The sequence below is a fragment of the Diadema antillarum genome, unplaced genomic scaffold, assembly GCF_040938485.1.
Source record: "Diadema antillarum isolate AM-2024a unplaced genomic scaffold, OU_Dant_1.0 seq00000070_RagTag, whole genome shotgun sequence".
NCBI classification, from domain to species: domain Eukaryota; kingdom Metazoa; phylum Echinodermata; class Echinoidea; order Diadematoida; family Diadematidae; genus Diadema; species Diadema antillarum.
In genome coordinates, this window is record NW_027271169.1 from 349,924 (window position 1) to 494,102 (window position 144,179).

A 144,179-nucleotide genomic window follows, 5' to 3' on the forward strand; every position below is an offset into this window, starting at 1 on the left:
ATCTCACCACGATACCATATTTTAAGAGACCCGTTAGCATTGGGGTTTATGGGCGGTCCAATTCATTCGCTGCCCACGAGAGTACAGTTGAAAACCACAAATACACTAGCATCGGGGAGCGAATGTGTGCACTGAAGCGTACTCTTGTCAGTTCTGGTCGACTCCATTTGAGATTCTTCGGCTGTGTGTCTTTGCACAGAGTTCAATGATAGAGCTGTACAGTGCACTCCTGTTATAACGAACTTGGTTATAACAAAATTCTGGTTACAACAAAATAAAAATTCAGGCCGCAACATTATCCTTTCCTTGTTTTTTTTTAATTTTTATTGTTTAATTGTACAGTTATAATGAAATTTCGATATGATGAAAGAAAACTGCCAGTCCCAAGGTCTTCATTATAACAGGAGTCCACTTTACTTAATTTGTCACAGGGATTCTCGAATATATCCAAGCCAGACCTGGGTCTGTAAGTACGATGTATTGTAAATGAAGTCCAGTGACAATGGATGTCAGTTACAATCATACAAATTCTTTTATTGAGAACAAGTTCCAACTGCAGACAGAATGGGGTTATGGACAATGGGGACACGTGTAGTATGATTCACCTCGTAGTATACACAAGGTGGCTGGAAAGATGTAATGCTAGATGTAAGGCAAGAAAGATGTAAGGCACTTTAGGTATCGAATGAGTGTGTCTTTTGATGGTGTTTCACCAAAAGATGTGGAATGATATGGTTTGGTACACAATGTAGGTCTATATTGACAGTGCTTGAAACATACATTAGCCTCATTTTCAGGAATTAGAGATTTCACATAATCAGTACCAATGAGTTCTCTTTCAGATGAACCATGATTGTCCGCTATAAACCCAAAATCAAGAAGAAATGCCTCCTTGGCATATTCAACCACTGAAAATAAAAAGATTAAAAATGTGGTAGTGTATTCCATTTCTTCAGACTCACTTATTCAAATTCAACATGAGGGAAAACTTGGTTTTTTTTTCTTTCTTCAAAACTTTGTAACGGGACAAAATACAGCTTTCAGCAAGTGTACTTGGTATTTATGCTGTATCTCTGTGATATTTTCACCACTGAAATACATGCGTATGTACTTGACTATGAGACATGACATTGCATTCCCCAAAATATCCTCTGCCTTTGATGTTAATTACCTTCCAAATCCAGTGGAAACCTATTACTTCTCTTTTGAAAGATATGACAAACTTAACAAGGAGGACACACCCCCTTCGTAAAAATCTACCTGGGGAAGGTTTTTGGTGTGTGTCTGTTAAAACGGTACACGCCTTGCTCTCTCCTATGATTTCATTGTTTGAGGCGAGGAATTTTGTTCTCCTGACGTCGTGGTAAGGTCTGTTAAAACGGGGCTTCAAATACCCATGGTTAAACAATCTCACAATACGTTATATCAAATGAGTAAATGAAACCTATATATTAGAATCATTTTTTTTTACAGATTTTATTCATTTATATCATTTGCATGTTAAAAGGTAATAAACTTATCTTGTTACAGAGTGCTAGACATATAGGCCAAGATCATAGACTGAAATTAACATCACTTACATACCCAGCTGGATCAAGAAAAAAAGGATGATGACCAGTACGCCAAACGGAGTGGGTCAGATTACAATGCAGCAAAGTTAGTCGATAAATAAGTCTTTGTTTGCTGTCCATATACACACTGAACACATAATATACAATATACACTGTACAAGATGAGATGGACACAGTTCATAGAAGAACTCTGCATTCTTACAGAAATGATGCATACTATTTACACGGAGACCACTTCACAAATGTTGGATTTAGCGAGTGTCCACTTTTTCCCCATAAATTAGTAGAGGGGTTCTCCTCTGCACAGCATTAAATCTCTCCACAATTACAGCCACTGCCACTTAGTTGAGTTGAGTTTTGATAAGTTTTACGTGGCCAAGAAGGCAGCGATTACATGCTTATAAGCCAACAATCATGGCATGGATTGCTTTAATTCATCCTTGAAACACTGGATGACTGGGATATAAATGTGGCTTGCCCAATTGGAGCCCCACTGCTGGTACTTAACCTGTTGAGGATGAGTCCTAAGTATACTCGGGCAAGTGTTTATGGGAAATGCGTGTTGTAGCAAAATCCAACTGTCCTCAACAGGTTAACAGACTAATAGTAGGGATATCAGGATTTATAAAACTAGCTTCTGTGGCATTCTCTATCAAGTAGGAATTACAGTGCACATTTTGGGCCCTAAACTGGCACAATAAAGAAGAAATGCTTGCACTGAAAGAAAACTAAACCTTTTGTTGATGTTTAGTTGTTTCATTTTCATCGATGTAATTTTTTTTGAGAAGATGCAAGCTTCAATCTTGGCCAACTTTGCATGGTTTTGTCGAATTGTGAAGAGTTCCGATGAAACTAATAAGCTATCAACAGAGAAAGGGGGACTTTCCAAACACAATATAAGAAACTCAAAACATATCTGTACAAATAAAGGATATTCTAATTTTCTATTCAATAGATGATTACACAAATACCTTTTTAAGCTCATCTGCCACTGGCACAAAATTAATTTTAACATCTCTCTTTCAAGAACCAACAACTTTAATAGTACAACATGAAAATGAGTAGAATTCATTTGTGTTCAAAAAGAAACGATGTGACAATTGTGCATGATTTGAGCTTGCAATGGAAAATGGATGATTTTAGAAAATAAGAGTTAAGTTGTTGGTTTGTTGTTGTGTTTTTCTTTCGGTGGTGTTAATTCTGATAAAAAGCAATAATGTCATTCCGAGTCTAATTAAAATTGGGCATTTACGTTAGGGTATACAGGGGAATCAGGTAGATATTATCCTTTCCACTGCTATATTAATTGCTCATATACACGTTATCATTGGTATATGTTTTAAATATTCTAATGCAAACACACTAAGAGAAACACTTCACTGTAACAATGGGTAGAATTAATTTCTCTATTTCTTCTTCCTTAGAAAGCCACTCGAATGTGCCTCAATTACATTTCATATGCCACAGACCCATAAATATTTGATACATGTGGCACAGTTCAGACATCATAATGGCTGCCAGGTTATTTCATTCTACACTGAAATCACTACCTCCCATCCCCCACCCCCGATCATTAATGTATGGAAATGGATGTAGTAAGTTAAGTTTATCTCCGGCCAACCTTGAGAGATCAATTACATCAATATTTGTTACATTAGCTGCTATACACGGTTTTAAAGTAGATTAGACCAGAGCCGACATGACACAGTCGAATGTAGGATATCAATTGGCTCTAAGTCTCGCCGTACACATTGTCCCACTGCACGGCCGATGAAGAGCACGTATAGCTTGACAGCCAGAGATGTTCATGATAGGCCGTTCGTGGATGGTTCGATGTTTTAGCCAACCAGCGTCCATCACCCAATCTCTCTCTGAGTTCACATCTCTATCCATGAATTCTCTCCCGAGGTGGAAAAAAAAACCCATACTGACACAGCTGTTTACGAGAACTCGGGGAAACACACATCAGGCACTGTCGCACAATCCTGTGGCCACCCTCTCTGTCAGATTCTATTCCCAACCATCGGAGGGCTGGGAATTATTCGGTGTGTGTTCACGTTTCTTTACTCGAGCGAGATGAGCAAACATCATTTGACATTGCTCTTCATTGACGACTTCGGCATGTTCATGTAGACGTTGCTCAGCTTGTTTTTGATGCTGATGAGTGGTTTCTGTGGTATGAAGCTCTTGGTGTCTTTGACGTCGATATAAGCTGACACCCGATTGGTGTCGCCCTCTGTGACTTCCGATATGACCTCCTTGGGGGTCAAGTACGCCGTGTCCATTGTCTTTGCCTTGTCCACGTCTGTCATGGGGAATTTGTTTCGTCCCTGGGTGGACAAGGTCTGTGTGCGCGGCTGCTGTGTGTTGTCCCTGGACAGCTGAAGGTTGTTGGGCTTGAGGCCTGGCTTGGGTCTCAGGTTGGGGGCGCCGCAGCGGGGCACTTTGTAGTAGTGGTGGGCGTGGGCTGGGAGGGACCTGCCGGGACCAACCACATTGCAGGGGTCGGAGTAGCAATTCTGGAGTTGGGTGGCAACTGGTGGCTTGGGAGGGGATCTGGTAGGTGGCTCCGATTGGGTGGAACTCTGATTTAAACATTAGAAGAGAGAGAGAATTACAAGAGTGGTGACATATATTTTACCATCACAATAATACTGTCTAGTACATGTAGTCCTGTATATACTATGAGGCAGCATTTTGAAATGAAGAACACTGTAAAACACAACATTCATTTAGTATCATTGAAAGTTGTTAAAACGTGAAAAAAAAAGCCTGAAAACACGAATACTGATAGATCCAGATACATTCCACCTAGTTCTGTATTGCATGTATATGAATCATTATGCAATCTGTGTATCACTTTCCAAAGAAGTTTGATAGTAAGGCCTTCTCTGTGTATCTGTGTGAGCATATGAATGTGCAAACTCATGATTTCAGCCAGTTATATTAATAAAGTGTTGATGACCCGCTTTCCCCTCTCATGCAGTCAATGGGATAAGTGAACATGACTGATGCAAAACAATGCCATCGACTTTGTGTGATGAAGAGGTGATAAGACCCCCTGTGGTGACTGTGCACCGGCAGATGGGGGGCTCCTGCGAAGTACGGACAGTGACTTTGCCCCATCCGCGAGGGCAGTCTTCAACGAATGCCTTCCTGTCGTCTGAGGTGTACCACATGACACAACAAAATGTCCCCACTAATTATGTCATAATTTGTCATAACCTCTGTGGGAATGATTAGCCAGTAAAAAGCAGTATCAGTGAAGAAAAAAAAAGCAACAGCTATATCTATCTTTCCTGAACACTATCTATACAATAACTACTGAGTCTGTGCTTAATGGCCAGGCAAAATTTGAAAGTCACTAAGTTTTGTTGCCATGATGTCATATGGTCATAATAGTGTGGAATTAAAGTGTCAATGACTTTTCTTCCTGCGTCCCAATTCTTGTCATCCCCTCCCCCACCCCATCCTTCCAATCAAAACAAGATGACAGTTGGAGTCAGAAGCTGTTGAGTTGAGGGAGGAAATGTATACAAAATGAGCATCTGTCTCAAATATCTCAAATCAATTGTTCTACCTCAGCACTGAAATTGAGTAAAGTGAGATGACCGAATGTAAGGCATATGTACAGAGAATTAGTCTGGAGCCTCAGACTTCATCTGATTCTAGCCCAAAATGATGGTGAGGAATGCATCATAAATGGGCTGAAGAATAGACTATATAAAGGCTAAATGTTAAGAAGATAACAAATATGTCAGCCTGCAAAAAGGTGAATCTTTAAATGGGCAGAGGAAGGAGAAAGTAAACTTGTTACATAATTTAAAGTGATAACATCTTCAACTTCGTACAATTTCTGGTGCTTTCAACAGCGAAGTTAAGGATTCAAGTCCATTGCTGCAGCCATAGATTACATATGAGTGTCCCTGTATGAGAAACTGAGGGCAAAGTTGAAAAATCAAAAAAAAAGATTAAAAAATAATTGATTTCTTGTCCCAGTCAAAATTATCTATGGCTGCCACAACAGTAAGTTGTTTTTTTTTTAATGATAAAAAAGAGAATTCTTAATTGATTTTTGCTGTTTCAAGCCGATGAACTTCGAACACACACAGCTTATATACATATAGTATGAATTATAATGAATGTGTAAAGACATATGGCAGGGTACAAATGGAAGCCTTGCCGAAAAGAAAATATATCTGTCGTCTTTAGGGGAAAATTGCTGCTTTTGGGAAAGAAAAAAAAAATGAAGTGCCCTCATCCTCAACTAATAATTTTGCTTTACTTTGACTCATTCCTGCTGCTTCTACTGACCAAGGTGTGCATTTAAAATACCCAGTAAAGGAATGGTCAGCAGGAAACAAAACATTATCATGATTTGAGTTTGCAAATGTGCACCAGAAAATAACCACCTGGCTAGAACCTTTTTCAGGAGGTGAAAGAATTCACTGATATATGTCTGAGTGTGCATGTGTGTGTGTGTGTGTGTGGGGGGGGGGGGGGGGGGGGGGAGGGGTGTAGATGGTATAAGCAAGTTGAACACCTGGATAATGTGAAAAGACACCATACCATATTAATACCAAATATTTCTATTAATATCACTGTTATGCTCTATGATGTCACTGACTGATGAAAAGATATACAGATTCCAGGAATGATGATGTTGATTCATGAATATAATCATATTCTAGAAAGGTCATGAAGAATTTTTCATTCTAACCTTACAGCTGAAGGAAAACTTGCAAGTTGATGTAAATGAGCCAAAATTAGATGCATTTTGGCATCATGATGCAATTTCAAACCAAGCTTTAATAGAAATCTAGCGGTGGATTTGGTTATGTGGTGCATGTGATCGAGTTATCATCCCTAATCATGAATTATTGGGTGCCTGGCTGAGATCAGTAAGCTCTGTTTCGGATACCTGACAGACACAATTTGATGAGTAACTTGTACATCCAAAGTGAATATCATCATCTATTTTGTCACCTGACTTTATCACCTGACAGATCTCCCTGTGTCTGATGCTAGGCTAGATTGAAACATGGGTGTCATGTGATCACCACCTGACAGTTATCATCTGAATTATCTCTTTGTCTGACACAAATCCTCCACGATGGAGATGATTATCAGTTTAGAACATGACTATCAATAATTGTCTTAAATATCATACTTTCTGTGCCAGCTGATGACTGGATAGATACAGTAGCTCTGCAACACTTTGTGATGTCACAATAGCACAATGACATTTGGAAAACTTAAAGAATTTCAAAAATTTTGTACTAACTAGCAATTAGACATCATGCCCTTAACTTGTCACAAGAATTTATAGAGAGGGCAACAAATGAAAGCAACCAAAGCTTTCAAAAGAAATTCATATCCTTTGATAGGACTGTGTGATTTTCCTACAGTTTTTCAGAGTGTTTGACCAATCACATATCTGCATTCAATAATTTGGGAACACATTCCCCTTAAAGGTAGAGTTAATTAGAAGAAATGGAGTCTTGTTCCAGATCTTCTTTTGGCTACATATATGTCATCCTACTTGTGTACCACCTCTCCACCGATTTGAAGATTATTTACTTTTTCCATAACCCTAACTGACCTTCACAATTCTTTCATCGTGGGCTTCCCAGGGTCAACGCGGAAACAATCTCTCTGATTTTTTTTTTTTTTTTGCCCGTCCTTGCAGTTTTCCTGGATTCTTTTGACTTCATCCTGAGAGTAGAGGACAGCTGTTATCAATCTTCACTCACGCCATACCGCCCCTGGGTCCTATGGACAGCCTCATATCCAGGAGGTGATACATCCTGCAACTCAACCTAAGCTCTGCAATGTATGATTTTACCCATATTAATAGGATTTCACTCTTTAAGAAAAAAAAAATTACAAGTGTGCATTTCCTTCTGTGAGTTTTTACGAGATATGTTTAGGCAAACATTTCTATCTTGTATCTTCTGTATGACGCATATGGCTTAATCTCTCAATGTCCTGGAAAGATGAAATTTGCATTTACTTTACTATCCATATATAAATGTTTGAAAGGAAATCTAGCTTTCCTTTAACAGAATGTAAGGCTGTCTTACCTGAGAAACAGTTGATATGAGTGGTATATGTCTTTTATCCAGGGTTGATTTCATATTGTATTTCATGGGGAGAGTATTGTCGTTACCCGGAGACGACCCAAGAACGAGTTCCACATTGTAGGCCTGACTCCGGGCCTTTGAGCGGGCTCTGCAAATAGAAAATTACCATGAGGAAACAGAATAATTGTGTTGCCTTCAACCAAATCAAACTCATTACTGGGCAGTCTCACTGATGTCTTTTTTTCCAAAAAAAAAGTTTAAAAATAGCTAGTGTGAATGAACACTTTGATATGATCACCGGTATTTCTAGGATCAACTGGGAGTCAGGATGAAATTGAGTTTAATTTAAAGTTATCGATGGGAAGTCCCTTCATTACAGGTTGCGGTAAAGACTTTTTGGCCTATGCTTGGACACCTCTGCTCTGTCAATATTGCGGGGAAAAAACTGAAACCCTGTAAGCATAACCACAACCTTTGTATTTCCCAAGAAATATTTCTGCAAACTCCATCCTATAAATGACAAAATAGGGGATCACATATTTGCATGTGCATCCCTCACACTGTGGAAAAAAAACAAGACCTCCTATTATACTTATCGGAATTTTTTACCACAAACCACTTTCAATTCATAATATTCAAAAGCACATCCTTATACATAGATATCTGTCATTTAAGAGCAACTACAATGCAACAGAATATCTGTTATTTAAGTTTCTGAACTTAAGAAAGCTGGTCTATCAGTAGTTAATTTTTCATTGTCTATGTTGGATTGAGGAGTCTGTACACAGACCATCAAAACATTCTTACTTTTACTGGTGCCCCCATGGGATATGATAAGTGAAAGTGCTATACGCATCCCTTCTCTTACCTTCGCCAGTAACAAAGCAGGGCAGTTATAACGAGTACTAGAAAGAGTGGAGCCAGGATGCCAGCCGTTGCTGCGGTGACCGTCTGCATGTTGATGCCTTTTGTGATCCGCTTGTCAGTGAACTGGCATCGATTGCCCGCAAATCCAATCTGACATCTATAATATGAAGACAAAGAACAAGGAAATATTTTTAAACATGTATTACATATATCTACACATCTGTTTAAACATTACAAGATTCATGGTTATTTCTATACAGTAAATCATGATGCAGGTTCATCACAAATTGAGACAAATTGTTAAACCACTAAGAGATATCCATTTATGCAGTATAAACACAGTACTGTGATACAATGCATAGATTTTTCGACTCCTAACTCTGTAAAATACTGCTCTCAATCTCGACTGGATAAGATCTATTATTAGCACTGCGAAGTGATAGTTCTTGGAGGATTAATCAAGGGAGTTTGAGTTTGACACCTGTCCTTGGACAAAGTATACTCCCAAACTAGTAGTATCCCTTTTGCCCAAGGTATTGAAATAGGTACTTGCACTATTAAAAGCAGTATATGATCTGAAAGAACACCGAGTGCAAAATACTGAACATGCTATCCATGGTCAATGACACCACATTAACATCATCTTTATTTCATGTCAGCCATGATACCTGCGTCACTTCTTAGCGAACAGGAGAGAAGGAACAAACAAGATTATTCAGATTTTGAAAAACTTAGGATATGTTTTGAATAACACAGGCACAACTAGAGGCCTGCAATGCTTCAATTTTTTTCTTCCTGACATGTGCACTTTCATCAAAGTCTACTGCCATCTTGACCATGAAAATATTGGGGGGGGGGGGGGGGGGGGGGGCAATGCCATTTCAGGATGAGACCTGTAATATATCAGTTTTTCTTCCTCTTCATGTTTTCTTCAAAGGCCATCCCCACTTTGACCTTGATGTTGTTAACTGCTGGAAGTTGACTGCAAGGCAAGAGCTTCTATGAGATGTGCAGTAGCAAAACATAACCGCGACTCTCATACAGAAATAAACTCGGCATCAGTTGGAATAGCCATTGCCTGGTTATCTTCTCCCTGCGATTGCTTTCAAGGGCACAACAGGACATTATCATTAAAAGAAAAAAAGAATTAACCAGTTCCTTCCTTGAGTATCTTGAAGATCAGTGCAAACAATTCAGGAGAATGATGGGTTATTCAGGGCATCTTTTCTTTTATTGACGAACCAGGGGCCTGGCCATTTTAATTTTGTTCAAGTCTATAAACACGTCCTGCATATTCTTAGAAATGTTATATTGTAATGTCTAAACATGAAACTAAGTGGAAATGTTGAGTCTTACAAAAAGACTACATGAGGAGGATGAAGGCTTAAACTTTGAAGTTCCTATGATTATGAAAGAGAGACAGCATCTATGGCTCTTACTAGTTATTCAAAGAGCAATTTTTAATACCAAACCAGAAACAAAAACAAAACACACGCCCAAGTTACTAATTATGGGTCATATAAAGTCTTATATCTAGGAAAAACATAGTGTGATAAAAGGCAGGTTGTGAGATCATCGAAAAGAAGGATGAAACAGTTTATGCAAGAGAATAAAAACATCATCGCCCCACTTACAAACAAACAACTAATGGTGATCTCACTGTAAGCTACCATGTCAAGAATCCCATAGGAAGATTTCTGGTAGCATACTGGAAGTTGAATTAGATACCATATGTGGTGTTAGATTTAGGAGTTTCTCAGTCAAATTCACTGACCTGAGGCAGTTTAATTTACTTTTATTTCCCTGCTGGGGTATAAACCCATGAGTGATAACACAGAAAAAAAAAAGAAAAGCCAACAGAGGACAGTACACTTGCAGGGTATAGTTAAAGCAAGATTAAAGTAAGGGTTTTGCTCATCTGTTTTGTATTCTCTTCAAATCAAAAGCATGAACTAAGTATAGGAAACTATGATCAAAGACGTATAGCTTCAAACATTGTAAACTTATTAATGGGATCAGCCTCCAAAGGCCAATGGCCTACTGCTGATTTCCACCACTATTACTCACATTGTTATGTCAATATCCATCACACACTTTTCAACTATGACTATGTACTTACCTGAAATAATTTTGGTATGTATATACTGTATATGATGTATATATATACTGTATATTTTAATTGATTGTCTCTCTGTATGTTCTTAACTGAATTTGAGGAAATAAACTTGAATTGAATTGGATGACAATGAGGCACAAGGTGGGCAGTAGAGCCATATAAAACTAGAAGCATTTGTGGCATGAACTTTTGCCAACTGGAGCCGACGGCCTTGTCTGCATCACCAAACTTTCGCGAAATGTCAACCATGAAAAAATTTACAAGTATACTACATATCCTGGATTGCATAGAGAAAAACTGCCACATGCATTTTACTTTCCAGAATCATGGCTTCTCTTGAAATTTGCAAGAGTTGTTCAGTACAAGTTTCAAGATGAGCCTTGTGTATTCTCACTGAGTTGTGGACACTTGAAATAACCTCAGCTAAAATATTCCATTCATGCTACCAGTGTAAGTGGAACTTGAGTTTGCAGGTGGAGAGGCAAATTTATACTTTGTTCCAAAGATTGGTGAAAGAATTGATATGATTCTATAATTTTGCTTCATGTCAAGAATGTGAGTTTAACAAGCAAAAAATCCCTATTTTTTAGTGAATAAGAAAAATTAACAAGAGAAAAAAACACAAATAGGAAAACTGCAATCAACCTAGCCTAAGTCGAATCTATTCAGACTGAAGAAATAGCTTCAACTTACAGAAGACTAGACTTATGAGGGATTAAAGGGATGGTACAGTATTGGCGGAGATGAGAATTGGGCTTTTAACTTTTTGTGAGATACCAAGAAAACACTTATGATATAGTACAGAGCATACCATTTTAAAGTGAAAACTAAGTTTCGGTCAGTGCTTGAGAACCCGTCTAGCACCATTTCATTTTTTCTTGCAATATATCGAAAGAGTCTACTAAGAAACTTACCTGGCCTGTTTGCCGGAATGATGAGTCGGTTTGGAGTATTTTGAGAAAAATAATAATAGTAGGAAAACCGACTTTTATTCCAGAAGGCTCCAGACTAACTCGGTCTCGGGAAAAATTCGACCCTACTTCAGACAATTCACACGCAGTTCGTGATCGCCACATTCTACTGGCCACTGCATAATACCAAATGAGGCCTAACTGAATGGACAGGAAAGTGCGTGCTAACGTAATCCTGTGCAAAACAAAACAAAAATGACAGCGTGCGGTCCTCAGTTGCTGGGACGCGCGGTCTTTGGAGTTTTTGTTGTTGTTTATCAAGCGCCTTTGATTGTTTTAGAGGTGCTTGATAGGCGCACACTAATTTTGCATGCGCGCAAAAGAGGTTTTTGATGCGTGCGTTGTAACAACTCGGACCATTACTGCGAGTAGCCAGAACACGAAGTGCTAGTTTATACAGGCCGCTCCCATAGGACAACACTGTACAATCAGAGGGACAACCATTAATTACAACTCATCCCGCCGTCAAAGCGAAGCCGAGTTATCCCCGAGTCCGAGTTTAGCCTGACCCCGTTCGGGTAAGTACTGAGACTGAACCTTTTTGGTTAATATTTCGCATTTTTGTCGTTACCCATCGAATATCTTGTTATAACATCGTTATCCTGCACATTTTCTAAGCATACGTTTACATTTGGGAGCGAAATTTGACAACTTTTGCAGGCGTACCAGAACTTTGTTTGGGCTTTAAGAGGAATTCAAAGTTTATTTGATGAAAATCGGGTTTGGAATGACTGAAACATCAACTCAGAAATGATCAATTTCTGTAACAAGGTAGATCATTTATGAAAAAAAAAAAGATGCACAGGCGCTCTTCTCTCTCTCTCTTTTTTTTTAAATGATGAAACAAGTTATTCAAGATCAAAGCCTGTTTCCTTTTCTCTTACATGGGGGATTCATTTTTTAGCTGTTTGAAATATTTATAGCACACTGTTGTTTCAAATTGATATGTGTATTAACCATGCATTGGGATATTGAGGCTAAAAAAAAGAAGAAAAAAAAATAAAAATAAGGGGAAAAAATGGTGGCCCCCTCGCTTGTGCGATCTTTGAAACAGCGCAACGAGGATATGTACTGACACCCATCTGAAACAAGGCTGAGGAAATTAAACCTGACATGGGGGTTACATCATCGTGGGTCAAACATAGTCGAGGAAGTTTTTCAGTTTTTGCCTCGATCTTGCCTATCAAAGAGGGGAGCCGGCTTGCCTAGACTACAAACATCACCATGTAATTGGAGATCTCAATGACGATTACCAGGGCAATGTATGATAACAAATATCACATGGCTCAAGACAACATTTTGAGTACAGTATAAACGCTGGTAAGACGGCATCTTAACAGTTGGTGATGTCTCGATGTAGGAAGGTGATTTGGGTATCTATAAGAGCTTTTATGTGATATTGTATATAATGTTTGCAGCTAATCATTAAAATTTCACCAAGCTTTCTGACAGTGAATTAAAGATGCAAGCTCCTACAAATATCCATGCTTTCACTAGCGAAAAACTGAATGAATAAACAATGAATTGTGAACAGTTTCAATGCCCATTTTAGGACTAAGGCTTAATCCACATGTTTGAACTTTCAAAACTGCTACTGGCTCCTAGGTACAGTAATCTGAACATACATAGAGGTATTCTTCGTTGAAATTTAGGTATCATATGGTATCATATGGTGATATATTTGTCCACTGTAATTCAGGCTAGCTTTATTGAAGCAAAACACTTTAATAGGCTGTAACATGGCATTTTATAGTACCAGAATCTTTTCTCGAGTACAAATTTTGACAAATATACAAAATTTGACAGCGTAATGTGTGCCGTATAGTGTGCAGAGACCCAGCAAATTACAATGCCTTTTCCCTCTCTGATTAACACGCAATTTGTGACCCGCTACAACAAAATGATCCTAAAGTCGGGCGAGGTCAATTATTTGAAAATTGCATGGTATAATTTCCTAATCTTTCTGCTTTAAATTGATATACAACACATCTTATAGAAATAATTGGCTGCGGAGATATCGATGTTTAAAAGAGAGCATGTCGAGACGTCTGGGAAATCACTGTTTCGAGAGAAGCACCCTAAAAGTTTTCCTCGCGACGCAATCGCGATCAAGGGACACGCAAGTCAGTTTTCACCTCCGGACAATAGAAGGCAAGCCCTAGCAACTCCCGAAATGCTCATTCAAGCACAGCGTCGGCGGTCTCCTCATCGACCAATCAGTGACCAGGATGCCAGGAGAAGCGGCTGGGCATAGCGTACCCCGCCTGCACGCACCAGTCGACTGGGCAGTGGGCAGTCGACTGGGCTTCACGCTTCGGTTAGCGGCAAGCAGCAAACTGACCAATGAGATCACTCTGGTCGTTGTTAGGGGCAGAGCCTATCTGTGGCGCTCAATCCAAATTTTGGAACCAGTTTCTGCTTCGTTGAAATGCCAAAAAACATGGCCCAGAAAAACGCTATTTTTTGGTCTTTCCTTTCACCATTTTGCTTCAAAATTTCGACAGATGATAGAAGATATGTCAGACTACAATAATATGTCAAAATCAGAAAATCGTAAGTTTTGACCAATTTTGATGCTCTGACTTCAAACTCGATTTTCACGGCTTCGACCGTGCGCGACTTTAGGACCCTTTTGTTGTAGCGGGTCACATTTATATTGAGATGACTTTTATATCATGATGATGTTGAAGGCATAAGAAAGACGAAGCTCTATGATACTGGCCAGGATTATTTGAAACTCATAGTTTAAACCCTGAAAGAGAAATATGAAATTTGACCCTAATCAAATAATGTCTTTCTGTTTATTACCCCTAATTATTTTTTTCAATAAGATTTATTTAGAAAGTGATCCCCTTAACTTGTTGAGAACGTGTTCCGAGTATACTCTGGCAAGTGTCTATGGAAAATGTGTGTTGTAGCAAAATCAGTCCTTCCTCAACGGGTTAAAGTGATATGACTTCTTCACATCCAAACAGGACTGACTGAAATTGCTCTTTTGAGACTGAGACAGAAACACATAACCCTATCCTCTTTCCATCTCTTGATTTTTCTTCTTCTTCTTCTTCTTTATGGTGTTTCTTTTCTAGCAAAAAATGTGAGCATGAGTCAGGGGCAGAGCATGGGACCACTAATCACATCACCTTGAGGGAGAGAGGATGGGGGAGAGAGAGAGCGTGGGGGGAGGAGGAGGGAAGGAGTCCAGGAGGAGTGGGCGTCTCCCCAATCTCTTTATGGAGCAAGGGATTGATGCTGGGGGCTTTGTCCACTTGCTCCACGTCACATTGGGGGGGGGGGGGAATGGAGGAGGAGGAGGAGGAGGAGGAGGAGGAGGGGGTAGGGAGGGAGGCACTACACAAATAGGATCAAAGCCACATCCTGCCACACTGCTCTGAGCAGAAAGACACTGCTTTTCATCTATTTTTAGAATTCTCAAGAGTTTACAATTTATGACAAAAGCACCTGCCACTGAACCCTACAAACTCTCAACCTAAACATCCTATTCACACTCATCTGATACTAACAATTTCTGAAAATTCATATGTGCAATTCAACACACACACAAAAATTACTAGGTAATTCTTGTGCGCAGACAAAAAAAAAAAAAAAAGATTGTAAACTCTCACAATATGCATGGCAATGGTGATGGCATGGCAAAACTGGTCTGGCTTCCTTTTTTTGTTGTTGTTGCTATGTATAAGTCTTTCAACGCTTTGCCCCATGTGGCATCTGATGTATTGATGGCATTTGAATAGACAACAACTTCTTTTCAAAAATCTCACAATGCAATTTATCACACTCTTTGTTTTTTAAGTCTGTGGCACACTTGGGTGCCCTGTGTCATTGTTCAGGCAGGCAGAGGCGGGAGATTCAGAGCCCTTCATATGTGCAACCAAGTGTTCATTATACATGAATGTTGGCAATTATAGAACTTAATTTCCTCATCACAATGCAAAGACCATAACTTCTATCTGTGAATGCATCTGAAGTCTGGTGAGGACTACTTTAATTACAATCTAACTCTCCTGGTCTTTCATACACGACATGGAAAATCTAGTGTAAAATCTATGCATGAATTTTCTGTGAAGATATTTCATTTTGATGGTAGATTTCATTCCTGCCTGTAGATTTAATGTTCAATGGTAGCAGATGAAATCCATGTAAGTTTTGCAGTGACATTGGAGAGATAGACGATGTAGTATGTTTTTTTGTGTGTCATTTCAGTCACAGTTTGTATCAATGGTCCTGCATATGATAAATAGATATGTGACGACTAATCTTTCCTTTTAAGAATTTGGTATAAATGAGCACAGATAACTCTTTCATACAATCACTTATGTTTCATTAATGGTGGACTAGAAACCCCTACATCTTCAAGGTCAATCTGTCATTTTTCTTTACTTTTTTCCTTTAAATATTCATACATTTTGTTTTCATTTCATTTCAATTTCAGTGTGCCTCTATTCATATCTTTTTTTCAATGAAAATTTGTAGACTCTACTCAGCAAAGTTATCTACAGGAATGTGGGGGAGACGTGATATTGTGAAGATTACATAATCATGACAGTGCAGTCACCTATAAAGTTCACCCTGCCATGATGTACAATGTGAGTCCGCTGAGACCATGAACCTGAATTGCTTTCCACATTATGAGCCACGTGAGAAGGTTCAGCAACATTGCAACCTAGTTTGATGTTAGGGTCCCTCTGCCTCACGCTCTCAAGAGGTTCCCACACACCAGCCTTGATTGGTTGTAAATTGATGTCTTCTCAGTCAGGGGTGCCCTGGGCATTGAGGTGTGAGGTGACCGACCCTGAACCCACATTTTCTCCGGACCAAGGCTAGGAAGGGTTCATTACTTCATATGGCAGGCAGAACTAGTGCAATAGTGCACTAGCTGGTAGTCTACTTCTTCAGACTTCAATAATTCCATGCCTTCAATAACACAGGGACCACCGAAACAATTCATGTCCTACCAGTGTCGATTAAATTATCTTTCAGGTAGGTTTTGTTCTCATAAATTTATCTCAGCATGAATCAGGAATGTGAATACCAGGTATGCAGTGTATGTAGACATTGGGAAATGGTATTTATTATATCAAAGCTACTATAAACATCATTTTTCTTTGACAGCTTGGTGAAAGATCATAGCCAAGAAGTCCCTACAACACAAATGATGGCATGAAGGTAACACATGACATACAACTGTACCAGTATATGCATGAAAGAATGCACACTGTATTGATATCTCCGGAAACAGGTCGCTGCTAATAAACACTAAGTACCGGAACTTTTGGTGAAAAGGATCATCCTCCCCTGCGGGGCTAGGAGTTCGCCCCATGGCTCCAGTCAGTCAGAAATATTAATTGTGTAGACCGATCATGGTGTCAATGAGACAACTCAATTAGACGCCGCCCTCTAATTTTGGTGGCTGGAGGCTGGGGTGGTCATTGAGAAGGCTGTAGGGAGAGGGGGAAGGGGAGGAGGAATGCTGGAGGAGCGGAGGGATGGGTACTGGAAACCCCCGGCGTTGATCACCATAATTGATGGCCTTCCTCGCTTGCCGCCACTCTGTCATATTCTGCTAACGAGTCACAAACCTTTATTTGTGCTCGTTATTTCAGTCTACAGTTTTCTATTTTCACTGCCATTTTCTACCTCGTAAAGTGTATAGTCAGATATTTGCTTCCATCCTGGCATTATACTTTCAGGGCATGGCAATCTACTATGAGAACTGTGGTGGCAAAACATTTCCTTCAAAACTCCAGCTGTGTCCTCTCTTGATAAAGTTTTCAAAAACCACTAAACGCAAATGTAAGACAATTCCTTTTTTAATTGTTTCAGGTGGCAAAGTGTGCTTCACAGTTACGGTAATCTTTATCCTGGATAGATCTGACTTTCAAAATGATCAGGGTGGACAATTGCCCTTTACTGGTGGTCAATGGAATGTGGCATAGGGAAGCAAACAAATAAACAAATATAAAAAAATGAGAATGTTACAGGTTGCAAGCTATCATTATCCCATGGTTTATGCATTAAAAGGCAGTTTGAGGTTAATACAGAGGTGTGAATATCATATTAAGGTTGAGAGCCTTTTTTGTATACAGCCAAAAAAAAAAAAGAAGTCTAAAGATGGCTATACTTACTCGCATGAGGGTTTCTCCAGAGCCTTGAGGTAGGTACATTTTCCTCCATTGAGACAAAAATACTTGTAGGCCAGTGGACAAACCCCAAAGTGACCAGGGGGCCTACGTGGTGTGGCCCCTGGTCCATGAGTAGCATCCCCCAGGTGGCTCCCACCGTGTGGGTCTCGGGTGGTGAAGTGGGAAGCTGGGCGTACGGTGGGCGGAGTTAGGGTACTCCGGACCGGAAACAAGAGGAACGTCATGGCACTGACGGACGCTGTGGCAGCGTCTGTTGTCGTGGAGACGATGCTGGGTGTGGTTGCTTGATGAGGAGTTTGCGAAGAGGTGGTGGCTGATGGAGAATGAACAGTGGGGGTACTGCCAGTCAATGACGAAGTGGCAGAGGAGGGGGAGAATCCGGGTGTTGCTATGGCAAATTCATCCTTGATGGCAGGTGATGGAGAAGGTGGCGAGGAGGATGATGCTCTTTCAGTAAAGATAATGTCAGGTGCACCAATCAGCTCCTGGGGACTGGTCGTCGGTGCTGGAGGCACAAAAATTTTGAAAAGAAATACAAGAAAGATAGGCACAGGTTCTTTGTTTTAATTTCTTGGTAGACCTGTATATAAGGTGCAGCTTACATTTGCAGAATAGCAGAATCTTGCAATTTGAGACATATATTTTTTTTTTTAGCTACAAGATCATATCTCCTTGAAGATGATACAAATTCATAGTTTAATTTTAGAGAATTTAAGGGCTTGTTTATCTCTTCCAATGCTGAATGCACTATCTCACATGTCAACAAGGAAAATTCATTTGAATGATGCAGAGTCTTTCAAGGTAAAACTTGGTCACAAATACTGACATGCTCAAGAAAAAGTCATGTAGTTTTATTTGGCGAATGGAGATGGGAAAAAAACTCATGATGAATCACATTTCCATAATACTCAGGGACACAGACCATTTGCCAATTAATATCAAATTAAGTGGACAAGTACTGTGTCTGCAAGAATTCACTCACTAGCCCACAGAATGGACCTTGCGAAGCAGGTCCACACTCAGACGACGCAAACACAGACTAAGTTTTTCATTCTAGGATCAAGAATATCCCCATTGAAAAAGAGAAAAAAAAAAGAAGAAAAGGTATGTTGAGGGGTGTAAAATGATCACGATAGTTTTTCAAAAAAAAAAAAAGCAAAAAGATAGTCTGCTAACAACCATTGCACCAAAAAAAAAAAAAAAATGCAAAACCCCAAAACTAAGTCTAACAATTATACAGCAATGAAGAAGGGAAATCTATCTTGCAGCCACAAAAACAACAATAGACGATATACAAGAAACCATTCCCTCCCCCCTATAAAAAGAAAGTAAATTTAATAAAATAAAAAATACAGATTACACAGAACACCTTTACCCTATAATCTTTCCTTTCTAATTTGATTCATGTCAGTTGACATTGGTTTGTTTGATTTTGTTTTATGTCGGTTTGTAGCTTTCTTAATTCATTATTTGCTGTCTTATGTATTTTTCTGAGGGTCCTATATGGTACAAGCTTAATTTGCTTTTTAGTGAGACCCTCCATTTCCATTCCCATCCTTAATAAACTTGTACTATATGCATATGCATAGATACAATTATGTTTTCTTTATTTGTTATTCATTTTCACATGTAGTTTGTTTGTTTGCAATTATTACAAATATGTTCTGCCTATACATTGCATACAATTTCTCTGTTTACTTGATGGAAATGAAAATAAATTTGAACTTTGAACTTGTCAAACTCCTCATACATGTATATTCTTGTCAGCATATAGAACAGAATATGAGCTTGCATATCTCAACATCAAATCTAACTGTTGGGACACGCATGCGGGATTCACGCATATTTGTGGACATTACAACATGCCGCATCTACTATGTCTTCACAAATTTCCACATTCCTGTACCCCCTGAATGAAGGAAACACCACAAGGTAAGAGCTTGTCATCAGCTTACCCATCCAACCTTACACTGACTTCAAGGTACAATATGTTTTGCCTATAAAGTGATTTCGACAAACAAACCTCAAAGAGCGTACAAAAGACAGAACGTATGTGGTTTCTGTGGTTGTGAGGATGAAACATCTAAAGATTGAAAAATATTGTGATATCTGTCCTTTAGCTCTCTCTAAAAAAAATGAAATAAAAGGATTTTTGATTTCCTAGAGAAAGTGACAGCCACCACTTCCTTACTCTAAACGAGCCAGCATACATATCAACCCCCTACCTACATTCCTAAGCCAGCTACCCTCCTCTAATCTTAGCTCACACATCCACTCATCAATCGCTAATTTGTGGAAGCATTCAACACTCCTCCAACTAGTAGCACAGTGGAAGCTGATATTTCCTTGCACAACTTCTTCCCCTTCTCCCCCTTCTCCCCCCTCCATCCCCCCTTGATTCCCACTCCTGATGGTGTAACCCCTTCCAGTATTCCGAGAGATGATCATTCATACTCTGTTTGTTTTCATGATCCTGGATACGAATTAAAGGTAAAGTGGGGGAGATCTGTGTCGACATGAAATTATTCAATTTCCTCCAGGTAACACAGATTTTAAAGCTGATATCGCAACATCTTGTTGATGACATGGCTCTGGGATTTCAGGTAGGTGAAAAGATGAAAATAGAACACATTGCATCCCTCAATAAATATCATATCCTGTTGAAGATGTATCACAAAACATTTTCTCTCTAAAAAATTTCCCCAGAGAGCTGCATGGCTTCTAGTCTGCATACTTTCCCTTTTTTGTCAGTGTACTTGTCACAGCGTTGGAATTTCATAGAGTGGTAAGTTGTATTTCGTAACATACACTGAAGTATTAGATTCAATCAAAGATATTTCTCGAATCATCTTTGCAAAGTGCAAGAGAAATTGCTTTTCAATTTTGTTCGTTTCTTTGTATGAATGTCCTGGAAGAGTTTGAACCTTGCAAGTCCTTAGCTTTTTCACCACCTTCAGCTATAGCAACTACTTAAGAATGATGAATGAACAATTTTTGATAGGCGGGGTAATCCTCTATAAAGGCCAACATTTGAATTATTTCTATTTCAAGTGAAATCACTTTGGAACATAACAAAAAGACTTATAAAAGTGATAGAAACATCAAGACCAAAGACCTAGAGCCATTCAAAGTGCTAGGATGCTAGATGATCTCTACAACAACAACAACAACAACAAAAGAGAAAGGGGGACTTTAATATCTCAATAAAGTTTGGCCTCATACATACATAAACCAACAAACATGGAACAGTGTGCGCGTATCACAGGATTTGACTTAAAATAACCACGGAGAGTAGTCGAGTGAAGTGGGGCGTATCTATCAGTGGGGGGATGCCGAAAAGCCGCTATCTGCTTCCATCAACTGGTCCGCCACATTAGCTGCCCGCCAGAGTGATGGGCTGCGAAAGGTGAGAGCGTGCAATCGAGTCACCTGCCAACCCCGTTAGGAAGGGGGGCTCTTGTGCCCACTAGTGGCTGCGACGAGACAGATGCAGTAATTACTCATGACTCCCCAATCAGATGCCGGCCCTGCCCTCGTATCTCTAAGGAATACAAACAAAACACCTCAGCTGGACCCGTGTTGCCCCCCTCAAATTACTCACTGGTAGTTAATGCCACAGGGTGTTTTCATCCTTCCCCCTTCTGTCTTGTTCTGCTTTTGTGATTCCCCCCTAATGAAAAAGCCCCACCCATTTTCATCCACACCAAGCAATACTGTCAAGGCCGTCAGAAGAATATCATCTGTGATCGACTCTGTCATTTTCATACAGAAGTCTAGGATTAATCACATCCACATCAAGCAAAAAAAATCGGTTGAGCTAGGACACTACCGGTGTCAGGCACTATCTTGAGATCCCTCCCCTTGGGAAGTCCATACAATGAAAAAAAAATGGATTTATTTTAAACCAAACCCCTGTCACTTTTCTAGAATTCCATAGACATTGTAAGTAATATATGTGACACTGCACCTCAAAACAACCAAAAAGTCGCCAGACATGAATTTTTAGTTAAGACCATATTCTGAAAGAACAGACTTTAAGCTTTAAAATGATGTATAACTCAAATCAAATGGACTCTCCTAACCTATCTAAATATTGGAAAGAACGCACAAACTCAGGAAAAGTGTGAACTGAGAAAAGAGGCTCTGAAGTACAGTGTCTATTGAAGCGCTTAATCTTTACCAAACCGTGCTGGCTGTGCGATGAATGGGACAAATAACAGGAAGTAAACCACCAGAGTAACAACAATGAAGAGATTATTAGATTAAACTGAAATTAAGCACGCCTCATTAACACATTCTGTCCATGATTAATGCCAACTTTCAAAGCAGTAGCACTATCCTTTCAAAAGTTATTAGAGTTGAAAGTGAAGAGTGGACAAGGTTTTTAAGAAATGAAAAAGGGATTCTAAAGACACACCTAATCACACTATTCTACCAAAAGTGTTCGAGATAAACTGCTAAAAAAACACACTTTCCTGCCCGTTTTATGATACCAAATTTTAGCATAATGTAAAAGAAGACCCGCTCTTTCAGAAAATATGAAAAAGTCAAGTTCGGCTAGGTTGACCCATTTCACTTATTTTCAGTCCTCACGCAAAATCAGTGTGTGCGACTTTATGTTCGTTTTGAGGTGCACGGTCACATATGTAGGTGTCAGTAATGGCACGTGTAAAATGTATCCTCCTGCAAACTTGAAGATTTCATCCCGAAACAAAGAAAGGGATTCCTTGATAGTAACCCAAGGAGCATAGCACAACTCTCAAAAAATCTACTGATTAACTTGTTTGATACTTTCTAATCTAAACTGTTTGGTCTCAGGTTTTACACAAAATGCATACTTCTGACAAACATTGATACATGCTTTTGAAAGAAAGTTATGAAGACGATGTGAAAACTGAATACCCACAGTATTGCTCACTGCGATGATGATACTATGGAGGGAGGGAAGAATGGAAAACCCAAAGTGATCATGAAAAATTCAAGATTCAATTGGCCTGCAAATTTGCGTCAAGATCAGCTATCTACTCTAGATAAGAACCCATTGAAAAGTCTTTTAAGTCCAGGTTTCAGTGGATGAACTGTGTCTACTTGTCCATGGGGTGTGGAATGACAGACTTCCTTTTGGTAATATGAAACGATAATGAATTTATACCTGATATACCCAACATGACACAAATATCACATCACAATCATCCACTATTTATGCAGAACAATATCATCTTGACAGTGATTGTAAAGCTGATCCTGTACTCTAGTGAGAAAAAAAAAATCTGCAAGTACAACTGAAGATGTAAAGTTTTTTTTAATGTATATATTCAGAATTAATTCACTGCAGAAACAGATACCAGGTGCAACACACATTAACTCTATTGGGATTTACCCAGTTCTCTGCGGCAATGAGTTGAGATGTCAAAAATCTGACAGCCCCCAGATCGAATGACTATTAAATTTAATTTTAAAAAACAGACAGAAAATAACATTCCAGCCTAGAAGACATTTAACTCTGAATTTTGCTTGACAAAGTCTCAAAACACTAACACACAGCCTTCTTTGGGGAAATAAAAAGGAGAGAGAGAAAAAAAAAAGTGGAGAAGATTTTAAATAGCACCCCCGTTCGAGAGTGAACCCTGCCCAGCAGATGACAGTCGACCAAAAAACGGCAAGGCAAACTGGATTAGGGCCACTAATCCCTTTGATTGGCACTGCCACCAGGCATTCCCCCCTTTTGCCGGCGATGTCATCTAATCCCACCCCCCATGCTTCCCTCTCATGGGAGAGGTGACGTTACCCGAGGAACCAGGGAACATCTCTGACATCCTGGCCCTCCGTTCACCTGAGCCCAAAAACTGCTCTAAAAATATGATTTCCTGAAGAAAAAAAATATCAAAAACTTGCCGCGATCCATTGAGAAAACATTTTTGTACACATGAAGTTATATTCACAAAATCCACAGGGGGGGGGGGGGGGGAGGATGCCAGTAAATGTTTTATGCAATACATTTGTATGCAAAATACAGGAGTGCAAAAATAATACAGATGAAGAGAATACAGAGAATAGATGAATTGACTGCAAGAACACCCCAGAAGACAGGATAAAATAAAGTGAATCTCACAAGTTTAACAAATCATTTGATGAAAGACTCTTGCTATATCATTCTTCTTTTTTTTTATGGTCAGTGATTTTTTTTTTTTAATGAAATCCAACCAAAATTATAAAAGTTATCACTATCCAAATGCCATTAAAGCCAACCAACAAGATGCCCTTGGTATCTCAAAATAGCCATTGTTGTCTCATGACCTTGACAGGGTTTGTTATGAGTAGTACCCCTAATGTTAATTGGTACCTAAACTGTTACTAATTTTGCTCCCATCTTTTTTTTTTTCTATAAAGAGACAACTCTCTGTGACCCGACGGATGGTACAAAATTATGGATGTGTATTCTCATTCAAAGTCTGTAATGCAATTTCTGTATCAAAATCGCATTTTCAATTAGTCATTTTCTGTACACACACAGACATACAAGAATTACGCCAAAGAGATATAAACCTAGGTAAATGATTACGAAGACAAAAATAAACGGCCAATAAGAGTCCATACGAAATGAGATGCTGATATTCAAATAATCAAAGGATTTCTATTATTTGTCAATTTCTTTTTTCTCTCTATTACAACTGCTGTATTACGTCAATGCTTTCATTCCCAACAACTTCCTCACTCTTGTGCATATTTGTGAGTGCCTTTGCAGATGGTGCTTCAACATGCATAGCCCAAAATGTGATATCCACACAAGTTTTTGTAGGCTGGGCACATGCGATATAAAAGAGGTACAAATGTAGGATATTTTGCTATATGTGTTTTTTTTTCCGTTTTTTTTATGGGGGGGGGGGGAGGTACTTTCTTTACTGAGTTCATGCACATATCTGCTATGCTGTTATAGTTGTTGGATGTCATTACAGCCGATGCATTAATAACAGACCTCGAAAACTGCTAAACCACTAATTTGTGAAGTGTAAAAAAAAAACACCCAATCCATTTTTCTTTGCACCAATCAACCCCCTAAGCCAATCCCCACAACATGGCAAATTAACGAGATTAAAAAACATGGCATGTTCAAGGTTAGCTAGCATATAGAAAGACTGCATTACGAAAAAAAAAGTCGAACAACAATGCAATGAAACAAAATAAAACACTGAAGTAAGCTAAGTGAAAATAGACTGCAAGGATCCATGACAAAAATATCAGATATGGGATAATTCAGATGCAAAAATTAGGATGGGGAGGAAACACTTGTTACATGAACTCTTTGGGGGAAGTGTTCAGGGACAGCACTAGCCTGAGCACATGACATGCAATAACATGGCCTGTTCTCTGTGTGTTTTGCGTATACTGCAAACATGCAACACATAGATGACAAAATTTTAAAGAGCACTCTACTCTCACATTTTCATTCCTTTCTCTACCCCTTAAACACCTACAGCTGCCCCTTCCATAACTCACTGAATGGCCCATGGTTGCCTTTACGTATGTTTGTCTGTATGTCTTTAATGTTGTTGTGAGAAAATGATTTCTCTGTCCACTTCACAATATCCCTGCTAACCTCACTAAAGACATGACCAATATCGAAGTTTAAAAAATAGAAGAATCAAACTAACAAACCAACAGCAAGCACACCCTGCTGAGTAAGATGAGCTTTGTGTTGGTATTGTTTTTTTTTTTAATTCTTGGGATCAAGACATTACACAGTCATGTGGTACATATAACAAGTAAAAAATATTTGTGTGCTTTTATTTTCGTGCTAGTTTCTGGTCACACAAAATGTGTGAAAATTTCCACACCAAAAAAATGTCTTGCTTTACAGGATACTTGTCGCAGTAATCTGATAAAACTCACAAGTCATTAGAATAGTTTGCTGCACAGTTCAATGACACATACACTGTATGAAGGGGAATTATAGAGGATGAACATCATTTGTCATTGCTCAGCTATATAGTGACCCCACTGTATCAAACACTCACTGTAACCATGACATTCAACCTTTGCAGCTACCATGGCAACAACTGGAAATCCAGGAGTCTAATTGACTGTTGTTATGACTGTTGCAATCTTAGAGTTGTACCCATTTGCATTATTTACTTTTTTAGGCCTTCTTGTTTTGTTTTGTTGTTTTTGTTCTTTTTAGTTTTCTTTTTTAATTCTTATTTGAAACCTTTGCCCTTTGCAGGTGAAATTTAGTGAATCTGTGACTTTCACCTATGAACTGACAGAAGGTGAGAAAGACTTTATTAAGTCAATTATTTTGTTTTGTTTTGTTTTTGCTTTGGTGGGTTTGATAATGACTGCGTATATGTATGTGTGTACTATTAAGATTTGTATGTCACAATGTAGAAAGACATTTGATTTTCAGTGCTTTTCAGAGGACACATTTGTTTAAAAAAAAGGAAAAAGAGGTAGAATACACGTGTACCAATGTATCTACAAAATAATTACCGGGGGTAAATTATAGAGCTATATAAAAACTGGCGAGACAATCACCATAGTACACCTAGGATTTTACTTTCATCAAGTCAATGAAAAACAGATTTATATTTGGAATATTTTTGGTTTTGTGGATGGAGGTCATACATGTGTCTGCAGTGTCTTATGTACAGAATAAGTTGGTGTCCAATTGAATGATTCCATCCACATGTTATTGGCTTATGATCTATCTGAATTATGCATCATTTGTGAACTTGTCTGGAAGGAGACCAGTTCAAACTCATATGAGTGAGATGTGTCAACATCAATTAAAAGTGAGCACGATAAAATTGCTTGTCATGGTTCCTCTGCCGAGGTTGGTATAGGAGACGGAAGGTATAGAAACTTGCTCATTTTAGTACGTTACGGGTACAGGACTGAAGCGAGCCACCCGGTGGGCTATTAAGGTTGTGTTTGGGGGAGGAAACGTAACAAATGGTAGTGTGTTCTGACGCGTGGCCAACCTCCCCATTGGCTGAATCATACCATTAATTAGCCGGGGTATTGGCAAGTTAATTATAGGATGGGCCTAAAAGGGGGTCATTTTCACACCTTTGCTGGGGCACGCATTGATAATTGGGAAGGGAACTAATGTCGAAGGAAGTATTGAACAATTCAATCACTGTGGCAAAGGTGTGACCAGACTCTCAAACACTCTGCTACATCTGCACTTAAAAAGACTGAAAGATGTGTTTGTACTCTACTTGTTTAAAAACATACATGTACCAACTGATGAGGTTATAACTACACAGATTTTATGTGCTGTTTTTATCTGTGCTATCAAGAGAACATTGTTTATTTTGCTGTGTTTTTATTTTTGCAAATTTCCTGAATCAACTGATGTTTATTTTATTTTGATTACATTGTTATGCATAGTTGAGTACATTCCTATAGAAATTGCACAATACAAATTTACAATTATTCCTATTATTATATTGTGACTATGCCAAGTTAACAACTCGCAAGTATATTGCCATCTGTAATGCACATGCAGTGTACACGATAAGCCAAGGTGGAATCACTAAGTTTTCTTCTGAAGAGGGATAATATCTATGTCTCATTTCATCACTTTGGTTCTTGAGCACGAATGTGATTACTTGCCAAATTGTCTTACTTGCCAAATTGTCTTATACATCCCAAATTGCCAAAAACCATACTCCCAAAATGCATTTGTATATGGTGTATACAGTACTGATTCTTTCTGTGATTTCTACATTCATGTTAGAGATGTGACTGATGTGTATTTATTGGAAAATGTGTGGAAAATCTGCATATGAATAAACTCATGATCTATAATTTCATAATGAAAATTAAACAAATCCCTGAAGTTTGGTTTTCTTTAAACTCTTGTCTTTCTTTTCTCTGGTATCCAGAGTCATGAAAAATATTGCATTATTGTGGATGTCCTTATACTTCTACAAAAAAACAAAACCCAACAACACACATATACTGATGAGTCAAAGAAATATTATCACTTTCATCACCACTGGTGACTTGTTTGCATACAGTATCGATAACAGTCTGAGATGTGTGGCTCAAGAGGCTTCAATGTTGGATTTAAAGAGATCTGAGGGAAAGCTTGACACATTTCCTCATGAATCATGGTGAAGGTCTGAATAATTTTTGGAGGATTTGGGGAAATAATGCAGGACTCTGGAGACCCATTGCATCGAAAAAGAAAATCACTGTAGAAAAACCTCAACTAAATCTATGCCACGCAGGAAATCTGAACTGGGTTATCACAAGGAGATATCAATAATCATATTTAATGATGGAAACATGGAAATCACATTCTGGAGTTGATTTGTTGACATGTCATGGGAAGAATAATTCCCTACCATCTGTCAACGGGAGGAACGAGGCGGATATTGTGGGAAGACTGCACATATCATGAAATCAAATGTTCCCTTCTGGCCCGAGAACCCAGCACGAAATCATTGGAGTGGGCGAGAGGAGGAGGGGGGGGGGGAGGGGAGAGAGAAATGGTCCAAACAGGGCCTCAAAATGGCAAGATATGTGGATGATCTAAGAAAATTTCTACAAGACTGGATAGACCCGAAGCACAGATGAGAGAAAATATCCCTGATTTGAGACACAGCACTAGTACTTAGCACCTTCTTGACTGATAAAGCTAAAAATCATGCAAGACATCTGACCAACTGATACTAATGTAGGTCTGTGCTATGTCACATTAGGTGACCTGCATGGCATCTTGGAGGTGACAGCTTCATTGCAGCACAAGTAACTCCCTAACCATGAAGTATCAACTATCATTTAGACATGCTACTAATTTGCAGGAAATTTTCTCCCAAATGCGGACACTTGCCCTTAACTCAGTCATTGCTACAGGTCAGTTCAAACTGCCTCCCTATTTAAATATAATGACTTTTAAGGTCTCTTGACTTTTATTTCACTTTCTTCGATCACTTTGAAAATCTCTGAATCAACTTTCAATGTTAGATTTTTCCCTTTTGACGGAGATGGCATAAAAAATGGCATGAAATATGAATACGTGCAAATAAGATACCTACTTTTGTGTACCCTTGCAGTGAGGGATGTTGTTAGGACGGCCATTTATGAGATTGCACTTACACAAAAGAGACAGAGGGCAGCTACAAACATTCCTTTACGTTGGCATTTAAAGTTATTGCTGCTTGTGGCCAAAAACGATTTGCTCCCATACTGTCAATTTCACAAAATTCTCTCATAAATGGTATTAACCTTCACAAAGAATTTTTGACATTTTGTGCCGTGCTTTCTCTAGTAAAGCCAACAGCAATGACTGCAATTATAGCTACCACTACAGCTATTTCTTCTACTGCTACCATTGTTACCATACAGTATGAGATTATTACATCAATCTCTTATCATAAAAGCTCTGAGTGTTCAAACATGCGGATAGCCACTTGATTTTCTAATGAAATTTAATGACTTCTGACAAAAATTATCATATTCTTCAAAGGATGGATCACAGAAACACTCATGTGTATTTCAAATGCTACTTGTCTAGTTTCAGCTATGAAAGATTGTTACTGCTCAGCTTGAACACTTGCAATAGGAGAGAGAGCAGGGGAGAGAGAGCTACGAAAGATATGATCATCTTTAAAAAGGTAAACTTGGAGATATTAAAAGAGCAAGAGGAAATACACAATTGTGGTGCTCATGGTTATGTAACAACCTCGCTGAAGGGGTAGGAAGCAGTAGGGCTTGACTGGAGGGTGGCTGATAATTGGAATGGTCACCTGTGCTTGGTCAGATGATTGCCATTTCTCTCCATCTCTTGTGGTCACTTGTATTTTTTGTTCAATCCTAATCGTATTGCATCATGACTGATATGGAAGTGAACATTGGACAAAGCAAAGCTGTATTAAAAAAGAAAAAAATGTGTCAAAATTTTTTTTTACAGATTTTTTTCTCATATTTCTCTGCACCCCTCAATGAAAATGAATCTGGCATTGTCTAATTCTAAGTAATGTGACGAATGATATCTGTTTGATGCTAAACAATTTCTAGTCATTTTGTCGTGAGAAAAGGGCTCTCAAGTAATTCCTTGGATATTATAACTTTTGGCATCATGGAAAAAGAAAATATGTAGAAAAAAGGCTGAATTCTGCTTATCAAATAATAGCGAGCTAGTAGAGTGAAATTGAGGAGACAGAAAGTAAAGTAATATTTCCTAGAAAAAGAAATTATGATAAACATGGCTGACATCAGCAGATCTGATGTGCACATATCATAACAAAGGGGGGGGGGTGTTTCATAAAGCTGTTCTTAAAGTTACACATAACTTCAAGAACGACTGGTGATCAGTTCTTGTGCTGAATTATGGGAATTCTGATACATAAGTATAGCACATCAGACCCGATCGCAAGCCGTTCGTAAGTCGTTCGTAACTTCAAGAACAGCTTTATGAAACAGGGCTCTGTTTTCATTCTCCACCTACCAATGCAAGAAAAGCCGTCCCCTATGTATCCCGGCTGGCAGGTACAGCGATAGCTGTCTGGTGTGTTGGTGCAGAGAGCCTCTGGATGACAATTATGGAGTCCCAGAAAACATTCATCTAGGCAGTGAGAAAACATGGTCAAAAGATGAATATTGAACATCAAAACTGACTACAAGCAAAAACCAGATTTGATAGTTTTGCAGAGCAAGCATTTTCTATATCAAATGAAACTGAAGAATGTGTGAAAATGAAAAATAAAAATTGCTTCTGGAGAAATCATCATCACAATCATTATTTAAATCTGATGCACTAAGTAAAGTATGGACAACTACATGAAATCATATTTCTCATTGTGACATGAAGACTGTTACATTTGTACTCTGGATCATCATTAAAAAAAAAAGAACTCTTACATTCATGTTCACAAGAATGACTAAAATCACACAACACACAAACACACACATACACACACACACTCATATGTGAAATGTCCACGGCTTACTGTCTATCCATCTATCTGTATGCATACATATAAAAGAGTATACACATATTTTTATGTATGCATGCAAGTATGAACAAAACACCTACTAAAAGAAAAAAAAAGTGCAGCAGAAGCTGTATAATACCATTGAAGATGCCCTATAAATTTTGGCATGTGATATGCAACTGCTGATCTTTTACAACAGCCAGACATACATTTTCTCAAAAATCATCTTCCTTAAAGTGATCTGGACACTGAATCATATAGGTCAGCTGTATAATTTTTGTTCCCTTGAAATAGCTTTGAACAAAAGCATCATTGACCTACAGCCAAAAAATCTGCAGGGGGTAAGGTAGTAGCCAAGGGGGAAATAAATAGGTCATGGCAAAAACAAAACAAGATCAAAACAAAACCAAAAACTTTGCAGGCATTCCATTCAATTCCCCAGAAATAGTTGACCTACAAAATCTGGGATCAGTTTTCTGAAATTAGTCAATAGTACAATGAACACGTATGCAATTTTATAAGCCTTTCTATGTTAAACAAAAAGGAAATTCCTTATCTTTGATGCTGTAAGTAACCTTGAGGCTAATCCTCTCCTTACTATTTACATTTCCACATGTGAAGAGGGATGGTCTCTCATTAAGCTTTGTCCCCATAACGTGATAATCATTTAATCATTACCACAAATGTCACAGCCTAAGGACATTCATTCATTGATATAAGCTGACTTTTCCAACCAGCATGACTGTGGTTAGACTAAGGGAAATTCCAATTCAAATGGTAACAAAATTGGCAAAAGCATGCAAACATTACACACTGCAGCAAAAATGAAAAATGCAAATATGATAATTGTATGAAGTTGCATTAGTCGCAAGAAAATTAACACAGAATGTTGGCAAATTGTGTTCTACCCAATTGAGCATTTCCTTATAGTTTTAAAAAAATGACATTTTGTCTTACCTGATTGTTCCAAAAGACTTCTCCAAATTCTTTTCTTTTCTAGATTTGATAAGCCCAGATAGATATCCAACATGCCATGACTGACATCTCAAACATTTCACTCAAAATGTGACTTTGCCAATGTGGAAAGATTCAACAAAAATCTTTCCCCTACAAGGAATAATCCAACAGTACTTGAAACAAGCGCAAACTTCAGGCACGCTGGAAAAGTAAGTGATATCCCAAACAAAGAAACTCAAAAGCAAAATGTTGCTTGAGTTGGAGGAAGTGCGACGTGTTAAGTGATCCGGCTGGTCCAAAAGTCTAGTGTCTGCGGCAGACAGGGAGAAAGAAAATGTTTACTGCATGCCCCAGAGTGATCAAGGAAACAAGCGACTGGACAGCGGAGGAGCAGCAAATACAGAAACAAAAACCCAAGTGAGTAACGCTCAGCCCGATGACGACACCAACAGACACCCACGGGCTAGCAGAGGACGTAGGCCTCGGAGCGCACACTTTCTTCACTCCCTCCAGCGATGATGCGACTCATCATTTCGCGGAGACTACCCTCATGGTGACACCTTTTTCACTGAAGGCATGAACAACTTTTCTGAGATCTCAAAGCCGGCCAGCATATTTTGTTTCTTTCAGCACACAGCCCTTTTCAATTTCTTGCCACTACTTCTTTTCAAGTTGGAGACATTATTTGACAATACTTTAACAGATTCTGGCACTCTTACTCCTGCAAGAGTCGAAAATAAACCACTCTTTGAGGTATTCCTCAGCAAATCTCGTGATTTACTAGATTGCATTTTTTTTTAAATTCTAATTGTGGAATCATCATCATTGGCTACAAACTCTTCCTGTTCCAAATTGTTTGTCGTTAATATAAGAATAAAAAATGGACATCAATGATATCAATGCCCACTTTTATCTATGTTGTGTCACCACACACTGAACAGTTTCAGGGTAATCAAACCTGTAAGACCAGAAAGCCATGAACTTTGGAGCTGTCACCATTGTTTCAATATCATATCATATCATTTTCATATTTTCCAATGAAAATATATCTAATAAAACAAGATAGGATGACATGCTGTTACCAGCTTGGATGTGCAACAATATATTACCAACATACAATACAACATTCAATTCATCAAAATCTAAATCTAAGTGAAAATAAAAGAGAAATATTAAATGCAAGCTTGTTAAACATAGGTATCCAACTGCATGTGAATGTGCATGATATCCAGTTTTGTTCTTTTTAATGAAAAACGTAAGACTCTACTCATAAAGTAAGAAGAGAGGCATCAATGAGGGGTTTGGACTGGAGACTAACCCCATGACTTGGTGAACTAATGGTGTAACTAGCTTCTCCATGCTCATTGGCTCAGGCAGTCACAGGCAGTGACAAATTACTTCATCAGCAAAGCACACTTCCTCGCCTGCCATATCACCCTCCCTCCCAGCATACGTACATTGTACATCCCCCTGACTTCCCTCACCTTATTCTCTATATAGCCCTCCCTCTCTTCTTTCCCTATTTAACCCATCACTACATACATATGCAAATAGTACATACTTTTATTGGTAATAGAACTGTACACTCTAATAATACCCCTATTATGTAGCTGTATGAATAATATATACTAGTATTTCTGTGAACTTGGAATGTGCACACACAGAAATTCATTCCATACATCTTGAGATGTAACTATTAATGCATCAAAATATCCACACCTTACTTTCACACTGTGATACAAACATATTCAACCTGTAAGTACATTACTAACCACATTTCACAGAATTGTGCATGTTACTGTTTCTTTTTTTCTCCCTCCTTTTTTAAGACTTACTCAAAGTACCACTTTAAAGGTATATGATAATGTTTTTTCTGTTTCATTGCATAACAGGAGGAAGGGATTCATGAAATCTAATATTCTAATACTTCTGATAAATTAGTCAGGCAATTTCAGACCTAGATCATACAATCAAGATGCTTTTGATGTCATCTAGAAAAATAAATACAATGTAAGTGTAATGTCACCAGTCATTATGACTTAGCTCTCATTTCTGCGCTGAGGGGAACACTAGGATCTAGGTTTTAATGATCTCCTAATGACCTGAATAATTCATATCTCACTGAGAGAAGAAACACAGGGCATTGCACTTTTTAACTTGACTCAGAATGATGGACCTACTTTGTATGGCAATCATTCATCCTCCTGGATGTGTATATATGTATATATATATATATATATATATGCAATTCTGTTCAGGAACTAGCTCCTTAATATAGCAGCGATTGTTAAAGGGACAGTATATTATTGGTGGAGATGAGGATTATGGGCCTTTAACTTTATGTAATATACTAAGAAACCACTCACGGAACAGTACAGAGCATACCATTCAAAGAGGAATTCAAAATCTATTTGATGAAAATCGGTTTTGGAATGGCTGAGACATCTAAAAACAAAGTAAAACAAAGCAATCATAATAAAAGATGGGTCCCACCTTTTATTAAGATTGCTCTGTTTTGGATATCTCAGCCATTTCAAAACCAATTTTCATCAAATAAATGGTGATTTCCTCTTGGAATTACATGCTCTTCCATATTTCATAAGAGGTTTCTTATTATCACACACACACACACACACATAGAAACATGAAATTAAGTCTTAACCAGAATTGTATGATCCCTTTAAACATGCTGTGAGGAAAAAGAGGATGGTCAATATCCTCCCAAGCTCTTGGTTTAAAACACCGGTTTTTGAATGACATGAGAGTGAGCAATGTCCTCAATAGATAGCAGCTCACCATCTTTTTTAAATGTTAACATTGACAACAACCAGGAGATGACACTGGCACGTTACATGATCATACAGTTCTCCAAACATATAACATAAAAGAAAAAAGAAAAAAAAAAACAAGTTTACCCTTGAAGCTGACCATCTGTGGCATGCATGGAGATTCACATATCTTTAAGATGTGTCTTCCATAAACTATAAATATCAGTAATGTACTATGGTATATATTGATATTTTAGAAGAAAAAAATCTGATATTTTCACTCTTTTGAAAGTAACAAAAGCTTGTACTGAATAGTATTCAAAATTAGTGTAACTTTTATTTCACCTTTCTTTTTTTCAATGCAAGCAAAATTTCTTAGGAGGTTGGTAAAAATAGATAAAAAGATAGATAATGACTGAATAAACTAATATACATACATACATACATACATACATACATACATACATACATACAAAGGCCTACATACACAGTACATACGCTGTATATCTAAAAGGATCTTTAAGGTGGAAGTGATGTAGGTAAATTATAAAATACATGAGAAATCAGATTCAAATTTTGGTGATAAATGAAGATGCTGTGAGCACTGAGAATTAGCTTTTTATACATAAACATTCACAAACTTCCAGAGTTTCAAGCATGACTATCATGCAGGTTACAGGCAAATGTGAATTCAAACTCTAAGCATTCTCAGAAGCATTTATTCTAATAGTGATTATCATATTGGCACATTTCTAAAACAAAAGAAAATAAATGATATTTTATATCATGCTATCTACATAACTACTTCTCCTGTATTCAAAAGAAACTTGATATTAAGAAAATAGGCTCATTTACAACTAACAGTTTTAAGAAGATAGCATTAACATTTACATTGTTGATGTTTTTGTTGTTGATATTCAACAGGGCGTCATTTGAATTACTACACAATAAGCCCTCTACAAGCAAATTTTGGGCAAGTGCCAGTTCTAGCAAACAGGAGATATTACGTTATCGCTTGAAGGACCACAGAAAACAAGATATACTCAGTAGAAAACAGGGATAACTGTTTCAATAACACGTCTCAATCACGTAACTAGAACCTGAATAATTCAGGAAACAAATTCAGTAAAAAATTTTGTTTTCCTTGAAGGAATATTGTGTTGGTCTAAAAAGGGAATTAGATTTGGCATCTGCATGCAACAGAGCCAGACCATGCTGTGGACTCTAATTGGAGGAAACATGGCATCTGAATTCAACTCCCAAAGCTCCTGCTATTACACTGACTGACCCTCCACATCTGGATGCGAACCAATCACAAATGACATGGAGAAACAGAATAGATGCCACTTGTTGAAAACTTTTATAAAATTAAAGCTTAAAGTGAAAACATAGTTCTGGTAAGGGTTTGAGAAACCGTCTTGCACCATTTCATATCTGCTTGTGATATATCAAGAGTCTACCAAGAAACTTTCCTGACTGACATAATTTGCCGGGATGATGAGTTGTTATGGAGTATTTTGAGATCAATAACAAAAGTTGGTATACCGACTTTTATGCCAAAAGGATCCAGGTTAATTCGGTCTAAGGGACAACTCGGCCTTATTTCAGACAATTTACACGGAGTTCGTGATTGCTATATTCTATACTTAGGCGCACGTTCATTTTGTTTGCGCGCCAAAGAGGTTCTTTAATGCGCGCGTTGTATCAACTCGGCCCATAACTGTGAGCAGCCAGAACGCGAAGCGCTCCCATAGTATAACACTGTATAATCCAGAGGGACAACTCGCCTCCGCCGTCAAAGCGAGGCCGAGTTGTCCCCGAGTCTGAGTCAGCCTGACCCCGATTGGGTAAGTTCTGAGATTCGAACGTTTTTGTTTAATATTTCGCATTTTCGTCGTTACCCAAGGAATATCTTGCTATTACAGCGTTATTCCACACATTTCTTAGGCATAGGTCTCATTTTTGAGTGAAATTTGACAACTTTGCAGGCGGACCAGAACTATGTTTGGCCTTTAAATTAAACCCCCTGAGAAAACATTCCTCCAACCCCCGCAAAAACAAACAAGCGAACACACAAATGCAAATACAGATGCGTGTATATGACATACCAACCACACACTAAGTTCATTTCACAACTCTGTGAAAACTGTAAAAGAAAGTCACTTTAGGACCAAGATTTTGGTAACTTTTGTTTTTGTATCAATAGAAATTCTCTTGAGATTAAGATTCACCATCTGCACTTCTGCAGAAAAAGAAAGACTTGAACTCTCAAGTTTCAATTGTAGTAGTTACCATGGTGACAATCAATAGTTGTGGTTCGTTATTCCAAAGGCTTCTTCATCTGACAGTAAAGGTAAGGTTCGTTACTCTGAAGGTTCATTATCCCAAAGGTTCATTATTCTGAATGTTTGATATTCCACAGGTTCATTAATAATGAAACTGAAATAAGATTCCCTATTCAGAAGAATCGTAAAAAAAAAAGATTTTGTTATTCTACAAGGTTTGTTAAACCCAAAATGAAAAAAGATTTGTAATTCCAACGGTTCATTAGTCTGCACTTTCTTTTCATTTTCGGATGAACAAACCTTGGGAATAATGAACCTCCGGAAGAACGAACTTTCAGAAGAACAAACCTTATTTCATATTTGGATTAAAGAACCTTTTGAATAATGGACATCACCCTAGTCCACACCCAGATGCCAAAAGCAGATTGGCTACTGAATAGTCGCTTGATATGGTGGTTTTACTTTTTTTGTGTGTTATGAGGTAGTTGTTATTTTAAGTGGTGTGCTGATCTGAACCTAATAAATACCACCTGCATGTTCTACTCAGGAATGAGGCAAAAACTCTATGACTAATGTGTGTGTTGGACACGAATGAATTCTGAGATATGGCATGACCTAGAATGTCAGCTGAGGAAGTCAGAAATTTAGAATCATCAGTCCCGAGAAATCTCAGATACAATTTCTTCTTTAATTCTTTATTGTTCTAATCCCTTTACTCTGTTTGGGTTGTGAAGAACAAATGTCTTCAGTTTGCAATTTTCCAAGAGAAGTGGAAATCTTTGCTAACTCAATAAGTGTAGCCTCTCATTGAGGACATAGACTCATCAAGCTGAGAATGAGCAATCCCCAGAATTGATCAATTCCCCCCCCCCCCCACAAAAAAAAAAAATTATCTCTTCTCTCCTAAATTTGACGGGGCAGCAGTGGAAATCCCCACCATCCTCTCAATTGTGACATGTCCTCTCTCTTTGTATCACTTGTTGGGACTTGATATAAAAGGCCATTAATTCATCATCCGTAATTGTGACTTCCCCTGAAAGGACCCTGTGAATTGTCACTTGTTCTCTTTGGGGACACAGAAGAGAAGAGCCCCCAAGTACTTATATCGACCTATTTTCCATCCTATTCCCAGAGAAGTTCTGATTTCACGAGCATCTTGATTTTAAAAGAATGGTCTCTTTTAATGGTGACAAGTAGTCATAAGAAAAAAAAATAAAGAGAAATTCCACAAAGTTTGCAAACTGACAGCAAGTACAGAGAGGGAACCAAAGCAGATTGCTTCAGACAGATATTACATGATGGCCAAGACATGCCATCGATGAAAAGAACTAGAATCATGTGCAAAATTGGGTAAGTAGGTGATGGAAAGTATTTCAATACTATTCTTGTATGACTACCACTCTAATTTATTCAATTGTGAAAGCATCAAAGAGAAGTAAACTGTAAGCCACCCTCAATACAGGAGCTAACATGCAACATACTTCCAAGTATACAGTGACAAATCCAGTACAGAAAACCACTTTAACAGGCAACATACTTCCGAGTAAACGGTGACAGAAGTTTCAGATTTATCCGCAAATCCAGTACGGAAAACCACTTGACATCCAATCACCATATAAAATGCAAGCTACATGTGACAGGAACGAAAGCACCAGAAATACTTTCATTGTCCTGTGGCATTTGACAATTTATCGATCTGCTTGGGCAGGTTTGTTTGTTTGTTTGATCAGAATGTGCGAACTTGGCGTGCCATCAACTGAGTCTGGTGTGTGAAAGTGGTACATAAAGAGTTTATAAGCATTTGTAAAAACAGATTATTACTTCTGAAGACTTACAATGAAAATGACAAAGCAAAGAATCTGATCTGTGGATACAAAGTAAAGTACAATAAAATCTTCCAAGGGGATTTCTAAGCAGAACAGGAAGACAAGCGAGAGAGATCAAGCGAGATAAATAGACAGCAGGCACCCAGCTATCATTGATACACGGTTAACTTGGTCGGGAAGTCATCAATTGGCTTTGTAAACTCTGAACAGGTCTTGGCGAGTGAAAGTCACAGAGCTACATGCTGAGGCAGAAGGCCTGGTGAAGAGATCAGTGAGGGAACACCAGTGTGTCATCATGGTTAATCTAAACCCAATCAATGCCAAAGACAAGGCACACTGTTCCATAGATAGGCACTGGAATTTTGAAATGATGGTGCTGTAAGGGTTAAAGCTTGCTACAACTTTCAGAGTTAAGTATACAAACTTGAAATCCTCTTCTTTCTTTTTTCCTCTCTCTCTCTCTCTCTCTTTTAATCAGATTAAAACCCAGACACTAAACAAACCTCCATCCCCCCCCCCCAAAAAAAAAAACACAAAAAAAAGCATATCTATAAGAGTTGATGACATTTATTAAGCCTGTTATGAATTCAGACATTAGTTATTCACATGATAATGACTGTAGTCCATGCATCTATTTGTTTGGGAATTTGATCAAACACAAACTATAATCGAGTTTATTTACTTGGTTGTTATAAGCTCGTGACACAGCTAGGGCAATAAAGTTTAATTCTAAAGCACCTATCAATGGCTCTGGATGATCCTTGCACATAATTTATATACATTATACATAAGCAATTCTTTACCAGGCACTTGCTTGTGAATTTATTTTATTATGAGATCTGGACTAAAAAGAGGTGATAAACATGCCAAGAGGGAATAATGATTGTAAGAGATATTAAAGGTCCTGTTTACCTTTGGGAGCAGTGATCTAAAAAATTTTCAAGATATCACATTTGATGTAAATGCGTAGGTCTGTTGTATCACAAAACATCCTACCATATAACATTCTTGCAATAAAACCTAAAATTTAAGGAGATATCAGTATCTTTCTCAATAAACCATAACTGTAGACAGTTTAGTCTGGAAACATTTTTATCATAACTATTGTTCACATTTTGTGTATTTAAAGTGCATTAACATCGACTATACTGATTCAAATTTTTACAATGGTTGTTTCTATCCCTAACTCACATTTTAGAACTATTTTAAAGCACTGATGCTGGGTTTTTTGTTTCATGTGCAAATGGTAAATGATGCCTTTAACCAATAACACCTTGCAAACCCTTCACACTTGCCACAGTTTTCACATACATGCACAACACAGATTCATGCACGTGTGTCTGGCCCCCTGTGCCTGTGCCTAGAATTCACATATGTGATAATTATAAACTTTGAACAGAAGCAGAAGGTAACAGGTGCTAATCCATCACCCCGTTCCTTCATCTTCCCCTAATCCTTGCTTCTGGAAGGAGGGAGCAACTAGGGGATGAGGGACAGGGGTTAAAACAAAAAGAGAGAGAGAAGACGATGGTATTGCCAAAAATGTGTATGAAAATCTTGATGGGTTACAACAGTGATGAACTACAATGTGGTGTGATGTGAGGAGCTGTGAGATTGAGGGGGCACCTTGGCTTGTAGGGTTTCACAGAGGCTTAAGAAACTATAGAAAAGTTATTACAGAGAGTTGTCTTTCCATCGATGGGAGCAGATTGAGTGACTCAGCACTATATGCATTATCCAGGCATTTGAGAAGGCCTATTTTGGAGAAGTCCACCCTGAAAATTAATTTTAGTGAATAAAAGCAGATCAATCATAAGAACTGGACAATGACAGTTGGAGCAAATTCTGATCAATGTCACAATTTCTTTCTTTTTTTAAAGGTTGACATCATTCAACCACATATTGCCAACTCTGTGATGCAGCTTAGGAGCTCACCTTCCATTTGTCATGTCCATAAAATTCAATAAAATCTCTGTTTTCTTTATTGATGATGGCATATAATTATTTTTGGCATGCAGAGCTTGTAAAGAAAAATATTTACATTGATTGCATTAAAGGTGCAAGCATGATTGGAAATTTACTTCATAAAAGAATAAAATAAAAATCTTATTCTATGGTACAGAGAGAATTGGGGGGGGGGGGGGGGGTGACCAAACATGTGACATCACAGAATTGGCAATTTGTGTTTGATAGATGACAACTTCAAAAACTCACAATTTTGTCAGTTTTTATCAAGATTTGCTCAAACTTTCAATTAACTGTTCTTCTGATTTTTCTGCCTTTATTAGCACATGTGAACTTTTTTTTTCTTTCTTAATTCAAGTGAGTTGTACGCAATAAAAGAAAATGAACATCATTTTGGGCAGAATTATAATCTTGCGGGAATTCTCGCTCTGCGTGAAGACATATCATACAACATCACTATCCCTAAATCAGTCAGCTTTTTCTTTTTTTTTTTTTGAATGGATAGTATGGTTTTGTGGCAAAAAACTTTTGTTTTGAGTTTCACCCTAATCTGTTAAACCAAAAACTTACCCAGTTTTTTAAGCTTTCAATACAGGTAAATAGATTATTAGACTAAATTCATATGATTAATTCTTATGATTTCTTTACATGAAAGGGAAAAAAAATCTGAATATTTTCAATTACAGTTTGACAGTCAATCACTTTGATCAAAAACTAAATAAAATTAAAAACTTAATATTAACATTATCAAATATGCAAACATTGCTTGTTTTTCAAATATGGTCCATTTACTGAACGAACCTTTGTCAAGCATTGTTATTGTGGTCAAGTTACTTCTACTTCATGATCAGTCCCTTTAAGTTAAAGCAAAGTGTACTGCATTGTACTTCCAGCAGAGGAGCTCGCATTCGATGTCAAGGATGTAATTAAGTGAGTCAAGTTTGGAGATGTCACGAACAATTTTAGCATTTTGAGGGACAGGCCAGCATTAAAGGGCATGTAGCGTCAGCCTGTGGTTTGGCGGTGATCTAGCGCAGCCCCTTGGCAGCGTCCAGTAAACAATATTTGGTCCCATTGTTCAGCTAATTATACAACACTTGCCTTTTGTCGGTGAAGAGTGGCCTTAATATAAAGATCCCCTTCAACACCTGAGGCAGTTACTTCAAGCCAATTATAATTCAACTTTTTGCCTTGTAAGACAATGTAAAAGTGGAAATTTTCACGCATTTCGCGCAACCAGAAACCAGCATGGAAATAAAACCATGATGCCAATATTTTTTGCTTGCTACATGTTCCAGTAGTTCGTGTCTTGATTTTGTGGAAATAAAACATGCAAAACTCATCTTATGTAGCTGTGCGCGAGAAATTGCTCATGCAAAAATATCCACTTTTGCAGTATATTATTGATCCATCTAATTGTTGCATCCAGTGAGGAGATAGAGGAAGAAAACAAAACAAAAAAACTTTCTTTGCCATCCTCCAGACTGTCACTGGTTCATAGCTTTGTGAGGGAGGTCAGAATATCTATAAAAGTACCGGAGAGAAATTGTGTAGAGCAACACTAATAAAGGCCCAATATGATCGAACAGTAATTAATTTGAACCCAATTTTGTCACTTCCTCAAGGGCAATAAAGATTTAAAAAAAAAACCCAAACAAACAATGGAGACGTGCCAAATGTTCTTACTTGGAATAATAGTGTCACAAAGAGTATGTATGTATGTGTGTGTTACGTATATGTCCCTTAATGTGAAGAAAGAAAAATTATTATATACAGTAATGATCCACATCACAGTCAAGTTGCTATTAGAATTTCAGCATATCACATATTTTCCCCAGAATGTAACATAAATGACAGTCACAAGTGTAAATCATGTAGGTGATGACCTCACAGTCTCATAATTTTCCCCTTTTCTTGCATTAATATCTTTACTGAAATTACTTTATTAGTTGGCATGAATCTAAAAGAAAAAAGTGGAGAAAGTTCACACTTAACATCAAAGTGTTTAAAGAGTTGTAAATATATAGAGCAGTGACAATTTTCTGCAGGGCGTGGGGCCGTACTTGCTGGAAAATTGACCAAAACACCATATATGTAGAATTTATTCGCCCAACCAACAGAAAAATTTTGAGGCCATGTCACCACTTCATCTAAAATGCATCGTGGTTGCACTAATAGAAATTATCATTGCTTCATGGAATCTTAATACATTTAAGGTTTCATAGCCTAATCTCCATATCTTTGATTATTAATGAAACCTCCATGATTCTGTTGATTTGAATCCCAATACACTGCTTTTGTTAAAATCAACTTGATCATGGAGTAGGATGTAACTACTTTTGGTATTTCCAGGCATCAAAACAGAGAGCTAGCTGTGCCCCTTGACCCACAGGTAGGGGGGCATCCGGGAATTTCATTACATCAGACAAGGAGGTCAATTGTCTCTCTCCCAGAGATGCGGCAGACCTCCAAGTGCCGTATACCGTCCATCCTACGGCTCTCCAGAGATAGGACCCCTTGACACTGAAAAGGGAGTCGAAGCTCAGCAATAGGATACGGTGCGCGGAATCCTTTGATGCCGTCCATTCCGTCATTTCCTCTCACCTGTCAAGCCTTAGTCACCTGCGGTTGGCCTCCCTATTGAAGCTAGGCTACAATACTTATTGGATACGCCTCTTACCTAACAATGGGGTAGGCTAGAGCAAGAAGGGTGCTATAAAGTTACAAAGACATCGTACAACATTAACGCCCTTCTGATTCTCAAATTTCGACAGGGAGGTACTGCAGCTAACAAACAGCTAGGCAAACTCTAAGAGAAAAAAAAAATGTGTAAATCCCCGAGTTTAAGATTGTGGTCATGATCTCACGCACGTCAAACCTGCAATTCAAATTCATGCACTGTGAAGTGTTTCTACCCCAGGAATCTTATGATCCTTTAGGCATTCCTCAACATCTATGTCTCGGTGTTTTCTCAAAGTTCGTTTGGAATGGTTGATATTCCAAGAAATCGAATTGATTTATAAAACAGTGCCAGAACACTTGACATAACTATCACAATCCATTCTCCTACAAGAAAAGGTGTCAGTGAAGTGACTTAATTGGAATACTCACAAAATCTCAAGTATGAAATTATCAAATGATATAATATGCTTCTTCAAGCAAGCCTTTAATGTACACCTTGCACTACCTGGTAATAACTCAGCTGTGTTTGATCACTTGCCAGCACTTTAGGAGCGTGTTGGCATCTATAAACCACAAAGTTTGGACTGAGACTAGAAGGATGATTACAGTGAAACAATCAAAAGCCCTTTTTACACTTGTGTTTCTTAACCCCGTACTTTCTCTGACCCAGGACTATCGTTAGTCCCGTACCAATTTTTTCAGCTTTTTACACTCGCAAATAAATCCCGTACTAAGCTCTTGTCCTGGGCTGAGGAGAAAACTGACCTTTTTACACTCATATTTCTTGGCCCCGTACTTTCCAAACCACATGAATATTCATGATTATGCTGTGCACTGTACAAGTACACGCACGCACCGGCAGCACTTGATTACCTCGTTTCTGATTGGTCAGTGGGGGTCGGACTCCGTCTCTGTCGCTTGCCCCGGATTATTTCTTCGTTCTGTTTACACTCGCTTGCTTGGCACCGCAATTGTGGGGTAAGCACCGCAATTGCGGTGCTAACCCTGCTATTTTGCAGGGCCAGATAGTACAGGATTATCGGTGGGGCTAGCCCACTTTCGCAAAAACAAGTGTAAACAGAAAGTGGGCCAAGGAAAGTCCGGTACCAACGGTGGGGCTAAGGCCCCCCCCCCCCCCCCCCCTTAGCCCCATTGAAACTCAGTTTAGGGCTTTTCACACATGCAAATTTTTGCTTAAGCCCGTACCAACGGTGGGGCTAAGGGGGGCCTAAGCAAAAATTTGCAAGTGTAAAAAGCCCTAAACTGAGTTTCAATACATTCTTGTTAATTGGAATAATTGGTCATAACGCAGTCCCTTGGACTTGACAGACTGATTTGCTATAAGCACACATTTCCCATAGACACTTCCCAAGTATACTTGGGACTCGTCCTCGGTTAAAGTGACAAGCTCGTCCATTTCAAAGTTCACTTTGGTAAAAAGAGTAAAAGCACAGAAACATGAATTAAAAGCGGAGTTTCAATTAAATTAGAGGTACATTGTGAAATAAGAAAAGTTTTCAAGATCAACTTGTTTCCATAAAATGGTGAAACAGGTCACTACAAAATCTTCATGCAAAATAGATAAGGTGAATGCTCCACTGCCTCAGAACTGTCCTAGTGGTTTGCATATGCAGGTACAATGTGTACTATAAAACTCATACTTATGGGTGATACCCTCTGTTGTTGTTATTTTTTCCAACATGCAATGGAACAAACATAAAGCACTCTCAGCACAGAGCATCCCTTTGCTAGAAACAGCATAAGTACTTCATCAAAAATAACAACAACCACCTATGGATTATATATAAATATACTTTTTAAAACTCAAACAATTTTAGTTAGGTGGTGGTCACAAGACTGATTATGAGACCAGGACCGTGACATAAGGGCCTCACATGCTGCCTTCCATAAACATTGAGGTGTGAATATTTACACAAGGACATAAGAATATCCCTTTCAAACCAAGAACCAAGGTTAAATGACAATGCCAACACCATCATGTGCATATAGAACATACTTTGGTAAGAACACCGTCATGTCAAGGCATCATAGTCGCAAAAAGTGATAGGCTGGGGCCACTGGATGCCTTCAGTCCATCCAATTATAGATGTTGTGGCTGGGAATAATGATGCCAATGACATTTTTAGCCCCATCTGCTGACTCTCAGCTAAATTTAGCTGAACATGGCATCATACCCCGAAGATCGGTGGACAAACTCTCAATTAACTCTACCGAGGGGCACACAGTCATTGCCGTTCGACTGCTTTCGTTTATAATGACTTGTCATTTACTTCCCTAGCCAATCAGCAGGACTTTTTAGTCAAGGTGAATGATGATGGAAAAGAACAGAACAAATGATCTATTGTTCTACAGATTATGACAAGAAAAAAAAAAGGAAGACAAAAAAAAAAAAAAATCCTCATAGCAAAAATTCATCTATGCTTTCATACCTCCATTGTACCATCCCCAACCAATAAACAAGATAAGTTTATCTCATTATGAAAGAAATAACCAACAGGGGGGGGGGGGGGGGGGGTATGAGATTCCTTCATTTTTATGACAAACTTATTAAGGTCACAACTGTTATCCATATCCTGCTAATTTTCACAGTAGTAGTCCTCCACCAAAGAAGTTCCCTGTGAAAGGTAATACCACCTTGTAACAACTGGTTCCAGTATTAACCTTACTAACCTGTAAAATCATGGCTCAGAAGTAACAAATTTTGCTGCATGCAGATATCATATTCCACACGTAACATTTAAAGATCAAAGAATCAAAAGAGGTCTTCTAATCATGAAGATATTGCTTCTAACAAAATAATTATCTATTTGAATATCGAATATGGGACTGCCTGGCTCAAAACCCACAAAAAGTACGCAAAATGACTTTTCACTTTTCTACTTAGTTTAAAAGAGTAAGCTTTAAGCTTTAAAATGATATACGAGTATAACCTACTAAAATTGGACTATCCTAACCCATTCACAACGTGATTGATATAGGAGAGAGATAGGAGGTGCAGTTTCATAGATAAGAGAGAGAAGAGGATTTAATTATTAAGGTCACTCAGGTGTGCTGTGCAGAAGCATCAATGAAAATCGCAGAGAAAGCAGCGCCTGTCCAAAAAAATATTGTCCAGAAAAATTGCTGATAATATCTATTTTGGTTTTGCTTTAAGCCGCCAAATTTTGATGGTTGGTAGAGAAGAGAATACTCTTCCAGGGAAGTCAAACTTTTTTTAAGTTGGTCAACCCAAATGACTATTTTGATCCATTACTGAGAATCCTTATCTGTTACATTTTGTGGGTTTTGAGCCAGGCAGCTACATGCGCTCAAAATGTTTTTCAATCTCTGGGGACAGAAAATGACGTATCGTACAGGGGCGGATCCAGAGATTCCATATGGGGGGGGTGGGGGAAGAGGGCAAAAAAACATATATTTCTGATGTCACTTCCGGTTTAATCAGCTGACAAGACAAAACAAAAACAAAAACAAAAACCAAGGCAAAAGCCAAATTGTGTCTCGCCCATTTGCGTAGAAGAAATTAATGTTTTTGTAACTCCTGGAAGTTCATTGACCCACCTATGACCTTTGACCTCTTGGTGACCATCAACTCCCCAAGGGACATTTACCATCCAAGTTTGGTCACAAATGGACTAAGGGATCAAAAGTTATGAGCCATAATCGAAACGCGCCGTAAAACCTTAACATTGGGCCCTAAAATTTTGTTGACCCGTCTGTGACCTTCGACCTTGTGATGATCTTCAACTCCCCGAGGGACATCTACCATCCAAGTTTGGTCACAAACGGACATATACATCAAAAGTAATAAGCCATAATCCAAACGCACTGTAAAAAGTTAACATTGGGCCCTGAAAGTTTGTTGACCCCTGTCTGTGACCTTTGACCTTGTGGTGACCTTCAACTCCCCAAGGGACATCTACCATCTAAGTTTGGTCACAAACGGACATATACATCAAGTTATGAGCCATAATCGAAACGCACCGTAAAAAGTTAACATTGGGCCCTAAAAGTTTGTTGACCCCTGTCTGTGACCTTTGACCTTGTGGTGACCTTCAACTTCCCAAAGGACATCTACCATCCAAGTTTGGTCACAAACGGACATATACATCAAAAGTTATGAGTCATAATCAAAACACGACGTAAAAACTTAACATTGGGCCCTAAAGTTCATTGACCTCTGCCTGTGACCTTTGACCTTGAGGTGACCTTCATGTTTGGTAAAATGTGTAACTTTGTATAACCACTCTTCCCTCCAAGTTTGATTGAAATTGAAGTCCTCAGTAGAGAGTAATTCAAGTTTCTGTAGCGTCACGGACGGATGATGGACGGACGGACGACGAACAGAAGATGGACGGATGGACGACGAACGGACGACGGACGGACAGACGCCGCAGGCGATCCCTTAGTCTCCCCACACCTCCGGTGGGCTCGACAAAAAAGGTCCCCATGCCATTTTTTTCGTTTCTCGTGCGACTTCCGGGTTTCATCGGCTGACAAGGACAAAAAAAAAAAAGGGCTTCAGGTTTCTTTAAAAAATTCAAGAGGGGTGCACACACCGCCTTTCATTTTTTTTTCTTTTATTTTACAACAAATCAAAGGGGGTGCACGTCTAGTGCATCCCCCTCTGGATCCAACACTGTCACACACTTAGAATGTTTCAACTTGGATGCTGCTATTTGCAACTTGAATGGTCAGCTTAATTATGAGGACAGTCTTTTATCTGTTTGGTTGTGTCCCCTCAGTCTTTTGATCATATCTATGCATTCTTATTCTCATGTACATATTTGATACTAGTAGTTGTGCCTAAAATATAATGTGTATTATTGTGGAAGCTTTTTTATTGAGAAAATGAATTGAATTTCATTAAAGTTTTTTTTATATGTTTTCTCAATGCACACTATGTATCTGCTCATGTCTGCAATACAGGGAAGACTTTCTGCGAGTCATGATTTCTGAGAAAACAGCAAAATTTCTTGAACATTCTTTCTCACAATCTCGACATCTGTGGAGAAGAATCTGTCTCGCCTCAAGAACTTTTTGTTGCAACTGCATCTTAGGTGCAAACATATGTCTTTTATTGAATGAAGAGTATTTAAAAAAAAAATCAGCCTGAGGTTTCTGTATCATAATGTCACAAGAAAAGGGTCTTAAGTTCATCAAACATGAATTAGCCACATCCTTTAAATCAACTCTGATGAAGTACAATGGATACAAAATACAGCAATGTGGCCAATTTCCATGAAAGGCAAAAGACACACCTCAAAGTTCCCTTTATTCTGCTACTCATTGCTGGACTTCTGTGAAAAAAAAAAGAAGAAAAGAAAGACAAGGATGTGGATTTTTAATCCATTACAGACCTCAAGATGCCGTGTATGAAGAACTCAAGGAGATATTTACCAAATCTTGGCAAAGGCTGAAATCTGCTGGACAGGTTGACACTTTGTGGTAAAAGGATGAGCTCCTAAAAACCGCTTAATCAATCTCACCCATAACATTAGTGGGCCGAGAGTAGACCTCACTTATAGCTAACCATTGGGATTAATCACCAGATTGGGAGAGTTCTACATGTCTGAGCAGATGAAAATCTAACCCACACCCTTGCCCATCCGCTGTCTTAGTCACAATCAACTTGGGGGGGGGGGGGGGGGGGGAGGCAACAAACAAATAAATCCTGAATCATGGTGTTTCTAATTTCTTCATTCTCCACTGATCCTTTGAAACAAACATTGCAGAGCCATGAATAGTGTTTCCTGCTTTAAATCTATCAATTTAATTGTCCATAACTGTCAGGAGAACAGTGACAAATAGCTTTCAAATTAGAGGTATTGTTTACCATTGGGAGGTGTGATTTAAAAAAAAACAAAATGTTCAAGTTATCGCATTTGATGCATACGTGTAGGTCAGTTGTATCACAAAACATCCTACAATATAAAAATTTCACAATATAAAAAAGTAGCCTACATTATGTGATAATCTCTATTTTTCTCAATAAACCATAAATGTAGACGGTTTATTCTAGAAACAATTTTATTATAAATATTGTTTATAATTTGTATATTCAACAATACTTAACATTGATTATACTAATTAGCATTTTTACATTGGTTGTTTCTATCCCTAACTCACATTTCAAAACTATTTTGAAGCACTAATGCTGGGTTTTTGTTCCATCTGCAAGCAGTAAATAATGCCTTTAAGTGAGCTTGTTTGATTTGTTTATTTTATTTTTTTTTCATTTATGTCGCTGTGAGATTTAAAGGAATTTACGTGATCATATAGTATATCTATTTCTGTTGTAGAATTATCAAAAGCCCCTAAATTTGTAAATCATTATAATGTTAGACGTTAAAATGTGATGTTTCTGTCACAAACTGGCATACTTTTGTATCCTTTATTCTATTTAGTGTGAATTATGACAAATTTAATCGGTTTCATACAATTTCAATCTTAAGTAAATGCACGAGTGATATGTCTGTACAGCTATCACATCAAACAAACATTTGAGTTATCCACATGCCTAAGAGAATACTTAAAGTTAGATTCCTTCCCCAATCTGGCAACTCATCACGGTGTAGATACAAAGAGTTCATCTTGGTTTTAGTCACATGCACATAAGACTAAACATAAATACCAGCCACAATATGCCAAATTTGATTTTTGAATGCAGCGTTCTCACTTGAATCAGATATGCTCAAAGTGAACTCTATACCCGAGGTGTATGATGTCGTCAGAAATAAAGACACATTTTCAAGCTCTATAAACAAAGAAGAAAGATAATATCTAAATAAAACAAGGAAAAGTAGAAATTACGCGGTGCGTAACATATGTCCCCGCCGGAAGTAGCATTTTGTAACAAAATGTGCAATATAGGTAAAAAATCAAGGTCAAAGGTCAAAGAAGTCAAAGGTCAAAATTCTGTGTAGAAGTTTTGAAGCCCTCACCTAGTGCCATCACATAAAGCAAATGGAATCGAAATTGGGTTAGAAATGGCGAAGGAGTAGCATTTTGTAGCCAATGTACAATATAGGTCAAAAATCAAGGTCAAAGGTCAAAGAAGACAAAGGTCAAAATTCTGTGTAGAAGTTTTGAAGCCCTCACCTAGTGCTTTCACATAAAGCAAACGGAATCGAAATCGGGTTAGAAATGGCGCAGGAGTAGCATTCTGTAGCAAAATGCACAATATAGGTCAAAAATCAAGGTCAAAGGTCAAAGAAGTCAAAGGTCAAAATTCTGTGTAGAAGTTTTGAAGCCCTCAACTAGTGCCCTCATATAAAGCAAATGGAATCGAAATCGGGTTAAAAATGGCGAAGGAGTAGCATTTCGTAGCAAAATGTACAATATAGGTAAAAAATCAAGGTCAAAGGTCAAAGAAGTCAAAGGTCAAAATTCTGTGTAGAAGTTTTGAAGCCCTCACCTAGTGCCATCACATAAAGCAAACGGAATCGAAATCGGGTTAGAAATGGCGAAGGAGTAGCATTTTGTAGCAAAATGTACAATATAGGTCAAAAAATCAAGGTCAAAGGTCAAAGAAGTCAAAGGTCAAAATTCTGTGTAGAAGTTTTGAAGCCCTCACCTAGTGCCATCACATAAAGCAAACGGAATCGAAATCGGGTTAGAAATGGCGAAGGAGTAGCATTTTGTAGCAAAATGTACAATATAGGTCAAAGGTCAAGGTCAAAGGTCACGACTGAAATTCTGTGTAGAAGTTTCAAAGCTCCCATGTAGTGCTATCATATAAAGCAAACAGAATCAAAATTGGCTCATAAATGACAGAGAAGTAGCAAATTGAAGATTTTGATCACACACGGACGCACACACGGACACACGGACACACGGACACACGGACGGACAGACGGACGGACGGACACACGGACACACACACGTACGGAGCCCGTTTCATAGTCCCCTGCTCGAACTCGTTCGGCGGGGACAATAATACAAAAAAAAAAACATATATCATGTGTGGACTTCAAGAGTCACAAGGCCCAGACACCATGAAGTGATCACCAGTCACTGACAAAAAAGAACCTATTACATCGTCTGCTGTGCAGACTAACAGTAATTTAATTCTCTTTCTTTTCTTCTTTTCTGATGTATCACACAGAGGAAGTCGTCTGCAGGGATGCAAGTCTATACCAATAAATCTTTCAAGTCTAATCAGTTCCTGTTTAGAATCTAGCAATGCATTACGCTAGCTTTTCTCTGTCTGATACAAGTAAAGATTCACTCCCTGTTCAAGTGAACGGTATACATAAGTACAGGGGGGAAAAGAGATTAATTAAAAGAAAACAGAGAAAGTTTCATTAAAATGATTCCTATATACCCCCTTCAAACTTCGTTTGGCGGGGGTATAATAAAGCACACAGAAAGTACAATAATGGCTCATTTTCATTGCAGTTGTCCATTATCAGAATTTCAGGAAAAGAACAGAAGAGGGAGCTATGCTACTTTTGAAGTTTAGCAGGCTATTTAGGCAATAAGAATGTGTCGGTGGATTAGCACTGTTACCAATTTTAGTTTGATTGTCACCACCACCTTTCCACAGGCTATTTGGCTTTCTGACTTTTTGGATTCATTCTATCAGATATGTCCATATTATCAGAGAAATCTTGCAAATTATAATCATGGTCATATGTGTGGACTTGCCAATACTCTTGCTTTTGGATTTGTTTGTTTTTTTTAATATTCTTGCAAAGTGGTGATGAGAAAAATGAATTTCAAAGTTGCATGGAGAATCAAGCCATATAACTTGTACAAATCTCTAATTTCTTGTTAGATTCTGATTGTTAACTTCTTTGAGGTCTCATGCCATAAAGGTTTGATCCCAACTTAGAAATAAAACTTTGATTCTCCATATCATTCAAGACTGGGATGAAAGGGTTAAGGGGAAGGGAGATTGAGTGGGCCCAGTTAACACCTGTCATACCACAAGTAGTTTACTGGGGCATAAAACTGGAATAGGAAGGACCCAGTGTATGCACCATCTCAACCTCATGTGAACACTTCCAGGCATGTCAAATGGTCTACTGAGCTAAAAGAAAAAAAAAAAGTGGAGGAAGTTTTTCCTTCCCCCCCCCCCCCCCCCTTTACTCCGGTAGTCGTAGACGACAATTTTACTCCAGTGGTTCTAGACAGCACGTTTTTAGGGCCGAGTATCAGAGGTTGATGAGCCACACACTTGTAACAGACGGACAGTGGAGGCTTGTCAACCTTTGGTATAAAGTGCCCCCCCCCCCCACACACACACACACACTTCACAGTCTCTGTCCGTGACACGATTCAGGAAATAATATGTTTTAAATAACAAATTGTGTGTATGGATGTATAAATATCAATCTGCAGACAAAGATATTTGAGGCAGCTTTCAAAAGCATGACTATCAAAGAACAAAATCGATTGTCGGGTATATTCCGTCTAAAACTGAGAACCAATTGAATGCATACTGTCGATGTCTTAATTGGTCGCAGGTATATGAGAAATATACCACTGTATGTCATATCAACCCAACATCGATACCATAATTATCAGATTTCGTCTGATATAGACTATATAAAACACTAAACGTTCCACCTGTTATGAATGAAATCTACCTTTAACTAATACCTCACAAGCTATAGCCTATATCTCACAGACATAGCATGTCAACCTAGCATTTCGTCTACAGAATACAGGCCACAGCAGTTCAAGATTTTGGGGGGATGGTGAAAAGCATATCATTTGACCTTTACATGCCACACCATCACTGGATTCTCTGTATATATACAGTGTATTTTCTGTCCTCCATTCCATGGTATGAACCTTCTGCATCAGATGATAATTGTGGTGGCAGCATTGGTCCAAAGTTGGTTCCTATTAATCCATCACTACCTCACATGTAAAATGCATGCATAAGACAAAGTATGACATCATAATAGGATAACCCTCAATTCATTTGCTCCAGCATGAACAACTTGTAAGGATGACTAGTATCAACAAAAAAGTAAGCAAGCATTGATATCTATTTCACTTTATTTAATTTCATCTTATTTATTCATTCTCATTGTCAAAAAACAACGTAAGTGTACAAAACATATCATGCAAAACAAAAAAAAAATCAATATAGAAATTCCACACATATCAAAATGTAATATATAAACACTCCAATGTCTAATCCAGCATCAAAGCTCACAACTAGCATTTAGAAGTAATGCAGGTTAGTAAAAGTACATGGCAATCGGTGTGTGTATAAGCTCATGCAATAATGTCTTGGCATGATTTTAGTATCATGAGCACAGATGATGGATGCATGAACATGTTTGGAAAACAACAAATACTGTATAAGCTGTTATTTTCGCGAGGGTTTACTTTTCGCGAATTTCGCGAATCACAGTTGGATCGCGAATTTAACACGCAAAAATGACTCCATGTGCTGTGTTAATAGAGCATTAACGAAAGCTTCGGCGTCGATTCGCGAAAACAACATCTCGTAAAAAATGTCTATAACCTCGTCACTCGCGAAAATATCTGTACGCGAAAATAACAGCGTATACAATATGTTGCGTAAAACTTACAGTTTTTGTTGAATTCATATCAGTAAGTTAACAGGTAGAATGACTTGTAACAAATTGGACTGAAGTTTCTTCATACCAAGACTGCTCCCTCAGTGAAGGAGTTGGCAAACATCAATATGAGTTAACCCTTTGTGTGTTTTGAGCACTGGTTGGCATAGAAAACCCCTCATTGATGTACAGATGCTCTATCACATAATATCTTTATATCATACTTCTCTGCCAGTCCCTGGTACAGAAAGTGTTAAATGACTCCCTAAACTTTATCTCAAGTTCAACATACGTGACAAATATTACTATACCAATTTAAAATATCATTGATTCAATGGGAAATACAGTCATGTTTCATGGATATTCATGACACACTTATCATAGCTTCTGATTTGATGGTTAAAAAGGTTGGAATTGTATTTTTAGAAGTGCTGTATTATTCTATGTGAGGGCATTATCTCACTAAATGACTACTAGTACTTGCCATCATCAGCAGTGCATCTAACTATCTACAACAGGCAAAGTGCTGTGAAGGCTAGTGCACCTTCCAGTTCGCTGAAAAGAGTAACTGACCTGGTTCGCAGGACACCGCGTCCCTTCTGAGATGATAGCCCGACTCGCAGCTGCACACAGCCTGGTTCACGTGGGCATAAATGCAGATTTGTTCGCAGCCACCATTGAACACTTGACATGGATCAATATCTTTATGTTTCGACATGAGTTCGGGGGAGGAGAAAATGAGAGCATTTATTTGGCCGAGTTTGTACTGACAGGGCATCATCTAATTCAAGTCTTGTCATTCTGAAGATACAATGTTTTACAGGAGAGAGAAATTATGTGAAATTCCAATCTACTTGTCGTAATAAATTTGAAATGTATCCATTATTGTCAGTATGGCAGGGGATACAAGAAGTGCACCATAAGGTGGCGCTGTTCATTTTCCTCATACAAGGTCATTGCGTTAATGCACCCAATATTTATACTGGGCCAGTATGGTCATTTTACAACTTCAATGTGTCATGTGTTTGTAATATTCATAACCAAAAATATAGTATGCCGCTGAGTTGGATTGGAACAATCATGTCGCAAGGGAATGTTTACATTACATGTTTTTACAAGCAAGTTATCATTATTACTAGGCATTTGATACGATAAATCTAACATGAACATATGGCAGTCTTACTCTCTTGAAAGCTGACTGCATAGGGCTTACATTTTGGAACATCAATGAAGACATCAATGTGGAGCCGTTTTTTAAAGTAAAATGGCAAAGTCATAGGCAATACTTTTACTTCAGCACATATGTGTTTGTTCTTTCAAGCTCAATAAAGGTATTAGCTATAGACCAAAGCCTTTATATGGCATCTAAGACATAGGACATATCACAGCATAAAAAATGTAGAGATCAAAAGTACTTTGCTGTTGCTCTTTTCTAGACTTTCAAGGTCGCTTTTTGGTGGGCCTGAGGCTCATTTCTTGCAGGAAGTTAATGTTCAGCTTCATTTAACAGAGGAACTCCCACACACAGACACAGAGTCATATCTTTCCTATCATTTCATTGACCCTCTGGTCTCTTCCAATATGCCCCATGATAACATCAGAAAGGATTACACGTTTATTAGGTTTCCTGCATATCGCATAGAAACCATGTCATGTGATATTACAGAAGGGCACAGTATTAGTCAAACAATCGTCCAGACCACAAAGTGCCTTGTAACATTTGAAATCGTTTTTAGACAGAAAGGGTGAAGTTTTAGCAACATGCCAATGTTTCTGAAAGGCTTGATATGATCTAAAATGACACACTTGTTGGCAGGTGATATAAAATGTTATGTCTTTCACAATTTAAATAAAATGACCTTTGATTCAAAACATGATGCACAGTCAAAAGTACACATAATACAACTAGATATACACACATTTTGACTTTCATTTTCAATATTTCATCACTTCAAATCTGTTGGCAGTCAATTGAATCAGTACCTCATGCACACTCATGAATTATGCTTGTCAAACTTGAACAGCATTTCAACCATGTATGAGGGCAAGATTGCAAATTTCACACAGCATGCCAAAATTTTGGTCATTAAGATTAGGCTTGATTTATACTTGATTTTGCAGAATTCAGAAGATTCAATTTTGAATATGTGATGTAGAGTAGCTCTTTGCTCAGTATTGCTCGAACAGTAGAACTCTCGACCATGTGGGGTACATTAGATTTACTATCAGATAACTCTTGACTAGGTGAAGAACATAATTTCTGAATACAAGTGTGGTATATCAAATTTACTTGTGATTATTCAAAATGTCAGCAGGAATCACATCTGATTATGTGCTGTACAATACTTTTTATTTTGGTGATGTAGAGTACAGTAAACTTTTACTCGACTATGTGGGGTACAGCAATCTTTTTTTTCCCCTAGCTCCCCACAGTGCTGAAAGTAGCTAATCTTAACAAGGTAATGTTCAGAAATCCACGGGACTGACCCCCAATGATCCTCCGCCCACTGTGGATGAGATGGACGTCGATCGGTATGATCCAGTCTCCACTGAAGGAGATCCGCTTTTGACCACTCCGTCGGTCAAGCGCCAAGATCTCCCTCCGAGCCGGTTCAGTAGACCACATTAGGTCTCCAAACAGGGCCAGACCAAACGGATGCTGCAGATGGGTTCCTGGAACAGCAAAAGAATTAAGCAAAAGAGAGACAGACAGACAGACAGACAGACAGACAGACAGACAGACAGACAGACAGACAGACACACAGACAGACACACAGACACACAGACACACAGAGACAGAACAAAAGAATGGCAGGAGAATTAAGAGAAAGAGACAGACAGACAGAAGGAGAGAATGTAGAATAGACAATGATTTGATTAAACTTTTATCTTAAACTTGTTTCAAGGGACAAAATAATGTGTCACTTCAGTTTTGTATCATTCCATTCACTGAATCATTCTTTGAAGAGGACCCCATCACACAGTCCTAAAATAGCAAGCGATATATGAGTAAAGCACTATTTGCATATTAGCACCTTTGTCTGGAAGCTGGCTTTAAATGACCGATATCAATACTGTTTTTTGAAGTTTCTGTTACATTTCAATTTCAGATTTCACTGAAACACTGTAATTTTCCAGTATATTATTTCAACTGATGCAGTTTGATACATTCCTCTTTACTGCTACTGAACATACAATCACAAAAGGAAATGACAACACAAGAATATTGATATCAATCTACAAAGCTTACATCCACAAGACATAGTAAAACTAAGTTTAGGGTACATTAACATCACTTTTATACAATCTAGATGGCAGCTTAAAATGAGAACTTTCTATTAAAGTTCAATGTACTGCCAGTCGTTACCTTGCCCATTGATGACCCTATGTCCCGAGCCATCCAGCGCCGCCTCATTGATGGTTCCCAAGCCAGCGTCCAGCCACAGGATCTTGTTGTGCTGGTAGTCGATGGCCAGCTTGGTGGGCTGGACTGGTCTGGATGCAACGGTCACTCTCTTGCTACCGTCATGTCTTGCTGCCTCGATCCTCGGAGAGGATCCCCATGAGCTCCAGTAGATAATGCTATCATCAAAGCAAACATTATTTTCAAACTTTGCCCATTAACGACACTTTAAATAGTTGCACTTTGATAGTTAGAAAGCAGACAACAGGAGTTTCCTCAGTTTCTCTGAAGTTTTGTGTGGAGAAGGCATTTGAAAATTTGATTACTTAAGAACTTGCGATGGGCGATCAATCTATGTATGGTATTGCTTTATTATTAATGGCCATCATTTGACAACGTTATACGGTTTATGCAAAATTCTATCACGGGAAAAGTAAATTTGATGAGAAATTTAGAAGTTAGCAGGTTGAGAGCTGTCGGTCAGATTTTATGAATATTTAATCGGCAGAAAAGTGGCATGATTGAACAAGCTTATTCACTTTAGGCAAACTTCTGTCTGCATAGACGTCAATTGGAGTGAAAGGAATTGAAATCCTCCACATCTTGAAGTGTGCAGCCACATTTGAGATGTAGGGGATCATAGAGAAGTACATTGTACATGTGCACTCACTTTAGTGCGGGATGGACAGCGATGCCATGAGGTTCATCCAGATTAGAGAGGAGAACAGTCTGTCTACCACCATACAGACTCTGGGTGGCGATGTGGTTGGCCCTGTGTCAGGATTGAGAATAAGGATTCACTGATAAACTGATGAATACATGATATACCTGCTTCCCGTAAGCAATAGATTGATAAACTAGAAATGTCGCTATGGCGACTGGTGTATGCCTCTGCCATAATGCATGGTTCTCCTAATAGGTCTATAGTACAATGTCTTGACAATGTGTGATGACAGTTTCACACAATTGGCAAAATATCAAAATGACAGGTTTGCCACAAATGTGCTGAATGTTCACTTTCCTTGAACTAGGTTCAATTGGATGAATGATTAAAACGTCAGAGTGCAGGTATTTGGGGGGGAACCGATGATTTTCACTTGACTTTTGACCCTTTTATAAGTTTATGCATTGAGTAATTTTCAAGGTATTGAGAAAAAGTATAATTTCAGTATCAAATGGTAAAATAGTATTATCTAAACCTGGCCTTTGACCTTTGACCCCACAGTTCCAAAGAGAATCACTGTTAGGTAGAACATGCATAAATATGTAAGTTTCATGATAATACCTTGAGTTACTTTTGAGATATGGAGGAAGAAGTGCAATTTAGCACTTTAACTTGACCTTTGACCTTTGACCTTTTGGCAAGAAACTTCCCACAGAGTATATATTAGGTTATACATGCATACATCAAGTTTAAAAAAAAAATCCTTCAGGCACTGCATAAATATAAGGAAAGTAGTGATATTTTGAGGGGTTGACCTTGACCTTTGACCCATGACCTTTGACCCATGACCCCTAACTTCCCTAGATAATTACTGCCCATCGGTACATGCATATATACTAAGTTCCATGAAGATACCTTGAACCATTTGCGAGATATGAAGAAAAACATGAAATTTCAACCTTTTTCTCACAAAATAACCTGTGACCTTTGACCTTTGACCCCGTGACCCTAAAATCAAAACAAAGTATTATTCCCCCAGGATATACCCTCATACCAAGTTTGATGCAAAACCACCTCACGGTTCTTGAGATATCGACAAAAACAAAATGGGACGGACGTACAGACGTACGGACGGACGTACGGACGGACGGACGGACGTACGGACGGACGGACGGACGTACGGACGGACGGACGACCTGAAAACATAATGCCTCCGGCCACTTCGTTGGCGGAGGCATAAAAAGTTGTAATTTATCATATCAATCATCATGAACAACATTCATTACATATGAATGGTGGTTGATTTAGCAGTATATTGGGCATGTGACATAAAAGTATTTTTGCACTTTTTGAAAGGTCGTAGATTTTGACCAGGTCCAGGCAACATAGGTGAAACTGGAACATGCCACGAACTTTGATCCAGCCAATCTTTCTATATTTGTACTCCAATGTGGATGAAGAACTTGGCACAGAAACTATTTCAAAGTAGATGAGAACATAAGCTCAGGGTTTGACTTGAAGTTTGTAAAGCTTAAATAATTTTTAATTGGAACTAGCTATCCATGATAGATTTGCTTTGGGGGAATTGTGTGTTTTTTTAATTTGTCCATATTTCTGAAGATTTCAAAGACGTACACACCTACATAACCTGTGATAGTATCATACCTGCTTGACTTGCAATTTAGCATGGATGTTGGAAATATGTAACCATGCCAACAATATGAATTTGAAACTAAGATAAGCTCCAACCCCCATTTAAAAGAAAAAAAAATCATCTCGCACACATCGTCAGACATCTACATCTTCATCTTCAGTAGATGGTAACATACTACTGAAACTCATTTTACCTTGACATGACCTCATGGATAAAATACGGTGAGTGAATTCATTTTATAAAAACACTTATTGATTTACCCATAAATATCAAATTTGTGAGAAATATGCCTACTGTTTGTTGGCTTTGGTCAACTTGATAAGAGGAAAGGTGCTTATGAAAGGGTTCCTATTAAAAGCTTGGCCATAAAATGCGTGCAGAAATCTTGAAAATCATTTGTACCTATCCCTCTTAAGGAAAAGTTATTTCTTGTAGTTTAACCCTAACTAGGCCTGGCTATTTAGGTAGATGATAGAGCCGGGGGGGCCCCTCCCAGGCCCTCCCTCCAGATCTCGGCCGTCGACCGCGCAATCGCGACGAAAATCAGCACACACATTTTCTGTGACGTAATCTACAATACGGTGAAACTGATTTTTCAAAATGTTAAATTATGCTGATTTATGCATAATGATGCATGAAATCAGACTATTTGGTATAAATCACTAAATAAAGCTCAAAACAGGCACATTTTTTGTGTAAATATTCTTTTTAGTGACTTTAGCAAATGTAAGAGAAAAAAAATTGTGCCATCAGAAAAATTTCTTAAGTATTTTATTGTTTTTTCAATTTCTTATGTATTTCTTTGTTTTTTAACTTTTTGTTTTTCATTGTTTTTCCATGAAATTTGTCCGCGACATTGTTCCGAACATGAAAATATGTTATTAATTGATTTTAATCACTAAAACCACAAAATAATCATGCTTTTATGAAATTTGCCTGCAAGCACAGTCTGCATTGATATTGTACATGAATTCACATTTTTGAGCAATTTTTTGTGTGACATGCACGTACATATTTACGCGTAACTTCAGAACCGCGCGCTCCAGCATTGCAAATTTGGTGTCAAAAGATGCGCGAGACCCGAAAAAAAAAAGTCATGAAACATCGCGCCGATAGCTTGTCGCGATGGCGATACATCGCGCGGAACGTCCATTTTTGAAGATTTTGAGTTACGGTCTCTGTCATAAAGTACAAAATAATACTTTTTAAATTATATATTGGTCACTACATATAAAGGTACATTTTTGAAGTTATGGTCAAAAAAAGTAAAAAATTTCTTATTATTCTCTTTATTTTTCTTGACCTTTAATCGCAAATATCTCCATTTCGAAAATATGGACTTATCGGTTTTTGCAAACAAACTCTTCATATTATCAGAAATTGATACAAAGTGACTAGGAGACTGAGAAGACTGTAGCGCAAAGTTGGCACAGTGAGATATTGGATATTTAAATCGATTCCTCAGAAATGAATAAATCCCATAAATTGAATTTCACAGAAATGAATCCTTTTATATGAACTGTGTGAAAGAAAAACAGTGAAATTTTGAGCTCAAAATGGCGACTTGACCGCTAAGAAACACACGCTAAGAACGAATTGACTGCGCATGCGTGCGAGTGGGATCTCATATAAACGAACAACGGAGATTACGAAAAATAATACACATTTATATTCTCTTATTACAGTAATGCATACAGACCTCCCTAACAAGAGTCTGTCCTGACAACTACAAGCTTGCCTGAGTCTTGATATAGCAACTATAAATGCATGCAAACTTGATTCCAAGTGTTGATACATATTTCAGAGAGACTGGTGTATCAGATAGCATCTTGTTTTGACTCTCAGGGAAAGTACAACAATGAATTTGAGTGAAGTATGAAGCTGGCCTGTTGATAATTACACAATTTCAGAAGTACAATGTCTGCCAATCTATAATCTGCAAATGGAAACTTTGGCAAATCATTTTTTTTTCCTCTTTCCTACTCACTCAGAGTCAACCCAATACAGTCTCCTATGCATCCAATCAATGGCCATTCCTTCAATAGAAGACACCCCCTCCGTTCTCACAACCTCCAGACCCAGCCCGTCGGCTCCAACACGCTCGATGACCCCGCGACCAAAGTCTGCAAAGTACACCTTCTTCTCCAGCGGGTCGTACTCGATGGTGGAAATGTTCCGCAGGCCGATGTCGGCAATGGTCATGTGACTCGATCCGTCGGCGTCGATGCGCTGGATGCTGGTAGTGTTGGCATAGATGAGATATGGCTTGGAGGCATCTTGAGTTGGGCTACGAATGGTGGTCTGGCAGTCACCGCTGGTGGTACAGTTGAAGTTTCCTGAGCAAGGACACGTATTCACACCAAATGGAGTTCACAATACTAATTCATACACTTTTATGTTTTACATACAGTTGTCAGTCATCTAGGAAGGTCGCCAACTTCAATTCAACTTCCAACTTCAATTCAACTTTCCATTCCAAATTGACCATGCCAAACATTCAAGCAGGTTACAGATTGTCGTGTGCATCTATGTTGTGATTTTACATTTCCCTAATAAGGTATATGACTTAATCAAATGCGTAAAACAACTTTTGGAACTTGAATTCAAAATTAGCAAAAGAAATATAGATGAAATCACAATAAAGTCAAAGTCATCCACTAGACTCTAGTTTCAACAATGCCATCACTGGAAAAACTTTGCAAATTTTGTAGGAGGAAATAATTGGTATGGCATTCAAGGGCCAGAAGGTACACGTTGAAATGGATGATTCAACATTGTGGCTACAGGAAGATGTTAAGCTATTTGCTGCATCAGATGGTTTGATAATGAGGCCACTGCAGGCCACGGGCGAAAATAGAGAAAAATAGAAAGCAAATTGCGACCTCCCAATATTGTGTAGGCCTGTCTGTGTTCCTACCTGTTGGGTCTCTGCTGGGCTGAGCTGAGGGATGGCTGATGGAGATACTACGGGGACTGCTGTCTACATACAGACTCCACTTGACCCTCGACTCCACCGAGCCATACTTCACCATGCTGCTGATGGTGTTCTCTACGGAGTCTGTCCAGTACACCTTCTGCTCAAATACTGCCAGACCAAAGACATTTGGACTGCCGATGGAGAGCACAATAAAGGTTAAAGAAATGGTGATATTGTCAAAGTATATATTTCATACGTTGGGAAAAAGTGCAAGTTTCTCCTTGTTTCTCGTGGTTGGTCTCAAGTTTTCATGGATTGGAGTCAACATAAAGATATTCGACAAGGCAACACATTACCAAAAAGTTTAGCGTACTGCACTATCTTCCAAGGTATTTCATGGTAGTTCATATTTATCCAGTGGCAGATCCAGGGAGGACCACAACCAGCACAGGCCCCCCCCCCTTTATTTTTTGTTGAAACAAAAGAAATAAAAAGAAAAAATGAGGGGAGGGGTGCGTGCACCCCCCTTTAATTTTGTAAGCACGCCCCCTCTTTACGGAATTCCTGGATCCGCCCCTGTTATCACACCATCTCTCATAAAGAAACCTTCTTTCATACTTTAAAATACCATTAATGATACATCAGTAATCAGTCTACCATTATTAAATGGATGTAGTCAATTGCTGCATGTCCACGCTCTGCATTCAACACTAGAAATGTACACCTGCAAAGTCATTATCACACTCTTCCAATAACTTGCTTATTAAATTCAGAATGGAACATCTCAGTTTTTAAAATAAACACACTTTAATGAATAACAAACTGCTTATAGCATGATTGATTGATTGATTGATTGATTGATTGATTGACTGACTGATTTCAATTTATTTCCATTTTGTGTTCACAAAAGCAATTATTATCAATATCCAATAAAAGTTTGTCTTGTGACATGGGTCTCTTAACATGGGTCAACATTGAGTATTTCAAACTAGGTGCATTCACCTGACACTTTCCAGGACAACCTCCCTCCTTTTTCCATCGTATCTCACACTCTCGATTTTTCTCCTTCCAACATCCATCCAGTACAGGCGCTTGTCGACAACATCCACCGCAAAATTCCTGATGGTCTGGATCCTGTTTTTCACAACTCGCTTGGTCTTTCTACCATTGGTGGACACTCTTTCAATCTTGTCCGTCTTGGCAGAGGCACTCCAGAAAATGTACCTGGTGGGTTGTAATGGAAAATAGACAGCAATTTTTGTAGAAAAATTAGTGGAAGACTACATTGCATAGAAAAGAAAAAAAAAAAGAGACCTAAAGAAGAAAATAAAAAGGCTACAGGTATGATAAACAAGGATGCAAGAAATTATTAAGTGTTATATCAAATATTAAAGCCATTTATGAAATCAGATTGGGCTGGTCCCTGTCACAAGTGATCAAGGGGATACTATTTCTCACACACATGGGCAGTTTCTTCCATATCTGCTCAATCCTAAGCATTTTGATGTGTTATGATAAACTTGAATACTTTATGGATCTGGAGTTTGATCACCACAATTAGATCCTATTCAAATTTAAGAAGCATGTCATTGAAAATGAAAACAGTGCACCACCCCTCCCCTACCCCCCCCCAAAAAAAAAAAAATACAACCAACAATAATCTACTCAAAACATCAAGAATTATACCATTCTGAAATCACCTTCCTCTTGGCATTAAAAGATACACTTTTTCACATATAATCAACATCTGGCATGTCTATTTTAGAACGATGATGGAACTGCTTTTTTAATACATGTCAGCCACTTACTCAAGCAATATTTGTTATGAGAAATAAAATGAAGTAAAAGCAAGGAGCACATGCTGCATTTCGCTGAATTACCAATACGGAATTTTCTTGATCTCGCTCAACTGTTGACGCCCACCTCAAGCCATTTATGGCAGGGCCTAGTCATTGAACTCCTTCAAGATTTCAAGTCTACAATGTGCACTCCTTTTACAGGTTCTGTCATTTCAAGGATTGAGTCATGCAGTCTTACCATACATGATTCATACTCGACTCATCTTTACAAATGTGATGGTTGGCAAATTCTTTGAAAGAAAGCTATCATTTAGGCTGTGCATGGAGAGTCTGGCCACATCTACAGTAGATTTGACGGTTGAGGGTTCTATCAGAAACTGCACACAGGTTTCTAGCAGAAAGTTTCTATCAAAAACTGGACACAAGTCTTGTGTAAAATGACCATCAATGCTTATTTACACAACTGTTGCTCTAAATTGACTTTTAGTTGGAACATTTGGTTCTCATTTGGGGAAAAATCCGACCGACGACAAAAAGATTGAGCAGACTTCCACAGGGCAGGTGGAACTACTTTTGATTCGTTGCTGTTTTTATTTGAGGCTACTTTAACTGACCCTTCGAAAGGATCCAGGGCAATGACTCTTGGTTTCCTCTTGCCGGTGCTGAAGACGACCTCTCTGTTGGAGCCATTGAGGTCACACCGCTCTATGTGCTTCAGACGGTAGTCGGTCCAGTAGATCTTGTCATGCACCCAGTCCACCGCCAGACCCTCGGGTTGATAGATATTCCTGGATACAACATGCTACCGAGATCAAAATGAAACCAAGGGGAAACAATTCAATTTCAAACGGTGAAGGGAAAATATTGTGCTGGTATTATAAACACTTATGAACAACCATATAATATCTAATGAATAAAAAGCAGTAGAACAAAGATATGATATGAATAATTCTTGCATTACTCCAGACCATTTTTGTTCAATCTTTCTGCTCTTTTTTAAAGTCTTGACTGTAAAAAATAGTGAACAAACATGGTTAAAAAACATTTCAATGAATATGAACACTTCGCAACTAATATTTGCAGAGTTTAAAAAGTTTGTGATCATTATAATTTGGATCTAAATTGACTGTTTAATCAAACAAGACTAGTACAAAATATATGATCTGCTGAATTCTTCAAACAATAGATCTCACACAAATTTTCAAGATGACTCTTCATGATCAAATAATTATCGTTCTCTCTGACTTACGCTCATAGAAACATCACAAAACATATATAAAAAACAATTATTAATATATAGTTCTGAAATCTTACTGATATGATAACAGCTGTATGCTGCTATACATACACTTCTGTCACAAAATAAAAGTATCGATTTGAAATCACTTTGACCCCAACCTCTGTTTCGCCTCCGCCAAGCCCCCTGCGGTTGATCTGGTTTGTGGACCTATCAATCCAGAACACCAGTCGTTCGCGATGGTGGACACCGAGGGACAAGACAGTGCCCAGGTTGGTCACCTTGCGACGAGGGACAACTGCCTGGAAACCAACTTCTGAGATGCTATCCCTGTGGCTGAAGATGATCTTTGCCTCGGCTCCTGTGGTAGTAAGCAACAGTGAGAGGCACGCAGGGGGACCAAGCATTATCAGTAGCATTCAGTAGGCCTATCTGTGGTGATATGGAGCCATGGTATTGCATTTCACTTTTTGCTGACTATTTCATTTTGCCAACTTTTCCTAGATTATAGATATGTTATAGAAAATCTAGATATCTTCAAACACTCCCTTGTTTGACAGGATTAAGGCCATGCAGATAAATTATGAGTTGTTGTTAAATATAGTTATCGTAAATCGATTTTGGAGTATATCACACATCTTTTTGTTTCTTTTTTTTATAGTTATTTTCAAAAATTTGCAAATGATAAGGAAATCCCCACAATATCAAGCAAAGAATATGAAAACGCTGCATTATAAATCAACATAGGACCAATTCTAGTTCCTCTCTTTTAGATTACATTCAATCAATGATTCATGTGTAAGGAAGGGTACCGGTATAGGCCTAACTGTTAGTGTTTAGATTCTATCTCCAACTTCCAAGGTCACAGGACCAGGCGCAGGCCAGTTTGTAAATTTGCAGCCAATAGGTTATATTAAGACAGTTATCTTTGCTTTCTTTGTATTATAATGGTTATCGGTCTGACTGAATCAGTCTAAAACTCATTCAATGTGAAGAAATAATGGTGCTTTTTTATCACAACAGAAAGAACAAAATGTTGTCATGGCCTCATCTGAGTCATACTATCCTCCTATAGACTATAGTAATATTAGTATTAGTAAAACACATAATCCTCGCTCTGTGACATGTAGGATAAACCTGTCACTGTCTCAGACTAACACTGATGGTAATTACAAATCAAGAGCTTAGAAAAGTCACAGTATAGGAACGAGAAGGGTTCCAACCTCCCGCAAGGCAGGACCAGTCGTCTGGGCCGATAGCATACCCCGGTAGGCAGGCACAGTGGTAAGACCCCAATGAGTTAATACACAGCTGGCCGCACTGTGCATAACCACCGCTTTTGCATTCGTTGATGTCTAGAAAACAAACAAACACACAAACAATTTATAGAAAGTCTAACGTTATTCAAACAAGCAATGAATTCGAAGTGAAAAACTTTACAATCGTACCATGATATCACGGCACACGGAGAGACGTTAAACGAGTTGCAGCCATCGATAAAGTAGTGAAGCAAAATAGTTGTGTCCCCCACTCCCCGGCTGGCCCGATCGTCTGCTTTTAATGTAACGCATACGACGTTAGAGGGCAGCATACAAGCGAACTTGATCACTAACCTCTGATACATTGTATATACATTGATGTCCGACCAAAGAGATTCCCCAGGAGAAAAAATCCGACGGAACTCTACACTCGGCATGAGGTCCATTATCGAAGTTGACTCATCTACTAGCATTCACCTTATTACAACAATTTAGGCCAACTGATTTGAGTTGTACGTCTTTACTTTAAAACAATGCCCATCATTTGTGTATAGTGTGATTCAGATTGAATTCTTCTTCACCGTCAATTTGTTTCTAATGACATTGTTTTACAGGTGAAAAGGAGTGCAGCCCAGCTCACAATGGCGGAAGCTCAGTACACTGTCTCGTCTAGATGCTAAACAAGTTTCGAGGAAGGACTTAAATACCAGCTAAAGTTAGAGGTAGAAATAGAAACTATTAAAGTATGTGCCAAATATCAGATCAAACTGCATTTTGCGGTTTGGCAATGATGAAATGAATTCCACTCCTGCATCTTTCATTGCCTATACTTCCCGACCAAGTCTCTTAAAAAATCAACAAACAAACAAACAAACAAACAAACAAACAAAAACTCATTTTGATTTATTGTGTTAATATAAAAATAAATGCCTATAAATGATTTACCAGGTAAGTCGAATGTGGGGGCATTTCGTGAAGCGTTTTGTCCGACGAATTGGTCGGACAAATCTGCTCTCAGCCAATCAGATGCAAGGATTTCAGTAGCTTATAACAGTTTGTCAGAAAAATATATCCGACCAAAACGCTTCATGAAATGCCCCCCTCCCCCGATATCCTAATACTTACCACATAATCTATCATTTTAGTGAAATGTGATCAAAACCATATGATGGACTCATCAGTAGTTTGAGTGAAAGAGACAATTATGATATATGCACTAAATGGAAATAACAATTTCATCAATTTTAACGCCTGATATTTTTATCACACCATGCACTTAGCAATGTTAATGCATTCAATTGATGGTCATAGTTGGTATTTTCGTTGACAAATTTGGATGTAAATGGCTTACATCTTAAAACTGTCGTCGTGTTTTCTTCCTCTTTAAAAAAAAAATAAAAATAAAAATAAAAAAAAAAGTTGAATACTGAAATATTGAGAGGGCTATTTTTCAGCCGGGACTGCCCCGGGGACTGGCCATGACAAAATTGGTTTAACAGGTGCATTGTATTGAATTCCACACAGGCGCACACCCACACACACACGGGCACTCTGCAAAAACAAAAACAAAAACAAAAAAACACACAGACATATCAGAGACAAGACGACAGATAGAGAGAGCCAGAAAGAGAGAGAGAGCGCGCGTATATATAACATTTACAAACATTGATAGACTATGCAAAAGACGTTCTGTTTAAAATAGACTGGCAGACTCGGTTCACCGACCTGTACATCCGTTTTTCTGACGTCGGAAACCCGGGGGACAGGGCATCTTGCTACGACCACGCCCCCTCCCTCGGCCGGCCCAGGCAGGCGATGAGGTGACGATCAGATAGGCTGTGGAGGAAACCATAAAGTAACGCCAACTGTCACACGCAATGATATTGCCTCAATCATTTTACAGTCTTCTAGTCGCCCAACATTACTTACAATGAGGGCTCAATGTTGATACGGTCACCGCACAGAAACGAGGTTTGGTTGTTTCCTTTAATGTGCAACATCAGCACGCAAGAGACCTGGATCGAAAACCCCAGCTTACCGTTTGATTCAAATTAAAACATTATTTTTATTTTCCTTGTCTCGCCTTAAGATCCTGAGGGACAACTGCATATTGAGGTTTATTCGTCTGAATCATCATTTTGTCTTTGCTTTTGTCAATCTTTTATTTTTTTTTGTTTTCATATGAACAAAAATACACAAATTAGTTAATATATTGCAATATAATACAAATTTCATTATGACAACATAATAATTCCACATTGTCAATATTACGAATGAAAAGGGAAGAATTTTGTGCAAAAAAAGGATAAAGAAAAGACATGATTTTTTTCATTTTTTTATGATACCTAAAACGCACACACAGGCACACACACACAAACACACACACACACACACACACACACACACACACACACACACAATATCATCGCTAATAATTGATTTAGAGTCATTTTGAATAACCAGTTGATTTGTATGGACAACGTTGGGTTATCAGCACTTATACAGTTTTGCTCAATCACCCTTAATGGTGCATGGTGTATTCACCTGATTGTCTTCTCTAGTCTGCCGTCACTTTTTGTCCTTTTTTTATTCTGAATGTTGTTACGCTGGTGTCGAAGCAGTCTATTCACAATATATCCGTACTTCCTTTGCGTTCCACTTGTGACCAATTCTTGTACCATTCCTTCCTGTGCTCTGTCTGCCTTTATGAATTACGTTTCATGCTTGGATGGTCAGTGGCAGACACAAAATGGGTCAACCGATGGCATGGTGTGCCTAGAAGACCTATATCATATAGGTCTTCTAGGCACACCATGCTGGAAGTACAGTGTATAATACACTGTACTTTCATGCTAAAACACTTTGAATTTGAGACAGGACAGACAGAGACCTTTGAGGCTCTATTTTTTTTTTTTTTTTTTGGGGGGGGGGGGCTCCTGGGGGTGAGCACAGGTTGGAGCATATGTGGGGATTAACAGTATGCCTAAATTGATTAGGTGAATGGAGTATACCAACTTCCAACAACAACAACAACAACAACAACAACAACAACAACAACAACAACCATTGCAAAACAAAAGAAACGAAAGCATGCAACAGCAGCAGCATTAGACACCTGAAACAAAAAGCAGTCCCAACAACAGCAATTAAAATAACACCTGAGACAGTAACAACAACAACGTCGACAACATCCGTAACAACGACAGTTTCTGCAGCAACACAGTACAGCAACAGCAGCCACAGCAAATACAACAACCAGCCTGTTGCCATTATAGGCTGTGGGTGCAAAGTTGACTACCGTATGACTGCTGAGGGACAGGGACAGGGAAGGTGAAAGAAGAGGATGGGGTGCAAGGGAGGGGGTGTCTGACTTTCAAGTTCAAGTTTCAAGTACAATGACATTTATTTCCACCAAATATGAATAATCAGTACTTATGTATATACAAGTACTATGTGCGGTCAATTTGAAAATGCTAGGGCTCATCTCTATAAGTACAAAAACTTGTGACGAGTGCGCCCAAAAAACATAAATGAGCATATAATGCAGTATCACAGTAATACATGTAGGACCCTACATAGAAATACAAAAACCGAGGTAAGGACAAAGACAAGAGACAGAGACAATAACAGAAACAAAGACAGGGACATACAGACATCAACTTCGACTTATACAACAATAATAATAGGGACATGGTACCCAACAAACGTGTAATGCAGGGGGATTGTCGAGGGTATACAAGTGTATAGAAAATGCATATGGGGGGGGGGGGGCACTTTGACTGTGAAGAAGAACCATCTATAGTGTGGGGAAAAAATGAGACCCTGGGAATCTCCGGCACCAGTAAGGAGCTTTGCATCCTCCGTGTTCCATACTTTGACACATCAATAATTACATGGTTCCAAGTAGGCCTATAGGTGAAATAATTGTAATATTATTTTGTTTGTTTGTTTGTTTGTTTGTTTGTTTGTTTGCTTGTTTGTTTATTTGATTAAGTATAAGGAGCGCGAGTTATTTTATCATGCCGGTAACTCAAGTAAACGAGGAAACATAAATTTCACGTCAAATTACGAAGCAAAATTTTCACCTGAGGCCGTGACCATATAGGCGATCGCAGATGGCTAGCGGGGAAGCGAAGACAATTTGAATTGCGGTGGTCAAGGTCCTGCGGTCTATTCACAATCATGCCATATTTCTTTGCTATATCGCACGTTGCCTAAACTGCTTTTTAAAGGGGTAAGTGACGCAAGGAACAATCCAGATAAGCAAAGGAGAGAACAGATTCAGATGGGGAATTTTTCACAATCGATGAAGTCGATAAAGGAGACATTCGTAAACTTTGGTAAAGGAACTGTCCAAATGTTCCTGACAACATGCGTTATACAATAAATATTTTATTCGGAAGTTGTGGTCTCCGGAAACTCGTGTATAGTGTTTGCGCGTTATCTTAATGTTTGGGATCTTAATTAATTTTAAGTAAGCGGCACATGTGGTATAGTTTTGCTGGTAACCCTACATGCCAAAAAGTCAAACTTCAAATTCAAATGTCAAAATTTGTTTTGCTGATAAATATCAGCCAGAGAGGAGCGCAATTTGGATTGCCCTCTTACGATCATTTTAAACTATATTCGGAAGATAGTAGCTGGTAAACTTGTCTTCTTCTTCTTTTTTTCTTAAATCTTAACCATCTGCGAATCTTGAAATGAAGATACAAACTGTTTAACCTATACCTTCTTTGAAAAAAAAAATAATTACACTGAGTCTCTGAAATATGTATCAGTTTAAATCTTCAGGGACCATATTTCCCTCTATAGCCACCTCTTAGTCATTGTATACAATGCATATTTGCTTCTGAAATGTTAACTCCTGCAACATTGGGCAGCATTTTGGAGTCTGCTCAGTCCTTCTAATCTCTCCCGCTCTGCACTACCTCCTGCTGCGACCATCTCGTGAACATCCGCCACGCGCTTCAGGGGGCTATTAAACCAACTAACAATCAATTTGTCGAGGAGCGCGAAAAAAGTGACAATCTTCGTTATAGATTACAAGCTAATCAGAACTGATGATATCTTGTGCGTTGTTGGCAAACCTGTAATCGGAGCAATGATATATGTCAAGATTATTCTATGACATGTCGTTAAGACTTAAGATAACTGGTGAAAAGGACATTAACTCCGAATCAGTTTTGCATGTCTTTATCTTTTGACACCACTTGGTCCTGGCAAGTTCGTGTGATCTCCAACCCGTGTCAGCTAACGACGCTCGTCGAAGTTACTGAGAAAATATGGAAATCAGTTTGTTTGTTTTTCCGAGTATAATGCAAATTTTGTGTCGTCCTTCTGGGGACTGCATGAATTCTATAAATGGGGGAAAACCTCAGTACACTCTCATTTTGTAAAACTCGCATGCAGACACTTTGAGCTGGTTGAATTTGGCACTTGTTATTTTGACACAGTTAAGCCATCTTGAAGATGTCATGTGGCGGAAAGCGGAAGGACATGGAGTAGAGAGCTAATGGCTGTGACAAAGACCCGATTCAAGAGTATAAACTGTTATCTTCTCAGAGCACTATATGTCTGTCCCTGCAAAGACGATTGAACCAGAGAGGTGGGAACACCTCCCTGATTGAACAGTTTAATTTGAACAATATCGTTCGCGATAAATTGTTTTTCCGATATCTCTTGCGATTTTTATTCTGCTTTAAGTTGCTGTTAGATAGACAAAGTATCTAGATTTGAGGTCAGACATCTTCTTCCTTGATAATACCTTCTCATCCCGGATAAGAACTTAAAGTCATCTTTACAAGAATGTAAAATTATACTTTCTCACTTTTCACAGAGCTCCGACACCGTCAGGCCTAAAGCGTGACATTGTTATGTTAGTTTCTTTGTTTCTTTTTCTCTTTATATGTGATGTCTGTGTTCCTTTTCCTTTTCAGATTGATTTCGGAAAACCAGATTCATTCAGTGACAGTCGTGAATATAATATCCAGTTTGCCCCTGGAAAATAAAAAACCATTTTCCTTCCTGAAGTACATTGAATATGACTTGTGAAAAGGATACTCTTTTGTCTGAGCAGAAGACGTTAACTCAAGCCGAAGCAAAGATGACTGTCATGCCAATTCATTGTAAGATGATGCTGTCAAGTCAGACATTTACATGCATGTTCTTTATACATACGACATCCTCCTTATGAGGAGTGTGCCGTTGCTTTACACAGCCAACTGAACCGGACGAGATGTTGTCACTCAGGCCTCGACACGCCGAGCACTGTTACGGCAACGGTCCGTTTTTTGCTGTGGTGCGCCAAAAAGAAACATGACTGTCTGGTTCTGTTACATTATCACGTCCCCGCAAATAATTTTGTTACAAGATCAATCTTCAACTAGTGATTTTTTTTCCATTGATTTTGACATAAGAGTAAAATTTTGTTTGATTTTGTATCAAAATTATTGATTTTTTAACCGAACCAGACCTGCATGGTTCCTTTTGCCACACTAAAGCATAAAACCGGACCTTTGCCGTTACTCGGTGTGCCGAGGCTTTTATACAGTGCCCGTCTCTCCGACCAATGATTTCGGCCGCACATGTCTACACTGGTCGGAAATTGTCGCGGAAAGGCTTGCCTTATATTGGCGGCCAAGTCAGCCGTGACTGAACAACATCACAACCAACGGGATGACAGGCGACTTCCTTTAATAATAATTTGCTCGTATACAGCCATTGAAATGCTTGTCAAATGCTTGTCAAATGCGGCAGAGTGGCCACCCATGAAGAAAAACATAAGGGAGTAATCAACGTCATTACATTAGGAAAGGGAGGTTACAAGCAAAAGTAAATATTATAGTTCACTCATCAAGACATTTTTTTTAAATTCTAGGTCCGACATCTATCGTCAAACATACAAAAAAAAATATCTCTCTATTATACTGAAAGTGGTTGATTTACATAAGGATAATCTCCTTTCATCTCGTCTGCTTAACCTGCTCTTACGCAGAAGTTGTACCCTTTCTGGAGAAAAAAAAACGAAAAAAGTAAACAAAAGGTAAACAAATAAACAAACGAACGAACCAATAAACAGAAGTTATGGGGGTATCTCACTGAGCGGCGAACGTTTGCGAACGTAGCGAATTTGGGAATTCGCCAGGGTTCGTAAACGGTTGCAAAAGGTTCGTTAACATTCGCAAGAAAGTTCGCAAACGGTTTTTATTGTCGCAAACAGTTTTTCTTGTCGCAAAGAAATTTTGAACATGTTCAAAATTTCGTTGCGAACCTTTGCGAATTTGTATTTTCGCTAACAGTTGCAAACATTCGCAAACATTCGCAAAACACTCGTAAGAATTCGCAAACGGTCGTAATACGGTGTCGCTAACATTTTTGTATGATTCGCCACTGCTAGCGAACAAGTAACCACATGGTTCCTATATAAAAGCTTCTGAAACAGACAAGGTTCCACTCTAAGAAAGTTCTTGAAGCTCTTGACATCTCCATCATGATTGTAATTGCTTCAAAAGCTTTTCATATTGACTAAAGTCTGTCCTCTGCAACAAGCACTCTGACTCTCTTTCTTTTTTTTTTCTTCTTTTCTTTTTTTTTTCTTTATTTTATTTCTCTTATGCTGCACATACATAATAGCTGTAGCAGCAGCCTGACAAAGCAGCTCTTCAAGGATAGCAACACCTTGAGCCTCTTCTTGGCAGAAATTTATTTTCATATCCTGGAAATCCATCTTGAACGGTTGTCACAAGAGATCTGAATTCAGTGGAAGGTTTTATGTCGTTTTATGGGTCTTACTATACACAATCGCCTGGTACTTTTCTAGGTCCAAGAACATTCGCAAAATTGTCGCAAAGGATTTGCAAACAGTTGCTAATATTTGCAAAACTGTCGCTAACATTTGCAAAATTGTCTCTAACATTTGCTAACATTCGCTAATAGTCGCCACCTGTGTTCGCAAACACTTTCGCAAACATTCGCTAAAGTGTTGCTAATTGTCGCTAAACATCGCTAAAAGTCGCTAACTGTCGCTAATGGCAGAAGCGAACTTTGATTTTTCGCAAACATTCGTCAGAAAAGTTGGCGAATCTCAAATTCGCTACGTTCGCAAACGTTCGCCGCTCAGTGAGATACCAGCTTATATGTGGTGAGAGTAGAAAGTGGACTAAATGCAGTTGGTCAACGTTAGATTATAACTGTTGAGTGTGATCCGCAGTGTTTAAAGACATCAGATTGCAATCCTTGTTTGCAGGGAATCATTCTGATGTTGGGATGGCGGAAGAGGGGTAGCGAGGAGAGGAGGGAAATATAAAGAGTGGAGAGGAGACGAAGGGGTGGGGAATTAAGAGAGGGTAGGGTATAGCGGAGGAGAGAAGTGAAGAGTGGAGGTGAGGGGGGAGTGAAAAGTTAAGGGACAGGTGGGAAAATTGGAGTGAAGGGAGATGGGGGGGGGGAGGGTGCAGAGGAGGGAAAGGGAAGGGGAGATATGGGAAGGTATCCAAGAAAGGGAGGGGTGGGGAGAAGGAGTATAGGGGTGAGAAGGGGGTATAGGGGAATGGGACGGAATAGGAGGGGTGTTAAAGAGGCAAAGGAGTGGAACGACTTGGAAATAAGAGAAGGAAGGGAGAGAAAGGGGCGGGGAAGGGGAAAGGGTAGGGATAGGGAAAGGAGGAGGTTTGCGAGTGTTAACAAAAACTGAGAAAAAAGTATAAGAAGGCTAACGGAAAATGACTATTCATGCGGTAAACACGTTACATCGTCTGTATCGCGGTCAGGGTGATATTTACCAGAGAAGTTCTTCGTTGTTCTATACTGCTGGGCAACTAGGAAGTATACTCAATATCATGAGTGAACAAAAAGAAGGGCAGACAAGCACAACAAGAACATTTTCAATCTTATCATGGCAACTACTCAAGAGTTTGTGCGCAAGATTTTGAGAAAAACGTTTGCTGTGTTGGCAGTCATTTTACTTTGCTTATCTAAGATATGAATTAGTATGTGTTTCTTATGTATATTATATCTCGAGTAACGTTCTATACCAGGAAAGCGCACATGGGATTGTGTCTCTTTCCCACCTCCCAGTATCTATCATGATCCCACACATGGAATCTCTTTTGTGTTCAGGGTTTGACAAACACCTCCGCTGGCATAATGTTATCACAATTACTATATTTGATATGGTTGTTAGTATATGACTGAATTGTCTCCGTATGTTCAGTGCTTCTCTCACACAAATGGCTTGATAACTTGATAACCATGAGATCCTGACTGTTCTTTCTATTGTACACCTGCCTATGACTTCGTTTAGCAAGATCGGGCGTATAGGACAATAGTCGTATGGACTTAAAGGAATTTGAATTCAAGCTTACGATATCAGGGGCAGCAGCAATACGGGCACCCACACCTAAAGGTCAATGAACGCATCACTCGAGAGGGGCACCGAACACTACACGCCTTTCAAAGTAGAATATTGTTGATGGATATGGCACTTCCTATCCACGTGCATAAGAGTGTGTGTCAAGAGTTAAGACACACTCCTTTTTATAGTGCAGATCTGAAGAAAGGAGTACACGTATGTTGTGGGAAATGAGACTATGATTTACATAAGCGCCATCCTGATTGTTGTATAAGCTATTTGTTTTAGATTACTACCGGAACTACTTTACTACCGGAACTACTTTGTGTTCAGCTGCTACTCCCATGTTCCTGAACCTGAGGACAGTGAACCGACAATGATTGGACTTTTGTCAGGCGAAGGTTTGAGGACTCGATGGGTTTTACTACGAAATTTCATCTTGGCAACCACGTTGCTGTGTTAAAAATCGTTTTCACTCGTAACTGACGTAATGAATGACGTCATATCAACCCTAAATGAAATTTCTTCCACTCCGTCTGCATTATCGTCTGCTTCGTTTTCCTTCCGTTCCCGCGTTTTCTCGAAAAATTTCTTTGTCCTCCTCCTCATTCCTCATCCCAATCTTCCCTTCTTTCTTCTTGTATTTCTTCGTCTTCCTTATTGTTCTTTTGCCTTTTTTTATAGTTTCTTGTTTTCTATTTTTCCTTTCAGTTCTCTTCTTCCCCAATTTTCCTCTTTATTGTAATTAATGCTCCGATCTTCTCCTCCTCCAACTTATTTTTCCTTTCTCCTCCTCATATTCCCCTATACAAATGCTACTACCACTACAACTCCACTGCCACTGATTTATACACTATACTACTACTACTACTACTACTACTTCTACTACTACTACTACTACTACTACTACTACTACTACTACTCATACTACTACTACTACTATACTTTATACTACTAGTTCTACTCCTACTACTACTGCTGCTGCTCCTACTATACAACTACTATACTGCAATATTGTACTATTAAACTTCTACTGCTACAGTACTTCTATATGACCACTACTATACCACGACTATTCCCCTTTTTTGTGTTTTCCATTTCTATTTAAATGTAACAACTCTCCGCGGTGATTTTTTTTTTTTTTTGGGGGGGGGGGTGGCAATGAAAGTGAACATTTCCATCGGGTTTATCCTACTTTGATCTCTTCTACGCTGCAGAAATCCATCTTTGTCTGTCTGTCTGTCTCAGTGTCTCGGAACAATCTAGTCCTACGAATTTCCGCTGCTCTTATTAGTTCCGCGCGTTTCTCGCGAAACATACCCGCGACACACACATAGCTTGGTTTTGCGGCAAGGGATGATGACGTATGAAACGCGGAGATGATGATTTTTGAGTGAAAATGCGTAAAACATGATGATGAATATTGAGAGAGGTTAAAGAAAAAGAGGTCGATAAAGCTAAAACAGACGTCCAGACTGACAGCCAGACACTGACGAATATCTATTTATATATGACAGAGAGAGAGAGAGAGAGAGAGAGAGAATAGCTGTGACAATTTATAAGGGAATCACAGCTGAGAGACGAACAGTATAATCGAATTATGAATAGACTGCTACGCCACAGTCACATCACACAGTGTGACGAAATGCGATTTTGTGGAGAACATGACAGAAAAAAGAGAGAAAAAAAAATAGCCTGAAGGGTTCAAGTCTGTTCTCAGTGCGACTCTAGAAGTATGTTAAGCATTTGGTCTCTTATTGGTATTAATCAGACTTTAGGAAAATTTTGTTGTAGGATAAAGTGGTAAATTAATACTCTGAAAAAAAGAACGGACATTGGTCATGTCCGTGTAGGTACGCTTAAATTTGATTGTGCTATTAATTTGAATGGCGAAATCAAATTTCGAAGTGGATGCTTGAACTAGATAAACATGTTTTGCCGTAATGATGTTTGTGTGAGTTGACAAAATTTTAGGATTGAGTCCAGAGAGTAGCCGAGACCGTATTAAATTTCCTCCTCCCCTCCCCGGTACCGGTTTTGGAAGTTCTAATCAACAGGTGAGCGATCGTTTTCTGAATACTTGTGGTGGAAAAAAAAAAGTATTGCATCATTATTCCAACATAAGCGGTCTTTCTCATTCCTACATCAGTCTTTTGTTTTTCTTTTAGATATGATATGATCATTCTATTTCCAGATACTATATAGGTCCATATATTCAGTATACTGTCAAAATCATCTTAAAGGGAACCCAAACCCAAAGAGCAATGTGGATTGAGTGAAAGCAGCAACATTAGTAGAACACATCAGTGAAAGTTTTGAAAGTTTGAGGAAATTCGGACAATCGATGCACAAGTTATGAATTTTTAAAGTTTTGATGTTGGAACCGTTGGATGAAGAGACTACTAGAGGTTATGACGTATATGTGTCGACAACAATATAAAGAAAACATAAAGGGAATTTCACAAAAACTCACTTTTCTAGTATAATGAAAGAGAACTGCTTTCAGGAAGCAGGGGGAATAACATTGCGACCCTTAACATAATGTCAGTATCAAGGTGATGGAATGTGTAATTTTCATGGAAAATCAATTTTTATTTTTTTATAAATTCATAGGTCTGTGTGACACTCGCATATCGCGGTGTTGTTTTCGGATCTTTTCTTTGCTGCACATAGCTGCACACGTGGTGTTCCGTACAGGTAATATTATTTTAGTTCCGAAAAAGTCTCTCTTTGACCCATTTTGGCGCGTTTAATGATAAACAGTGGCCTGGCAATGTGGCGACGAGCCAATCTTAATGTGTAAACAGGCGATGCACAGAATATAAACAAACATCTCACAGCGACAATATTTTCCTCTATGAATTGTCCTTAAATTCCGCGATCACTCCAGACTGTGTTCCTTCATCGGAAACACTTGATATCGGACAGGAAAAATTATACACCAGATTTCCTTTCCCGATAACATAAGAAGAGGGAAAAGGGCTATCTAAATGGGGAACAAAAGTTTGTCGAAAACAGCAACTAAGAGAATGCGGCGTAATGATCGAAGTTATTTTCGTTTGTGTAGAAACTAATCGAATATACTATCAGATTGCAGACGATGAACATCGAGGACAGAAAGACCTCCAATTACAATAGTATCTCAAATAAAATTGAACACCAAAATGAGTTCCCCCCTTTCATTTTCATTAAAATGAGCCAGATGGCTCCCTCCCACTCACACGGCGTCATGATTACTGATATTTTTATCTAATTATTTTCGGATTAACATTTATCATTTCCGATAGTTTCAGGGGGAAGTACAAAGAATGCTCTTGATGTTTCGTAAGTCACTGAAAGACATGCAAAGGAACGAAATATCAAGAGATATAGATTTCACATGAGAAAATTGGAACAAGACAGTAACCCAATTATAGAATAGGCCTATATGATTTCTAACATCGCAAATCACCCCCATTAGGATGTAAATGATATCAGGAGAAAATTTATTTTTTGAATAATGTTACAGCTATTGTTTCGTCATAGCACAGCAATCTCAGTAAGAAGGAAATACATGTACATGTAGAATCTCTTAGGAGGATCGAATGACTAACATGCTGCATTTCCGATAACATCCGAATTACCCACGTGAAGCTAACAGCAAAACATCCGAAAACTGGGGATCCCAAAGCAATAATCCATGTGAGCCACTACAGCAATACAAGACACGTTTGTATCATTTTTATCTCTTAATGTGCACGCTAGTATATTGTAGATCCCTACTGTATACTGTTTGAATAAATCTACAACAGAGACTATATATAGTGTGGATGTGCGTACTCATATGTGAGTGTGTACATGCGTCTTTTTTATTCCTACGAAAAAATGCTCAGCTCGAGATACGACCTCGCCCAATTATGGCCATCGTCATCGATCAGTGACAACGTAACATGCGACGAGGGACGAGAATGTCAACTTGATCACCGAGCGGTGTATCGATGCCGACGTCGCTTGGATTCCTCAGTGGCTTGTCAGCCGTGACCCAAGCGTCTCAATCCTACCAATGTGCGACGAGGAGTATCATGGGGCTGGATGTACAGACGGGTTCCCAGTTACAGCATTGCTCATTAACGGAAAGTGCCGTCATGTATATAAAGTGTATAACTATCTGCAGAATTACTGCAAAAATTCCAATAGGGGTATGTTTTATAGAACTTTTCACTCTGAAAGTATGCCATGCAATTCATAAATACAAATGGAAAATCATCTTTTACTGTGGACTCAAACTTTGCCTTGCTACAGTCTCTGTACAGCTGTAAATTAGAGGTATTTCTCGTTGCTGTTGTTGCAGACACAAATCATGAAAAGAAATTATCCATTTCAAATGTCGTGAATAAATTTGAGGCATTATAGTGTTAAGAACGAAGCAGCATACAATTAATGTAGGCCTATACAGTTTCAAAAAGCTGGATAATGATTGTGGAAAAGACCAAAAGTAAAGCCCCTGACCCCAAAGAAGTCCTCGACACTAAACGTGCATTTAGTTTGTTTGATTCTTTAAAGAATTGCAACCATTCGTTCACATTACCATCTTGGGAATGAATACCAGTGGCAGAGATGCCAAAGTATGTCTGTTAACGAAACGCGCACAGCGAAAATAAACATATACCCTAAAAGAAGACAATGCGTCAGTAATAACGTTTAGCTACATGAAACCATTAGTGGTCTCGTTTTTTTTTTATTTTGGCGCCCCTATTTTTCCCTTTGCCCTTTACTGCAGCTCTCTCTTTCTCCCTCCCGTGTTTCGTGTGATATAGCCATGGAAGGAGAAGATGGCAAAAGAGGGTCGTATCCTAAAGGTGCACCTTCCTTCTCCACGGTACAACCGCAATCGTCTAATATATTGTCTACTTATCGTCTGTAGATGACGCGGGACAGTGAAATGCCCGGCAGAGGCTTGACTCAACTCGGCGGCGCCGCGATGCCATGGGAGCGTGGTAAGGCCAGCCATACAGCCTCGGTCATTCACCATCTGATACCCAAGGAGCTTAGCTGATACTCAAGTCGGGTTGGTTTACCGCTTTACGCCAGACCCTTGCTCTTTTTATATATAGCCCATGGGTTCCACCCACACACAATATAAGTGTGCGATGTTTCTTTGTAGGAGCAGGGAGGTGCACCTTCCTGGTGGAGGACGTTGACTGACTCGGGTACCTCGACCAATGTATCTACTGGAGTATTCGCTATCCCATGTTAAACAGTAAGAGACGTGATTGTACAGAAATTCAGTGAATGATTTTCGAGTGAAAGATATCAGCAATCTCGTAAATATCTATATGTTGCTATCAACTAGCAAATAATATTCTTTATACATGCGGCAGGTTTCGTGAAGGAGGGGTGAGGGTGGATGCTCACTCGGACGTCTTTTGCCTTGTCTAAATCTGTGCTTTCAGTTTCACTGTGTTCAAAAATCCCTTTTTAGTCGCACAGACATTTTGTCTGAAACATCATGTACTAGTATAGTGTAAAGGGCAGAAATAACAAAATACACGGAAATCACTTATTTACAATTCTGAGAATGTCAAAGGTAACGGGACCGTGAAAGCACTTTTATCTTTATGTTGCATGCCACTCAATATCATATTCCAGCTTGTCAGGGTATTTATACAGAGATATTGATTGATTTATGGGTACATACACATTGACGGATCGATTAGGTCGATGGAAGACATCTAGAGGTAAATTCTGATCATCTTCCATTGAATAGCAGGCATCCAAATCAAGGTATGGAAGTGATAAGTGATGAAACACACATTGTCATGATTAGACAATCACTAAATCTGAGATCTAAATCACTAAAACTGAGATCTATACATCGTATCGAAGTGGGAGCGGCATACAGAATAATCATCATTCTAACCCGACCAGACGCCGTGCACGGAGTCGCGTTTTTGCATCGACTGGGCTGTATAGTTAGATGCTTTCAAGATTAGAGCCTATACATGACTCTTCACTGCGAATGTCATGTTTTTAAACAACACACTTCTTTTAGTCACTGAGTGACTCGTGAGTATAAGAGCACGCGAATTTCTGAAATGCTGTTGGGTCATATTTACAGTAGCACAACAGACAATTTGTTAGAAGCGAAATATACAGTAATATGAAACAGACACACACGCACGGACACACACATAGTTATACGAATTGAAGAGCTATGACCAATTAGTTTGGGCAAACGAGGCATTCAACATGATATTCTATTTCATCTGTATAGGTCCGTAAAGAGGGCATTGACAGTTGACTGAAATACAATAACCCGTCTCGAACACTGATCTCTATAGGACTTCCTATTTAGAGATCAGAGGTCTCGAAGCAACAGGGCGATCAGATGTACGGTAGCTGTGAAGAGAAAAGAAATCGCACCATCCCTCCATGAATCATCGGCCATGTTACAGCGAGAAGGAGAAAGATGAGGAGCAGTGATAACATTGCCAGGGTCGTCTAGAATGGAAAGCGCTGGATATCAGAGGTAGTTGGAGATGGGGAGGGGGGGGGGGGAGGAGGGAAGGGAAGGGGTAAAACAATGAAGGAGTGGAGAGGATGGTCGATAAATACTGAGTAGGTCAGATGTCAAAGAGATGAGACTGTTGTATCATAGCTGAATATTAGATATCAGTGAGTTTTAAGCAATGGGGTTATGTTTGTATTTCATATTTACTTTGATCAAATCTGTCGTTTATTCCCTCCTTTTGAATACCTTAAGATTAAAAAACAAAAGCGATGGGCCGTTATGTTGAAATTCTTTCCAACATATACGACTGTGTGTAATATAACAGAATAATTCAAATTTCAGCATTTCTTTATACTTGAACGATATTGGGCTGGCTTATTTTGCAGAATCAAATCAATCGCACAACGAAGTTTCATACCGCATTGAGTTAAGACTCGTGTTTAAATACTCACAATACTGCACTCATGCACTGTACCGTAACTTTTCCTCAATTAGAATAACACGTCCCCTTTTATGCCTGCCTCTTCTCCTTTTTTTTTTTTCTTTCTTTTCTCGAAGACTTTAAGCCTTTTTTATGCACGTAGCTATAAAACCAGGGCGGCCGTCAGTGTGATACTTGTTTTGTCTTTTTTTTTTCTCGTTGCTTACGTTTATTAATTCTAACAAGGGTGATTATGTGGTAGACATCTAAAAATATCATATTGCCGTATACTCTTTCTCCCTTTTACGTCTTCAGCCAACGAGTGTCTCCTCATCTAATTTGGATAATCATGTGAATGTGAGGGACAATTTGTAAATTGGAAACGCATGAAACTCTAAGATTTCATTGTTTTATAATCGTTTACTCAGATTATCACTCCCCTGTGCATAATTTTGTGTTCACTCTTTTCATTTATTTCCACCTGAACATAAAGCGAAGTTATCATTCTCCCGTACAAGCACGCATCAGGGAATCCTCGGTTTCGTTTATGATGATCATAGACCACAATAAGTACTTAAAGTAGGAACGAGTCTGCAGAAATTCACAACATTTCGCTCGCAAAACAACGTACCCCACGTAGCACTGTTCCGTCACGTCCAAACAGGACGTGCTTTCCCGCCCAATTGTAAATTCTCCCTGAAGGTTCATTACCGTCTGTCATCACTGCCGTGGTCACATTAATACAGTACACTCCGAAAAGCAGAGACATGATATCGACATGGCCATGAAACCTGTTCTAGCACATCAAAGTGTCACGCGTATCTTTATGACAAAGTTTGCCCAAAACAACCATAAAGCTTGCCCGGCGATTGTCCAAGCATGGACCGTCCATGGTCCGAGAAACCAACTTTTACGAACGATTTCACTTTTTCAAAGAAAAAAATAACGAATTTGATTGTTACTTGTGAATTCTTCACTATGATTATCGCGATCACCACACTATTACGTCAGTCCTGATGTCATAGTATACTAGTATAGTGCAGTACTGATGCATAACTATTTAGGCCAAACTAGATGGTAGTAGTTATATATTCGCACCCACCAGTATGACTCCATCTTCCTTCTGTTCTCTTACTTTTGCAGGACAAGCACGGTGTAACAATCAGAAAAATCCAGTTGCTGTCATGCTCCCAGTCCATGCAAAGGATGCCCGATATGTATAGTTAACAAATTGGAATATCCAATAGTTCTTTTGTCTATTTGTTTTGCTTTTGTTTTCATCATACAGAGAGGGTGATGTGTCATTTCTCAAACACTCAATGACTGAATCATAACTTTCTCAGCTTTGACATAAGTAAATTTGTTCTGAAATTTGAAGATTACGATCAATGAATAATGCAATTGACATTTTATCAGCGTACACAGTTTTTGTCGATCTTTAATTAAATCGGCATGGTTCACTACTTATCTATTGCAATATCACGCCTAAGGGCATACACATTCTTCATTTTCTTCTTTAGTATCTCCATCGCTTTGTTTTCTCTTTTTTCACCCTTCTTTCGCTCTTTTCCTTTCTTTCCTTCTTTCTTTCCTTCTATACTATTCTGTTTTCATCAAGTGAATAATTTCCTCTGAAAGGCTTGTTTTCCGTAATGCTTCCTCTCTATAGTTTTCCTCGTTTGTATATGTGTCTTTGCGTTGAACATGACCCAAGGGATGCGAAGCGGCTGGCACGCACGTCTAAACCGTCCCACACCCCTTCCTCGATCCAGCTTGTCGAGCTTGCCAAGCTCAGATGGGAATTGCTTTGCCTCTTTGGGTTGAACAACTCTCTTTTGATATAGCCCCTAACACTTTATTATAACTTGATTAATAGATGGCCGATAGCTGAAAGATCCTCGTAGAATGTCGCGTCAAATTCTTTCAAACCTTGGCGACGGAATATCCATAAAAGCGTATTGTAAAATTTCAAATTACTTTCTTCCAGTGGTTATGGGGCACTTGCATAAAGAAATTAAGTCTTCTGAAAAGGAAACTGAGTTATACCGCTGGCTCCGAGTGTCTGCTGCCAGGGTACAGGGTTTGAGAAATGATTTGTTATGATTGTTATTATTGTCAAGATCAACCACTGAGATAAAAGCATGGCGTTTATGTTTTCAGGGTTCCTCAAGGTTTGGTCCCCCAACCATGAAGAGGACGCTGATACAATCTTATCTATCTTAATCTCCACGTTTCTTGGCACGTGTCAGGTAATGTTCGTATATTCTCAAGATTAATTGTACATTCATCCAACAGGATTGCATACATCATCACATGCGTCAACATGTTGTTATCGAATTCGTAAATTTAAAGCAGAATTAACTGTAATTCAAAAACACACCGAAGCGGTAATGAAAATTACGATCACCACTAACTATCCTCTGATAGGATTTTAGGATATTTCAGGAAAATTAAATTCAGAAAACACAAAACTTTTAAATCTACAGGCCTTCTCATCCAACATATAAAGGAAAAAACCACAACAAACAAACAAACAAAAATGAAAGACATATCGACAGAAAGAGGGAACAATATCTAATCATATTAACAGCTCGGGAAAGCATGCGCCGATGAAAGGGAAAGTAATCAGATAATGAGATACCGACAGACAAACAGAGAGATGGACATAAATGATCGAAACAATAGGAAAAAGAGATATTGTTGTTTGGGGACGTGAATACAAAACTGCAGTTATTTACTCTAATTAAAGTGAGTATCTCTTCCGAGTACAGGATGTTTAAAACATCGCATTCAGAGAAGGCAGACTGTATACTTGGAAGTGTACACTTAGTAGAACTCAAGGACTGTTTTTTCTTTCTTTCGACAACCATATTACGCAAGAGCAAATCACCAGCAACATCTTTATTCGAACTTTGTCAAAATGTGCATGATGAGAATCGATGAAAGACGTCTGTTCTTGGTTATAGTACATGTGCGTGAAGCATCTGTACGAGTCTGTCTAAGTTATTCTGTAATTGGCTTAAAGTTTGGGTTTCACCATCTACGTGGACCGCGAAAGTGATCGGATCAAACAAGAAAATGAAATCACTTTTTATTTCTAGAATGGTAATCATCGTCATTAGCAGTGACACCAGAAGCACAGGTGTAATGCAGCTGTCTATTAAATCGCAGTAACAACGACTATATCAGTAATGTTGTTCGATATTCAGCAGCTAATAGCAACTTCTACAAAGTTGGCTCACAGTCAAAGTTCAGTCTTCAAAGATTGATATCTCCATGCAGGGGTGAAATGCATAGTCGAAAAGATCTAACGACTAAAGATAACTAATCTGCCCATCCAACTTTTACTATATTATCTAATTTCTATCTAATTATCTTAATTTTCTAATTTGTAGTATTGGTTAAAGTGAGAAAAGATATTACAATACAATGAGCTGAAAAGTGACGAAATCTATTTCAGATTTCGTTAGAGGTATAGTTCGTGGTGCAATGTTCCCGTTCATAATAAAATAGTTCGATGAGAAGAGAGTTACTAGGTGAGTGCCGAATCCATTTTCTTTAAGTACTTTGGTATGGCATGCTGAAGCCCAGTATACTGGCGCCGTCATCGTTGACGGCAAGGCTAGTCTCCGAGGACAGCCTATTTATCGAGACCGGATTTCCGTCTCATACCCGCCATGACCACTTATGAGCTGTGTTCACCGGCTCAGGATGCGTCTTGTTTCCGCCCAATTTGTCCAATGAAATTATGACAAAAATGCGTGCCGCTTAATGTATGGACTCGGGGGGGGGGGGGATGGAGAGAGAGGGGATGGGGTAAGATGGTCGTCATTGTCTCTGTGTATAATCTCTAGTTTCTTGCAGGTGTTGTGGAGCACGATAAGCACTTACTCACGGTGATTGTATATTTGAGGTCAGTTTGTGAATTGTGTTTAAATTTACCCGTCTTTACAGTAAAAAACAAAATCAATACCTGATACTACTCATCCTCCACCTTCTATGAATTATACTCGTCATTGCTCGTGGACAGCACTGGGTCCTGTTTCATAAAGCTCTTCGTAAAGTTACGCATGATTTTACGAACGACTTGAATATGAAGTGCCAATATGATTGTGTGCCCATTTTTTTTCTTACGTTTTAACAAGGTACGACTGTATGTCAATATTTCATCTACATTGGGGCAAAAATACACTTTTAACTAAAAGCATGTATTAACATGTACGAATACTCATTATCATCTGCAAATTTAAACTCTGTATAATAGCTTTTGAAATTAAAAATGATTAGGAAACCCACTTGGCTTGCCATATTTAAGTCGTTCGTAAAGTCGTACGTAACTTTACGAACAGCTTTATGAAACAGGGCATGCAAGGTATCAACATAACCCTTTATAACTATGATATCCACTGTTGATTCATTCCCATCTGCCCAGCATCCGCCCCAATGAATGTTTGATACTACACATACTTTTACATCTCCCTGAGCTATGCGTCAGTCCTTCGCGATCATAATCACTAGCTTGATATTTTTCTCCCTGGGACAACCTGAAAGGAATAATACCCCTTTTTTTCTGTTCTTTCGTCACATGCTCACCTTTGTGGTAACATTATCGGATATTATAGATAGCGATCAACCTGTCACCGCGGTAAGAGACGAAAAGTGTGGGGACAAAGTCTAAATGACAACCAGACTTGGCGGACGGGAGCGACGGAAGCTGCCTCCCACGCGGCTAGTCTGTCTGCGGGCCGTCGCGGCTTGCAGTCAAGTTTATGAATGGAATTCCTCCTGCTTTTCTTCACTTTTCTTTTAATAATAAACCACCGCACTTTTGTTCCCGCTTTTACATTTATCTTGCTGTATATATGTGGATCGATACGACTACCTGGCGCCAAATCTATTCTGGGTGCGTCTCTAGCTCCCAAGAAAGACCATTTTTATTCAAAAATACCACGCCTATAAAAAATGGAAATTCACATTTCTTGATAAAAAAGGGGGAAACATATGGCAATAACTTTCTAGCATATAGCTGACGAAATCGTTCGAGATGTTTTACATCAACAGGAACAACGCCCAATTTCGTCGAAAAACCACGTAAAATAAAAAAGGGTTGTAGTGGGCGATAGACATCACAACTAACAGAGTAATTTACTATATAGATCTGTACATCATCAGTTCATATACTCATAAGGATCATTCATATCAACTGTTCGAGAACAGTTAAAGTTTTGCAAAAATTAGCGAAACTTCACAATTTCATAACTTCCCTAACTTCAATCCGATTTTGATCGAATTTTCACAGCTGTGCTTAGACAATGTTATTCTTTCTTTCCATGCTAACTTTTAAAAAGATTCGGGATTCCCCTTTAAAATTTCGTCACAATAGGATCGGGGGTTTGTATACGTCATATTTTATTATGATGTATACTTTCTACATTTCTACATTACAGCGTTTACAAGGTACACGCGAGTCTATTGTTTAAAAACCACCTTCTATAATCGAAACAAAACGGCAGAATAATTATTTATTGTATGTATACGAACATCGTACGATGATTGAATTGTCGACAGTGGCTCCTACGTAGCTCAAGAGAGTGCCATGCACGACCCTTTATGCCGCGCATACCAGTCCCATTATCAAAGCCGGTTACAGTTCGTTATTCCGACGGTTTATTATTTCGAAGATTCAGTAGACGTAATTTCGATATTGAGATATGGTTCGTTGTTCCGCAGATTCGTTTATCCTAAAATGAAATAAGGTTCCTTACTCCGAAGATTCATTAATCCAAAAATGAAAGTTGTAAGGTGTGTTACTTAAATCGTCAATGCGAAAACGAATTAAGGATCGTAATTCTGAAGGTTGGTTTTACAATACGCTACTTTTTTTCCCTCAACTTTCGGACTAACGAACCTGGTTTCATTTTCGGATTAACGAACTTTCTGAATTAAGAACCTTTTTTTCACTTTTGGATTGACGATCATTTAGGTATACTGAATTTGTGTGATCCGGAAGAACGATCCTTCGGAGAAACAAACCTTAATTCATTTTCGGATTACCAAATCTTTGGAATAACGAACATAATATCATCACCCATCAAAACCCTGCATTCCGGTTAAGGTGTGATTTCACGGAGAACGCGAACGATTTGCGAAGGACGCGAATGGCAAAAATCCAAGCATACGTATTTTAGTCTGCAAAAGATCGCCAAACGAACGTGAGGGTTCGGAAGCGTCGTCAATTGTTCGCGAATGTCGTTTTTACTTCGGTGAGAATTTCAAACAAGTTTGAAATTTTTTGCGAACCTTTTCCGCACACTTGGTCGTGATTTGCTCTTGAATTGTTCTCGAAAGTGTCTTTAAAGCCTCGTCATATGCGCAAGACCTTCCCAAGACACGCGCGATGTTCGCAAAATGTTCGTGAAACCCCAAACACACTCCGAATCTTTGGAGAATGTCTCGCGTATGTTACGCGAAATCTGCGAAGTTTTTCCGATCATTGTACGACGTAATCGCAAACTGTTCGCGTACCTTTTGAGACACTCTCGCGAACGTTTAGCGCACGTATGGGGGATGTATGACCGATACCTTTTCCACAAATAAAAATCGTAGCATACATCTAAATATCAAACCATTATTAACAACATATAGTAACAAAAAAGAATTAAAGACTAGCAAAGAGAAAGAAGTATTTCATGTCCAAAAAATGAAATCGCAGAATGCACTTAGAATTAATCTAAAGTATGTAAAATTTCATTTGAACAATAGAGATTATGTGTTGGAGGAACTGCAAAAAAAAAATCAAATGCTTTACTAGTGGAGATAGTAGGAAAAATGTAGGAAAGCACACGATAGAGAAATGAGAGAAAAAGAAAGGAGAAATACAGGAAAGAAAAAAAATTCAACTGATTGCAAGAAAAATTCAAAAATCATTGCATCTCTCCACGATGTCCAAAAATATGTCCAAATAATATCATACATGGTTAGGAAAATCAATGTGCGACACAGACACAACAATCTTGATGATTTGGGGCTCATACGAGCCTCGGGAACAAATCGGGAAGGCCACGTGACGAAGGAATAAAGACGCTGGGCACCTTCGTCATCTTTAGTCATTGATATTATAATTAGCTATATATTGTCCACTTTCGCTGCTGAAATGATATTGAATGATGAGTTCGGTATGAAGAGGAAATATCTTAGAATAATGTCACAAGTGACAACATGAATTATGAGGACCTGTTTTGGCCGGGTGGATAAGATCATGAACTCTCGATACATTAAGTCAGTGGTTCGAGTCCATTTGCTCCCCCTTGTATGAAGATGGGTGAGGTATACCCTCTCCCCACCCTGTTCTGCGGAGTGGAATCAACGCCTTTGACCACAAGACAGTTTCCTTAGTTGCCGGTAAATAATATTCAACTCAACTCAACTCAACTCAACTCAACTCAACTCAACTCAACTCAACTCAACTCAACTCACTCAACTCAACTCAACTCAACTCAACTCAACTCAACTCAACTCAACTCAACTCAACTCAACCCAACTCAACTCAACTCAACTCAACATAGTATTATATGCTGATGATTATATCCACGTGAAAAGCACTAAAGGCGAGACAAAGCATTGAACTACATAGACCCTGGTGATTCTATTATAGATCAAGGCTATATACTCATTCCATTATACGACCAAATAACAATTTTTACATACAGATCACAATGATATTCAATGACTATCTGTGTTTGAATTTGATAAAGCTTTGTGATTTTCCGTTTCAAACTTTACAAAAATGAAACAATCGTTTTGTAGATTGATTACAGGATAATGATATGTCCACACCTCTCTTGTTGATACAGAAAAGAAGTGCTGCCTATAGAACGTTTAATCAATCAATTAGTATAATTGGATAGACCGCATAGTGAGTCAGTATACGAGTGTCAGACAGCCTTCTGCGAGGGTTCACTTCAGGCTTTTGGCCCCGAAGAACCCGGCACTCTCCACTAACCAGTCTTCGGGAGAATCCAACAGGTAGCAGAGCTCTTCCTCTGGGGCCCAATGAGACCGACATTAGTGGGACTGACCGGAAAGTTACGAGGATAACAATATTGACAAGATTTAAAGCAAGACTGCACTTTATGTTTGTAAAAACAAACGAAGAGCTTCAAGCAAACCGAACATTTCATTATAGAATCGACAAATATATAAAATCTATCTAATTTTACAGTTTTCAAAACTGAATCATTTGTTATATGACAATATTGACCTTTTCTTCTTCTTCTTTTTTTGCTGAGATTGAAATACTGTCCATGATATAGCTTTAAAAGTCATCTTTACTAAATGGCTGCAAATATAAGAATAATCTAACACGAATACTAGTCATTATTATCAATTTATATTATACAATACATAGAGCAATTTTATTTAGTGATGATTTCTGTGTGTGCGAGTGAGAGATTTCCCTCTCCGTGGTCTGGTTTATTTCACTCTGTCTGCAAAAATCGTCCTGAAGTCGTGAAAATGTACTTTGATGAAGCGTGATTCGATCCTTCGTTTGCTGCTAGACGGTTCGGCGTTCGATCGTTTTTCGGTCGAGATGTGTGTTACAACTGCGATGATGGACGCCAAGTCTGATAAACCCAATTACACGCTGCCCTTTGTAACGAACATGACTGGGCGTTTCGGGGGCGTGTCTCCAGATATACGAATATCCCGTCCAAATGCAACGAGACGCCAAGATCTGGGTAATTTCTCGGCGGAAAATCACGAAAAGCAAACTACAAGGAGCCTTCCTTCTTGAACATGTGTCCTCAATATTGATAAGCTACGATACGTAAATGTCACCTTATTGTCAATTTCCATTCCTGTACCTGAAAGCGTTCCCTGCTATGGTTATCAGCAATACACGTTATTGAGTCAAGCCGCAGGCGTCGTTGAGGCGGTTATTTTCATTAGATGGACAAACAATAAAAATACCAAGGTGAACGCGACCTTCAGAATATGGCACGAGTTGGCGACAGTTCCTTTGCTAATAATGTAATCAGATCTACACGAGATAAACTTCGCATTTGTACCATGACTCACATATTGAAACCCAATCTCCAGACAGCCATAATAATATTGTAAATGTTTAAGCAAGAAGAACTTAAATGGAGAGGAATTCGCAGCAAGACAGGGCAGAAAGCAACGTGAAAAGAAAAAAGAAGGATGTTCTTGAAAAAAAAAATGAGAGAAACTTAGTTTGAATCAATGAATTTGAATTTGAAATCAAAATCATGATCAGGCCGCTAAAGAAGAAATGAAGGCTTGCAAGGGAGCAACCGTAGGACAAAAGGCTTTATAAAGTCTCCTTCGAAGGACCGAGCAAAAGGGATAAAGTACCTTGCCTATGGGGCACAACTACTGCTGCAGGGGGACCCGAATCACGTACCTCGTGGTTGAAAGTCCATGGTCTTAACCACTGAGCTACATCAACTCCTCTAAGGTTACGTGGATACGGGTCTGGATTCTTGAAGTATAAATATCCTAAATTCGAATCTGACATTGTTGGAAAAGATGTGCCACCCGTTATGTCCCTCGTGACCCACGAGGGAAAATTGTTTCCTGGATTTTGAGGTGAACTGGCAGGATCCTCCAGAAGAGTGATACTTACACCATGGAGCTACCAAAAAGATGGAGTAACAACGAAGGCCACCAATATTACGTAACCCAACTACGAGCGGTCAGTTCTGACAGACTTCAAAGCACCGCACTCGCTGGGACGGCTTAACTCGTCCCGCAGGGGATACTTTGGCAAACGATGCTCCGAGCCGCAAAAATGACGTCATACTCACCAACATTGCACATACAATATAGTGCTGTATCGAGTCGAAAACTCGACTTGCAACAACATATGGCTGCGCAAAACTTTGCTGAAGACCACGCGCATGCGCATAATATCCACAGGCAAAACAGAGGAGATACCGAGTGCAGTGCACTTTGAACGAACTGAATTGGCCCATGAACAGCGGAGGTACTGTACAGTGTATTGTCGTCATGCTTTGTGACTGTGGTATGTAGATACCCTAAGAATAAAATTCTTAATAAAAATCCCTCACATTTCTCCACATATTTCAATATCTGTCCGTAAAGCTGACATTTGAAACTACAATCTTACGTAAGTGTTGACTGCGTACAATTGCGTACATTTTATCTATACCGTTGTGAAGCCAGCTGTTATTTGTCTTTGTGTTTGTTCGGGACAGCGTGACGGCCATTATTGATCGTGTCGAGAGTGCAGTGTTTGTTTACATGCCGGTCGTATCATATCGTGATTTACATACTAAACGACGGTATGACATGTTAAACAATTTGTTACACTGCAGATTCACTATTTGTAGCTATAATTAATTCAGAATCATGTTAAATCGAATATGCTCGAAGTCGACGGGGCAGTTGCAGTTTGTGTAGTCCCATGCATTGACGTTCCATGGTGGAACCATGGTATGGAGCTAGGTAGCTCCATGGTAAGAACCAGTTTGCGAACGCGCTGCGGATGACGTCATTGTGCGTACGCACTGTCTCATCTGTCATCGCTCTCGCTCACGGGGGCTTAGCGAGGATTACTTTTTACGAGTCGGCTTCGAGCATCACTTCAAAAGGACCCCAACCGTTGTTACTCCATCTTTTTGGTAGCTCCATGCTTACACTGAGGAGGATGCTTTGGAGAAAAAAATATCATTATTATCATTATTGTTATTATCATTATTGTTATTATTGTTATTATTATTATCATCATCATTATCATTATTATTATTATTATTATTATTATTATTATTATTATTATTATTATTATTATTATTATTATCATCATCATCATCATCATCATCATCATCATCATCATTATCAATACTATCATCATCCTCTACAAAGGAACAATAGGAGTAAAGCAAACCAATGTCATACCTTTGTAGCAGTGATAACGATATCTTAAATTGATGGTAATTGTTAGAAGAATAATCATTGTCGTAATAGTAATCATAACCATTATCAAAGCTGAACGAATTGTCGAAGGAAACATTACGAGCTCAGTATCCGGTGATAATGATGTGGACTTCAAACCACTTAACGTTAACTTCAGTACTCTGCCTTTGATTTTGTATGGATATGGTTTTTACCGTGTGCGTGCGTAAGGTAAAAACAAGAGATGAAATCATTTAATCATCATTATCATGGTGATAAAAATCACGGAGCATTTCTACTGAGTTATTGAATCATTCCGACAAATAAGCTATAGGAGTCTCGAAACTCTCTCCAATGAGAAAATAAAACAACAAATATCAACCATCAAAGGAAACTGGAAAGATCTTTAACTTAATCTCCCCTAGCTCCCCTGCCCACTGTCGCCTTCTTCTTCATCCGTCGGATATAGAAAACTTCTCCCTTCTCACGTCCACACTAATTTTCTCACAGTCTCTCCCTTCTTGTGCGGACCCCCCCCCCCCCTTGTGTGTTTCATAATCGTATTCTTATTCTTCTAACAGTAGCTCAAAAATCAACGCTCAATCTTGAAAAATGGAGCAACCAAAGTATAAAAAGATTGAAAAGTATGTACTGAATTCCCTCAAGATGTTTAACAGACTAGGCTCCGCCAAGCACTTAATTCATTTTGATCAATATATCCTCCTCTTTGAATTCGCTAAAAATATTCCCAAAAAGTTGTTGAAGAAATGTACGATAGAAAGCACGTGAAAATTACAACAAGTTTTGCTTTGTTTGATCTTTTATCTCTGGGGGCGTCTTGCATGTTTTGACTGATTAATATCATGTTTCTATCTTAACATGATGTATCAAACAAGAAGATGGGATATCCGAGGAGCGTTTTCTGATGAGTAATATCCATACTATGGATCTTGTTTACATTTTCGTACGGTTCCACTCGAGAGAAAAAAATATATATTAATGAATATACGTAGCTGAGGGAATAGAGCAGAATTAGTGGGAAATGAAGTGAAAAATTCTCTTCCTGAAAATAACAGCTGATTCGGAAGTATCACAAGTACTTTTTGAATGAACAGCAATTTTCTGTTTTGAATTATTGCTGTTGTTGCTTTTTGACTTTTGTATGCTACAGTACCCTGGAAAATGGCATCGTCTTGCTTTTCTTTTCATCATCTTTCAAAGACTATCAGTGGGGCTCTGATTGATGGTAACAATGCAATTATTCATTAACTTAGGTTATTATTAATTAACTTAGGTTAAACGATTAGTTTCCGGCCAGTTGCTTGTGTCGCTTACTTTAAGGGATCATTGTTATTTGTCGTTGTCCCGTATTAGTGTTCAATGAATGCATGGACTTTTCTCTATTGAGGCATGAAAACCATAGGGTACATACATCAACGCACATTGCATCTTTAACATACGTTCTAAGAAAAAGAGGTTCAACTTTGCACCTTTACCAGTGTCACGCTGGGAGCATCGTTACGGGTGCAACTTTGCACCTTTTAGACCAGAAAGGTGCAAAGTTGCACCCGTAAAGGTGATCCCAGTGCGACACTGGTAAAGGTGCAAAATCGAATCTATTTTTCTTTCAGTGTACCAATCAATGACGGGTAGAAATTGATGTGACCGGCCACCCTAATCTCTGCTCGTCCTCATCCTTATAACTGGATGTGACACGCCTCACAACAACGCCTCTCCGACAATATTGACAGTCGCTGTTTTATGTACTCGCTATTATTTTCACCTTCCATTGTGCCGCGTATAGTGTAGTTTGTATCGAAATACATTTGTACCATACAATCATTAAGATATAGATAATCTATAACATATAAAACACAGAATATGTATGGCAATTGGATGGGTCAAATGGTATTAATGCCGAAAAGTGATTCCCTTCTTCTGCTTCTTCTTCTTGTTCTTCTTCTCTTCTCTCCTCTTCCTCTTCCTTCCCCTCATTCTTTTTAATCTTGTTCTAAGGGATGTTGACATATTTTCAAAAGAAATCATTGGTAAAGCATTCCAATTATGAAGCATAAATGCATACATAAACTATTTCAGAAAGAAAAGGAAGCGTATCTTGAATACCATATTGTTTTCTGTCATGTTTTCGCGTGCTATTCAATAGCTCTTTGGTGATAACATCAGTTCTCTTGCGTGTCTGAATGTTCACCAAAGACTTATGATGCATTCCTGGAACATGCAGGTCCTCTTATCTCCGTTGACCCTTCCAACCAGGTAAGTAGGCTACGAGGCGAGCGTCATGGTTTACTTCCTTGTTTCAGGGGCGGATCCAGGAATTCCGTAAAGGGGAGGCGCCTTTACAAATTTAAGGGGGGGGGGTGCATGCACCCTATTTTTTACTTCTTTTGTTTTAACAAAAAATAAAGAGGGGGCACGCGCCCGGTGTGCTACCCTCTGGATTCGCCACTGTTTTTTTTTTAATGGTGACATGACATTTTGCTCCTGCAACGGTTGCTCCGGTCTTATTTTTTTCTTCAAGGACTTATAGGGTTTAAAGGGTTACGTTAGGAATGTGATAGGGTTTTATGTTTAGTTTGATCATGGACTGTAGGTCCATGGTTTGATGTGACGATTGGGCCAGGGTAATGTTTGTGGGTAGATTTGTTGTTTGCCTTTTAGCGTGCAGATATTTAGTGGGAGCATGTCGCAGGAGCAAAATGTCATGGAAACGTTTTGAATATAATCCCACATCACAGCATGGAGCTACAACTGCAGCTCCATGATCCCAGCAAGCCCATTATTCGCATTCCCCTGTCCGCTACAACTAGAGTATAGGCCTACATAGGCTACCTCATTGCTCCAACCAGGGAGGTCTCACCTCCTTGTGCTCCAACAAGGGGTGCTCAGTGTGGACCTGTTCGAGTGGGTCAAGCGAGGTCACTCCCGGGAGCAGCGCCGCCGGCGGCTGGGGAAGGGTTGCGATCCCATCAATGACAAGAATTGTTTTCCTCTGTTCTTCAAGAGGCAAAGAACGTAAATCCTCTGTCGCCGCTACTGCACTTGAGCATGGAGTTGACTTAAGTGGCCCCTTGACTCTCCTAGAACGGAGGAGGTCGACGATTCTTATCAAATGAACAAGAAGATTTTGTAACCATGGTTGCTTATACTGACTTTAGTAGAGAATAAAAACATACTGTGTCCAGCTGCTCTTCTTTCCTTCGAGTATCTATAGTTTGATCACAAGCCTAAAACTGAGACAACAAAGTATCAAAAAGAATGAATGACACGTTTGACTGGCAGCTTGCAGTAAGGGGCAGATCTTTAGTATGCTTCAAATATTAGGTGCTTAATGTGTTTCTATAATGTTTCGCATCCATTAAAACGAACGGCGAACTTATCCTGAATGAAGCTATAAGAAAACCGAACGCTATAGTATAATGGAATTAAAGATGACATGACATGAATGCGGAGCGGAAGACTGGACGTATCAACGCATGCGCACAAGAAGGAAATCGTTGATGATGATGTCTATTAATGATGAGGGAGACAGATTTGAGGTGACACTATGTGTATGTAGTCCTTAACCGGATCGTTGTTTGGCAGAAGAGCCTAGAAAGAGGAGAAATGAAGAGGGAAGCGGCATATGGGTGTTGTGAGGAGGGCAAAAAGTGAAGAGTGGGGGACAGTAATGGGCTAGAGGTGGAAGTTGCACTAGTGGAGACGGTAGAGAAAGGAACAGAGAGAGTGGTAAGGAAGAATAGTGTGAGAATCAAGTAGGATGTTCGGACATCGTTAGAAGGGGAAAGATGAAATAGAAGGGAAGAGGAGGAGGAAGGAGTTGAATGTTGGAGAATCATGGAGATAGGGGAGAGAAGTGAAGATTCATGAAACCAAGAGAAGAACGAAGTCGGCGAACAGTGTGGCTATATGGAAAGCGGAATCAATGGAGAAAGGACGAATAATGATAAATGATGTTCCGTACATTGCTCATTGTGTCGACAATGTTTTATCAAATACATTCGTTACAATTTCATTCGATTTTAATCATGCAGTACACTGAGTTTTCATATTGCTTTTCTTCTGATAGTCACGAGCAGTCTGATTACGTCAGGTTGCATAACTCACTCTTCCTGATGTAATTCGTTACATTTGATTCCAATTAAAATGTTAACGGTAACCTAGCAATAACAATGTTTTGATTAGATGGAACCTTCTATACATAATTTGATGATTGACCTTATGCTATACAAGTTAAGTGGAATAATTTTCTTTCGTTATCAATCATGTGACAAGAGTCATTAATCAACATTCGCAAAGGTCATTCCTGAGTTAGACATTAAAGTGCCGTAAAAGCGCTCTTGGAATGTGATTTTGTTAACATGTAATGACAAATAATTTTCATCACACGTCATAATGACAAAATGTATCATCCTATTTTGACAATTACCTCAGAAATGAAATAAGGCGAGCACGAGACGATAACTTGAAGATTCTAAGACACGAAAGCATTTCCACTCGATGTTATTACCAATTACATGCTCCGTGTTTATTTTTGGATTTAAAGAGTATTATAGGGTAGGGGTAATATAGACATTAATATGATGTTAAAGATAATGAAGAGAAAGAAGAAAAAGGAAAAGAAGAAAGAGGAGAAAGACGGGAGGGGAAAAAATCAATTCAGAACAGATCTTGTCACTTTTGCATTGAGTTTGAAGGCGCATCGACCACTGGGTCATATCCGCACTGGGTTTTTCTTTTCTTCTTTTTTAAAATCAAATTATCTTCTGGCAATTCAAAAGATGAATAAGATTTGCTTTCTTTTGTTTTGTTTTGTTTTTTGTTCATCAAATAAGAATCTGGGTAAGGAGCTAATCACACCCAGTTTATTTCTTCTAACGTTGATATCATTTCACCTATAAGCTCGCACTAAAAAAAAAATCACCTATTTTATTCCGTTTCTCCCTCCCTCCCCCTCCACACACACACACACACACACACACACTCTCTCTCTCTCTCTCTCTCTCTCCCTTAAATACTTTTTATAACCCCCCCCCCTCTCCCCCCCCCCCCCATCTCTCTTTCAGTTCCTTTCTCTCCCTTCCTCAGGCCTTCACGGAAAGTGATCCTTGTTACGCGTCGTGTGTGAAAAGGGGTGGCCAAGATAACCTCTCGTCCGCGTTTCTTATTATTTCTATATTCCGCCGCGAGTTTTGAAGTTTACTAGCTCTGACAGATGGACATTCAGAGAAAAGAAAAAAAAAAGAATTCGAGCAACTTTGAGGGAGCCAACCACAAAGTGTGCTGCCAAACCGAAGGAACCGCACGAGGAAGAAAGAAAGGGGATAGGGGAATGAATGAGGGATTCATCTTGTGCATATTATTTTTGTTTTATTTAATTTATCTTATTTCATCTGTAGTTTGCTTATGATTTTGTATATCTCTCTCGCTTCCCCTCTTTTTTTTTCAGGAGGGGTGGCTATTCTAAACTATATGACGTTTTGGCTTTTTGTAGGTGATCTGTTCCATTCATGATTATATTCCATTGATATATTTTTATTGGAATAAGAATAATAATATCCCATTCATCAACTGCCTATAATCTGTCATTCTTCACCTCGATTTCAAAGTAGGCTATGACAGTAAAAGAGTGAAGGAAAAAATAAAAGCGATTGTAGTTTATACTTATAGAACATCATTTTAAGAAGGAAGAACTCTGAGGGGAAAAGTGCTAAGCAGGGTGTGAATAAGTTCATAAATACGACTAGCTCTCAATCCCCTAATTTTCTAACGCCTTCAGTGACATTACGTTTTACATTTTTAAAGCAGAAAAAAAAATTTAATTTCACCACTTCATTTTGTACATTGTGTGTTTTGTAAATTGTGAGAGGATGACATCGCCAGTTCACTCTTTGCATGATATTTATATAAAAAATATAAACTGTTCTGGAATTATTTGGCAAAGATCTAAAGGACAAAGTTCAGTTTATTGCACATGTGCACATGTGCAATAAACTGAACTTTGTCCTTTAGATCTTGGCCAAATAATTCCAGAACAATCCATGGATTGAGTGAATGCAGCAATATCAGTAGAACGCATCACAATCCGTTCAAAAGTTGAAAACTTTTAAAACTTCTTTGTAGTCACAGCTGGATGAAAAGTATATGATGTCATGAAATACGTAAAACGAAGGAAAATATAAGGAGAATTCCGCCAAATTTCATTTTTGAAAGAGTACACAGAATCCCTTGACTTGCACTACTATCTGTTGAGGGTAACATCATTCCCCCTGCCTTCTGAAAAAGGGAATTCACCTACTCTTTTATTATGCAAGCAAAGTGAAAATATGTTGAATTTTCTTTGTGTTTTTTTTAATATGTATAGCTTTACACAAGTGACATCATAAACAGTAGTATCTTTTCATCCAGATATGAAACTACATAAAAAAAATCATAATTTTTGAACGGTTTATTAGAATCCGATTTTCGTCAAACTTTCGCTGATGTGTTCTATCAGTACTGCTGCGTTCTCTCAATCCACATGTATATTAAGGTGAATTTCTTCTCTCCTTTTTTATCCGATTTTCATGAAATTTTTGCTGTTGTGCTCATGATACTTTATTCTTTCTTTTCAGACCAACTTTAAACTGATTATTAACTGCCCTTTAATTTTCACTATCCTAGTAACCTTTCAAGGCATATTGTGCTTTTCACACACAAAAAAACAACAACCGGAAAATCTGCTTCGTAAACTTTTTATTTGTATCTGTAATACACGCTGATAATTATGATAATAATAGTATCAAAATAAGAATGAAAATGATAATGATGATGACAGTGATGATGATGGTGGTGATGATGATTATAGCATCATTATCATTGTCATTATCATCATCATTTTTATCATGATGATGATTATCATTACATTATCCATTTCATCTCTCATATCATATTCATCCTATCAATATCATAATTATCACCATTAGTGTGGTAACAAAAAAGAAAAAGCGAAACGCACACACACGCCTGACCATCTCTCCGACGGGAAAACACACGGCGTGTTTTACTATCCAATCTCCAAACATACACAGATTCACGCCATGAATGCCAATTTCTTTTTGTCAAATTAAATATATTTCGGGAACTTAACTAGAGCAACGAGAACCAGACAGGCCTCCGAATCACTACCATAGGACTTTTAAATCTATGTCTGCTTCGCCTATTCATTTAACAGTGTGTGGGTGTGGGTGTATGTGTGTGTCTGTGTGTGTGTTTGTGTGTCTCTTTTTCAGGCTGGTTGTTTGTTAACTCATTTTCGACATCCAGGAGCCAAGTGCGTACCCCTGCCGGGCGGGTTCAAGGCTTTTCAGCTCCTCACTCGAGGATGTAACATTTAAATCGAAAGTTTCGTAGAGATCTCCCCCCAAAAATACGATTCTAGACGTGATGTTCCTCGGAGAGAAAACACATTTGTAAGAACTGAAGGGAATGAAAGACACTTATTTAAAGATCTACAACCGTAACGCCCTTATCCCATTAAAAGTACAGACGGATAAGGTATAATCTTCATTATAGCTGTGGAATTCAAGTCGTTTGTTAGGTTTTTTTTTGTTTGTTTGTTTTTTTGTTTGTTTTTTGTTTGTTGGTAGTGATAAATACATGACACCTACAACGACAGACTGTTTTATAATGAATTATAATGTCACAATGTAGTGACACAGTAAACTCTGACAGAAGTTCTTTTAGTAAATTGCATATGAATAAGATATTGTTATGGGTGTACCATGTAACAATAGGAGCACCTTAGTCAGAAACATGGGCGTTATCATCGTTGACTCTTACATAATAATTATGTAAGAGTAGTACCACTATTATCTTTATCATACTGCATTCAATATTGCTAACTCTCTTGGAGGAATCTGCGCTTTTGAATGTTCCTATGCAACAGATATTTCGCGCTATACAAATCCATGTTGTGGATCATCATCATCATATGAGTATCAACCCCACTCTTATCATTGCCATTATTTTACCGTCTACTATCGTGATACTTGTCACACCTTAATCTCATTCTTGTCTAGGTGTTGCTCGATCCTGATAGACTAATTTTATGAGACATTTTAAAAACATGCAACTCTTCCAATAACTGCAAACGTTATTCGTGACAATCAGTGAGGATGCCCGGGCTTAGGTGATATAACAATAAGTTGCAAAGAATAACCAATGCATGTATACATCAGTTAAATTACAGTATGGTATAGTGTATCCATAAATTGTTAGAAGAATTATCATAATCAAATGACTCTGTTCTAAGTTATCGTGGATTCAAGACAGAAAACAACAGTTTACTGCCGATATGATTCAAATGAATTATCTAAATCATAATATCATTTTGAATACATTAATGAAATGGCAGATTGTTCCAGCTTGTCCTCGAGATTATGAACTTCAGTGTTGCTACTCATTGCTTCACATCCACCCCACCCCCCCCCCCAAAAAAAAAGGAAGAAAAAACGAAAGAAAAATAAGAAATTATAATGATAATAATAATGCGCACCGGCAGTTACACCGCTGAACATTTACTTCACCCATCACGGCAGAGTACACTCATTCCAATAGTGCATCAAACTTAACGTTTCGGCAACAAACACGCACACGCCACAGTCACCAAATGTCTCTGCAGTATGACATGTCTATAGTAATAATAAACTTCTGAAGCAGATAAAGACTGTCTTGATCCTTACCAATACATAGTGTAGCAACAGTCGGTCTTGTGCAGGAAATCCAAAACATCTTGAGCAAACAGACGAAAGGATAATGTTCCATCCGCTAGAGCTCGTTAAAAGAAAGAGAGAGATAGATAGATGGGGAGAAAGTAGACTTGAGGAGAAAATGCGCGGGAAAAGAATGCACTTAGTATCCAATAAAAGCTCTTCCCTGCATGAATAGTATTCCTCTCCGCGGGATTACGATTACGTCAGAGCAGTTGTAGTGATGATTTCATGGACTGTGCGACACCACGTGCTAGATGCTGGCTTCCACTGAATTCACTTTCAGATGACAATTGTTTGATTTTATCAAGAGCAGGTGAGGACAAATCAAATGAATGTCTTTAGATGTTTTTCTCGACGGTGGCAGCAAAAAGATTGCAAATGTTCTGAGCTGCATCAGAAGAGGCGTCCTCCGAGAGTCTCTCCCGAAAAAAAAAAAAAAAAAAAAAAAAGGAAACAGATAATGACAGCCCTGCTCCTCTGAGCGGGCATGTGGAATTATCTCAATGAAATAGTTTACTTTGAACTGCAGCCTCCAGGGAAGACAGCGAGGAACTCAGAACTAGTTGAAACAGTATTGCTCAGGCAGGAATAGAAAAGTTCGCGTATCTCCTCTCATTATTTCGACAAAAGAACTCAAACTTGAAGGTGTTGTGTGCTGTCTCCTCTTCCAGAAATTCACTCTCTCTCTCTCTTTCTCGCGTGGTTATCTCCGTGTTCGAGCGCGTTTACCTCTCGGCGTTGAACTTGTCTGGTTATAGATGCGTTCCCGAATGGGTGACAGAGGGTTGCACACTGTGTCATATCACTTTCACCAGGGGGGAAGTTGCTTGCTACTATACTTACAGCCGGACAAGAAACGCCGGAACTTTACAGCCACACACCAAACAAGCTAGACGAGAAGCGGCTGGACTTCTTGTCGTCGTTGAGGGCAGCATCCCCGACAGTAACTCCCTTGTGTGACGAAAGTGTGACGAGAGTTGAAGCTGATTAAGTGGGGGGAAAATAATCTTATAATTTCAGGTTATGACTTCGCCCTGTTCTTGAATTTTTTTTTCTTCTGTCTCAATTGTTGCCACAAGAGAATTGAGGGAGGGAAAAACGTTTATTTGAAATAGTGTTGGCCTATCCATTTCGATAACAACATTTATTAAAATTTGCTTTGCATTTCAATCTTTCCTTTTTTTTAATCAAGTTTTTCTTTCTCAATTATAAGCGACGCACAATATCTCATTTTCCACTTCTACCACTATACAATAATCAAAATTATTCACATTCACTTGAGCAAGTATAGTAAGTGTTTGTCCATCTGTGAGATAGTTTGTCAGTTCTTAAGTGTGTGTGTGTGTGCGTATTTGCCTGAACACTTAACGAAATTCGAATAAATAAAAAATAAAAAAAATATTTGCCATGTCTCTATCTGTCTGCGCCTATGTCCGTGTCTGTGTCTGTGTATGTCTGTGTGTGAGTGCGTGTGCGTGGGAACGCGTGTGAGCATAATCTATTATGTCTGCCAATTCCTTTCTGTCTGAATATAACATCCCAAACTGAGATAGATTGTGTTTTGGCTGAGAAGTAAATTGCGTGTCGTTAATAGAAGATAACGCACATAATCATTGATTGCCCCTTCATAAATCACAACGTGTCCCGAAGTTTCCTCGGCGTATAAAACTTGATGACGACAGAAGGCGGAGGTCACGGCGGCCGGAAGTTGTGGGAATGACGGGAGATGACCGCGGACATAAATAACGACTTCCTTCGAAGACATAACACTCTAACTTTCGCTTTCGCCATGCCATAACCAGGGGAAGAGAAAGCGACCAAATGAAAATTTTAATCGCAAAAGGAGTTAACTCCGTTCTTGTCAATTTGAGGTACTTGCGAGTAAAACTGCTAAACAAACAAACAAACAAACAAAGAATGAAACTAATAACAAAATATGGGATATCTATACTCCAACAATATTCCTTGCATGTCATGCGACAACTTAGGTGATCGAGGCATCATTGAAAAGGTTTTGTTTTGGATCTATTTGATGGTGCACTTATACTTTCTTCCTTTTGACAAGCATCAATAAATATTACACGTAAAATAAAAGCGCAACGATATTGATGCAATCAAAACAATGAGATGGTCATCAGAGAAAGGAGATTACAAAGGAGTTGTTGATCGACGTAGGAAATGAGTATTATTTCGGCAAACAGTAAGCCCTATAGTCGTACCTTTTATAGGTATAGGGCCTACTGTTAAGCAACTCTGCTATTTGGAATCACTATTCCAAGTTGAAATATGAATCTAATCTTAATGGACAATTACTGCTGCTATGCCCACAATGCTCTGTGAATGAATAAAAGGAATGGGTCCTTGGCTTTAAATCTTTCTTCAAAGCGTTTGCTCAAGCATCGTATACGAATACGATAGCTTTCATATTGTCGAGATTCAATGTATAATGAAGTGGCGTAGTGGAATGCCTGCAAAATGAGCCTTCACTCCAACTGAAGGCTTATACGTCACACCCTTTCTACGCTAATCTTTCAAACACGCAGAGTGTCTATCAACCACCCTGCAGAAAGATCATTGTTATCCCACTCCACCGTAAAAGCAGTACATAGGCCTATAACTTGTGACAACTCCAGGGGCGGATCCAGGAATTCTGTAAAGGGGGGGGGGGCGCAATTAATATTTCTGGTGCCACTTCCGGGTTTCCTTTCATTTATTTCTTTTGATTTTAACGAAAAATAAAGGGGGGGGGGGAGGGGAGTGAGCCGGTTGCGCCCCTCTCTGGAACCGCCACTGCAATTCTGCTGCTAAGCATTGCAGTGGCAACAGTAAAGTTTATTGGAAATGCAACAACGGGAGAAAGATTACTTGGAAGTGAATGGTTTATAAACATTATTGCAGAATAACAAAGTCTTATATGTACAGGTTGCCCCTTCAGTGTTGCCACTGCTCTACCAGAGGGCCCTGCCATTATTAGCCAGGTACCCATTTGTACACTTATGGGTCGAGAGGGACTTGGTGGGTAAAATCATCTTGTCCAAGGACGTAAGCACTGGGCGGGAATCGAATTCGGGTCCTCCGTTTGAGACACGGGAGTCTTATCCACTATGCCACAGCGCCCCAACAATCACAAGTATGCAAAAATCTGTCAGTTTCTGACAGAACAATATACTTAAGTCCACAATGTTATGTTGCCAATAACATGTGATACACCCATAAAACAGAGTATACTAGAAATGTCGCTATGGCGACTGGTATGCCTCCGCCATAATGCATGATTCTCCTAATAGGTTATAATATAATAGTACACGCGGACAATGTGTGATTACATTTTCACAAAATTGGCAAAATGTTAAAATGACAAGTTTGTCACAAATGTGTTAAATGCTCACCTTCCTTGACCTAGGTTTAATTGGATGAATAGGAGAGCATGTATTTGGGATTTACAGACTTTAACTTGACTTTGACCCATTCATACATTTATGCATGGAGTAATTTTCAAGGTATGGAGAAAAAGTGCAATTTCTGTATTGAATAGTAAATTGTTACCATTTTCATCTGGCCTTCGACCCTAAATTCATAAGATAATCACTGTCAGGCAGAAGATGCATAAATATGTAGTACATTTCAAGATAACTTGAGCCACTTCCGAGATATGGAGGAAAAACTTAGTTCAGCACTTTCACTTGATCTTTGACCTTTTGACCTTAGAGGCAAAAAAAAAAAATTCCAGAGAATCTCTATTGGGTTAAACATGCATACACCTAGTGTTAAAAAAAAAATAATCCTGCTGGCATTGCATGAACATGAGGGAAAGATTAGTAAAATTTTGAAGTGTTGCCCTTGACCTTTGACCCTGACCTTTGATCCCATGAACCCTAGATAACCCTAGATAATCACTGCCAGTCAGTACATGTATATATACTATCTTCCATGCAGAGACCTTGAACAATTTCCAAGGTACAGAGAAAAAAGGTAAAGTTTTAATATTTTTGCTTGACCTTTTGACCTTTGACCTTTGACCTCATGACCCAAACTTTCACCAGAGAATCTTAATTGGTTAATACATGTATACACTAAGTTTCAAGAAAATATCTTCAGGCATTGCAAAGATATGATGGAAATATTGAAATTCTATGTATTTGACCTTGACCTTTTGACCTTTGACCTTAAGCATATGCACCCAAAAGTTGATAGGCACAACTTCACCCCCTAATACACATACATGCCAAGTTTCATTAGGATACCTCAAAAGGTTTTGATAGTTACCTTGTCCACAAAATTCATTACGGACGGACGGAATGACGGACGGACGGAAGGACGGACGGACGGACGAACAACACGAAAACATAATGCCTCCGGCACCACTTCGTGGCGCAGACATAAAAATACATGTCTACGGTTATACGTCAGTGATTCAGAGGATTTTATCTATTCTGCAATGAGTTAAGTTAATTATATAACCAGGGTAAAAACGCTTGCTATCAGCTATAAGCTGTGTTTCAGCAAGGCCGTGTTATGATAACATACGTAACAAAAACACAACATAGAAATCATACGACAAAGAGATTTAAACTTAAAAGATGCAAGATAATCAATGCAAACAAAACCCCCTTATTGTTAAGTCTTTCATTGCACCTTATAAAAATACTAGCAATCATAAATAATCATGACAGAAATGTGTTTTTTGAGAATAAACAGGTCAATGTTAGTGTTGTGTATGTGTGTGTTGTATGTGTGTGTGTGTGTCTGTGCATGGAAGGATGCTTCCTGATATTTAAAAAGCATTGCTCATTGTGTTTGTTTGTGCATGTGCGTGCGTGTGTGTGTGTGTGTGTGTGTGTGTGTGTGTGTGCATTCTCTTACCAGCACATGCTTTTAAAGGGATATATGAAACCAAAATGTGTAATAACATGTGGATGGAGTGGACACATCAGCAAAGTTTTGAGTTTAATATTCTATGAAACATGGAAAAGTACACATTCCCTTAACTGGTTGCTGATGAAATTGTTAGGAGTAACATTTTCCCCCTTCTTTCTGAAAGAGGTTTAATCAAGTGCACTTTCATTTGCTAGAAAAGTGAAAATATATCTAATTTTCTTTGTATCCTTGATATTACAAATTCATGACATCATTAAATGTAGTAGTATACTTGTCCAGCGATGGTGGCAACTAAACTTTAAAAATTCATAACTTTTGAATGAATTTTCTGATTATCCTCAAACTTTATGTTCAACTAATATTGCTACATTTCCTAAATCCATATCATACTGTATATATTTGGGTTTCATTCTCTAAAGTCCATCCTTCTAATCACACATACACATGAACAGACCAAATCATATTGTGAATTCTACTCCAAATTAAAGTTAATGAATGCCAGACAACTCTACAATCAACCAAAGAACTATTGTAGCTCCACGTTGGAGCTCCATAATTCAACCACACACAGATACACAAGACACGGACACACATGCACACACACACACACACACACACACACACACACACACACACACACACACGCACACACACACACACACACACACACACACACACACACACAAACACAAGCAGATCCAATATATCCACATTACGCCCATTGCTCAGCACATCACGAAGTACAGATCGACAATGGCCAGTATAGCATAATTGACAAATTTATTACATCGGCTACCAATGACACTGAAAAGTTACATTATACATGTACCAACAAGATCAACCCAAAATGACATACGGGTAAAGGAACAGAAATGTCCTAGGGTATCTAGAAAAGTGTACAAAATCCTATGACCATCACTACAATTCAGACTCCATGGAAATGAGATAAGCATTTGACAAGGGGAGTTAGCAAGTTTGATTGGAATGGATCGTGGCAATGCAAAGGGAAAAGAAATTGCTGTACTTTTAGATTAGATACCATTATGTTTCTCTGAAGCATAATACACTGTAATTTTATTGTCATGAACTCAGACACACGCAGTGTCCTTCCAATTTGAATCAAGTGCAATTAAGGTGCAGATGTCAAATGAACACTTCCACCAAAAATATGAGCGTGTGATATTTCGGAACTTCTACTATACTCTGATTTTTGTGCTCATCAACGATAAAATGGTGATGCTTTTTTTTTTTTACATGCAAAATTGGAATCGCACATCCAAATTGTCACAACAGAGTCAGACCCGTAGAAAGTGGAATTAATACTGTGATGTACAAAACTACACAAACTTCTTGTGAGTCAATGCTGACTCTTCTCTAAGAATGGTGACGGTGCAGTCAACTGCTCATTATATTCTACCTGGCATTGCTGGTTGGCCTTGATCAGAGCTCTGTAAATGTCCTGATGGAACTTTACTACAGGTCTTCCCATTCATTTTCAAACTCTTCCCATTCAATTTGATAGATTTGTAGTTCAATTTCATCCAGAGAAATCTGGAATATGCCGATCCTGATTTCAAATTCGTCTTTGGTCGATCATTTTCAAACAAAGTCTATTTAATTTAGTCATTTTGCCACACATTTTCGTCATTTACAATTCAAATTCTGCAGCGTGTGTGACAAACGAATTTGAATTGTCAACGACGAAAATGTGTGATGAAAATGACTAAATTGAATCGACTCTGTTCGAAAATGATCAACAAAAGACGATTCTGAAACAAGGATTGGCCTATTCTAGATTTCTCGACGAAATTGAACTACAAATCTATTAAACTGAATGAAAAAAATTTGAAAATGAACGGGAAAACCTATATTATCTTTTTTTTTTTTAAATTTACAGGCAAGACAAACAGCACTTGGTCAAAGCCAATCCAAAAAGCTAACAGCCTACCATCTTGCATGGTGTAAATGGAGCCTTCTTGCTCAATGTTGACTGTATAACCAGATGAGTGTGTTGTTTTAAACAGCATGCCTCTTGAGAGAAATACAATGATCAATTACGATAGAAAGAAGAGGACTAATACACACCACGGAAACCAGGGGCGGATCCAGGAATTTTGTAAAGGGGGGGGGGGGCGCAAACATTATTTCTGGTGCTATTTCCGGGTTTCATCTAATTTTTTTCTTTTTATTTCTTTTGTTTTAACAACAAATAAAGAGGGGCGTGTGCCCGGTGCACCCCCCTCTGGATCCGCCACTGGAGAAACTGACCCAATTGATACATTTTGGTTAGAATTACAGCCAAATAATCGATAAAACATAAACAACCATAAACCAACACAGGACAAGACTGGTACAATACTCCTGCATTCGTCAAAATCAAAGTAAAGCAATCGAGCACAAGGGGGGGGGGGGGGGTTGATGGTGAGCCATCCCCCCCCCAAAAAAAAAGCCCTCGAAGGTGAACATTGAAGCCACATCTTGATATAAGGAAATGGTACAATCTGTCCAGAGTCCGGGAACATGGCTAACCTACTTGGGAATTACATCAGCAACTTTCTTCCCCAAGTTTGTTGTTGATGGATGGATTTTGCAGTTTGCTTTGTTAGGCTACAGGGATTCATTGAAAGGGGGGGGGGGGGGGAAACATGTTCGCCAAGAGAAAACACTCTGTGCAATGCTTAAGTCACTGACTCCCGAATCCTCTCATTCTCCCAGGATTTGTACTGGACTGTTTGATTCTTGCAGCCGAGGAGTTAATGTAATGTTCCAGAGAGGGGGAAAACTACTGAACACATTTACCAACTCATTCAAAACCGAAAAAGAAAACCGAAGAAAAACAAAAAATGAAAGTGGTGACGTGACCTGTTAATGTAGGGTTGCCTTTCTGCATGATACATATATACACTTACATATAACAGCACTGCACAAATTCTGACCAAAATAATATTTGTCGGTTGTGAACAGATAAACTTGTATCGGTAGATTTCTGCTACAGAGTGTGCCATGCTATTCGGTCACTTTCCCCTTGTCTTCAAAACACACCCAATTATACCGAATATCACTTATTTAGCATACAAATGAGCAGAGTTAGTATGAAATGAATCAGGCTAAACATGATAACACACAATGGTCATGTCTGTCACAGACAGGTAGGCCCGAATTCACGAAGGTGGTACAATCTTTGTCCATGGTTTTAACCATAGACAAAGACCGTAGTTTTGTATGGGGCGCCAAGTGTCGCATGGCCTATTTCGTTACAAAATCAGTCGTTGCGTTGACGAAATGACTGATTTTCTAACGAAATAGACCATGCGACACTTGGCGCCCCATACATTTGTCTATGGTTTAAACCATGGACAAAGATTGTACCACCTTCTTAAATTCGGGCCTGTGAGAAAGAAAGAGAGAGAGAAGGAGAGATGAAGAGAAGAGAAAGAGAGGGATAGCAGGAAAGAAAGAGATAAGGGAGAGAAACATATCTGCATCTCACAAATGATACTGACTCCTAAGTGTAAATAAATCTGCCATATCATAGTCAGAATTGGAATAATTATACACACTTTGCTCACCACAAGGTGCCCCTTGTCACTCGATGGCAATAAAGAAATAACACATGATAGATGAATATCATTCTATGAAAAAATTTTTTGAAGTCATCTGAAATGGTGCCACCATCAAGTGACAAAGTCCATTACAATTTACAATGTACAGTACACCCCTTCATTCATCAGAACACTCGTAAAGCACACTCACACACCCACACGCTCATACACACGCAAACACACAAGATTATATTTAACTTAGCTGTAATGTGCACAAAGGGGTTCCTTGCTTCCTACAGTCCCAGTCCCATCTACAGTTATAACAATTTTCAGGTAGCAGTGGTGACCCTGCTCTCACCTGGATGCAAAAAGTGACATATTCTGCCCACGAAAGAGTGCAAAATCCATCCCCATCAGGCATAGGCTATCTCATAAAAATTACAGATTACATACCTCTATGACAGTCGATGGTGTATGACTGGAAAAGGTACACTAAGATGAAAACTGACCCATTAATGCTGCACTATTGACACAAATCCTAAGTCTGAAAAATCAATAAATTCAGGGAGTTTACCTCTCGAAACATGGCCTTCTTTCGTTACAGTAGATTTTCTTGCATTTTTAGCCACGTTGACATTTACAGGTGCCAAGTTCATATTTCAAGCAGGAAAAGAGTTTACGTAAGATGTAAAGTTCTACAAACCAAAGGAGTATAATGTTCACACCACTGCCACATTTTTCTTGGGGTTTACATCAACAAGTCTGATCAAATCTGAAGCCTAAAGGTACTAATGCAGTCAATCTTACATCAACATCCAAGACAGCATGTTTACAAGGATAATAGTTTGATGTATGCAAAGTTGACAACGATGTTGTTGCAAGTGCTACTGCTCTTTGGACATTGTATACGTCTCTTTCCTGCCATAATGTGGTGCTAAAAGTGCCCCACAATATTGGATGGGCTTGGCTTTTGTCGTTCGAACACGATGAACAATCGGCGCTTTGATGCCGCCCAAACGAAGGCAAGTGTTCTTTTTTGCATGACACCATGACTGATGGGATATTAGTTGTACTAAGTACTGGATACACCATACCATAGAAGTGGTATTTTTGTGTAGGTTTTTTTTTTTTTTTTTTTTGCGCTCAATCCAGTAAGAAGAATTTTGCATGTATTTATTTCGGTGAAATCAAAAGATAAAATACTATTACATATTGCAAGCAAAGAACTTCATGTATCTTATTTTTGTGCTAGTTTCGTGTCTCGTGAAATGTGTGGGAATTTCCACATTGTGAAAATGTCCACATTTATAGTATATTTAATTAGTAAAATATTTCCTAAATTGGGACTTGTCAGAGAGTTTCTATGATTTAATTTGGGATCAGAGTCACACTTAAAGAATGAAAAAAAAGGTAACATTCCTTCTCAAGATATAACGATTAGCAATTTGTCATCTCGGCCACTTTATATGACACACTGATGTCACACGAGGAATGCTTTCTCCCCAAGTTGTCAATTCTTTAAATATCGAATAATTTGCAGAATTTGTGAATATAAAAACACCAAGAAATATGACACATATATAGTTATCCAAAAGAATGGAGTCATTATCTCAGAAAATAACACATCGTGACACCTCAATGTGCCATAGGCATGTTTTGAAGAGTTCATAAGAGTAATCTACAGAACATGAACTCTTTTAAGAGTTGGAGCAAATCTGCGCTAGATCAATTTCAAAATTACTATTAAGCGAATATGCACATTAGCCAAACGCGCGAATGGCACATCGGTGTAAATGTCACTGCTTGCATTAAGTTGACTCACTGGGAAATATGTCTCACAGTCTTCTTTCTTTCTCCAACTGATATGTAGCAGAGCTGACTGCTGTATCCATTAAAGCTACATGCAGCTGTTACATTTTTCAGTCAAAAACCCTTCCCAATCAACACATGTGATGATTAAGACGTACAGTGGTTGGCTAAAACAATACACAGTAAATTGTTCTACCTGTTGATAAGTGATGCAAACTATTTTGCAATATACATAGGATATGCACATTTCATGAAAATAATTCTCTTGAGTGCTTAAAGATCAAATGAACAGAGTACCACATGTAAGCATTTTTTCTTCATACATTTCAGCGCAAGTCTCCATGCTCTACATAGCTTCACCTCACAATAAATACATTTACGAAAGTCTTTCACTCTTCTTTAACGAACTACAGCAAATAGATTTATGCAATAACAGCAAATAGAACTCTGGCCGTAAAAAGAGAAAATAGCAAATGTGTCCCTGTCATATATAGTGAATTCATGTTTTCAAGCAGTTTGCATACACAATGTGGGGGAAAAAATCCTTTTTTTTTCACAAAAAAAAAGGCATTCTTTCTCTAGCATTCTGTTTACTAATATTCCAAGAGGAAAAAAAAAAATGGCACATTTCCACAGCAAATAATGCCAAATTTTGTAACATATTTCACACAGCATTTTACACTGAAGAGTTTCATTAATCTCCTTTTTCTTTTGTGTGTATGTTGGGGGGGGGGGGGGGGGGGAACAGGAGGAGGTGTAACAGGTCGCCCATCATCATCCAGCATACATGCTGTGCCGCAAAGCACTCTGTATGGCACAGAATACAGGGGTGCAAAATATCTTCTTTTTTTTATAAAATTACAAAACATGTGATAAGAAATGGGATGCTGATTGCCACATGACATTTCACACAGATCCGTCGTTCTTATCAATCGGCTTCGCCATGAAAGTACTGCGACTTTATAGAAATATTACTAGTGTCACATTCAGGGGAGGGGCAGACAGTCTCCATACATTAGATACGACTATCACTAATGGAAAGATGAAATGCCCTGTTTCAATACCTGCAACAGTTTTTCAGTTCTTGGGTATACAGCATTTCTACCACACAAAAAACAACCAGTGAATAAAGAAGCAAACTTGTACCCATTTCACCTCCAGTAAACACAAAGTTGTCAGAGGTATCATATTTGGAATACCCAAGGTAAGTCTCTCAATGAAAGGTGGACAAAGAAACGTACTACAGACAAGCACAAAAACATAAAAAACAAAAATCTGTACCATGGACTGAAGTCACACGCTTGCAGTCCATTTTTTTCCAGTCTCATTCTCATGAAATGTGATCCTTTTTTGTTTTGTTCTGTGCCTAATAAACTCTTGATTAGTAAATCAAAATCACCCACACGATTCCATCTCGACTCGTCCGAATAACACACTGCAAGAATTTGTTTTCAATGATGATGAGAGAGAAGGGGGAAAAGAAGGAACATAAACGGGAGAGAAACGACGCAATGTCCGGTCATGAGCTCATGGCGTGCTTCTGTGTCCATTCCTTAGCTAGCCGGCAATAGCGCTCCCTGTCAACCTTGTAGATTCTGGCTATTTCAGGCACCAGCGGGTCGTCGGGATTCGGGTCGTCGAGTAACGAACAAATCGAGAGCAACACTGTGTTGGGGGATGGGAACAAGAAAACAACGACACCATCACAAAGTACCAGACGGTAATATCTGGATATCAAATTTGAAATGATAATGGGAGAGCATACGTAAAATAGTTGTTGTTTCAAAGCGGTGATGATACAGCCAGTTTTCATTATTCATCATATCGCATACCAATCAAACATTCGATATTTATCGAAGAGGGCATTTTCACAAGGTTTGCAATCTTGAAGAAGTGCACAATTATGCATAGTGAATATCATTGGGAAATACTGAATTATGTATTGAAATACTGTCATATAGAAGAAAATTACAAACAAGTGAAGTTCTTTGAAATTGGCCGAGTGAAAAAAAGTAAATGCCAAAAGGTTTCCACTTTTACAGCAGAGCAGACAAGGTTAAACTTTTATGTGCTAGGTGTAAATCCCCTCTGTGCACACATTATTCTGAGACAGCAACAAAGCCATGCTCTTGAAAAACATTCTTCTTTTCAAATTTATATAACTTTTAGTGACAGGAATGGAATCGTAAGAAACGCTTTGTACCATCACATTTGGCGATTTATCGATCGGTTTGGCGGGTTTTTGCATTTGAGCAGAATATGTGACCTCAGCACGCCGTCGACTGAGTCAGGCGTGCTTACGTGGCACACAAAGAAATAAGAATCTCTCCTTACCTTTCGATATCGTGAGAGCCGGTGACCACTGAGAGCGTAGGATGTCCAGACAGATGCTGCCATTGCTGTTTATGTTCGGATGGTAGATTTTTGTCGTAAAGCTGATCTGTGAATGTGGACAGAAAAAAAAAATGAGAGGGTATGAGCATTGCACACGAACGGAGCATGATGACTAATACTGTAAATGCAGAAGTATTAACAGTACATTAATCTTTCGCACATTCACAATACTTTTGGCTAGCGCAAATTCTATAACCTGTGCTAGTTCTATAACCTGCACAAATATCACGAGTTTTCTCGATATCATTTACATTTCTCAGCCTGTTTTGCACAAGTTGAATTGTTTGCTTCATTAGTGTTGCTTCTTTGGTAGAAGTGTGTGTTTGTGTGAGAGCATCTGCCCTAGAACTACACTGTATAAGCAGTGTTTCATATGAGCACATACCTGTGTAAGTTAAAGCGTGGGCCGTACATTCCACTGGATCGGGCAAGCACATTAATTTTAATGCCGGAAAATATCAAATAGAATTCTGTCTTTTCTGTGAAGCAATGCTTCTGTGAAGATTGCTATGTAGCCATCCACAGTGTTCAATGCATTATGACACTCTCATATCTCTGATGTTGCCACGGCTCAACACTACAATGTATGTAGGAATCCAAACATGCACAGAGTGGGCGTAGGCAGAAACAAAAGCAGCCATGTATGGATCTGGTGTTGGCAACTGGTTGAAATTGACAGTGCTCTAATAGAAAACTTTCACATGTCCTCTACACTCTGCAATTTGATATTCATCTCATAGATTCACTTCCATGAACATAAAAGTCACTCCTGACATGACTGTTTGGTTGATCCTTTCTGCGCCATGGACTTTGGACAATGTACACACCGCTTAGGGATTTTCTGTACTAGTCAGCACTCAAAGCACAAAAAGGGTTAAAGGGAATGGTATACTATGGCATACTATGGGTTGAGGTGAGGATTCAGCTTTGAACGTTTTGTGAGATATTTAGAAACCACTCTATGGAATGTTAGAGAGCATACAATTCTAAGAGAAACTGAAAGTTTCTTTGATGAAAAATCAGTTTTGAAATGACCGAGATATTCAGAAACAAGGAAAAACAAAGCGATCCTGATAAGCAGTGGCCTGTCGCATTTCACTAGGACTGCTTTGTTTTGATATCTCAGTCATTTCAAGACTTCCTCATTAACAAATTACATGTTATTTCATATTTATATGAGGTTTCTCATCATCTCACAAACGTACAGTACACATACAAAAAAGTTGGAAACCTGCAGCTCCGTCTAAACCAGAACTGTACCATCCATTTCAGAACTGCGAGAAGCCAAAAGAGATGGAGGGGATTTAATTCACTACTTACAATACCATGAACTAAACTTTCTTTCAGCAGTGGACATCCATCATAAATCAAATTTTGTAGCATTCAATAATGCACCCTTTTTATCTTTCTCTTATGCCGTATGTTGTGACAAACACCAGATTCACTCTCACCTTTGGTGGTTTGAAAGGGTATTCTGACGGAAAGATGATGTTGAGACTAAAGATTCCTCCCGCATAAGGACTGTCTTTCTGTAGGTGTTTAATGAGGAAAACAAGACAGATTAAACAACACGCATTGAAATGCTCATGTGTTTTAAATGAATATGTTTCTGACACATGCCATACGAGTCATATAACAATTCGCACAAGATTTCACAATTACTGTAAAAACATACATTTTCAGGTTAACGAAACTTTTACTAATTTCGCAAGCAGCCAAGACTTGTGAGAAGAAGAGGTTCACAAAAGTTTTTGTCATCACAGCGCATTGAATGCCAGTACAATGCTGTACACCATGCAAGTATTGTATTGACCTGTACCATTGCTGCAACAGTTGGACCTAGCATACTATCTAATATGATTACAACTGCACTTCCAAATTGAAGGCATTTCTGTTTAACAGGCATCAAAACAAATACTTTCCAATACTGTCACGATATTTCGTTTTGTTTAATAAAAGCCCCTAAATACTGCACACTAGATATTCATCTTATCAAAGCTAGATCTAGAGGTACATTTTTTATATGGACAGCAATTCGTGAAAGTTTCATGGCGCAAAACAAAAGAAGAAGAAAAAAAAGAAAGGTCAACGGCTTCAATTCACATAATTCCATGCTGTGAATGTTTCTGGTTTTTCAGTATCCTGTGACTTATGGATTGGCCCTACAGCAACAGATACTGGCATTTTATGCGTTGCATGAATAAAAAAAATAAAAAAAATGCAGGAACCCCCTAATTTCAAGAGCCAGAGCCAGTGACAGGGTTTGACACAATCACAAGCACTGTATAATGTAGAGTTTATCTTTGGTTCAAATCAATACCAACTCTCCCTATAGAAGAGATACTGGTCTAAGCTTACCAATCTCAAATATTGTGCTTCTGGTGAAAGATTAACCTCAAATGGAAATATGACTCAAGCACATTAATCAGACCTTACCACAATTGATTCAAGCTGATAGAGAGAAATACATTGTAAGAAAACAAGGAGAACAAAAAATAAAATGAAGTAACACAACAGACTGCCAAAGCTACAGTAGCTTAAAGGGGAAATCCAGTCCAAATATAAGTTAGTCAGATAAGAAAGAAAAAAATATTACAAGTTAAACGGTAAGATTTTGATCAAAATCGGATGAAAAATAAACAAGTTATGACATTTTTAAGCTTCGCTAATTTTTGAGGAAACAGTTCTTGGACGGTCAATATGAATATGCAAATGGAAAAATGAGCATGTCATCCCCTCACAATGTGCCATATATAGTTTGTACATAAAATTTTTACATTTCAAGTTTTTCATTCAAACGCAATTATGCCCGAGGCTCAAACCCTGATATATCTAACCGATCACTATTCTGAAGTTATCAAACTAGGGATAACTTCAGACTTCACTGACAGAAACGTTGAATTTTCATCATTTTTTTTTACACGATTAATGGAAAATTGTGAGGTTACGACATGGTCAGCTCACTCATTTGCATGTATTCATATCCACTGTACACAAACTGTTTTGCAGAAACCAGCGAAATTTCATAACTTCCTTACTTTTCATCCGATTTCAGTCAAGTTTTTTACTGTTGAACTCTTAAGATTTAACTCTTCTTTTTTCTTCATCAGACTAACTTGTTTTTGGACTGGATTTCCTCCTTAAGTCCCCATTCCCATCCTCCAGTTAGACCAGGGAGGAGCCTTCCCTGGTTAGAGTTACAGTATACCTTGTAGCTGCACTCATAAAAACATGCAACCCTCCAACAGACAAACTAACAAACAAACAGAAACAATAACAACAGCAACAAGCACAATCATAACACTTGATACTTACTGGACCCATTATCTTTGCAGTCCAATGTAGTACTGGAAAAGAAGGAAATTGTAGAACAAAAATAAGCGTTCAAACTTGCACTCAAATCAATAATGCAGAAGATGACTAGAAAGCTATGAAATGGTGTGAAAATATAAAAGATTTCACTGACCACTCAGCCATCATGTACCTCACTGAACATTAATCTTAATGGGCAATTGCAAAAATGAACATGACTGTTGCGAATCGTGGTATAAGGTAGTCATCACATCCCGTTACACAGTAACCACAACTTTGCACATCCCCCCCCCCCTTTTTACCATTATTCTCATTTGATATTGGAGATGGGGAAGAGGGGGGAACATTCTTTACCAGGTAAATTTCTACCCATTGCTATTTTACATGGCCAAGGTAAAGTTCCTGTTTAAAAAGTTCCTGTTTAACCCTAACTAGGCCGGGGGGGGGGGGGGGGGGGGGGGGGGGCGCCCCCCCTCGACGTTTCGCTTGATGTATTGCTATCGCAAGAAGCTATCGCCACGACGTTTCATGACTTTTTTCTTTTGAGTCTCCCGCATCTTTTGACACCAAATTTGCGATGCCCGGCCGCGCGGTTCTGAAGTTGCGCATAAATATGCACGTGCATGTCAGACCAAAAATTGCTCAAAAACGTGAATTTGTGTACAATTTCTATGTAAACTGTGTTTACAGGCAAATTTCATAAAAGCATGATTATTTTGGGGTTTTATTGATTAAAATCAATTAATAACATATTTTCTTGTTCGGAATAATGTCGCGGACAAATTTCATCGAAAAAACAATGAAAAACATAAAGTCGACAAAACAAAGATATACATAAGAAATTTAAAAAACAATAAAATACTTAGGAAATTTTTTCTGATTGCACAATCTTTTTCTCTTACATTTGCTAAGGACACTAAAAAGAATATTTACACAAAAAATGTGCCTGTTTTGAGCTTTATTTAGTGATTTATACCAAATTGTCTGATTTCATGCATCATTATGCATAAATTAGCATAATTTAGTGTAAATGATAATTTTTGAAAAAATTAACTTCATGGTACTTTAGATTACATCATAGGCAATGTGTGTGCCAATTTTGGTCGCGATCGCGCGGTCGACGGCCGAGATCTGGAGGGGGGGCCTGGGAGCCCCCCCCCCCGCTCCATCATCTCCCTAAATAGCCCGGCCTAGTTAGGGTTAAAGTATAGCAGGAAAAGTTCCCATCCTTACTCTTCAGGAGAGTTCAAGTATCAAAGTAAACTGGCATTTTCACTTCAAAAAAAAAAAAACTGAACAAAAACAGGTGCCAAAAACAGCAGCAAAACAGACAGTGCATTGAGGTTATGACCTTCTTGCACTTTAATCACCAACAAACTACTGTATTGTACTCACTGTCTTCCTTTTCCATGCCTGCAGAGCAGTTTGCAGGTGGGTCCTTCTTGATGTCACTAAGCTCCTGAAATACACAAGACAGAGAGAAGGGAAAAAAGATGAGAAATTTGTCCCTCAAATATACTGTGATGGTATATATGTACAAACAACCATAATAGTGACGTGAAAATGAACACTTTTGGCTAAAACTGGCTGCAACGTGGTTTAGTGTACATGTATGTCTGTACATGTATGAACACAGATTAAACCTGGCCTCTTAAAAGCTGGGCAGCCGCAGACAAGAAAGTACAAATGTGACACTATAAACGTAAAAATCACCGTTGAATATCATCATTTCTCTTTCAATACCTGTGGCTTGGAGTATGTGAAAAATAGCATTCTTAATTTCCTCTCCGATCACAGGTTGTCTACCTTTCTAATGATGCCCAAATGCATGTGTGAATTGAGTGAATGCAGCGATATTAATAGAAAACAGAAGTGAAGTTTGAGGAAAAATTGGACAATCTATTCAAAAGTTATGAATTTTGAAAGTTTCAGCACTACTATTGCCTGATGAGAAAGTACAACAGTTTGTGACTTCACTACCCTTCACACATTTGTCAGCAACAAGTTGAGGGAATGCAAAGTTTTCATTAAAAAAAAAATGAAATCCCACAAAATCTTCCAGGAAATACTTTCTACACCAAAGGGGAAATAGTCTCCATTAGCTGAAAATTTCTTGAAATATATGTGGTGCATGAGATGCATGATATTTCCTTTATTGGACATACACTGTATGTACATGTACCAGCAACTTCAGTGCACCCCTTTTCCAGTAGAAACTCTTTCATCAACTTTCACCCTACCCTTGTTCCCCTTCCTCCCACATGGATATTAACTGTCAATCAAGAATTCTCAAATGTTGGGAGTTTCTCAAGACTTTATAAGCACAGTGCAGATGGTTCTAGCATACATGTATTTCTTACATCACTCTTTGAGAGAAAAACACCTTCCCAAACTCTGATGGTATCTGCAGTGTGAATGCAGCAACTGTGTTTCTTGCGAAGCAAATAATATCTGCAGAGATAATGCTTTCAAACCACACACCCCAATATGTGATGCAACCCATGGTAGTATAAAACACACACATACACAAAGTGTAAGTAGACTGTGGTCACAAACAATAACAAAGATAAAACAAAAACACCAGTTTCATGAGACGCAACTCTCACTTTCTCTTTTCCACATGGATCTGTGAAATTGTGAGGGCACTTGTATACGCATGGAAAATTTTACTACACACAATAATACCTATCACTTTGTGATGTCTAGTTGGCCAATCTAGACTTCAATGCATCATCATCTACAGTGTACACTACATGATGCACAGTACATGAACATTGTAGTCTAGCTTTAAAGGGGAAGGCTAGTACAATTGTAACTGATCAGTGGGAATCAGTGGAAATGCTGGGAGATGATTGTTCCAATCCTTATGGGATTCATTCAAGAGTTCATTGTATATCCATTGTTGTGTGAAAATGATTTGCTTCAGAATGGTCTCATATTCAAGTAATGTGCAGTTTAATGCTTCCAGGTTAGCGTCCCTGGTCAGTGACGGAGCATTAATCTGCACATTACTTGAATATGAGACCGTTCTGAAGCAAATCATTTTCACACAACGATAGATATACAATGAACTCTTGAATGAATCCCATAAGGATTGGAACAATCATCTCCCAGCATTTCCACTGATTCCCACTGATCAGTTACTAGCCTTCCCCTTTAAAGGGATGGTATAGCTGGGTATAGTTCATTTAAGATGAGGTTTCAGGTTTCCAACATTTTTGAGGATTTTTTTAAGATGATGAAAAACCTCTTACGAAATATGACAAAGCATACAATGTATAGTTTTATGAAGAGGAATTCAAAGTTTATTTGATGAAAATTGTTTCTGAAATGGCTCAGATTCAAAATGCACCTAAAACAAACTGATCCTAATCAAAGGTGGATCGCTTTGAGTCACTTAATATAGTTTTTGCACATCTCAGCCATTTCAAAAGCGATTTTCATCAAACAAACGTTTAATTCCTCTTAGAATTGTATGCTCTTTAACATTTGATTAAGTGGTTTCTTAGTATCTCACAAGAAGTTAAATGCTGAATCCTCACCTTAAACCAATACTGTACCACTCTTTTAATATTAATACACAAGTTTGCATTCAAAAGGCTGTATTCTTACATCCACTGTTAAAAAATTTACTGGTTCAACACATGTATTTGTTGTACACTCATACACGTACATCACTTGTACATGTATCAAAACCAAAATGTAGTTCTTCTATGCCAGCAGAACTGTCAATTACTGCTCTAAAACGTCCACTTGAAGAGCTGGAATGCAGCCAAAAGGAGACCGCACATGTGATATTATTATAAAAGAAAACCACTTTCAACTTTTCTTACCTGCCCCACATAAATTTACAAGACACACATTCATTAAGTGGTGAAATTTCATAATGCTACTCGTATTTATAAAGTGTAGTTTGAATACCACATGATTACAAATGTACCTGTATCCCATTCAACAGAGTGCCCAGTGCTGTGTACCCACATACACTAAAATGTATTGAATCCGATCGTAATGCAGCGATACACCCAACGTTTTTTAAACACGAATGCCAAGCACAAGCACTTGTATATATTGTACCTGGTAACTGTGCATTAGTTGCACATACAAAATTTTATGTGTACGCTGTGCCTACTGTACCCAAGGACTATCATTCTGACTTTTGCCTTATTCTCCACATTGCAAATTATAAGGAAAACAAAACAAAAACAAAAGAGAGGAAAGACATAATACCGCTGGCACCCTTCAGGGCAAAAGCATAAAATGATCCACACTATGATGTTACATCCCAGAGATACGAGTGAGTACATAATGTTCCGGGAACTTTTTCGGTCTTACATATAGTTGTATGTACAATACTCCCAGTTGCTTTTGCTATTACCCATGTTTAGTGACACATGAGCGTGTCTGTGTATTCTGTTGCATTATACATGGACACTACACTATAAAGTGCAATACTGCAGAGCTACAAGTACATACAGTTGTATTTTACTCAAGATTGTCTGAATATCTTTCTTTCCAAATACTCCAACATGCTCTCAGTCTCACCATCATGGTTGACAATATGGCCCCTTTTCATAAAAAGTTGATATGATAGCAACTCTTGCTGGGATGGCAATTGTCATAGTAACGACAAGAATCCAGCTTCCTGATTGGCTGTTGCTATGGGACTTTGCCATTCCAGCAAAAGTTGCTTTCCTAACATCTTTTATGACATATGGGGCCCCACATGTTTCAGGAATGTAACTGTCTTTTCTGATTTTCACGTAACAGGAGAATTCACAGGAGAAGAAAACGACACAGAAAGTTACCTAATCTCATCATGTAATGACTACATTGTATGATCAAAATGAAGAAGTTTCCTACACAAACGAGTTGTGCAACCAAATGAGGAAGTGCATATGACTGTAACACAAATTGGCTGAATAAAACACAATTTAGAGTGTGCGCCATGCACTAATTCATTACAAACTGTATGCGATACAGAGAATTTTCAGGAAATTAGCATAGAATGATAAGTACCTTAATATCTATGTCTGATGCCATGTCACATGATATGACTTCCCTCTGCACTATTCTCACCCACATTTTATCATGAGTTACAGAAGAAAATGAAAATCCCTTCTCTTTCAAAAAGAGGATGCATGTTAGTAGCACCTATTGTAGGTAATGGTGTAGCCAGGGTCTAAGGCTTTAAGGGATGATGAACCATGAATGTTTAATTTTCTTTATATTTTCTTTACATTGTTCTATGCCTGTGACATCACAAAATGTAGCAGTCTTTCTCATCCAGTGATGACGGTAGTGAAACTTCCAAAACTTGTAACTTTTGAAGAGATTGTCTGATTTTCCTCCCACTTTCAATAAAGTGTAATATTGCTGTATTCACTCAATTCACATATATATTAGCCAAAGGTGAACTTGTCCTTTTTAACTGTGGTCGAGGTGAATTACTCAGTCTCTGCTGTAACTTTGGACCCAAATCTGTCTGCACATAATATTTAACTTTGGTGGTGCAATATAGTCGTCATGAACACTAATAAAATTATTATATGCACGTTGAATGGTTCAAATGATTTAATGCCTACCAGCCAAATCTACACTACCCTTCTCGCTAATGGCTAGACCTGCCATAATATGATGATTGACTGATCAAAATCTATGGCAGCCTCGAGTCTTGACAAGTAACGTTATACTGACAGTCTAAATGCCTAGTCGACGGAATGATGTCTACATCATCAACCTTTAGGGTTAGGTTTTACGGGTCAAATACGGTCCGTGGAAGCAATTTCAGGAAATTACTCTGACTGAAGTGCTGGTAATACAGAGCACAAGCATACAGACAGTTTTCCCCTTGTGAGAGAAAAACACATAAACAGGGCCAGAGGAGCGTTTTCAAAAGTGGGGGGCAGGGGGGGGGGGGGGCCCACTTCTGGGTTTCATGAGCTTACAAGCAACAAAAAAAAGTTCCTCAGCTCATCACTCCCCTTCCATTTCCAGGTTTCTTTTTTCTTCAGCTGACAAGCAAAAAAAAAAAAAAGGTCTTCAGCTGCCCGCCCTCACACTTTAAGATCTCTATCTATTTCTTTTTAGTGCCACTTACTTATACTTCCGGGTTAAAAAAGTGGGGGGGGGGGGGGCCAAAGTGATGACACCGTATGTATTCCTTTGTACGGTGCCGCCAGCCATGTAAAAGATACTGGTTTGAAAAGGATCCAGTAGAGAAGCCTCATACAATGTACAGTGTCTAATTAAAGTATTAAAGTGTACATCCTAATCAAGTGTTAGGCTGCAAATGGTATACACTACGTGTACACACTGTACATTCTACGTTGTATGAGAACCACTGAGCACGAGGTTGAAGCAGAGTGGCTCTACGTAATGTCAAGTGCAGGGATGCCACAGGTCCATACAGATCAACAAAGGTAATTGCTTGATTAGCCATGCAAAACATCAGTGCGTTGGTGCTGCAATATCTCAAATTGCTTCCACCTTAGAGTAACCAAATGACAGAGCATAAATCAAAACATGACTGAAGAGCAACCTGTGATATGATGATGGTGTCATTAATTTCATCCGTATGTAGGTAGAATGACAAGATGTTTACATGGACAATACTGCATACAGTATATTCCACAGCCTTCCTCAAGACCCCCGTCCCCCCCCCCCCCATTATTGCAAAATCAAGGACAAAAAGGAGTATCATTATTCAATTAATTTAGGAAACTACACCTGTTTTTAGACCAAGTGCTGTGAAAGTAAAATCTTGACAACCTAATATTGACAGGACAATCAAAGGGAAGAGAGATAGAGGGAAAGGGATACCCCATGTATACTACATATTTGTAAGCAGAAGTCAGGTTCTGAAGCCTCCTCCAGCAGCATTGAGCAGCCTTTTAGCTCACTATAAACAAACAGAATACTGTGCACGCCATATATTTCACGAGTATAAATTTTCGCGAATCGGGACTTCCCAACAATTTCGCGAGTGGTTAAATTCGCGATCGTGGAGTCCTGTACTGAACGGAGAAATGTGTACGCGTACGTCACATTCATATTGGCATCAGAGTCAATATTTTCGCATGTTTTTAATTTCGTGAATAGCAGCTGACTAGCGAAATTCGCGAAAATAAAAACCTCACGAAATACTTTGTATTCAGCGTATGATACAGTATGACGGCAAAGGTGATCTGATGCCATCAGGTTCTGAAAGCACTTTACAGATTGTACACATGGCATTGTTTCACAGCCTCCTATACAGCAGATTCGAAGATGCTCGCCAGCAGTATTAACACTACAGGTTTCCAGAAGTGCTTTTTTGCCATTGCGGAAGCCAATCACTGAAGGTCATCAACCACTAATGAAAACAATAAGCCAACGTAAACCGACTGCCATTGATAAACACTGCACAACATGCACATTTTTCCGCTCATCACACTTGTGATTACATAACACATACACTGTAGTACAAGTTTGGTATTCAAAAGAGTGCCATTTATCGGAGGGGAACTCGGTTACCATGAAAACACAGCCAGACGGGGTCTGCTTTGGCAAAATCTGAGCATACAGCACAAGCAGTATTATACAGTGTAGACAAGCAATCAAATTTTTACAAGGCTTTTCGAAATCGCTCTAGAAGGCTCCAAATTTTGACTGCAGTATCGCTAGGATAGTAGAGAGATCGTACAGTATTCTTGTGAAATCCGTACAAAACGGACTAACAGACAATTGATTGAGAATGGCATTAAAAAAAAAAAAAAACATCACAAGCTATCACCTGCTACTGCTGTACAGATAGGAAAGCTAGGAAAGCTGGATCGCCAATGTTTTGATAGCACATGGCACATAGAAAGATGGAGAGAGAGAGAGAGAGAGAGAGAGTGAGCAAGATACACTATGTGCCTGTTGCACCACCTACAGTATTGTATTCATCACAGATATTTACAAAAAGTGATGGCTCGCATAGATCGATAAACATTGTTGGCCTCCAATGTAGAGAACAGTACATGTGCACGTACATTGTACATGTATGTATGTACAACGGTATACAATGTGTACTCTTTAAAAAATAGATAAATAAACAAAAACAAAAAATTGTGCCCCATGCACATTCATGTACAATTGTATGTACATGTACGCCTACAATATTGTACCACGGAGGTTCTTCTACCTCCTTGATGGTACATTGTACACACACACACTGCAGTTCACAATACTGTATGCTACACATTGATTACTGTACATTGTACGTGTACATATGCCTTGGTTATTTCAGTGCTCTTGGAGTGTACAGAAATATTGCTTGTGAGCCAACAAAGGTGACTGTAAAACACGATATATTCACAGCATGAAAATTTCGGGAATTGCCACGGGTATCCAATGCATATTGTGTAGGCAAGAACTTTCGTGTGCATTTTAATTTTGCGAATGTTGGCACTCGCGAAATTCGCGAAATTAAAATGCACGCGAACATTCCTCGTATTACAGTATTGTTTCCTAAATCATTACATTGTAGAGCTCTTCAACATACGAATGTGTATGTACATGTACAATGTACTGCAAAAGACACTACAGAAATACTGTGCACAATGTATTGTAGGCCTACACGTCCTGTACATACAATAAATGTACAATATGACACAAGTGAACATGCACTTGGATTTATTGTACACTTTCTGCCACACTTTTGTATAGCACATGTAGGGCACATCTAACTTTACTTTTGCTACAGAATGGTGGCAGTTCAGTGAATCGCCTTTAGTCCATAACACTTGTATCAGGTTTGGAGAGATGAACGCACATGAATGTACACATGCGTACATTTGTACATTTTATACATGTATTAAATGAAGAGCACAAAGATGGCTTTTCTTTGTTCTTTTCAGATCTTTTCGAGGAAAAAATACCAACAGACCATACCATATGACTACAGCACTCTAAGTAGTCTGTCATTGTAAACAATACAATGAAATTACATAATCTCACACTGCAAGAACTGACACTAAAGCAACAATATACAATAACAGAGTTAAAGCGGGAATCATAGTATGCATATAGTGTCACAGGCCTAGGATTGTTTGTTTGTATGTTTGTTTCTTCAAACAGTAATACGGCAGAGAAACATCTCATCAATGTGTGGCTCTAGTTAATGGATCTCCATAGCTGGGATAGTGTACCCACTTGACAATAACTGCAGTGCAAATAGATTGATACAGTGTAGAACACAGTGGCAAGCAAGCTGTGTTATGACGTTCTGTTTAAACCGGCACAGCGCTTTTGTTTACCTTTCCACCCCATCAAAAAAAAAAAAAAAAAAGGGTATTCCCCTCTCACACTCCACACCCTGTATCCATGAAGCTGAAATGAAAGTCAGGTGCATGTACGGGCACAATGTAAATTTGCCCTTGGGAATACAAGTTCAAGCAACATGCATAAAGAGCTTTCATTAACTCACAAACAAGAACAGAAACAAAACTGAATGTGAACAACTCTCCGGCCAAACAGCACTCACTACGGAAAGTAATAATCAGGGTCATGTACAACTGTACAATACATGTATAAAATGTGTACATACAGTCTATTGCATTCCCACTGAAAATGTGAAAATCATCCACCTTTGATGAACAATACATTGTACTGGTATGTCTCAGAGTGCACATCTGCAGTACTTACAGTGTACTGTAGGCTACTGTAAACCTTATCGCAGTACCACATTTCAAATCAATCAAAACCACCCAAACTGAAGGAAGTTAGATTCAATCCACAAGATTTCTGCACTGTTTCATCAATTAAATGCTGTTACCATGGTAACGCATCATCGAACATCACAAAAAACTACAACAGAACTTCTCTTGCATACGTACAGAGCATGTCCTTCTTATTGGAGTCACATGAGCTGAATTGAAGGTCATATACTTAAAAACTACGGAAGCTGTTTGTACTGCAACATTTATGCATGTTTTTTAAATTTGCTGTTACCATGGCAACACATTGATACAAAGCGACACACAAAAACACATTGTGTCTTGCACATCTGCATAGTCTACATAAGCTGTCACATGTGCCAATTTTCAATGCTGAAAAACTGAGGGAGTTAATAGCTCAATCCACAATATTTTTGTATGATTTTTATTCAAAAATTGCTGTTGCCGTGGCATGCATTGCTCTACTCTGACAAAAGATGCAACTTGAATATAAAAGTGCAAATTGAGATACAAAGTCTTGTCACCTCAGGGATGATATGCTGCTCTTATACACTTAGTTGAAGTGTGGATCCACATCATACAATGTTGTACTCAAGTTGACTATACTACAAATGGTGGTTGCAGGTACAGTAGGCCTACACCCTACAATGTACTATGGCAAAAATGACATCAAGTCAAGCTTCTTTATCATGTTTTAGAGGTCAATCCATTCAGATCGTGCACCCAGAATTGAGTGAATCTCACCGCGAAAACGCCTCTGGGCTGCAACTGGCCAAACGTACAGCTTTTTGTACATGTACATTGTACATGTGCCTCCTTGTGCAACGCGTTTGGAAGAAATTATTCTTGTTCGCTTTCAACAAACAAAAATAACTTGATTGGGATGAAACAATGTTTCTGAACATGTTTGAAAAAGAAATTCTCCGTAAGTATGAAATCTGCTACACACTTTGCCCACTTGCTGTCCCTTCTGCCCCAGATACAGAAAGTTTCAGTTCATACAGCTGTACACCGTATGTTCTGATGTCTACTGTAAAAGTGGATATTTTTGCGCGACTAATTTTTCGCGCTTGGCCGGGTAAGAAGAGTTTCACGTGTTTTTAATTCCGCGGAATCAAGGCATCACGCACGGGAACATATGGCAAGCAAAAATATTTGTGTACTTTTATTTTCGCGCTAGTTTCTGGTTGCGCGAAATACGCGAAAATTTCAACACTGCAAAAATTTCCACTTTTACAGTATTTTACAGAGTAATTTCCAGAAAATGCATGGTACACACAAAATGTATGCACAGTGTACAGTATGCTGGTCAGTATCTACTGTACAGTGCACTTACTGAGTCTTCTGTTTAAGGGACTGTACAGTACTGGTTGAGGTGGGGATTCATGTTTTGAACATTCCTATAAAGTGGCATAATGAGAAACCTCTTATGAAATATGAAAGAGCATGTACTTTTAAGAAGGATTCAACGTTTATTTGTAGAAAATTGGTTTTCAAATGGCTGAGATATCCAAAAAAGTGATAATAATAAAAGGCGACAGGCCACGCCTTTTATCAGGATCTCTTTGTTTAACCTTGTTTTTGGATATCTCAGCCATTTCAAAACCGATTTTCATCAGATAAACTTTTGATACCCCTTAGAATTGCATGCTCTTTGACATCTCATAGAGTGGTTTCTGAATATCTCGCAAAACATTAAAAGCTAAATCCTCACCTCATACAGAACTGTACACACCCATTAACATAGCAAAAGTCATATATTTTCACATGGCACCAAAGCCTAGCACACTCTGGTCACAAAGTTTCCTTGAATGCATGTTGTTACAGACAATGTAAGCAGAGTTAACTGTAAATCAAACACCATCAAGTCAGGGCTGCCAACACTGGAAACTAGTAGAGAGTGAGACTCCCATTGGCCAATGCTATAATTTAGGAGTCAAAATGAGTGAGATCAATAGAAATGCATGCAAATGAAATAAAGTTTTAGAGTGAGAAAGGACCAAAATGCGCGAGTCTCAAGCTCAATGCATGAGAGTTGTTGGCAGCCCTGTCAAGTACAAGTGTACAAATTGTATACTGTTTTACATGTTCCAGCTACAGTATTGTACATGTATATCATACACTGCACATACATGTACACTGCAGTCATAGTGTTTTCTCAAATGCATGTTTTTACAGCATACAGCATAGTTCAGTGTCGGATCTACGTACTACAGTGTATGAGAGGTACAAATGCACATGTATGTACACTGTAGAGTCTACAGAGTACACAGAGAAATGAAACTATGGTATCTACAAAGTGAAGCTGCATGAATTCCCTTGCTGAGGACACTTACAAAATACAAAACTTGCAAAGGAGGAAGTACATACATACTGTACACTACAGGACCCAGTGCAACACATGATTTGATCTTTGCCGCTGGGTGTTTTGACACTTTATTTCTTCAAACTCACTTTCACAATGGAATTCTCTTACTTGTGGTGTGCTAGGGCATGTTTACATATGAATCAGCAGGTCTCACTACACCAATCAACCACTGAGTTGATTTATCACTACAGTGACACAGATTATAGACAGTGTCAGAGTCTTTCAAGGAAGCATCTACTCTACTGTACATTGTACTTCTGAAGTTTGTGTGTCCCATTGCAACCCACAAAATTACAGTTGTAGATTCCTTTCACAACGTAGGCTATGGTACATGTACATTGTATGTAATGGAGGGTAATTCAGACCTTTCCACAAAATAATAAAACTGAAAACTTCTTTATGACAAGGTGGAGGTTAATACCAACTGAGATTTCCAATGAATTTATTTGCAGAGGGGTACGTACATACTGTACTCTTGAGCAACATGGGGTTTTTACCAGTTTTTCATTCCGTTTGTGAAAACTCTTGAGGTTTATTTACTGCAATATATCATACACAAAGTTGGGAGACATTATTTTTCAACCACGCAAAATTTTGTGACATTTGCTATTGGTATTAAAAAGGGATGCACGAACTTTATGATACTGTACATTATGCAAATATTGTCAAATACTGCATAATATGAACATCATGTACATGTACATCGGACATGTTCAAGACCAAACTGGAACTTACAAATGTAATCAAAAAGAAGGGCAGGCAGTTCATTTTTCTGGACATAGTACAATATGTATTAGTAAAATGCACAAGTGCAGAACACAAAATGTACATGTACCTGTACTTATAAGCTACAGATGAACGTTACATAACTTCTGTCACACATAAAACGATTCATAAACATGCCCTAGCACAGTACAGCACAAGTACAGTGTAGGATACCGGTACTGTTTCCTATCTAAATAGTGAAATTGAGTATTGAGAAGTGAAGTGTCAAAATATTCAGCAGCAGAGATTAAATCATGTGTTGTACTGGGTCCCACTTCCTCCTTTGCAAGTTTCGTATTTTGTTAAGTGTCCTCAGTAAACGGAATTCATGCAGCTTAGTTTGAATTTTCCTTCTCAGGACAAAATGGTGGAACTACAGTGTAAGTGCACACAGTATATACCTGCATTTAAAGCTATGAAAGTTACATTAGTTCTGTCACAGAAATGCATACAGTAGGTTTGGTTCTGGCACTAAGTAGTATTCAAGAATTTGGACCACTTTCCCAGTTTGACAGGGCAAGATGGCAGCCCATTGCCCGCTTTGTTCTGCAAATTATTGTAGATCATGACTTGCAAGCTTAAAGAAATGGAATACATATGTGTATAGGTACAATAGAGAAGGGAATGCTACAATAAAAGTATCCATGGGTGTACAATCATCGTGCACTGTACTGTGAGACCTATTTGTACATGTATACATGTACACGTCTGTACACCATATTAAGTTTGCATATTTAAAACTATCGAGAGTCTAGAGTCCCATTGTGTCAAATTAGAGCAAGTCTGTGAGACACAGATCACGAGATACAGAGAAGGCAGTATTAAACTGATTGGTACAATGTACAGCTGTAGACTGGGCCTACATATTGTAGGGGTTCATGACGCTTGCCATGACCTTTTCATGGTTACTCACAAAATCAATAGTATCATTTCTAGTTGTTGCATCAAAAAGGACCTTGTGATGTGTAGGATAAATGTACAGTATGGACTACACTGTACTCTCAGTGATAAAAAAGGAAAAGAAAGGTTCCACAAAGTGTGAACATATCATTTCCTTTCAGGCCTGTCAACAGAATCCAAATTGCAGGATATGTTATGGAAATCAATAATATATTTTTAAATGTTTGGAACAAATCATGAACTGCTATTGGATATTTCATAGTGTACGAAAGGTCATACAGACCTGTGTTACCGTGTACATGTAACAAATGTGTATCTGCTATGTACAGTTGAACCTCTCGTATCCGGACAAGTCGGGACCGGGGCTCATCCGGATAAGGGATTTGGTCGGATATGGGAGACTCAATGCTTTATACATGTACGTATACATACACATGTACTGATGTAGCCCATTGTACGTACCACGTATAGTAATGTGTATACTGCAACCTTTTCAGTGTTACACTCAGTAACAGACCCAAAAATAGAGGTTCATGTTTGCAAGAATGAAATCATTTTCTTTTATAAATTCTTGGGATAATTTACCTAAATAATTATTAAGAAATACATGTATATCAAGTAGATCTTGAAAATAAACAGTACGAGTCGACGAAACTACGCTTCAAAATTTTGAGTGTTCAATATCATTCGTTGCTCAGCCAATGACTCGAAACAATGCATGTCTATCTAGTCATATCGTCGGCTGTGTATGGACCTATATGTGGCAATGCGATATGAGAGGACTCGAGCACATAATCTGTCCATGTTCTTGCGATGATTTGGGGGTGTTTGGGGATGTTAAAATGTCTGAAAGTAAGCAATTTGGAAGGAAATTTGATGTAATGTATGTTAATCATGTTGGAAGTAATATGTACTTCATGTGTGTTTGTGTAGGAGTTTTAAGGAGTTGGGAATCCCCCTTTCCTCCCGTAATTATTTTTAAAAAATCACGGCGAGATTGCGTCCGTATAATAGAGAGATCTGGATAAAGGGAGGCCGGATAAGAGAGGTTCAACTGTACTTAATTTTAAATGATACAAATACGTGTTAAGACTGCTTTGAACTCAATGAGCACTTCCATCGAAATTCTATTTTGTTTTCATTTCAATAATGTATATTCACTTTTAAATTAGGTTGGCTTGGGTTTGAATAAACTTTAATAGGGCGTATTGTTAAAAGAATAGGGCCTACAGGAGATGTACTGTTGTACATCACTTGTATAATAGTCTGTAGGATACTCACACAAAATGCATCATACCATCTTGGGATGATGCAACAAATTACTACTGTACACTGTTAGGGTAACTGCAGTCCAAAGAACTTTATGTCCTTCCTCATTCTAATGCTTTTAACTTCATTTGCCTATCCTGTTTCTTCTTGTGCCAAATTCCTGACTTCCTCAATCGTCACACTCCATAATATGCTTAAATATTTGATACCTCATTATGAAAGCATAAAACTGTAGTCTGCATTCTTTTGCCTGCAATAAAAATATTGATTGTGTCGTTCACACTTTTTCACTAGAAATATTTCACAGCAATGGATTACTGTATACGCCAAATATTTCGCGAGGTTTTTATTTTCGCAAATTTTGCAAGGCAGGTGCTATTCGCGAAATTAAAGACACGCGAAAATATTGACTCTGATCCTGATGTGAATGTGACGTACGCATGTACACTGTACACTTCTCTGTTCAGTACAGGACTCCACGATGGTGAATTTAACCACTCGCGAAATCGTTGGGAATTTCCGATTCGCGGAAAGTTAGACTCGCGAAATATATGGCGTATACAGTACATTGTTTGATCAAATCTCCAGTCCTGAGCAGAACAGCACTGCTGCCTTCTACTCTGTCAGAATAACAAATACAAGGTACAAAATAATAATGAAACTAATAATAACAAAAGTAATAACTTGATAATTCTAAAAATCACAACTCCATGTGCAATGGAAAGGGCTCTACTCCACTGCACATGACAGCATGACTGTAACTCACTACAATGGGTATTACAATGTACATGTACAGTGTACAATGTGTAAATGCACACGTACATAACTCATACATCCAACCTTTTTGCCTCATTTGAAAATTCATTGCTCACTTTTGAAAAATTTGCTGACCCCTTTACACATGATGTCCTGAAAAGTGTAAAACATGTGTGGTGGACATGCAGAAATTTCATGAAAATTGCCATACGGTGGTAATTTTCTTCCCCTACTACAATTGTATTACGGGACAATACAGACTTATCTCAAGTTATCAAGTACAACCCTTCTGATAGACTGATATGTCTGCGCTGTCAACACATGAGCAAAGTGGCATTTCAAATATTCTTTATGACTTTATACATACAAGTCATGTAGAATGTACAGTGTACATAATTTTCCTTTCATGATCATTTGAACCAAACAACTGAAAGTAATCCCACACACAAATCTAAAAAAAAAAAAAAAAAAAAAAACTTGCCTACAAAAATATGAACTTCCAATGGCCTGAATGGCTTTGCCTCTGAGGGAAAAGTTTGTGTTTCTTGCTTTAAATACACAAAGTATCATGTATCCATATCAAATTATTGTTATTTCTAAGCCTTCCTTGCACATATATACGTATACATGTGTATTTCATGTTTTCTTTCATTTCAAGAAGGATACATTGTACATGTACTAATACAGTACTAAAGGAGGAAATTTTGCGCAGTTAATTTTTCACAGCATATTACACAACACTGTTCGGTGATTCATACATGATTTACCAGAGCATGTTACTGTATTGTATACAGTGTCAACAAGCACCAGACAATGCCATGGTGGCTCATCACTGTGGGGAGGTTGACAGAACGTTTAATCTCTTCTTCTGAAGCATGCCTGTGGTATGAGGTGCCCTTGTAGCACACTTCCCGCACGCCTACCACCAACAATATGTATGGTATTACAAAACTACAATAAGTATTCAGAGGGAGAATTAGCACATAGAGTGTACTTGTACAGTATGCCACCATATACTGTGTTTCCTTAATTACTGGTACTACTTGTTAATTTCTTCTGATGGGGGATTCTTTTGTTAATTACAACCTGTACCTGTTTGAATATCAAATTCCTTGTAAAATGGACACTGTTAGTATGTAGGCCTACTGTATTCAAGAAAAAAAAATCAGGTTTGATCAAACACTTAGTGAAGAATATCAGTTCTTTCAGTGTAATACTGTATTTTGATGACCAAGAACAGTATTAACTGGTCGTGTTGGACTACAATGCAGATGAATATCACCAAACTTCTTACAGTGTAAACTCGTTGAAGACTAGTCCAAGGTACGTTTGTACACTATATACTTGGAATGGCATCAACAAATGAATGAAAAGTGTGTGTTAGCAAAACAGCTGAACATTGAGGGGTTACTTGTACAATGTGCTGGTCATTTATTTGAATTAAATATGGTACATATATTTGTATTAGCCTGTAATGTGAAATAACAAATTCTATACAGCACAGCTCATTTGTGGCCTGATTCGCTGTCAGGCAGCTTTTGTAGCAAGGTACAGAGGCAAGCTCTGGACTATCATGGCATGCTTCCTGGCCCAGCTGGCATGTGACTTTGCATGCTTAAAAAAATTGAGGTTGAAAGCTTCCACATAAAATTTGCTTATCTTTCATTTCAATTCCCCTGTCAGTTCAAAACATAAACCAGCACAGAGGTATTGGCCTGAATCTACATACATGTACATATACAGTGTATCATGTGAACTGCATTACAAGTGTACTATATTTTGTACACACGAACAAGTTGCACAGTGTACACAAAGGTATATCAAAACACTACTAGTATCATTTTATTGGAGCTAGTAATTGCACCAGAGGGCACAGTCCTGTGAATCGCGTGGCAAATTACCTACTGTACACTAGTTGCTTTGTCATACCATACAAGCTGTAGGCTTGGATGGCACGCTGTTGAGAGTGTTCGTACAAGTATGTATGCACACATCATGAATGGACAATTCTCTACACACAATTGTACAATTTGTACTCGTAAATGCATGGCTTGATTTCCAGACAGCAGTTAACATTTAAAAGTCAAGTCATTCCAGGACAGAGATCACACATTTATGTCATCAACATTCAAAGCCAATCCATTTTTATGTGCTTTGCGCGCAGTGAAGTGCGTCCTAGCGTTAGTGCGCCAATGAATACGCGGTCGGTTTAAAAGACGTTGGTCGATATGTAGTAGGGCTATCCTATGTACATGGAAGTCTAAATTTATAACTTTTTTAATGTCACCTGCTACAGAGCCAGCGCTACAGTAGCTGTCAAGTGTCATCTACAGACTTAGCCTGACCAGACCGCTGTGCGAAGCACAGCGGTCTGACATGTGTTAGTGTTTAAACGTTGTAAACAATCGTCACTATTGACCGATTCGGGTTCGTTGAGGGCAGCAGACATTTTACGGCACAGGGTGCAGCCATAGTGGGTGTATCAGCCGAACCCCCTGCTCTCCCCCACCCCGGGGCAACATGTTTATCACGCACTTGTAACAAAGGTTCGCGCACTACCAAGCATTCGCGCACTCAGTACGAGACGCCTATTGGCTAAAGCAGTTTTTCATTCTGCGCGCGTGCTAATGTAGGGAGAGGGGTGGGGGAGTGCGGAGGGGGGGTCGGCTGATACACCCACTATGGCTGCGCCCGTGCCAAAAATACACATAGCGCGTCACAGAATCGGTCAATTGACGGCAAAATCACATAAAATGCCTTTTATTTTGTTTGATTTTAAGAGTAAGATAATTTTTACCACTCACCTACAGCGTATTTTCCTGATGGTTGAGTTGAATTCGGCGTTTTGTTGGTATCCAGACCTTATTGTTGAATTTTTCGGAGTAGATTGTGCGGTGGCATCTTTTCCTTCGAGAGCTTCACAAAATCCACAAACTACCACGCATGCGGAACCGGAAGTGGTTGTGTTTTACATTGTACATACGCCCATGCCCCCGTGCGCCCGTGCGCTTTATGTGTTACGTACGTAAAGCTACAGCACTCGTATCCGCGCGTGCTGCGCCGGCAATGATTTGACCTTTCTATGGGTCATCCCGACTAGCTCATCACTTCCGCCCCGACTAGCTACGTTGCAGTATACAAAAAGTAGGAGAGTGAATGCCATTCAAATAACACGCAGGTGAGGAGTGAAGCAGTACGGACGTTTACAGACCTGACTTTAGCCACGGATTTCGGTGAGTTTTTGACGTAATTAAACAAAAAATCGCATACCGATTTTTGAATGATTATCATAGATTACGGGGATTCCTTATATTTTAGTTTTCCACGATTAACAAAGATATTCATGAAGGAAATGCACACCCACCGCTGAAAAATAACGTCTGCGAAGGAATAGACATGCAGCCGCTGTCGCGACTGCATGCATGTAGTTCTACAGACTAAAAGTTTACATAATGAAAAATGTACTGTCGCACACCCATCCCACTTTATCGAGATTCAGGTTCAAGGCCTATTTACCAAGTCATTCTCATGTTTAATGCACAAGACACAGTACAAGCGGCCAGAACAGTTGCCCTGGCCCTGCCCTGAAAAATTTACACACTGCACTGCACTAGTAAACGATGTAACAATACATGTTAGACTCTAAGTTTACACTGTAACACTAACAGTTATACATAGTCACTCATACTCATAGAGTCCACCTCTCTGATTAACATTAAATTATAGACTCTAACGTTACTTAATATTTACACAGAGCCTTTTCACTCAACTCAGCTAGCTCAGTCGGTGCAGTGTTTGGCATAAGTATCAGTGTTGATCACTGCCACTGCACTGGCACTGCACTAGCCACTAGACTCTACTTGTGTATAGATCTACTGGTCACTGGACACTGCACTACAACAAACAAGACCTACAAAAGGGTAGTGAAGACTAGATCCAGTTGTAAGGCAGGGAACAAAAACTAGTGAATGGGTTCAACCCATCCATAATGCCATACAATTCATGTTATACAAGTTAATGCGTAGCATTGCTATTATATGAACAGTGTCAATGATCGTTTCCGTAGTAAACAAGCACAGCTCACAGCACAGCCAGCATTGCATTGAACTGAACGCTTGCTGTATATTTGTAACGGCAGAAGTTTCAACAGCCATTCATTCACATGCCCGGACTATAAGCAACAATTTCACAAACAAGAACTACAAACCTTCCTCAATCTTTTCATCGCCATTGTGTGTGAGATGAAATCTGTCAGTCAGGCGTTCCCTCCTCTTTCCAGAATCTAAATAGAGTGGATATTTCGGCAAGAAAGAGACTACGTGCTACACTCCACTTCGTTTGGCTGGCCGCTATGCTATTGAATCCCTTCGTGATCAATTACTATACTCAGTACATACGTACAGTACGTGTTTCGGTTGTACTTTTGTACGTACAATATATTGTACACTCGATCGTATCGCGAGAACTGTCGAACGTACATGCATGTACAACAGTTAACCATCTATGGACGCGGAAGAACAAGCTAACGCACGCGTACGGACACGTTTAAAAGTTGGTGATAAGCAAATTGGGGATAGAAAAATCGAGAGGGTGTGCGCGTAATTAAAAAGAAGAAGAAGAAATATAAACAGTAAGTAAACATTTTTAACAGATAACATCACACAAAAAAGCGAAGAGCCAGAAAGCAAAATGGAAAAGAAAACAAGGTTTCATTCAGCAATTGTGCTGCCTCAAAAAAAGAGTGACTGAGGAAAATATCGGTAAAGAGGACATCCTAGTAGCAGGGGCGGATCCAGGAATTCCGTAGAGGGCAGGCACCTTTACCAAATTATGGGGGGGGGGGGGGGGGGGTGCACGTGCCCCCTCCCATTTTTCTTTTTATTTCTCTTGTTTTATCCAAAAAAAAAAAAGGAAAAAAAAAGAAGAGGGGGTGCGTGTTTGGTGCGCCCCCTATGGATCCGCCACTGATAGAAGAACTGATATAGAAATAGAACTCTTCAGGGAAGGTAATCAATGGGCTTAGAAAGCACTAAAAACAAGTGACTAATCAAAACTATAATAAAATGCAGCATAAAGACAAAAAGAACAACAATGAAAAATGTGGAAGATGATGAAGTTAAAAAAAAGAAAGAGGAAAAAGGAATTTGTAAAAGGAGGAGGGAGAAGAAGAAAAAGAAGAGGGGGAAAAGTGATCAAAAGGAAACTAAACAAAGCATTATAAATGAACGAAAGCTGACAAACAGTCATTTAATGAGTTATAAGGTGAAGAGAGCAATCTTGGCCTAGATAAAGTTGATATCTTGAAATGTGATTGTGGCATTGCCTAAAGGCCTACCTAGGATTTTCAGAGTGTTATTTGCACAGAGCCAGTATGTAATTTAAGCTCGTGCACATTTCCCGATGTAATGGCCTTAATTTTCTTTTTGTTGAGTTGGTTAGGCACCCTACCTCCCCCACTAAGATGGTCATCTTTACCACATGCATGTTCCCAATTTATCGGGAAAAGGGGTTCATTTTAGGGGCTCAATTCTGGGGGAAAATAATCATTACCAGGGCGGATCCAGGAATTCCATAAAGGGGAGGCGCCTTTACAAAATTGAAGGGGGTGCACGCTCCCCCCCCCCCCCCATGTATTTCTTTTTATATCTTTTGTTTTAACAAAAAATAAAGAGGGGGCGCACACCCGGTGCGCTCTCCTCTTGATCCGCCACTGATTACATTAGGTCTTTTTTTTTTCAGAAATAACTTCATTCTCAAATTTTTCCTGAACAATCCTGAAAGGGGGTCAGGAATAGGGTTAGCTTCAAAATCCCCCGAAATTCTGAAATAGGGGTAGTGTGGCTTAATTGTTGGTGTTTGACCTGATTCTCCCAAATGTGTTTACTGTTCATGTTGATTGTTGCAAAGGGGTTGACCTTCTTTTCAAACCATGTTTTGTATGTCACGCTGCTTGTACATACCCTGGGAGGCTTCCCCTTCTTCAAGCCGCCTGTGTGTGTGTGTGGGGGGGGGGGGGGAGTAAGTTTGATGACTTCCCTTCCAAAAGTCTGTGATAGAGGGTCAAAATGCTAGTCCACATACATCCTGTCATTAAACAGGGTATCTCTATTAAAGAATCTGGAACAAGCATAAGTGTATAGTGCCTACTGTTGCAAATGCACAAGCATGCCTCGATGTACTAGAATTCATGTTCAAACAAAAAATGCATTTGAGTAGACCAGCAAACCAGAATGGCCCGCCATTGACTTGGGGGAAGCACTATTTCACTGTTTTGCTTAGAATGCATCAACAAACTATTTCTATCATTATTGCCAATGTTAGGCTTCATCACTTTGTTGCTGTCAATGAAGAGAGGTGTGTGGATGTGCCGGCAAACGCCATTATTAGGACAACATGAATAATCATTAAATCACCAAAGCTACCTAGTCCCAATCTGAGCGACAAATGACAAAAATGACAAATTTTTTGCTCATGAGCTGGGAGCTGGTTTATTGAAATATCATGAATTATGGGATCTTGTTTTCCCTATAATGAATCACTCTGATTGTTGGTTTTGTGTGTGTGTGTGTGTGTGTGCGTGCCCTTCTTTTGCCTCATATACCACTAAATGACAATGAACCAGCATCTGAAGGGTTTTCTTTTCTTGGCTTTACTATTCTATCATCGACTGAAAAAAAAAAAAACACCCACAAACATAGACCTAAAGGCACGCTTACAAAAGGTCAAACAAACAAACAAATGCGTGCAATATTCCACGTGGCATTCTGTTTCATCCATACACTGCAATTTTTTCTCGGAACGCAAAGAACAACAAACCGAACACTGAGCTGAAATATAATTCACATCTTTTCTTTTTTTTTATTAAATACTCTTATAATAAATTCAATTTATTTACAGTTGTGTGATAAAACAAATCTCTCCTGCCAATATGAACACAAACTATAGTGGCATGGCACAATACAATGCACAGCGTAGAAGCTGTCATTTCTGTGTGTGTTAAGCAACCAACCATCCTCCGTATGAAGAATATTGCATATCAGAAAAGGAAACAAATGTATGTATAGCTTTTTTAAATTAAAAATAAGAAATATGACATATGTTACAATACTTGAAATGAAATCTGCAATTGCAATACTAATTGCAAAACACATAAAGTTGATTTTTGATGCATGCACAAATGAGATCATCCTACACACAACTACTGGTACGACAATCCAGAACTTTTGATTACATAAAAAGAATTTGGTCCGATTAACCTACTTTTATACTATGTTAGTAGATATTATCAGAATATATAAGTGATGTTATCTGCACCTGGCAAAATCCACTCACTAGCTGTAGGACATGTTTAGTTTAATTAGTCAAAAGGAATGAAGAGGAGAGGTATGAAAGCTGGTATTTATTTCAAAATTATACTCTGTACCAAACAAATCAAAAAAAGAAGAAAAAAAAAGAGACAAAATCTTAATAAGTCCCGAGGAATCAGAAAAGTTAAGAAAATTAAAGAAGATTGAAAATGAAAAAAAAAAACCCACAACAACACAAGATTAACAATGGATTCTTCATTCAATAATGACACCTCGAGTCATCAGCAGCAGCCCTTTATATGGTGTACAGGGAAGGATAGAATAATGCTGGAAAATAATAGAATACAGGTACAATATTGTATACCAGTTTAGGGATGAAATTTGTCGAAGCATCCATCCCTTTGCCTCTCTCTTTGCTCACTCTATTGCCTTCCCTTCTCCCCTCCCTTTGTCCCCCTTGCCCCTCCCTTTGCTCCTCCCATTGCTTCTCCTTTTCACTCCCTTCTTGTCTTCCATTTGCTCCTCCTATTGCCTCCCTTGCACTTCCCTCTGCTCCTCCCTTTGCACCTCCCATTGCCCCCTAGCTCCTCCCATTGCTTCCCCCTTGCACCTCCCTCTCTGCTCCTCCTTATGCACCTCCTATTGCCCCCACCCCCTTTGCTCCTCCCACTGCCTCTCCATTGCCCCTCCCATAGCACCTCCTTCTGCTCTTCCCTTTGCCCTCCAATTGCCTGCCCCTTGCCCCTCCCTTTGCTCCTCCCGTTGCTTCTCCTTTTCACCCCCTTCTTGTCTTCCATTTGCTCCTCCAATTGCCTCCCCCTTGCACTCCCTCTGTTCCTCCCCTTGCACCTCCTATTGCCCCCCCCCCTTTGCTCCTCCCATTGCCTCCCCTTTGCCACTCCCTTTGCCCCTTCCCTCTTCACGAAGAGACATATATAAGAACACATGACTCCAAGAAATGCTATACATGATGAAAGAGCAAACTTATGAGCTAAAAACCTGAAAGCTAGTTCAAAAGGGAAAAAAGAAAAGAAGACAGTATACAACATTTAAAGACTCTTCACACATTTGCCATGGATGATTAAATGCACTCTGGAATCTGCTTCACCTGTTAACACTGATGCATCCACATCCCTTGCAATAATTTCAATCCTATGGCAAGCTGGCTAGATGATGAATATATGTTCCTTTCTCTTCTGTAAAACTCATACCACTTGGAAGCATAGCACTATAAAAATCAGGTGTGATACTTTTCATGTGTATCCCTTCGACAGATGTAATTTGAACCCAGAAGAAATATCTTGGTCAAAGTGTGCACAGAAAATGCAAGTCGGAATGAAAACAAAAAATATGGCCTACAGCAGGCCATCCCTAAAAACTTTGGTATAAGTATGCATCCACTCCAAGCCCTCTTTCGAATGAATATCTGTGAATTTTGAGCAAAAATCACCACTAAATCAGTAAAAAGAATACTATAAAATGTGATTTATGATATTATGTCAACTATAATATTCTTATTTTTCTACACAATGCGGGCATATTGTTTACAAGCAGGTAATAGCTGCAACACTATTCTGATGCAGAGGGAGGCACTACATACAACCCATGCTCCCGCTGAGTTTAAATACCCTGACTGGCAAGTAGTCATGGCTATGGAAAGCTAGCTGTGCATCTTACAACAAATTCATGATGAATTGTGCTTGCATAGTAACTCAAACAAAATTCTCCTTCTGGGTCATGTGGCATGACAAGTCAGTGCAAAAAAACAAACACTAAAGTAGAAGTGAATATAAGTAAAACCTAAAATCAGCATAGAGGAAGAACAGAAAAGTGGAAATGCTGACATCCTGACCAAACCAGAGTCAGTTTCTAGTGTGCTCGTGTTTAGTTCAATCTAAATCTTTTAACTCCTTCTGCATGGGGACCCAGATTCATCAGTAAAGTCATTCTTGAAAGCAACAAAGCATATCTAATCTACTCATTTCTCTTTTTACAAATAAAGGAAAATATACCTGAGGCAGGCAGACAAAGATGTCATTATGGCAAGCTACTTGTGACTCTATCTTCTTTTTTTTTTTTCTTTCTTTCTTTCTTTTTTACTGCATCTGGTTTCATTTCTCTAGCCTGGAAACAGCTATATACATTATCAGCACCATACATGAAAATGAGCTGCCTTTCTTAATTTCATACAGAATGTCTCCGATGCCTTTGCTTATAAACAAAACAAGTGATATGAACTGGTATTTCTAAATGCCAATTATCTGTGTACTACTGAGAAGCCAGAGAGCATATCATCTGGCATAACAGCTTGTAGAGAATCTTGATATGGATTGAACTTGATGCCTGACATCAAATGTATAAAATACTTTGAATGGCTGCAAAGACAACCTAACACACACACAAAATATTATCAGAAGGAGTAGACCTGAAAAGAAATCTTCCCTTTGCACCTTCAATTTCTATACAATATTCCCTATCCAAAGCACCAAACATAATCTGTTTTGCGTCTATCATATGTTTTCTA

At 38.7% G+C, this 144,179-nt stretch overlaps 2 protein-coding genes across 2 annotated transcripts; both read right to left on the minus strand.

Annotated features, from left to right (window-relative positions):
* Window positions 1–3,658: 3,658 nt before the first annotated feature.
* Window positions 3,659–68,540, minus strand: LOC139726009 (low-density lipoprotein receptor-related protein 2-like). The gene is made up of 16 exons (XM_071637089.1): window positions 68,414–68,540; window positions 66,653–66,784; window positions 65,591–65,790; window positions 64,807–64,994; window positions 63,396–63,617; window positions 62,394–62,584; window positions 61,464–61,812; window positions 57,829–57,930; window positions 57,123–57,337; window positions 56,243–56,428; window positions 54,329–54,457; window positions 30,227–30,343; window positions 17,752–18,274; window positions 8,523–8,678; window positions 7,655–7,802; window positions 3,659–4,156 (listed from the first exon to the last, which is right to left on the minus strand). Exons 1-16 carry the CDS (start codon window positions 68,538–68,540, stop codon window positions 3,659–3,661), a joined length of 3,483 nt encoding a protein of 1,160 aa, XP_071493190.1.
* A 45,073-nt stretch (window positions 68,541–113,613) lies between these two features.
* Window positions 113,614–138,681, minus strand: LOC139726018 (ubiquitin-conjugating enzyme E2 D2-like). Its single transcript, XM_071637098.1, has 6 exons — window positions 138,556–138,681; window positions 119,985–120,048; window positions 118,593–118,624; window positions 116,729–116,806; window positions 115,218–115,323; window positions 113,614–114,548 (listed from the first exon to the last, which is right to left on the minus strand). The coding sequence occupies exons 1-6, from the start codon at window positions 138,577–138,579 to the stop codon at window positions 114,403–114,405; spliced, it is 450 nt and encodes a 149-aa protein (XP_071493199.1). The 5' UTR covers window positions 138,580–138,681; the 3' UTR covers window positions 113,614–114,402.
* Window positions 138,682–144,179: the final 5,498 nt, after the last annotated feature.

What these genes read in the sequence shown, in the direction of transcription:
- LOC139726018 (XM_071637098.1), bottom strand. Translation starts at nt 138,579, where the DNA reads ATGGCGATGAAAAGATTGAGGAAG. An exon ending in CTGCAAAGATAATGGGTCCA is followed by an intron (nt 116,807 to 118,592) that starts GTAAGTATCAAG and finishes AAACACCTACAG; the next exon opens with AAAGACAGTCCTTATGCGGG. An exon ending in ACCCTTTCAAACCACCAAAG is followed by an intron (nt 115,324 to 116,728) that starts GTGAGAGTGAAT and finishes CCACATTCACAG; the next exon opens with ATCAGCTTTACGACAAAAAT.
- LOC139726009 (XM_071637089.1), bottom strand. Translation starts at nt 68,540, where the DNA reads ATGGTTTCCTCCACAGCCTATCTGATCGTCACCTCATCGCCTGCCTGG. An exon ending in CTGGTCCTGCCTTGCGGGAG is followed by an intron (nt 65,791 to 66,652) that starts GTTGGAACCCTT and finishes TTACTACCACAG; the next exon opens with GAGCCGAGGCAAAGATCATC. An exon ending in CGCGGTGTCCTGCGAACCAG is followed by an intron (nt 30,344 to 54,328) that starts GTCAGTTACTCT and finishes CTCACTGCCTAG; the next exon opens with ATGAATGTTTTCTGGGACTC.